Source organism: Strigops habroptila, chromosome 6 (assembly GCF_004027225.2).
Source record: "Strigops habroptila isolate Jane chromosome 6, bStrHab1.2.pri, whole genome shotgun sequence".
In the NCBI taxonomy this organism is placed as follows: domain Eukaryota; kingdom Metazoa; phylum Chordata; class Aves; order Psittaciformes; family Psittacidae; genus Strigops; species Strigops habroptila.
Window position 1 is genome coordinate 56,843,087 of NC_044282.2, and position 140,732 is coordinate 56,983,818.

Below are 140,732 nucleotides of genomic sequence, written 5' to 3' on the forward strand. Positions count from 1 at the left end.
AGACCATATAGCATTAGTAAAAATGAGCACTTTGTCCCTTTAAATACAAAAGCAACTAGGAGATCTATTTTCTTTTTTCCTTTTTCCTTCTTTTTTAATTCTTTAAGATAGCAATTAAAATAATGTTCTCACATAATCATGAGTGGCATTTTTGTGTCACCCCAAAGCAATATCAGACAAGATGCAATAGGTGGTAAAACGAACCAGTTTCCACAAAAAAAAAAATCTCATTCTTTGACTAGTCATCATGCTACCGGTGCATTTCTATTAGGAGTTACTCCACTTCTTGCTACGAGAAGCAGCCCCAAGAACTTTTAGTCTGAAAAAAAAAGCAGTCTAAGTGTTTTGAATAAACACAAAGTGGATATTGTGGATTTTTTTACCATAAACTTAATAGGAAATGAATATCCATCTGCTCTTATAGAAGATGGGTCCTAATAACAACAAAAAAACCCATTGCCTAATTCTTAAACCAGCCATTGTATTAATAATACCCTTTCTCCACAAAGGATTACTTTTTAATGACTAATTCTTACTAATACTCTGCACATATTGCAAAGATAGTGCTGTTATTGTCCTCAGACTGTGAGCTATCATTAAATCCAAAATGCTTTTATATAAATCAAACTATGGCTTGTGGTGGGGATTTAATTACTTCAACGTGCATAGAAGCAAAGAACCTCCTTCCCAATGTTATATCTAAGATATTGAGCATATGTTAAGTACAAGAATGTTCAATGTGCTTTTAAATAATTTTACTATAATACATACATTTTTAACAAGATGATTGAAGTTCTGACTCCAAAGTAGATTAATTGGGAGATGATAAAATGAACAGATTAAGAATTACATGGTAAATAAAATCAAAGGAGGCATTAGAAATATTTAAGATACTCAGATTATATTCACTAAGGGACATAGACCAAAGAAGAGACAGAGCACTGAGTGACCGCAGCATGGAAAGGTGAAGATGTAACCAGAACTCACAGCCATGGTATGCAGCTAAGCCTGGTTTAAGTCTTGTAAAAGTCAATGAGAACAGATCCTTAGTTTTTTTTCTAAACCCTTCTTTTGTGATGTTTTAACTGGAGTATAAACCATACTAATAAAGGGATGAAGAAAACTCCTGCATAAGTAGAAGAGCCCTCTTCACTCAGTGGATTATTTTTACAATCTTCACACTATGAGATCCTAATGTCCCACATAGCAACAGAGTAAAGTTCCAGTAAAAATGTGTAAACTGAAGTGTTATCCTCTAAAATATTTTCTTCCTAAAGGAATAAAAGATTGAAAAAACATGCAAACCCATAATGATGGGTAAGCCTTCATCTTAACCATTCCAAGGGTTCAGAAGAGTTCTATTTATTTATTTTAAATCCCTTGCTGTTCACAGTCTCTCTTTCTAAATGGTGGCACATGAATGTTACAATCTCTACTAGGATACTGGGAGCTTCCAGTTAGAGAGCTGGACCTTACAATACGAACTCGATCTTGAAAATCAAGTCTATCCAAAAATCAGAAAATGCTTTAACAAACAACAACTTTGTAATTGCAAACACATCATTTCAACATTCTGTTCTCTGGAAGACACAGAAGGAAAAAAAATAATTACTGGAATGCTAGCTGCAATTTTCACAACTTTGAGAGCAGTCTCTTGAGGAATTCCTATTGAAGCAAAGAGATTTTTAAAAAAGACTAAGGCATATGGTGACAGGGAATCATACACTAACCAGCCACTGCTGAACTTGCTTAGACTATTTCAAGAGCATCAGTATAAATTACATATACCCTGCACATCTGCATACAAATATGCTGGTAGGAGCTGCTGTGGTGCATATTTCCAAGGTCACAGAGCTCTTCTCTAAGAAAAAGTGTTTTGCCATTCATGTTTGGAGAGAAAGACACCATGAGTAAATTCCCTCATTGTTTCATAGTGGGATCCATTTCCCTTACATGTAAGACATCCAGCCGACGGTAGTCCCTAAGTTCCACAGATAGGGGTGATGCATGGATACCTCCAGGCTGCAATTCAATTCCAACTTGGCATGGAAGTACACAGAGATATCCCATGGAGAGGGCTTCTCCCAAGAATATTAAAGTTCATAAATAAGGTACTATTACAGAGGAGACCTTCAGGCAATCTTGCAAGGAATTCACCCATTCAAAATATAGGAATATGTTGCTTTTGTCACACAAATGCATTTCCTGCTTCACAAACTCATTATCTAGGAGGTAGGCACTCATACAACAATAAATATACATAGGTTCTTCACTAAAGTATTCTTCTTCATGCTTTGATGAGGTCCCTAGTCCTTCTATGCCATGAAAAGAAAATGGATTTACTTTTGCATTGCCACAAATGCAATTCAGCCATTAAACCATCCCTACCAGGGCAGTCTATTTAACTCACCACCTGGCACTTGCATATACCAACACTGAACGCTGTAGCCTCTAATGCATCACTGGAATAATATCCATCTGCCTTCACATGTGCAATGGAGAAGGCATTATAATTTTATTTCATCCATTATTGCATTATGGTCCTCTAAACTACCACTAAAATGAAGGTCTATTTAAGCTTGGATAAGTCTTCTGGCTAAAGTCTATAGCATGCCAACTACATGAGGTTGAGATGTGTAATATTATTTGTTTCTAAATCACTTATTATGACATTATGAGGCTTGTTTCTTGCTTCAGATTGTAAACCTAAAGAGACTCCTCCTAAACTCTTTGTAGCAGAAAGATGTAGGTACGTTTTTCTTTCTTGTTCTCACACAACCGTACTACTCAAAGGCTCCCAGACATTGCACAGAAATATTTTCTCCTTACACCCCAAAATAATTTAAAAATCATTTAAGTAATAATTTTCTATATCTATGATACCATCCATGTCATTAAAGGGTGCTTCCTTCCCATTCAATCTCCTTGAGATTTCCGGAGTCCTGAAATAGAGCTAAATTTCCAACATTACTGTTCCCAAGTCATCACAGAGAATACTAAAGACACACTTGTTTATATCATTGTGATTGACTTTTCAGTTTTGCTAAACATAATTAAGGTTTGTTTAATTAACAATTTGACAGCAATATTAGTGCATGCAAAATTCATGCTGAAATTCGAGACAATCAGTACATATGGATGATTTTTCTGTGAAAAGTTCACAGTCAGAAATTGCCTCAAGATTGTTAATTTAATCAAGTCACACTGACATTTTCCCCTAGAAAGAAACCAGATAATAATAGGAAAAGTCACATCACCTTGTCTTTCTAATGAAAACAAATAAACCATTTCTAATGTATCTTAGTACAAGTGACATGACAATACCAACAGCATAAAATATTTAGCTGATACAGCCACTTTGCATGTGCAAAAGTAAAACATGCATTAACTTGCTATGACAAAAAGATGTTTCCATTATTCTCCCTAAATAATTTCTTTAAACATTTTTCCCTAGTACATGATTACATCTTACACCACAAGAGACAGACCTGATATCAGAGGATTTCATAAAATACCAAATAATATAGAAAATCTAGGAAAATAATTTAGACAAGGTGGTGTCCTGAGAACATATTTAGTGCCAGAGGCGAATCTGCAAAGTCATATCTTGATACTAAGAAAAACAAGAAGAATGTGTGAAGCGTGGAGAGAAGGAAGGATGTAGATTAATTAGAAAGTGTGTGTTGGGCACTTTTTTAGATTAGAACATACTTTGACTAAATTTGAGTTAAACCTTCAGTCACACAGGTACCAAATTGGCATCAGTTATTCCATGTGAGAAGGGACTGGAACAAATACAGGTGTCAACAAAAAAATGGTGCAAGAGAGGAGTAGCCAGCCTTCTAAAACATCTGCCTATAACTGCCCATAATGCAGGAAGCAGAACTGGAGATGACATTTGTTATTTGTGTTACATCTGCAATCTGTGGTAAAACTGTGTTGCTAAATTCACCAAATTGTCTCTGGGCATTTATCAAGAGCAGCCCAGTTGACACCAGTGAGAAGCTCAGCAGAACATAGTTATGCAACTTGAGTTCTGGTAGCAAGTAAATCAGAAAATGAATGATTTCATAGGGAGACTGCAGACGTTCATAAAGTGTTCACAAATTGAAGAGATACCTGTTTTTCCACAGAAGATTGGTGAAATTCAGAATAAAGTTCCAGTTTCATTCAAACTCTTTGTTCTGCCATTTTTAAAATTTTCATCATCAGTGAGGATACAGAAAGAAGACTCATGGCTCATACTAGACAACATCCACATTAAAAATTAACACGTCTGTATGTACTGACCATATAACTTCTTGTGTAGATGATCCAGGACTTCCTCCTTCTCCCTGTCATCAGGCCCATACTGTGGTACCAGCAGATATGCACAGTGCACACAACTGCCCTTGGGAGTAAAATGCAGTTATGCCCTGGAGCATTACCAGACTCATCCTGCAGTAGGACAACATAGACACGTATTTTTTCCAGCGCAATTGCATTTTGCTCGTATAATCTGCACAGTCAGTCATATAGCTGAGGAAAGGTCAGAAGGACCCCTACCAAAAGCAGAGAACTCTGCTTTAAATGCCTCCATTTGCAAATTTCTCCATTGCCTCCAAATTTCCCTGTGGGAAAAGGCAATAATCTATATGTGAGAATCCCAGGGAGAGGATGGCAAGGTGAAGCCATCAGCCAAGGTACCCAGCCTTCAACCTGTTTTCCTGAGCTAGATGCGGCTTGGGCTCTTCGTCTCACCACCCTTGCTTTAAACAGGTCAATATTTACAGAAAATACAAAGCCAGTTGCAAATGTTGGAAGTTTCTGAAAGCTGAATCTACAACGTGTCTTGTACCAGCAGTATCATGCTATATATGAAATTAAAAATTATCATCTGTACTGATATTTATGTAAGGTTCATCAAGTCAAAATGTCAAGTCTGTAAACCCTGCAAACTCCCCAGCTCATCTGGGCTTTGGTGCCTTTTTGTACAGTGCAAGTTTTTTGAATAACGTTGCGAAATATATACACTGTTTAAGGTAAGTGGCTTAAAGTTATCAGGTTGCACCTTTTGGCTCACTAAGGGAAGTTTTTTCTGTCTGATGGTAAAGACAAGAAGAGCTGCTGTAGATGCCACTAAATCATCTCTTCAAATCCTGAGCAAGGAGATGGTACTTGTTAGTGCTATTCCTAGTATATTCAGATAGCGTAGGACATGGTTAGCAGTGAGCATGCATTGTTACCCTGCATTCAGACAGACAAGAAGATGACAATAAGCTATTGAAAATGGGCTATATTTAATAATCTCATACATGCTTTCCACTACACTATTCCTGTGAAGAGCTGGACTTGGTGAGATGGAGAATTGTCTTACTGGGGAGAATACACAGTCCCTATATTTTTCTTACATACTTCTGTGATTATATGGCTGATATGAATAACCTGGATAAGATCTAAGACTATGTTGATCTCTAATACTTCTCCAGAACTGTTAATATCTGGAGAGAAGATTTAAGGTTATACTATGATCCCAGGGATGAAAAACGTGTTATTTTGGTTTAGAATCTGGTCAATAAACAGAGCAAGTTTGGGTGTTTGTGTGTATTATAGCCCTTCAAATATGTATTTTTTTAATAAAAAAACCTACCTTTTGGACTTCCTTTGTGCAGATGACTCCAGTTGATAAATGAGGTGCTTCACAGGACGGAGAGCTCAGAGCTCACACTGCAAATTCCCCATGGGTCTGTGCTAACACTGATGAAAGAAGAGGAAAATCTATGACATTAAAATGGCAGATTCCATTATATTTGCACCTTCAGTGGCTGTCTGGTCAGGAAAAAGAAAGTGTGAATGTGCTGAGCAAGATGACTTTGACTTTTAAAATTGCTTTTATCAAGGTCATGCAAACAGCCTAAACTTTTAATTGCGTGCTGCTCCCTTACCACAGGGATGCTCATCCTGCCCTTGACTCATCTTGGGCTTTACACAAGAGTAAGGGCACAGCTTCAGCAAGGTGCTTTCAATGTGATGGAGAGTCAGATCGGTCATTTCCAAAGGTGTTCAGCTCACAACCCAGTAGGAAAATGTGTTTCAGAGATGGTTGTTAGTGCCATATTGAGGACACACATGTAAGTAAGCTGAGAACTGAAAAAAAACTATAAACACAAATCATCTGAAAGTGTATCAGAAAGTTCCTGCAGTGCCAAAAGCAGGAAGTAAAAAAGGGCAAGAAAAGCCATTATTGGGTTCACGCTTCAGACAGGAAATATTGAGTGAGGGTTCAGAGTCAGATTTTAATCTCAAATTCAACACTGTCAAAGGATACACAGGAATTTTTTTCATGTTTTCTCATAATGAAGTCCCTTTCAATTCTCTTGGTGGACCATTTCAAAGGGTGTAGAAGATCCTTCTGATCCCCCAGAAATATTGCATTTTTTTTGTTCTTAATAACAAACCTCAAACATCCGGTTTTTAACCAAAAGTTATGATTTCTTCGTAAGCAAAATCTTCTGGGTTTTATTTATTATTTTATTTTTTCCCCATGTTGTTTCCATATTTTAATTCTTCCACATGGTTTACATTTTTAAAATCCTTTAGTCAACTTTTAGGAAAAATTCTTCCTTTCCCCATAGCCTCTCTGAGAAATTACTGTCTGTATCTTTGATGATAAAAAATTAGAACAAGGAAATTAATTCATGTTTCCCCTCATTTTTGTGTTAGATGAGTGCAGGCAACAACCAACCTCATTATTCTGCAGCCCCAGCCATGCATGTTCTAAGAGATATCACACCTTCGCTTCTGGTCACAAATTGACAGAGATATTTCACTTCATTGGTTCAGTGGTTTAGTTTTAATAGCTGTACATATCCAAAGGCCTATAAATATGTTAACAAACAAAACAATTTATTACATGATATTCTCTACTGGTATTGCACAGGCAGCTTTATGTTTTCCTGGATGTAGAAAGGCTATGTGATGAGTTTTGATACATGCACATACATACACACACCTTTAAGTCTGGTGATAAAGCCAAAGAAATATCTTTCATCCACAAATAAATCTATCACTTCCTATCTTTACAGCTTCTTAGTAAAAAATTTGAAGTTGATAAACGGAGAAGCGTGTTGCTTGAGAAAGTAAAATGATAAACTTAATTCAAAAGATACTACAGAGATATGCAACCTGAGACATCATAGAGAGTTTAGTATTTAGGGTTACTCTTTGGGGGAAAAAAAACTTAAAGTAGCACTTGGTGAGTCTGTTGGTAGCAAAGTTGCTCATCAGTCTGCCCTAACTCATTGGCTCAGCGGTGAACATCCTGTGTGCAGACAGACTGACCCTGCCCAGGATAGTTCATGGGCAAAGGCTTCCTCAAAACTAGGAAAAGTTACCTTTCAACCGAGAAGCCATACACTCAGAGCAATACAAAATTATTATACTAATAATAACTGTGCAAGAAAGGCTTCAGGTTCACTGAACAGCCCAGGAAAAGACCAGAAGAAAGCTGAAGTTCAGATGGCATTTGCCTTGAACACTCTTTTCCAAATAGGTATTTTCTTGCACTGATGCTTTCTTCATTCCTACCTTGTACAGAATTAGGTTGAATGAATGCCACGATGATCACGATATAAAAGCAAGACAATTGAAGTTTCTGACTTCACCTCAAGGGCAAAGGAAATGTTCAACAAGTGCCACAGTTGCTCCTTCAAACTTTCAGCTTTTTTTTACTTATTAGGATGATTGCGCTGTTGTACACAAGAACTCGGCAAAGCCCGTTACATTTGTTTTCTATTGTTTGCATGGTTTCTCTTTACTGCACCAATAAAATAACTTTGGTCTGAAAACAGCAATAAAGTATTGTGGAAGTCATGGGTTTACCCTAAAGAAATAATCCAATAATTTGTTACATACTACTTGCTTTTATTTGCGTTGTCATAAGATCTGTCTTTGAGCCACATGGCTTGTTTATATTTCCTGGAAAAAATCAATGATTTAGTTATGTCAAATCATATCCATCTAACTAGAGTTCAAGCCCAGAGTTCACCAGTAGAATATAATATAATTTTTAACATAGTTTCTTTCTTGGGCACACAGGACTCCATATGTGATGCCTGGAGGATACTCTTTTCCCCTTGTATGAGCAAAATTAACAATTAAGAATTTGGGGAAGTGATTGTTAATCACCCGCTTTTTTTGCCTGCAGTGGAAGATTATCTTATGCTACTAAATCACAGCACTTCTACCTAGAACCGCACAGAGCAATGACTGTTGTTTAATCAGGGATATGTTAGCAAGTATTTCTCTTACCTGTCAGCAACATATTTCAGAGTGTATTTTCATAAACACAAATTATTCCTGTAGCAGGGCATTAGTACTTTCAAATGTGGTTCTACCTAAATGTTTTTTACATATGATTAAAAAAAAATACAGAGTTTAAAAATAGTCATATATATTTTCATATGGAATGATTAGATTATGTAAAGCATTAAGATTCTCTATGTGCTTAGTACAAGGATTGTCCCAGTCAATTACACTCAGCCTGATGTGACCAGCACACAGTCAGTAAAACATTTGCTTTCTTTCTGAACTGTATCCTGACCAAGGAATTATATAGCAGGACTGGACCTGCAAACCAGTATTGGACTTTCCTCATGGCAAATTTCTTTCCCCACCCCCCCCAAAGAGCCGACACAGTTTTCCACAGCTCTTCCTGTGACCATTTCTGCTTCAGGGCTGGTGCTCATATCCAGTCCATCCAGTGTTGGATTATGCATTCAGACTTCCCACACATCTCCTCTACAGAGGATGCTATTCTTGGGTACAATTATCTGTACCGATTTTAGAAAAGGAGTATTCAGGCTTATGTCCCACTCACTTCTTAAGGTTCCCCAAGAGAATTTACACACTGGGAGAAATTAGGACCAATTGACAACCGTTCAGCTAATCTCTGGAGAGAGATGACTATTCCGTCATCAGAACAATTATATTTTAGGCACATTTCAGCTGAAAGTCATGTTCATTTGACTTACACAGCTTTCCTTCACATTTTTTTTTCACCTCTCCATAAACTAGTATGCATCAAAAAACTGGCAGCAATGACAATGCTTCTCACTCAGCCCATCTCTTTACTCCCCTCTGGCCCTAAATTCTATTTTCCGTAAAGCATTTTAATTTTAAGAATCTTCTAGTAGCCCAAGTGATCAAGAGCACATGCCAGCTATTGCACAGTCCTATAATTCAAGTAATTTAGGATTGTGACCAGCAAAAATGGGTACCTTTCTTTAGAAAAAGAGAAGCATGTATTCATCAGGACCATCCCATTTTGCATGCTTATTCTTCATAAACCCTCTAAAGTGTCCTACATAAAGGCTGCCTTCTCTTGCTGCTAAACAACTGCAGAGCTCCAGATTACTTGGGAAAACCTCATCACCTTCTGCATCACCCACCCTTTGCTTTCAGTTTCAGGCATCTGGTGTCTCCCATCACCCCACACTGAACCCCTAGACATCCCAAATGCCTTAGGAGAAAGCTCCCCCACGCAAACGTCTCCATGGCAGTATCAGCTAATGGACTTCCCACCTCTGCCTCAGAGTGTGCTCCTGTTTCTTTGCATCATTGTGCCCTATGTAGGCCTCACCATGAAATGAATCTGGTTCAAGTTAGAGCTGACCAACCCAAGGGGAGCAGCACAACCCAACGGAGAGCTGCACAACAGAGCATGCTCTTGAAGCAGCCAGACGGACAAAACCTTACATCCAGCTACAGTCTGGTTATCACAGCAGGTCCCAGATGGGTTTTCAAGAGCTGATTGCTGAAGCATAAAGCCTCCCATGAGCTAGTCAAAAACCTAAAGATTTTTAACTTTTTTCTTTGACAACACTGCAATTAAGTTGTCTTACTGTTGTTGGTTTCAGATGTCAGCCACTAATTTTTGTGACTTTCATTCTTCTATTTGCAGCTAAGTCTCAGTAATCAAAAATTTGTCTCAACTTTCAATTTTTCTTGCAGGTTTTCGCACACATTCATTACAGGAAGAAGACCCAAATTCCTCTTAGTTTAACACAGCTTGTAACGTGAAGGATACATTTGTGTACCAAATTAATTCTTCTGTCTGCTAGCAGAAATGGAAATCAATACAAGTTCAACACTACAACTTGTCTTTTGAAAGGAAAAAAGACAGGTCAATCTATCTAGCTTGCCCAAAAGAAGACTGAATGTTGGTTTGATCACATCTGAGAGAAGGCAGCTTTGGTTAGTCTCAACAGTTTCTTCTGGCCTAAAAAATAAAAGCTTAAAAAAACGTATCAGTGAACCTTTTCTCAAAAGCAGACTTTCTCTAGACAATTTATGGCTTGGCAGTTCCTTTTAAAGTCAGTGGGAATTTTACCACTAATCAGCACACTTCAAAGTCAGCCTTCGAGTCTTGTCTTCACAGATCTTTTGGCAGGTCCTGACACGTTATACTCTAGTAGCTTTACAGCTTACTGACAGAAAGGTCAAAATCCTCTGTTCTACTGGCTTATTCTTGCTATGCCCAGCAGCTCCTACACTTGCAGGGGTAATGAGAAGATTTCTGCTGTACCTCTCCAGCTGGCTAGATGAATACCCTAGGCTCTCTTGCATCAAGCAAAGATTACGATAACATTTTGTAATAATGCAGAACTAAGCAAGAAAACCAGACTGTCTCCCAGAGCTCCCAAGCCAACCATCTCAGCAATGTGGGAGATTTTCAGCAGCATCATGACAGAAACAAAAATTGCATGAATAACTCTCATTGCCCAGAAAAAATAAATCCTTTACTGTGGAAATAGCAATCGCTCAGAGAGGCACACAGTAGCGTGATGGATCTGATGCAATTTAGACGTGTGAGAGTCCAGTTCTGCTCTCTTGTACCATGAGAAGTCAAGATTAACTACTGTTGTCAATGGAGCGTTTCTGGAGGAAAACTACTCTAAGAGCAAGGATAGGGACAAAGATATCACTCACAGATAGCAGGGATTATTAAAAAGGTTGGCACCAATGTAAGTATACTGATGCGATTTCTCCACCTTCCTTTACCTTACAATTGCCACAAAAGAGCCAGCCAAAGCAGAGAGCTCTGCCTGGGGATGGCCACCTATAATACTAGAAATTCACATTTGGCTACTAATCACAAAATGCTACAATAGAAAGAAAGGCCTGGGATAGTTATTGAATGTTAAGACTAAAAGGGACTCTTTCACAGGCTGGAGAACTGCTTTCATACCACTGTACAGATCATAATAATCAGTGTTTACCGAAAGCCTGGTTTAGCAACACCGGAGAAAGGAAAACTCATTGCTTCTCAGAACACTTGCCCTCCTACTAGCTTATCCTTCTTAAGGAAGGATATTCGAAGCCGGACAAATTCAAGCTAAATATAGTTCAATCTTCCAAAAGCCCAGTAATTGTAATAGTCTGCCTGTTCCCTAGCCAGAGATGCTGTGGCATGAAAAAGTAGTAAATTATAAAACTCAGCTTGCACTCCCCAAGGGTTGGAATGATCATTATAATCAATCTGTTGTTCAACACTTAATCTTCAAACAGCCCAAAGAGGTGATTTATTACTAGTCTCAATCTCAAACAAAAGCACCCAAGGGGTACAGGTACATCTTTCATGTGGACTGAAGAGCTATAATTAAACACTGATGCTTAAGCAAGCAGGAGAGCACTGCTGAGCAAATAGAAGAGCAATTCCATTTACTATTTGCAGTTAAATAAATAAATTTACCTAAGATGACTTTTCCCAGTTGTGAAAAAGAATGACTTTTTGACCTTCACACATGGCTACAGTAATTAGGAACAGATTAATTATGTTTATAAAATCAGGAGAGGCATGCCCCTTTTCCCAAAGCGTGAACAAGCCTCAAGGCATCACTAAATACAGTCTGGGTTTCAGATACAGTGGGAACCTGAAGGACCTGAAGGAACACAGTGTCCAACCAAATTTGACCTGAAATGTAGATTGTATGTAAACAAGTTTACAAAGTTAGAAAGATTTCTCTGTTACACCCAGACAGAAGCTGTTCAAGAAAACTACCTTCAACTACAGCGTTTAGAGCAAAACCATGGAAAGATTCGATTACATCAAAAGATAACAGAGAGGTTCAAATTATATCCAGATCAAACAGCGTTTGATATTGATTATGTCTCCCTTTTAGGAGAATTAAAGCAAACAAAAAATCTGGTTTATAGTGCCGAATATCTTAGAAATAATAAACTAAGTCATCAGCATTACCCTGCCTACAGGACACAAAGGGACATCTGGCCTGGACGTCAAGGAAGGGGAATACAGTTGGTTTTATAATTTTGACCTGATTACATTTACAGATGTGCTAAAAATATATTCACATGGTACTATTAGCCTAATCAAAAACATTGAATCTGGAGTCAGAGAAGGTGGCAGAGCTCCCAAGGCGCTCTCTCCTGGAAGCACATTCACCAGAGATATTAGGTGCATCTTCACTGTGGGGCCAGAGGTGAAAAAGTGCTGCATGACCAAAACTGCTTTCCCCTATACCTCAAAATGAGATTTAACTTCTGGAGCAACATTATCCTACAAACCCTGCTTGTCTAGCAATGTGTACTATTAACACCTAAAGCCAAACAGACTGACCTCAGGACATCAGACACTTCTCAGTGAGGCAAAGCAGCAGCCAGACCCAGAGCCGCTCAACACCTTTATGAAGGACCACAGGTCAAGCACCCATTTGCTCCTGGAGCCACGGGCAGCAGGTTAGAATCATGCCCAGAGCAGGCAGTGCTGACCCTTGTGGTGCAGGAGAGAATCTACCATAAGCACATCTTATGGAGCAGAGAAGAGGGGATAAACTGCCTGGCTCTGGAAAGGCAACATAAAACTTGCAGGATTTGAGGTAAATTAAAGTTCTACCCAATAACTTGTTTCAGTGTCAACCTTGACACAAAATATTCAGTTTTACCTGCCTGGCCAAGGAGCTCTGACATCTCTGTATGCTTGGCCACATAAGCAATGCTGTAAGCCTGAGGAAAAAACGTGGGTCATTCCATTAATTGTGACACCTTGTGAAGAGGAGCACTTGGGATTTTCAAGTCTGACCACTTTGGCAGGTAAGGTGGAACAGCTCCAGAGCAAGCTTCTGCGCATAAAGGGGTCTGGCACATTTGACACATTAAGCTGTTGCTACACTGATAATTTGGGAAACTGGGAGAATTCTAACTCTAGTGATTTTCTTCAGGGTTTTTTTGCTAGCTGCAATTAGAACTGGACCATCAGCCCACAGCATTTAAAGAAATACCAGTTTACAACAGCTTTCACCACTCAAAAACATTTATTCATTAAATGCTCTGGGTCAGTTTAATTTTGGGGTATTAAAAATAAAACTTCAGTGCTCATCCACATCCCATATCTTTAACTGGTTCTCTGTTAGCCCTCAGTTATTCTCAAATACCTAAATGATCATTAAACACAGGGTAAAACACTGTGCTGTGTGCCAGCTTCTGAAAATAAGCACTAGACTTCAAACACATTTTGATAAATGGCTTGGATACATTCTCAGCCATCAGGATGAAAGATTCCTCGGCAAGACTCCTGCTGAATTTCTAGGGATTTTGGAGAGGGTGTGTATAATATGGGAAGCCTCATCCGAGACTGTCTATAAATCCATGATAATGTACTGCAGTTCAGCATGCACGTGTGTGCACGCAAGAGAGAAGGGTAAGGTGTTAGGTTGAGGTAAGTTTTCTTAAATTTTCTGGTGCTATCAAAAAAATCCCAACATTTAATTAATAAAGTTTCACTGTTAACAGTAAAACTAATGAACAAAAATTATCAATTCAATTAAATGTGGTCCTGAAAGTGGTAGAAAATGGGGGTATTCTTAAATATATTGCTGCAAATTCAGGTGCAGATCAGTTGTTTTCTCCACACTGAAAACTACACAACATGGTCTGCTTGACACCTGCACAAGATACACGCTGAACACTGACCAACATCTTCACTTGACGCCACACATCCTGTGCTGGTCTTTGAACCATTCTTTAAAATGCAGTAGCCAATTCGTACATCAGGTGTACAATACTGCAGTGAAATAAACCCCCCAAGCACAAGAGGCACGTAGCCATGATACTACGTTGAAAAAGGTCATGCAGGGACTTGGAGAAGATGCTACCAATGCTGAAAAGGGTTTAACAGAGACAACTCCAAGATACATGTATCATATTAAAGAGAGGAGGAAAGAAAGGAAAGAAAAAAATGCTCTCAGCACTTCAAGAAAGAAGTTAAAGCACAGAAGGTACTGCTTGACACTAAGAAGCAGACTTTGAGGTAAAGGTCTTTTAAAATTTGTTACAGCAGCACATAAGCCTCATTTATCTCTATTTATTTGATCAAACCTCTCCAATGTACAAATGTGCTGTATGAAAGGAGTAGGGATAGTCTCTTGCAACAAGACTACAGTCTATGAGGAAAGTAGACAGGAGAGGAAGACATGAGGAAGCAAGACATTACTAAGGACAAGGACTGTCTCATGGCCCAGGGCAGAGCTCTGCCCTCCAGATCACCCCACCACAGCCCTAGCTTCTCCCCAAGATATCTAACTGTGGGTTTTTCCATAGTACATATCCACATGCCCCACATCTCTCAGTTCATTTGCCAAGGTATTTTTCTCCCTCTTCAGTGTGAGATTAAACAGTATTATTTTGACTAAATCTTCTATATTTCAAATGTATGTGAAGCCACAGAGGGGTGAGTGATTTCTGACTTGAGTAATACCAGCTAATATTAAAGGGCATTTACCTACTTTTTTTTGTTAGAGAAGGATAAGGACCACTTATTAGAAACAGTGACAAAATTTCAACTTTATTTCTATTTGAAAGCACTGAATTGTACTGACAAGAGGTAATAACATTTCTATCAAAGCTTTCATTAGAAAGGGTTTCTCAGACCATGGACTGATTTTCTAATGAAACCAGATACACTATCTCACATGGACCAACCATTTCCTTTGTTAGCACACTGCACAGGATAGGGGAGATCTTCAATCTGTTGATTCAACTCTGAAGCATACTCAGAGCTTGCTTTCCCACATCTAAAGAGGGAAACTAATTATTTGCAGAGTGTTCTTTCTTGTTTATCTCTGTCATTGTCTTGCAGGACTGGAAAGGGAATGAAAATTCTGTCCTAGCAAAAAGGGGCTTTTTACAGTTCCTCTGACAGACAAGTACTGAGATGGAGAGAACAAATATTCAAGTGGAGAGAACAGCTGTAATGCAGAAATAGAATTATGTTGTCCATCAGTCTGGGGGGACAAATGGAAGTTATGAATACAGTGCCACCTAATAGAATCACTTTTTGTCAAAGACAGCCGAAACCAGCTAGATAATGCTTAACATTGGTACATCACATTAAAAATTAAATCATTTTAGAACAGCTCCATATGTTGTACAGCTCCTTGCTGCACTGACATGGAAAAAAAAGAAATGAAGCACTGAAATTGCAAACGAGAACAAACTATCCTCACAGCAGTTTTCATGAAAGTAAGAAACATTCTTTACGTATCAGCATGTTTCCTCCAAGGGCTGCAGCAACACTGATGGTTTCCTGCTCCTGACAGCAGGGTCAGGGCCTTTTCTCTCCTTTTCTCTTCTGGTTTTCACAATGCTTCCCGTGGTCGCACTCCAAGACAGTGCTGTTCATGCTCCAAGCTGGTCAGCTACTTCGGCTCATCTCAGACCAGGATTTCTGTGTAAGAAGTGCTCCTTTTCCCCTCACTGGTCAAAGCCACCAAAGACAACTGTCCACTGCTAGGACTAGGGGAAAAGAAATCAGCAGGCCATATTAGAGATATCATCCGTGAAGATGTATCATCTATGAAGATGGCTCCATTTCAAACAGGAGGTGCCTCAGGGTCTTGCAAGAAATGCCACTAGACTGTAATGTTAAAATCTGACCCAGAAGAAAGGCTTTTATGTGTCTGGAGAAACTAGAAAACCTGAAGCAAGAGTCTGCATAACATTTTTAGATGTTTTACATAATCACCATCAAGCCTCAAGATACACAGTCCCATTCTGAATGTTTCTGAAACCAGACATTTTGATTTCATGTTTTTAATAATAATTTCAGGTGTGACAAACTTTGCCAGCTCTCATGAGTCAAATTCCTTATTAACACCCAAGTTCACAAAACTGAATGACTAACATTTTCCCCCTCTCTGTTATGCAATTGTAAACACCTACGTGTGGCCTTTTCCATCCGGGTGAGTGACAACATTGATTCAAGTTCTTAAGCACATGCAGCCATGGTTTCCACATCAAGTTTTGCCCAGTGAAATCAGTAAATATTCTAAGCAAATGTTGCTGAGTCATGGGATTAGTGAAATTTCCAACTGTGTTTTCCCTGAATATTAAATTGGTGGTGACTTGAGAGAATTTTAACTTTCAAATTGTCAATACTGACCTAAAGCCTCATAAGATGTGAAACATCTTCACTGTTATTTGGATCCTGGATCTGTGAAAACAGGAATTGTAATCTCAGTTTATTAAATTTGGAGCAGTTGCAAGCACTTCCTTTCTCTTTTTCCTTTGTTACGTAGAAAACAGTTATTTTAGCAGAAGTTTGGGGGTTGGACTTTTTGTTTGTTATTGGGTTTTGGGGTTTGTTTTTTTACTTGGGTTTTTTTGGTTGGCTGTTTTTTCTAAAGAGAGGACCTTCTGCACTGCATTTAAACTTAGCTTGCAACAGCAGTGCTGGATGAAAGTGAAAACTAAATTCAAGAGGAAGGATGCAGAGCAGCTTCTCTTGAGCCAGATGACCCAAAGCACACCAGGCCATGCTGACAGCAGAAGGGAGGTATAGTTTCTTTAGCCCTCGCTATTTTTACCCTTATAACCCACAAACAGTGGACACACTGTCACTGAAAAACACTCTGCAGCTTTCAGTACTAGAATCAGAACTGATAAATAGCCTGAAGAAAAGCAAGGAAATAACTTTTTCAAAGTCCAAACTGAACTGACAGTTTCTTTTGATGAGCAGCAGGAGCACTGCAGACGATTCTTCAGAGACAGCTAAAGGGGATTCCCTCGTATAAACATAGCATGAAACTGCTAAAGCTGGTACCAACTGATACCGAAAGAAGTCTAACATCAGTTCTGCCAATGTTTTCTTAGGAAGCTGCTGAAACACAGTTTATTTTCTTCAGTTTTAAACATTTACTTTCAATACATTGCACTGATATTTATAAAAACTTCAAGCTCTTATGAGCACACAACACTGATTAGCACTAAACACACCGGCTGGGCTCTGAGTGGTTTCCATCCCAAGCTGATGTACAGCTAGAAGCAGAACAATCCTCAACATCCTAAAGCAGCCCTGCTGTCACACAGATCCGTATTTTTGTGAAGGTGGCAAACAGGTCATTACATTGGGATTTTGGACTCCTAATTCAGTTCCTTACTTAGGCAATAACCTTAAAGTAGATCTTTTTTACAGACGGGGAAAAAAAGACATTTGTATTTGCTATCTAAAATGGTATTTTAATCTAATCTCTTCACATGTAAATATCAAAAGGCTTTGTAAAAGGGCTTTGAAATCTACAGATGAAGCGATTAAAATACCATTTTTAATTTTATCAAAACAGCAGGTTATGTAGCAGCCATAAAAATGTCTGGATTGCCACGTCTTGTCTTATATTTAGAAGCTTAATATCCTCAACATACTTTTCAGGTACCTCTATTTCTTTCATTAAGCACTTGCCTTAGAAAAATGTTAAGGTAAGTAAGATCTAGTGGCTGCTTCCTTTCTTTCTGTGTACAAATAAGAAGGTAAATTGGTAAATTAAGACATTAAAGGGAAAGAACAAAAAAAAAAAAACTTTACCTTCGTGAGACTACACTTCCGCTTTGATGAAAGGCAGTTCATCCTTAAGGCTTCTCTTGTTTGTAGATTTTAAAAAACATATTAAAGGCAACAGTTTCTCAGAGCTTAGAAAACGTTCATATAATCCAGAATAACTGCTGGAGTGACCCAAGTACCTTTCTGTCCAGAAGCGTCCCAAACAACAGGATGAAGAATCCCTAAAAAATTGCAAAACAGGTTAACAAAACCAGCATGACAACGTGATGTTCCTTAAATGCTTCTAGACATTATTTTATATTTTATATAGATACAGATCTCACCATTGACTTAGATAACAGTAATGCACAAAATGAGTTTATCCACCCAGGTCACATGAGCTCTCTGGGAATGTCAGGAACGGATACCTAGCGCATGCTAATTCTCGTTAGGAACTGGACTGATGGGTTACATACCAGGAATTTCTCAACCCACTCAGTAGCAGTATTGGCTAAGAAGAGTGAAGGCAGATGGGATATACAACAGTATATTAGGTAATATTGGATGTTTATACTGATGAGTTAACCAAAACCATCTTCAATGCCAGAGAGAACTTTCTGCATACTTGTTAATTGAGAAGGATGAGATACCTTTGCAGTTACTGGACATTAACTAGTTTATTTTATGTTTAACATGAATTCATAGTCTTAATTCTTCATCACACTTCGCACCAATTAGTTTGTTCAGTTATCCATCTGAATTTACTCTGTCAATGCAGGATGCCAAGTGCATGCACCATGTAAAATAGTTGAGTCAAAAGGAAAGCTTAGATCTCGTTTCACATGCACAATGCATGCTGCCAGCCCCATTTTGATCTGTTACCTTTTCTCAGGCTCAAAGTCTAGATGCACACTTGTCACGGTTTAAGCTCAGCTTCTATCTAAATCCCAACACTATTCCCAGTCTCAGAGAGTTTACCTGGAAGGCATTCAGTAACGCAAACGTAATATGGAATGCCAGAGAATGACTGTCGACAATCGTTGCTAATCCAAAACCCCAGGTGAGACCCAGAAGAGGTGTCAGAAGGGCAACGTTTTTGCTAATTCGGATCATGTTGCTCAAATCTTGTGACTTGCAGCTTTCTCCAACAGAGGATCGCCCAGTCTTCACCACAACCACTACCACCACCACCACATTCACAACAATGATGCCCAGAGCAGGTACAACAAAGGCCAAAAGGGCTTTTGTCTCATACCAATTGAGCCAGCAGGCTCCACTCCTTAAATATCCATTTTTTGGTTCGGTAATAGCAACAGTGAGGATAGATATGACCAAGGGACATCCATATCCAGTAAAGAATGCTGTAGCTATGAATACAGATCTTGTTATCTTAAAAAAAATGAATAATAATCCATAGAGAATCAAGACGCCCAGGGTAAACATCCAAAAAAACAAGGCAAGATAGAAAAAGTGAAGGAAAAAAGTGGCTGCTACACACAACTTGTAGTTTAGAACTGTATTGTGCACAATAGCTGCCAAGATGAACAAAACATCAGCAAGGAGAAGCGATGTAGCGATGTTGACCAAACAAAAATGGCGCATGTAGGTTATTTCAGTTTTTGTTACATGATGCCAGACAACGGCCTCAATGATAAGGCAGAGAACCAAGCTGAAAATGGAAAGGCATAACCCTACACGTGTAATGTAATCCAGCACTGCATTTCGCAGCATGGTGCGGGACATCAAAATGGAGAAGGATTTGAATGTCCGACGGTGATGCTTGCAGATGCAAACAACACTGCTGATGTTGTCAGACTTGATTTTGCATGCCCTGTTATCCCATCTCCTTTCAGTAGAGTGCCATCCAACACACTGAGCCTTGATGTTCTCCAGTTTATTCACCTTTTCAAAGGTGAGCAAAATGTGCCGGAGCTCTTCTGGCAGAGACACCGATAACACCATTCCATTCACAGAAACAGGGTCCAACCGGTTGGTTTCTATAATGGCTCCAAGCGTTGGAAATGCAATGCTGATGGCTTTGGAAGTCTTGGGTAACTTCAAAAGCTCTTCTTCTGGAATGACCACGTGCCCAGTGATATTGCCTGTGTTATTGAACTCCATAGAAAAATCAAAGCTCTTTCCTGAAGTATTTTTATGTACGCTGTAGCCTTTTGTAGAGATGAAGTGTTCCTGTATGCTCTCTGACCCATTCCTTAGAAGAAGTTTCCCAGCAAATAAATTCACTGAGTCCAGTAATATCGAACTGGCATTTCTGTCCTTTACAAAAGCCCAGTTGGAAATGACGGAGCTGTTCAGAATGTGGTTTGCTATCCTGCTGTAACTCTGAAACAAACAACAAAAAAGTTATTTTTTATGTTAAAAGAAACCAACTACTATTCCACTGGCAGAGTCTCCAAAAAGGCTCATTTAATTCAAAGTAATTCTTATAAAGGGAATAATTTGCTTTGACAATGATCTATCCTAGTAAAACCGAAACATCTCATTGGCTTAAACACCTGCAAAATTGTCCTATCCTGTTCATATCATAGCTCAAAAGGTGATTGGAGAAGCAAGTATAAAGCAGGTGATTTCTATGTGACTTGCAGCCACCACTTCATTGGATATTGACTGTAAGGACAAAACACTGCATGGATGCTCTGGCAAGCTCAGAAACACCTCTTGCAAGCCCACAAAAGCAAATACCTGCATTTTTCCTCTATCAACATTCTCTGATAAGAGCAGGGAAATCTTCTTTAGCAATTCCACTATATCAGCAATATTTCCTGGAATGGCTGGTGAAGACAGGATATCTGGGATGATGCATGAAAAATCAGCTTGGCAGTTACTATTCCCAAGGTCATCAGAACCAAAATATTTTCCTGCATCTCCAGGCTTCCCATGCACTGGCTTTCCTTTCCCTGCAAAAGGAAGGTGTCCTCCGGCAACACTAACATGTCCTCCAGAGCTTGGAAGGAGATCACGCACAGAAATCCTCTGGAGGGAAGAAAATAAATTTGAGGAAAATTAATGAACACAGTGAAAATGAAGCTACAGCAACAACTAGGCAAGAGGTACAGTGCTGGGTGGCCTGAAACCCACCCAGGGCCAAAGCTCACCCGAGAAGAATGTCTTACTTGTACAACACATATGAAGAAAAGTGCAAGAACTGCAGTGTCTCAGTCTTGAAGTGACTTGAATAAAGTTCTTTATTTTGTTGTTGAGGAGAATTTACCATGAATCATCTGATTATTACAGGTATTGGCGTTGCTCTTTTCTCAGGTTCATCCTAGTGTATCATTCTCTTGGTTTAGATCCCCATGAGGAACATTAGCCAAGTGGACAAGGCAACTTCAGTTCTGAATTATGTTTCCACACAAGAATTTCCCATATTTATTTCCTGTCCCTTGGTTTAAGATGAAGTCAAAGCTTCTTATCAAAGTAATCTGTGTTTTGGGATCCCATCTTCTTCCCTTTGCTCAGGGCTGACAGTGTACAGAGGGAGGGGCTATCTTTGCAAGAAATTATGAGCATACGCCAAAGTAGATGCATAACAGTTACCTAACCTGAAAAAGGGACTGAACATCCAGGCTTGCACAGGCATCTGTGAACATTTGCCACTTTCTGTCTTCACAGACAAAGCTTGTCTCCCCGTGGAAGGAGGGAGAACAAGGCTGAATACAAATAGCTCCATTATCTTTGCAGGGAATAAGGTTTATACAGCCTTCTGAAAAACAAATCAAGCAGATGTTGTTATAAGGTGTAAGACAGCATACCATGGTCTACGAGGTAGCAGGGGCATAAAGTATTCATAGCTGATAATATCTCACAAAGAATAAACAAAGACACATAGGTATTCACTGTACCTTGTTGATTATCAGTCTTTGATTCTTTACTGAGAAGCTGAAAAATAAGAAGTAGAAAGTAGATTGGATGTTAAAATAAATATGTAAAAGATGACTCCGTGGCACAAGCCAGAAAGGTGATTCCAAGGGCAAAATAGTCCTTTTGGGGTTCAGAAGTCTTTTCAAGGTCCAGAATGCAGAGCTTATGGCCCCTTGCTCATACAGACCAACTGACAACTCTCTACTAACAGTTTGTCTATATCAAGCTTTCAGTTGCACTCTTCTACTGTGCAGTGACATACTTGGCTAGTGGACAGGATCACACATGCCTCCAGCAGTTATTCCTCCAACAGAAAGCTTGTATTAGGCTTAAGCTTTCCAATTATTTCTCATGTTAATGAGAATGTGACTTGTTGATGAGAATATGAAATCTAGACAACTTTTGCTGTAACAAAGATACAGTTGTACAAATGCACATAACTACTTTGTTCCTCTCCTGATTGGGAAGTAATCCTGAGGTAGGCATACTAAGCTTCTTCAGGCAGGATCACTTACTGGGACTGTGTGTCGTACAGCCAGGTGCAATCCAGAACAGGTTCCATCACTGCTTGCTCAAATGGGCTATTGTCTACAACCAGCCAAACCTTGACAGTCTGGAAAAATTTTGGCTATGCAATGCCTTGGAAACCACACTGTTATTGCTGGGTAGAGCAGGCTGAATAGCAGATTTCTATCACTACAAGAGTTGTGCTGGAAGTTGCTTGGCATGTTGAACATATTGAATACCTCAAAGTATTTTCTCCTGTAGTGACAGGACAAGGGGAAATAGCTTTAAACTGAAAGAGGGTAGGTTTATATTAGATATAAGGAAGAAATTCATTACTGTGAGGGTGATGAGACACTATCACAGGTTGCGCAGGGAAGTCGTGGCTGCCCCATCCCTGACGGTGTTCGAGGCCAGGTCGGACAGGACTATGGCCAACCTGGTCTAATGAAGCTTACCCTGAGAGCAGTGCGTGGTGCAACTGGGAAGAATTGCACAGCCCAGAGGAGCAGGCAGTGGGTTACCCGCACATCCATCACCTCACATTTACTGCTTTGCTCCTGGAAGAAAGATATGTTAAAGAAGCTTAGACATCTCTGTTTTCACTTTTGAACACAGTCCGACTGCTGGTAAGAAAGCACCTAAACCCATCCCAAAGACTGCCCTTACGGGGCTTGCAAGGTGATTTTCAGATATTTATCATTTATTAACTTTTTTACTGAGAATAATTTGTGAAACTTTTATTGGAGGGGAAAAAAAAAACAAAAAATAAAATCTGTCCAACACTGGAAGTTACTGCATTAATAATTTACTGTAAACTGCAAGATGGGGAGCTTATTATAGCAGTTCAACCTGTGGTGCCATTTTGAAGTCATTTAAGACAGCCCCCCTCTACTGGGTTCAATGCCACTGCTCTCCTCAGGCAGTTCTTGATGAGACCAGCCATGTGATGTAGGAAGTTGGAGCCCTCAGGGCTCATATATCAAAATCTGAGAAACAAGGAGAGGCTGAAATAAAGTGTTATTTGCTCTGCAGAAGGATTCAGGCCTCCACTCCCACAATCAATTTTCCCATGGTCCTTGGTAAAAGCTTAATATCCTGGGGGGCAACTTGTTAGAGGCATATTTACTTCAGGAAGACAAGCCAGTAAAGGGAATGAAGGAAAAATAATGAATTACATCAAATCTGATTATTAGATTCTGTATGTGTCCAAGGTAAATGCAACAGCTGATGAGGATTCAGCAGTAGATTCAGCCATGTACTTAAAAATAAAAAGCAGTGAGCTAAAACACTAAAACAATGCGAAGTGGCAAAGCAGGGCAACAGATGGATTTCAGGAGATGTACACATGAAAAGGCTCATCAGATCACCATGACTTGATACGAGCCACTGAATTTTCCCTCTCAGTACATAATGATCAGCACAGACAATGCTGAAATACATGGAGCCCTGCACTGACAGAGCAGAGGTGTGTTTTCCTAACGAGGAAACTCCACGCTCTCACCATCTGACAGCATGAAAGGGCCATGCTCACAGCTGGCTGCCCTTCATCTGTGACATTTGTTCTCCTTACTGTATTTTTAGATCTGAAGGTTTATTACTTATGAAAAGATCATAAAGGGAAGAGCTAGATCAATGCACTGGATTTCTACACTAGCTCTAAAAGAGAACCTCCTGCCAGCCTCTTAAATTCAACTGGAATTAGTAAAAGCATTTTCTGAGTTTAAACTAGCAACCATTAGCTCTTCTAAGGAAATAAAGTGGATAAGGAGAATTGAACTGAAAGTCTCGGATCAATATTGCTAAAGAACAGGAGGTGGCTGGGAATCACCTACGGGTTTGAAGCAAAGGGTTGTATCGAATTATTTTCTAATTTCTGCAGCCATTAAATGTTTACTGTGTGCTCATGGCCCTAATTCCATTTCACAGCTGGGAATCCTTGACCTCATCATGTTTCATCATTAATACATATTCATTTTGTTTTTAATCACTGATGTAACTCCATCTAGGGCTGTTACCTTTAAGTGAGGTAGAAATCTGGGACAACTCAAGGTATCTAAGGCTCACCAAGGTACTGGCCCATGTTACCAGTAAAACACTGATCTCGCCCAGTTACGCTGCTCGACTCCTTGTGGAAACCACTTGGCCTCGTCACTCCAAGAACGTGCCAAGGTAACGACAGCACAGCAACAGAAACTTAGGGCAAAACAAGTATTACAGCAGCAAGTCACTGTTCCTTCAGGGGAAAAAACACGGATATACTGACATAAGGCCATATGAAAGCATATACAGCTATTTCTCTCTCTCCAAAACATCCAATTATAGTACTTTAGATATATATATCATCCTCCCTCGAATCATGAACTACTGCCATTGATGTCTCCCTTTTTAAAAAGCTGTAAACACATTACTCTCCTCTCCCAGAGATTTCTGTTCTATCAGGACGCAGGCACATAAGCAGCTGAGTTGTCAAAACCCTCTCACATGGAAGGGACTTTCTAGCAAGGGAACACTTCCATACCCTCAGACATCTCCCACTCAAGGAGAGTGTCACCAGTTGCTGATCCTCCTTCTCCAGCTCATTTCATTTGGTCACAGTACCCCAGAGGGCAAAGCCCTCAACGGGAGTGAAAGAGTGAGGAGTGAGCAGCTAGGCAGTGGTGAGGAGAGAGGAAAGAGCCTTATAAAACAGGAAAAAATAGTAAAATGATCATGTATTTAAAAAATAATCCTAATGTTGCTTAACATATCACAGCCTTAAATTTGGAGCCCTTTCTCCATGACTTATGTCGGTTTAAAACCAAAGTGTTTTGTAAAACACCACAAAACCATCCCTCCTTTTCCTCTACCCTAAGCACTTTCTTGTCTTTAATTCCCAGTTTAATTTACAGTTCTGAGAGGAGACTGATCTTTACAGTAACTTTAGGTATAAGAAAATTTCAGATTTTCTTTAAAGTGACAACACTGTGATTAGTGACCAATTACAAAATGACAAGCAAAAAGATCAGAGGATAATTAAGATAGCAAATTATTTCCACAGACATAAGAATATAGAACTGAAGAAATAAGTGTAAAGTAAATACAGCCTAAGTAATTAAGTGTATTTTAGATTATGAATAAATCAGTTTCACAGAGCACTGACAAATTTCAAGCGATTCTGGAAGTACTCACTGGTTTGAGAATAGTACTCACTGGTTTGAGAAGTCTGGGTTCTACTGTAGGCAAAATTAACACAGCCAGAGATCCTCAAGATATCCCCTACGAGCATCTAACCATTCATGCGCTGCCATCATGCTCCAGCCTCACTCTCACGGTCTTACCCAGCATTGCTTGGGTGCTCTGATTCATTTAATTTTCTCATGAAGAAATCACCTTGAGCATCAGCCTACTTCTTTTCTTGTCTGACTGGATTAACACTGAAGAACCTGCATATGACAATATAGGTATTGCACTGCAAAATGACAAAACAAGTTACAAACACACCCACAAAGCTGCCAAATCACTGCCTTTGCCAGGAGTCCATACAGATGAATCACACCTGCGTGGTTTGTACCCTTCCTCCTGGTGGAGGCAGCACCTTCTACTCTTCTGTATTTAACAGATCTTCGAATCATAGAATTGTGTAATGGTTTGGGTTGGAAGGGACCTTAAAGATCATCTAGTTCCAATCCCCCTGCCATGGGGGCAGGACATCTTCCATTAGACCAGGTTGGTTGAAGTCCCATCCAACCTGGCCTCAAACACTGCCAGGAATGGGGCAGCCACAGCTTCTCTGGGCAACCCATTCCAGTACCTCACCACCCTCACAGGAAAGAACTTACTAATGCCTAATCTAAATCTCTCCTTTTCCAGCTTAAAGCCATTCCCCCTTGTCCTGCTACTACTTGTTCTTATAAAAAGTCCCTCTCCTTCTAAAGACCAAAAAAAAAAAAAGTCATTATCAAAATCTGGTCAAGTTAACACATTACCCTTCATAAACCAAAGATGACACTACTGACAATATCTTGCACAGCTAAAAACCTCAATGAGCAAGTAATAATCTTTTGTTTAGGGGCTGCACCACTTATAAGGGGTGAGAGTTGTCTGCTGAACCTTGTGCTATGTTCACTGTCAGCTTGCTTAATACTGACTCACATCTAATAGGCACATTTCGAATTATCACAAATTTACAGCAAATGGTTTATCCTAACAGATGAGCAATTCTGAACATTCTTTCTACTCATAGGGCTGCTTTGGAAGAGCTTTGGTCACTAATCTTTCCACAGTCCTGCAATGTGTTTGTCATGAGCTTACAGGATTTCCTGAGACAACAACTTGCACCAGTCCTCAGCCACAAGGCAGGTCTCCACTTTCAGTCCAAAGGTAGATATTATTTACTGTTCCGCTTTGATACAGCCAGAAACGAGAACTTTTTCTGCATTGCACATTGGTATCAAGTAGGAATTAAGCCAAGCGCAATTAGGCACAGCCAACACAACCTGGAAAGGATGTATGACCTGCACTTGAACAATACTGGGTAGAGATGAATTATAAGGCGGCATCTTAGCAACTTTTTAAGTAAGAAGGGTGAAAGACCAGATCATGTCAAGGTTTGGACACCTTTTTTAAAAGGCTTCTTCCCCTAGACATATCGATCTGTGCTTCCACACACTCCCTGAACCTTTGCTATGATGGCAAGACTGAATACCCCTTGATTCTCAAACAACTTCTCAACTTAAGCAATAGTTCCCTGAAGGACATGAACACTGGCACGCTTCAACACTCAGACGCATCCCAAAAGGAAGAGGTGTGAATCTGTGCTCCCCAGGGTGCTTAGAAAGAGATTCAAACCATGACTTGTAACAAGCAAAGAGTGTACTCTAAACCCTGAACCCAGCAGCAGCAGTCTCATGCTTTACAAGCTGGTGGAGGCTGTTTGCAATGGTCAAGGTGGGAGGTATCTGCCTAGGCACCCAAAAGGAGTGGTATGTCTTCTCAGTTCTTGCAAAATCCAATTACCCAAGATATATGACCAGCTGCTTTGTCACTGCTCTGAGAAAGCACTCAGCAAGCAGGAACATCCCAAGATAACTTTAATAGTAGCCAAAAGTACGGCAGCTGTGAAAACCTGATTTTGCCATTTCCTTTGAAAGAGTTAACAGACTTCTGCTAATTTATGACTTTAATGAATACAAGGTATTTATTTACAAGTTCAACAGGTACTTTGCTACATAACCTAAAGTCAAACCTTACCATATATGCTACAAGTTTTAATCAGAAACTTCATTCCCCTGAAGCAACATTAATGAAAAATGTTATCTGCATGGTGACTGTTTAAATAGATTAGAAAAATAAAGTGAGTAGACCTGTAGGATGGGGATTTTTTTTTTTTTATTTCAAAAGCAAAAACAAAACAAAAAATATACTTTGTATGCAAACAAAAGCTTTTTAGGGAATGTTATAAAGATTGAATAAAAACCTTGCAGTTTAAAGATGCTCCATTGTTCTATTCTTCATCTGCCTTTTCATTCACCCACACACCTTTTAAACATGCCATACTCTCAGTCTTCAATTCTTCACCATATATTTAATAAGCAATTCAAACATGCATTTATCCATGTTAACAGCAGAAATAGGGATCTTAAAAACAGGCTCTGAAGATGCAGAGTAAGGGTAGTCCAGGATGACCAACAGCAGTAAAGAAGTAAAAAAGGAGTAAAGAGATAGTTAACTGAGTAGTTAAGATTCCCAGTCACACTTGCAAAGAAAACCAATAAGCCTTCCAGCTGTTTGGATCCTAAGCCATCCTGACAGTAAAGAACCAGAGCATTCCAGTGAATAAATTAAAATCTGAAAGCCTCAAAGGGGGACTATATAAATAATAATACACTTTGCTTCTACCCCCCAAACTGCTGCAAAGAATTTAATGGCATAAGAAAGACTCCTGAACAGAACTGAGCAGACATTTCAGCAGGTTTTTAAACTTCTTTTATTTGCTGAGTTTGGATAGCATGCATTATTTTACAGCACTGGTAAACAAGTCAGTGAAGCATACTGCTTTTAAGAACTTGTACTGTGGAATGTCTTCAAAACCATTACCCTTTCCCCCTCCTCTCTAGTACATAACACTAGCTGAAGACAAGACAGACATATATCAGAGCAACTTCCTTATGGCTAAAAATACTCATAGCAGCGACTTTTAAAGGAGGGTTTTATCAAATCAAGTCATTGCACTTGGGTCATTTATTGCTATAGCGACAAAGGCCATTAAATAACGAACATCTTTCATTTAGGGTTTTAACTGATTGTCTTGTTCCGTTTGTCTGCTAGAAGCTTACACACAGACACAATTTCTATAGAGCAATCCATTCCAAGATTTATTTCATGCTCTAATCACAGTGAAAAGCTTGTATAACAAAATTGGCTATTCCATTAGGCTCAATTCTTGCTTTTCATCACTTGACTTAGAAGTATGAATTCTAAGAGTTTAGTGTCTGACGAGAAGCATTACTACTGCACATTATTCCTCAATATAAAAGATCTGGCTCAAGGCTTCATTTATGATGCATCACTGCAATTAAAAGTTAAAAGCATTAATATTGAATCAGCTTATTAGCAAATATTACTTAATACTTGCATAGCATATGAATCAAATTTTATGAATAATTTAAATCAGTAACTGACAAACATCCTTTAATTGCCTTTTTGATGTTTGTATTTTAGGATGCATCAACTGTGGAAAAATATAGTCTCAAGTAGTAATACTTCCATGTCACTGCTCAAGTGACATGTTAAATAATTACTATATTTATGACTATTCCCATTAATAGAAACTTCATTACTTCTCTTACTGGTGAAGTTGCCAAATTATGTGGCATGGTTTTGTCCTTTAAATTCTAGTAGACCAAAAGGAGATAAGATGATTACTAGAAGCAATGCATTTGGCTGGCTTTCTAAAGCTGTATGGTTTTTAATTCTTTAATGAAATGAACGCAGCAATAAATATCATTGTCCTCCATCACCTTTTTCTTTTTTTCAAATTGTTCTGGTGCACTGTGTTAAACTCAGGGGTTAAAGATAATGGCAATCCACAAGATTTCAACCGTTTTCCATAAAATGTGAAAGACAGTCTTGGACACTAGCACAATGCTGTCAAAGCAATTGTTCCAGTCACTCATTAAAATACAAAGATGTTATTAAATTTAGAGGTACACAATATACTGAGAAAGTTTATGGCATAAATATATAAATATTGAGACATTTTGAGAGTATCAAAGTTCCAAAGGGATTTATTTGGAGACATATTATAAACAAAACCTGACTATTGTAAAAACAGATCATGATACATATTTAACCACCAGAAAGACTGATGACTGCAGTTTAGACATACAGAAGCACAGACATAACTTAAGGTTTACTTTTTCATGCTGTATGCTGCAATATTTTAGGCACAACAGGTTAAGACTGGATTCTAGCCTTTTTTCTGTATTTCTTGCATTTTTATGGTTTTAAAAGTTACTTTTGCCATAACTTCATGATTCAGTTCTAAATCCCTTTTTAATCCAATAGTGCAAGTGGCAAAACGTTCTACTAAACTACTCAGATTAGATCATTCATTCTTACTACAATGCATAGGAGTTTCACCTGCTTAATTGCACTAACAAATTCCTATTTCATTACTTAACATATAAACAGCATGTTATTAATATTCTCACTGCAGACAGGCACAACAGCATAACCCTGGGTAAGACTGCCAAAATACAAACATCATATATTCCCTTTTGCGTGTAGGGTAAGAGTAGTGACTACAATTACGGTACAGTTATTCCATCCCTTCCAATAGACTATTTTACAGATTAGTTGTAGAGATAGATCACCCTATTTATAGTATAGATCTCTTTAAAAATTAAGCTACAGGTATTTAATAAAAATCTATTAAGAATTCCCTCTCCTTTCTATACAGATTCAGTAGTATTTTCAAGCAAACCAAAAAATAAGGTCTGCAATTCCAGCACAGTAAGAAATAAGGCCTCTTTTATATTGGCAAAAAAATTACACCATTATTCTTCTTTGTTTTCTTAATCTCTCTGAATAAAAGACTATATTCCTTTTTTTACTACGTTTTTTCTTGAAGACTGTAAAACACCAGCATCCATTATTACGAAATAAGAGTCAGTTCTTGTGTTCTGCTTTGAATTCCTGGTGAGTTAAAAACATTGAGTCCATAGCTGTCTCATGTAGACATCATTGCTTTCTTCAATTTTTCTACTTCAAGCTGGAAAATGGACATTTTGAAAAGAGAGACACAGTATTAAAGTAGTAATAATCTAAAGTCTTCAGAGCTTTCAATAAAATTATAACCTTTATATTTCAAGGACACTTAAGCAAATAAAATTGTAACAGAGAAGCATTTAACATCTCAATATTTACAGCTGATTTAATACTACTATATTGCTAAATAAAGAATTTAAAATCATTAAAAGTTTGCCTATAATTCTGGTTCACTCTGATTATACCATTCAAAGCTGGGTTGTGGAATCATTTGACATATCCCCAACGTAATGCTGCATCATCACCTCAGACTAATTTCCTAAAGCAGCATTCACGCAAAATACTGTGCCATGATTAATTTCTATTTCTTCAAATGGATTTATAGGATACATGGAAGCTACCTCCTCTTCATCCTCAGTGCATATTTAAGGCAACTTCATCAATTGCTTTAGAGGTGCATTAAAAAGAGGACTCACCAGAAGTTCTTTGCAAGTTTAGAAAGTAACTCTGTAATCAACAGGAAGTACTATTTCACAAATAAAATGCCCTTTTCTATCAGACTGAACTAATTTTCTACAATGAGCTCATCCTAGTAACTACTTAATGGCATCATACTGCAATGCAGGTACCCGTCTTCATCAATAAATTGAGAGGAGTGATGTTCATTCACAAAGAAATTTTTCAGATGCATTCTGTTCTTTTGGCAAATTATCCACTTAATAGTTAAATAGTTCATAAAAAAAAAAAAAAAAAACCAGGAAAGTTTACTTTTGCCCTGTTTTTCTTTTGATTACATAAACTAAATTTGCCCTTCAATTCTACAAAAGCAAAGTATTGTATTAATCTTCTCTCTTGGAACACACCCAGTTGGACATATTTCTAGCAACGGGCAGAATCTAGCAACACTAAACTGAACTCACATCCCAACACCCATATATATTGTTAAAAATAATTTTCCAGCTAAAGAAAGCGGAACTAAAATGAACTGTGAATCTCCTGGATACATGCAACTGCCTCATGAGGCATTCATTCAACAACACTAACACAGCAATACAAACATATTCAGCAGGTTGGTTAAGACTGTCCTGTGAACCAAATTCCAGAACTCTGCCTACCTACTTCTAAATCTCTCTTCCCCCCCCATTCCCCAAATTGCTAACATTACCTCCAGAGTACTTCGCAACTGCTTCTCTTGTTCCAAATCCTTCTTTAGTTTTTCCAGTTCTCTCCTAACAGTAAAGGCATCAGAAATACAATTAGAGGGGGAAAAAAATTTCACGTTACTGAGAACAGGAAGCTCAAGCCTTGCATGAATTCCACTTTAAAAATCAAACAACTGTCTGATGCTACATCTTATAAATAAAACCTACATGCAAGTACATGCCCACTAATGAACTAGTTCTCAGACCTATTGGACCACAAGCTTCCACCAACTCTCAACACTTCCTACCTATCACTATGCACCTATCCTTAATTTATAATCACAATTAGGCTACTTAAAAATTTGTACTGTCATTTTACTTGGAGAGTTGAATTTAAGCTAAAATAACCTGACGACTTCTACATAATGAACAGAACTTCTTTAGAATAGAAAGTTCCTAAAATATGTTTTATTTTGTAACTATGTTCAGTCAAGAAAGCACTAAGAATTATCATCAAGTCACTGAAGAACTAGATCATTAACCTCCAGAACATATAATTTACTAGTTTGGTTTAGGGACCAATTGATTCTGATGTTTTATAACCTCTCAAGAGGTCACTCTAAAAGCCGGCTGGTTAGCAGTAGTTATCATTTAAATAATAAAATGAGTGTCTCTGCTGTACAACTAAAAACAGAAAAGGTAAAATTTCCCCCAGATTGGCCTTTGCTGTTTTCTCAAATACCAACTACATTTTCAGTCCACAAACATAACCCAGCACACACACAAAGATGAGGCCACCATGATCACCAGTTTGAAAAGCTCAGTATTATCCTTCCCTACTACCAGTCGTGTCAGTACTGCAACTACTTATGCACAGTGTTACACAAGGCCAGCACATGTACTTTTATTTTACACCACGAGAATTATCTCCTTTTCTTTACAGTGAAAGTACTACTGTTTAAGAAATATTTTCAAAAAGCTGTAATGAACACAGGAGCACAAAGTAGGAGGGCAAAAATGTGTACAAATTCCAAAAATACTCTGACATCAAATTTGTACTTATTTAGGACATCTAGTTGGATCAACTTCTAAAGAAAGAAGTTCTGAATTAACATTAATATAGAATAGCTTTTTATTTTTAAGAAGTTTGGCATTAAAGTCATTTAGATGTCTATATATCCCTTTGCAGATTAAGAAGAAAATATTTACCCATGTTCTTTCCTCAGTGCATCTACTAAACCCATCAACTCATTAATCTGAGTCCTGAGCTCTTCTGCAGAAATTTTTTCATCGTCTGTTTCTCCTTTAAGTTGTATGTCTCCAGGAAAAAAGTTGAGTATAGCAGAACTTGGTCTCTGAGAAGAAGATGGATTTGGTGGACTGAATGCAGATGGCTGAAAACATAAATCAGGAGAAAGCTAAAGAAATGGAACCTTTATGAACTGAACACTTACAGCATACAGATTGTATTGGTATGGGAGCTACATGTGCACAAATTTCCTTCATTTTCCACCCAAAAGGTAAAAAAGAATGTCCAGTTCAAATGGACTACTGTACGTTAGGAAAGTTATTTTATAGAGGTCTTTATTAAGCATTTCCTTAAGGTTCCTGTAGTCACACTGTTCTTTACACTTTCAAAAACCCTGTGATTTAATGGAGCCCATTGGTTCATTATGAACATTATTTTGCGCACCTTTCTGATATCCCCAGTTGTGTCTGTCAGGAGACTAAAGGCTGAGCAGACATAAAGCTCAGCTCATTTATTTGGGAAATAATACCTTAGTTTCGTGGTACCTTATATAATCGTTCTCATCAGAGCTGATGCACTTTATACTAAAGTATAGATGAACTTTATACTAAATGATATGGCTCACTTGTATTTAAAGACAATCATTTGTATTTAGATGATTGCATCAATCTAAACTGGAAATACAAGCAAAATGAACAGAACACTCGGTTGCCTGGTACTTCTCTAGCTCCTTGGTATCATACCTTTTTTGTTTCAACTGGCTTTGGTTTGGCACTTTCTTCTTCTTCTTTCTGCACCTTCAAATTTTTTTCTGGACTCACATTTTGACTTGCCTGGTAAACCATTCATAAAAAATAAAAAGGTTTTCAGAGTTTTAAAAAAAAAGAAAAAAAAAAAAAATAAAAACCCAAAAAAACAACTGTCACATGTTTCTAAAGATGTGATAGTTTAAAAAAAACCCCAAAATCCCACAAACAAATCAAAAACACCCCAGAACAACAACAAAAATACCAAACCAAACCAAAAACAAAACAGCAAAACAAAACCAACTTAAAGTGTTAGATTATCAGTCTTCTTTTCCTGAAAGATAGAAGTTTCCTTCCCTGCAATACTCATTCAGCTGAATTTAAATCTAACATCAGAATCCCGGGCAGGGTTTCAAGCATTTCTGCAGTACTTAACAAGTCCCTGGTGCTTTTGGGAATCTGTAGGTGCTTCCATAAAATATTAACAAGGATTAGCAGGCAGTAACTGTAGACTAAGTGGCATGAATGAACTATATAGCATCCCATGATATAATTGATTTCAAGGACTCTTCACCACTTGGTTCTCATGGTCTGACAATCTCACATCTTAGCACATGAGAACACAAGTCCCACATTACAGCAACCTTAAATCACAAATTTGGTGTGGCCAAAGACTATACATTGCTAGGCTTGTAAGGCACTGAAGACACTTTCAGAGCTGTGTGTACGCAAAACACCTGTTTCATCATTTGTGATGCTAAAAGAACTGAATACTTACTGCAGCAATACCCCACAGAACAGAAAAAAACTCCTTTGGCTGCAACACAGCCACATTATTTCTCTTTGGTACACCTCCCTCCTGGAAATGGATATATTCCTGTAGACAAAGTCTATAGGAACTGAACCTCTGTGGCATTTGGCATTTCTCACTCAGGCAAATGGTTCATAAGACTTTCCCAGTGCAATTCTGCTTCCTGGGAAGTTAGTTTTTAGTTCACTACTAGGAAAACCCACCCATTATACTCACAGGACTACTGCTATTGAACCGTGAAGGTAGCCTCCTACCAGGCATCTTGGGTCGGTTTGCAGTAGGGTGTGATAGATTATCTGAGGTAGCTATTACATCATCAAAGCTTAACAGATCTAGAAAAAGATGAAAACACAGACCACCATCAAGACCAGAAGATTTTGTGGAGTTCTTCCTTAACCTTTTTTTTCTTAATACAAAAAAAGAAAAAAAAAATAATCAGAATTCTAAGACAATCAATCAGAATTGTTTTAAATATTCTTACTGTTTCTAATTGTTTCAGCGTACTCAACATGAGTCATATGAAACAACTACATAACTTTGACATATCTGGGAAAACATATTTTCCCCCTTGAAAAAAATTACCTTGCAAAAATATTTAAATTTATGTTCTCACAGAAGAAGTGCTGTAGTAACATGGCAGCTTAAAACAAACCTAACAAATGTATGCAGAAAAATATGACTGTTTGAGAGATGCCGTATTCAACTATTTAAGAGAGCATATGTTCTTGTTGCTAAACTGGCATGAAAAGCATGAAAATCCAAGTTTTGACTAAGACAAAAATAAAAGCAATATGGTAAAGTACATGTCCACACGCTGGTGAAAGTAAGTTAACAAGACATGAACTGCAAATATTCCTGTGCAGGGTAGATTTTCCACATTCAGTACTTAGTCTAAAGAAAATATATGATTTCATAAAGTTTATAATAAGTATTTCCAAATGCCATTCTCATACTGTATTAAAACATACAGAGCTCTTTGCTCATTTGTGTCTCTATGCTCATAGCTTTATGTAAAATGTCTCTTACATCAGTAGAAGTTCTGTTGTATGGGAAGAGGCAACCCTAGGAAAAAAGCTATTAATAGGAATAATAGAAGACACCTAATCTAACAACAGAAGTACTTCACTTAGTTAACAACTGGACTTCTTAACTGTTTCTCCACAAAAATAATACTTACCTGCCAGCAGTTGTGTAATGAGATGGGGTTTTTTATTTAAGCATCAACATAAGATTATGGGTATTATATATATCATTCTACAACATAAATTCATTAAATTTATTCTACAGACCCTAAATGTTTAACTGCTGTGCCACACAGCATTTACTATGGGTATCAAAAATAACATTCAAGGGTTTGGGTTTTGTCTGGGGGTTGGGTTTTTTTGATAACCCTTTGTTTTTTAAGACGTTATGATTTATCAAATAGAAGCTATGACACTTCTTTCCCTATTTTCTCATTTATTTTGAGGTCAGGTAAGAAAAAAAAAAAAAAAAGCAGCCCTAAGAACACTGAGCCAGATCATTCTTAAAATCTTCTGATTAATCCAAGTTTTAATCATGCATTATCAAAGCTGTATTTATACCTATAGGAACTAAGTTTTCCACCAAGTGTTTCAACTGATTTTATGTCTTCTACTCTGCCATACTATCCTTGAAGTCCTTAAAATATTCACATCTTTCATACATCCCTGAACATACCTACTTTGTCATTGCCTTGTTAAACTGCAAGCATTTATAACACTATCTGTTAACGATCAGTTTTGCTGCTTTTTATTCTTATTACAGAGAATGTAAAGACAGTCTTTTGTAAACATGCAATCATATTTGTAATTAAAAAAAAGCAGGGAAGAAAAACAAAGAAGGAAGTAACAGAAGAGTGAACGAATGGCAAGCGGCTGACGGAAAAAGAGGATGAGGGAGAAATAACTATGAAGGTATTTCTGTTGTAGCATGTGCCAATAAGGTATTCAACTTATTAGAAGCCAAGCAACAGTGACCAAGGGGTATATTTTCATGTTCTTTACTCAATTGTCAGTAATCCCAGAGCACTAACCCATGCCAAAATATACATCAGGATTTATGTTAGTTAGTTACTATTGAAAGGTTAACAAGAAGGCAAGAAATATGCCTTTTCCCCCATCTCATTAATTCTGGCCTGTAAACAACCCTCCTTTTGTCATTCTGCAGAAATGGCAAATCATTTGGCATTACATTTAAGTAAGAATTGTAAATGTAGTTGCTATTATGATTGTAACGCCAGTCCTGCCTCCATGAACAAAGTAAACATCAAGCATGTTAAGAATATTAAGAACATATTAAGAATAACATATACCTCTGAAAAAAAACCCACAGAATTTTACAAGCTTTGAAGATGAAGACTGCTAGAGTCTCAAATTGTATACGATTTAAATATAGATGGTGGGATGACACTAAAGTCAGGGTTTGTATTTGTTACCTGTAAGAGTTTCTAAAGGAAATTGCTACTACACCTGAGACAATTGCTCAGCATTAAAATATTGCCACCCCGCTACAGTCAGAGGGAATTCTAACTGTACTTGCATTTTGCTTTTTACCTTTCCATTCTGTTGTTTTGGCATAAGGAAGAAATTAAAAACACAGGCCGGTGGGGATTAGGGCTTGTAGTTTTGGTGGTGGTGGTTTTGTTTGTGAGTTTAGGGGGGTTGTTTGTTTTTCTTTTTAAACAGCATTCTTTGCTATTTTGGGAGAAAGTTTGGTCCCACTGAAACCAACAGAGATACTGATAAAACCCACTGAAAGCTTACAATTTACACCCGTTTCAATCAGTAAAGTGATTTATCAATTCACTTTCTTACAGACAGCCTGTGAGTAATTGTCAAAGGAAATCCCACCATGGTGCCAAAAGAGCAATACCACACACCTGGGGATTAATTTTAGTCAAAAATATTTTGAGGCTGAGCAAAAGCACCCTTCTAGGAAAATGAGCTAAGCTTGAACAGTTACTTAGGACAGACTATTAGAAATGTCTCTTCTGCAAGCTTTACGCAGATCCGTAACAGAACTGTTAGGAGCTTTAACAGATACAATTAGGTGAGAGGTTTTGTTAAGATGCTTCACGTATATTCAAGCAGTTTGGCTTAAAAAACCTTCACAAAAAGAAGCAAAGCTGAAGGGCTGTCTAAAGAAATTGTGGTTCCAACACCTTATGTGGCTGGGGTTTTAAAACCAATGATAGAAATGAAACATATCCAATATTTTAGAAGACCTTCAATTGATCTGCAGAGTAAGAGAAGATGGAAGCTCTTTTTTTGCTATTACTCGTCTTGCTGAGATTGCACCCAAAAAAATTAGGGGACAGATATAAGCCTTAGAATATTTAAATTTGCAGTCAAGCAATAGTAAGGTATTTGCTACAATTAAGCACATTGCTAACAATGGAATTTTCAAGAACAGTGTTTTTCAAGACTCATAATACTAAATAGTCAATGTTGGCGGATTTGGTGCCCAAAGATTTCCTAAGAGCACAATTTGTGTGTACAGAAAGATAAAGCCATTCAACCTCCATACACCAGAAGTGCTATTGAACACATTTCCTTATAAACATTAGGTTTGGCTTATCAATAGTTGGACTGTAAAGCTTTTCTTATTTTTTCCCCACAAGTTCCCAATTGAAAAGCATACTTAAAGTAACTTCTTCTGTAACAGCTAAAGAAAACAGGCATTCAAACAAACAAACAAAAGAAAAAAAAAGCATTTTAAATTGAAACCCAAAAATTTTAGTATCAATCATCGCAACTGAAAACTATGCTTACGAAGTTAAGAAGAGGCTATGTGTATGGCATAAAGCATTTGGATTTCCTTATAGATTGTTATCTTACCAAAATGGAGAAGGGTAGGGTAATTTCCTGACACGTAAGAAGGGAAACATGGCAAACAGGATAGGAAACAAAATCTGGAAAGAAAAGTCAAGGAGAGGAATGTCTAGAAAAAGATTCTGAACAAAAAAATTACTTTACAAAGCAGGAAAAAGAAACATTTGTAGAAGAAACAGAATTGCTTTACATGTTCAGCATGCCACTATTACAGCTTTAGTCTTTTACATACTTTCATTCTAATTGAACAGAGAAACATTTACGCAACTTTTCAAATAAAGCTTCAAGAGGAGGTATTTCAACATGATCAATGTTTCTGAATCGTTTTGAGTATTTGTCCTTATCTGATGGCTGAGGGCCTAATTTTGGTGTGGGGTGGGTGTTTTACTTCCTGTAGATACAGAATAAGTACATCAACTGCTTAGGCTAAATTGAAAGTGGTTCAACCTACACCACACTTCATGGGCCAAATAAGCTGGGGGAGGGGAATAAAAATTACAAAAAAAAAAAAAAAAGAAAAAAATATTGAGATTTGTTATCCAAAAATTCATTCACTTCAGGATTTCAACCTAAAGGGGGAGGGGAGGGGTGTGTGTGGGGGAAACTGGTAATACAGTTGCTAATCCCAGCCATACATTTTCTGCCATGTTTTAATATCTATCCTAGTTCTTGTAAGATTAAGCAGTCTTGAACTTTATATAAGGACTCAATATCTTTGGAGCTTTATACAGCTGCTGCATGGAGTATTACGTCTTTAGCAGCAGAATGCATACAGAGACATAATCATTACGGTTTACTGGCAGGAGTTTGGGCTAGTCTCTTTTCAGAGGAGTAGTAAAGCTACAGGTGACTTGCACAGATCATTTTAAACAAGGGCAGTTTCATGTAACAGAGGATTTTTGAAGTTTTCTGTAGATAGCAGCTCCTTGACACTGTCAGTGCTGCATCCCCACATGGGCTGCCTGAGCCTCCTTTGCACCAAACAAGGACCCTTGAAGAGACCTCACCCACTTTCTTGTTATGCATCCATGTCCCGTGCCCCATCTAAGTATCAAAATATCGAATTTCTCCATAAGCCTGTAAAATCTTAGGTTAGCAAATCAGAATTCATAAATTTTTTTCTAAATCTGCATAAAATTAGAGGGGTTATATACACATGGATACCAAATATCACAGCTACTGTGTTGCCACTCTCGTTATTAAAGTTGCCAAGATAATTGCATCTAAATTTTCAATCTAAATTGCATCTAAAGGAGGAAAAAGTAGTTACATCTGTTTTCATGGGGAGTGTTTTCCTGTGGATAAATGATACTATGCTATACAGAAACACATCTAGCACAGTCTGAGAGAGAAACATCTGGGTAGCAGGACAAGGCTTACATTTTTAAGGCTAGGTTGTGCATTGCCCTTTAATCTCTCAGCTTACTTTGGCCTAAAAGTGTTTCTTCTTCACCCTCATTCAAACTCATCTTTAAATAGAGGCAATAGTTAACTTGCCAATTCAAAAACTTTTAAAAAAGGCATTTCAAGCACATCTGTAGATTTTACTGGTTAATAAAAAAAAACCCCAAACTTATAAACACTTCAGGAAAACACTGATAGTATTTGTAACATTTCCAGGATATTTTAATACCTGCTGAAGTCCAGCTTTTTGTGGTTCAGAAAAATAATTTCCATATTAAGACCATATATGAACTAACCCTTCCTTAAACAAAACATTTAAGCTTAGAAGCACATTTTAAAATGCTTGATGGAAAAATTAGGAGTATTCTATTAAAAAACTGCTTTGATTTTTTACATTAGTATGATTTTATTACACTTTAGGACCAACTATTCTACAACCTGAATATCATAATTGGCCTAAAAAAACCCCGATCAAGTTATACTATTTCAAAACATATTCTTACCAAGACCTTTTCTGAGATGAAAGGGTTGCATTTGAGGTATGCAAGCCAAGCACTGCACATGAAATTCACTAAAGCTTTTTCTACAGTGGTTAATCATACAATAAAAATAACTTTGAGTTTAATAAAAATATGCCCACAGCAGATAATTTCTGCGTAAGAGGCACACAGAGGACTAAACCCAGTTGTACTGTCAGTAGAGGACAAAAGATAACTATGTAATAGCTCAGAGAGCCTGACTGTCATAGCGAGTAGTTCAACCTGTATCAAGGATTTTACTGGACAAATTTAGATTCAAAACGGTGTTAGGTTTGGCTCAAGGTACATTAAGCAAAGCCATAAGAATGAAATTCCCATGTACAATGCTCCATGCTGGCTCTAACTTAAGGCGTGATAAAGTCACAAACTAGAATAGCTATGAACAGAACGCTGAAGGTAATGGCATTACTAAGAATAGGCAAGTTAGCTAGAAAAGCAAAAGTTATCTGAAATGCAAGAGCAGAACAAAACAGAACCAGTCAGTAAGGAAAACAATTTCATAAAAATGCAAGATAAAAGTGGCAGCAAAAAACATGCTTTCAAATTAGAAGAACAAACCATTATCTGCATTTCTCCCTTCCTCTCATCTATTACAACACAGAGCTCATTGACTACCTCCAAACAGCCTACTGACATTACTCATTGCTTGCTGACTCTTACCTTCAGCTACCTACAGAAGTTCTACTTTCCACTGAACAGGCATAATTGCACTCTATGGCATTTTAAGTAAATTACTTAAAAAGCTTATTCTAACCTTGTAAAACACTGCAATCCAAAACAGAAAGACCCAAAAAAGTGTTGGGTTTTGGATTTTTTTGTTTGTTTGTTTTTGTTTGTTTTTTTTTTCTTTTCTTACCTGATTCTTTAGAGCTCTTTGCCACAAGTGAATCTACCTCTACTGATTTTGGTCTAAGTGGTAATGGTTCAGAATCTAACTTTGGTTTTCCTACTGGCTCGATTTCAGATTTCGGTCGAAGACAAACAACTTCTCCATTAGATCTGTAATAAGAAAAAAAAACAACCAAAAACAAAAAAAACAACATGCATCTAGTCAATGAATTAAATAGTTACAACTGAAAGATACCAAGAATTAGAAGTAAACTAAAAACTTTCAGGATATCTTATAATTTTCTAAATCCTTGCTTAAAAATCAAGTCTTCTGGAGACCAACTCTAATTATTTAAAACCCAATTCTTCTGTTCCAGCTCTTCCAGAGTTGTCCAACATGTACAATCCCCTTGTAAAACCAGTCCAAAACTTTTACTACAGGGTACATTTTGGCACTTCGATCTAAAATATTACACTGCAATGTGACAGAAATATAATATCTTGTGAAATGTTCAGAAACATTACTCAGACTCCTTGACATGAAAATCTTCCTGTAAAGAAAAAGAAGCTGCCAAGTTATTTCTTCTTAAGCATAGAAGAAAGTACCTTGTACATTTGGCTTTTATTCTACCATGCATTCTTTGCATGTCTGGTCACATCATCCAGGGACAAATAAACCCACCAAAACATACATACAAAAAAGATTATATTTTCCTTTACAATTCTTGCCATAATTTATACTACAGCATTAAAACAAACAAACAAACAAATAAATAAATCTTTACTTGGGAAACTCTTCAAAATACCAAGTGATATAACACAATCACATACTGAAAACCTAAACAGAAGTAGTGTGGCCATGTTCTATTTCTTCACTCAGGCATCCAGTGTACCCAGGGCTGTGCAGAGTAGGATCAGAGGCAGCTGATCCTTGTTGGAGTCAACCATCCGAAGTGTGTGCCTTACCCACACTTCCTTTCCCTGCTGCCCTCCTCCTCACTCTTTTCTCACTTTAGATATTCTTCCTTACGGTTCAGCTATACAGGACCTGCTGTTAAAAAAAGATAAACCTTGACAAATGCTTGCTGCCGCCCCATATCTTGGTTGGTAGTTAAGGTGCAAGCTCTTTGATGTAGCAGCTGTCTGCTCCTTTATTTGTACAAGGCAAAGTGCAGCATGACCTTACTTTCTCATGGTTCTCTCAAGTTAACTAAGCATCCCAAAGGCACAGGTAACCATCAGAAGTTTATTTACAGTTTTGGGGTAAGGACCTAGCAATTACTTTGATGGAGACAGAAAGGAAAACTGTGTGGGAGATTGTACTGATGCAAAATTAGTCCTAGTGAAATACCGTAAATAAATTGCTTCAAACTCATAAGAAAAAAGATTAAAAGCGGATCTAAAAGAAATGGTGAACCATTACTTGCTATTACCCTCCCTGTTTGCCCAGTAACTCAATTGAGAATACTGAAGATAGAGTATAGAGACTGGATGTGGTTCTGTGTAAGTTCTTTTTTCCCCAGAAAAGCACACTGGGTGCCTCTAGCACAGGTACTAACTGTGCTCAACTCTTCCTTGCCATCTATCTTACTCTATTTGAATTGCTGAAACACTGAATACTGATGCAGCTCAAATCTTCATGTTTTCTTCCAACACAATAATAATTCTGAAGTGCCACGTCCACCGGTTCTGTCCGCCATCCTGCTGCCGCAGCTATAACTTCTTCATTATGGGGCAGGCTTAAAGCAAAGCTGCCTGCATATTTGTAACCTCATCTGTCCCACAGTTAGTTATACTGAAATATTCACTCTGAGATGGATTTAACGTCTCAAAGAATTAGAAAGTTATAAGTGCACATTTACAAAGACTTGGAGAACCAAGACACTGGTAGGCATAGGGCAAAACTTATCCTTGCATCCTTTTCACCGTTAAAACATAAGTTTCTTCCCACCTTGTCCACGATGAAAGACTGAACAAAACACCAAATAAAGTATACTCAGTATATACAATATAAATGATACTGACTTGGATACAGATGATGGCAAAAGAGGTTTATCTGGACGTTTTGGGTGCAGAAGCCCTCCTCTCAGTAATCTATTAGTCTTGCTTGGAGGAACAGGCTTCTTGGGTGGTACTTGAGGAGCCTGTGGCTTCAAAGGCTTCTGATCCAAAGATCCTTTTTCATCTGACAAAATAAGTCACCACAACATTTTAAAATCCCACGTTATCTAGAATTCTTACAATGCTAATCAATTATAAAGCAACTGCTGTCAGAAATACTTTCTTTGAAGATCAAAGTGAAAAATAGATTTGCAAGTTTCTTAAGCGATACCTTATCAAAACACACAAACTACTTACGTGAACTTAAAAAAAACACATGAAAGTAAGCAAAATGTCTTTCTACTGACATGAAATAGCAGTAAGAAATTATTGATCCACATTATTGCGCTGCAAATGACAGCGAAGAATAAAGAATCTGTCTATACTGCTACTGCTTTCTCTGAATTCTATGATTCTATGAATTCACCTCATCTCTTCTTAAAAAGATATGGTTTGGTTTTTTTTATTTTATTGTAACTAGAGTTCTTCCCTATACACAAGCAGCGTAATTTATCTATGCAAAAAGGAGGCAGAGAGGGGAAAATATTTATCTGAATAACTGAATTTCTTTTAGATAAAGTCTGGCTTCCTACAAATTCAGGATACAAATTAAGTATGGATAATCAAACAAACAAATAAAAAAGTTAAACTTGTTGTTTAATGACTGCATGACCTAATCAAATACTGTCCAGAGGAGGTGGAGCTATATAACATATGGGATATGGAAAAATTGAAGCTGCTTCACAAACGTTAGTTGAATAGTCTTCAACCTACATTTCCTAAAAACAGCCTGGAGCATATCCAGAGCATACCGTCTACTTTTCCATGTAAAACTATGCCCCCAATGGGGCATGCATAAAGCAGTGAGGGTTCAAAAGATTTTTGTTAGGTTACTGTAAGGAGTTAGTCCTTCACGATTACTACAGTAAATCAGTTAACTGGGATGGAGAGACCGATCTTCAGCTTTGATTCTCCACATGCTTCCCTCCTATGACTTTCATTTTAACCAAGTATAAGTCTAACGTAAAATATTTACATATGCTATGAATTTAAGGGTTGGGTTGGAAATTTGCTTCAGCTCCATCCCAGCTAAGTGCCTGAACTGCCAATTCTATGCCTGACTTCCTTTGGAAAACGCCTCCAGATGCTCAGTGTCAGCTCTCTAAAATGGGAAAACACTGATTTTCTTTCACAGGAATACTCAGAAGTAAACAGATTGTAGAGATACTTTTGCAAAAGAAAAGTATGGTCCGGGTCAGATCATCTTCCTGCTTTGGGACATCTGAACATTAGGAGGAATCATGAACAAAAAAAACCCCTAAGCTATTTGACATCCCCTTCTAGTCTCTTAGTATTGACATAAAAAAATAGAATACTGAAGTAGTGGAAGAATTTTGCCACATGGTGGTGCTGGCTCTCCAGTGTAGAACAGCCTGTTAACAGCGCTAGCCACTTCTGTGTACTGATCCTATACGCAAGACTTTAAATGCCCAATAGGAGTTAACATTAACTGAGGTTCAATTAGCTTTATTTTAGCTATGCTGAACACAAGCTGAGAATTATGCCTTTTGTTTTTAGGAATAAGTGAGTTCATTAACAAGACAGAAAAACTGCTGTCACCAAATCTTATTCCTGAATTGTTATCTGTCAGTTTTCCCTTCAACTACTCCCACTCAAAATCTGAATATAAAAACCCTCCACATCTAAGTAGAAAAAGTTAATACCAAAGTTCAAGATTCACCATGACCTCAGAAATTGGACAATTTTGCTGGACAAAATGGCATGTCCCTTTTTTGGCTTTTGCTCTGCAATGAGAGATGAGGGTTGGCTAAGAATAAGCAGTTTAGTAATGGAAATAAAAATACTAATCTGAAGACATTTACGCTGAACAAAAAATTCTACATTATACCACTAAGTGTCCTTCACTATACACAAACACTGGAGTACGGCTTGTAAGTTTTGATCACAATTCAAGGCAGATTTCTTAGTCTCCCAATAAGCACTAAAAAAATTACATTGTTTGATAGCTTGTGATTAGAGCTGCTCAGTTAATTTTCTTTCTGAAAACTAATTACAGTACAACGTCATAGTTAATAAATTTAATCACTAGTATCCACATAGTTATTTTTCCATAACTAAAACTGTACTGATAAATGGACATTTCTTCTAGTAAAACACTACTGCTACCTATATATGTAACTTTTACAACCTGATCTTCAACTGAATACACGACAAATTCTTCCACCACAATTTCCTGCACCACAGTAAAGGACAGTTCTCTACCTTAATTATCCAGAAGCTTTCACGTTCCTAAGCATTTTGGATGGTGTTCTCAGTAGGTCTTTTTTTTTTCCTGTATTCCTTCAAGAAGAGTTGAACTCAACTATGCAAAATTTAACACCATAGTACAAAGAGAACTAATCTAAAATTAAACTTACTTCAGGTTAAGTAAACTTAAACTTACAAAGAGCCAAGTGATCAAAATTTCTAGAACCATACAGCTGATCTCAATTCACACCTTAAGATACTGTTCCAACAGCTAAAAATAACTTGCTTAATCATATGCAGAGGAAAGATAGCTGATTTTAGCAAGTATTCTTCAAATGAAACACCAGAGAACATGTTTTGTTTAAACTGTGGTTTGTAAAATCTGCCCAAGGAAGCCAAGTAACCCACTGAGCAGGCTTACTTGTCAAAATGCTGTTCAGCCGTGGTCAGCCACAGGTCACTATTCAGAGAACAGAGTATGTTTTTGTAATATGGTTAAGCTGCAGTAATACCAGAATTTCTTCTGTAAGACCCAGTGAGCATGTTTGTTTAAGCTTTTGACTTTTAAACACAATCAAAACCAGTTTGACTTGACAAATGTTTCAAATATAAGAAGAAGCCATTTCAAAATGTATTTGGGTGACAACAGTAGGAATATAGCAAGAATTAACAGGAAAGAAATCTCAATTTCTGAGCATTGCCACTGTAACATCTGTCTAAGAAGTGTTGTAACTGTTCTGTCTATTTCTTTCAAAAATGTTTTCCATCAAGATTGACTTTGACCAAAACATTCAGACGCAGCAGTAAAATGCTTACATTTCTAGTAACTTACTATTGCTCTTCAGAACTGCAGCAGCTATCACAGAACTATCCTTAAATCAATTCAATAGTAACTATGTCATTATGCAGTGCAATATATATTTTTCAGAATGTAATGCTATTACAAGAAATGTAGTTCTTGTTCTAATCACTCTAAAGACATGTCCAGAATATCACAGGCACAACTTCAGTAGATGGTATCAAAATAATCCGTATGTCGTCTTCCAAACGGTGCCTATTGCACAGAGCAGCCAACCTAAAAACTGTAACGCATTTACAAGATCTTGATTTGAAATTCTCAATGAAGAAAACTGGTCTCACCTTTTTCTTCAGGCTTCAAAGAAGGTAATTTCTTCTCTCCAGTTGGCAATTCAGGCTTTGGAGCTGAACGTAAAAAGAAACCATAGACATTTCTCTAAAGCTTTAATTATCTTCGTCACTAACTAAAAATATGACATACACCAATTTGTGTTTATATTTTCCCCTTTGTGAGGAGTGTAACATCATTTATAAACACTCATTTGAGCCCAGAAAACAGTAGGCCTGTATTAAAGTGTTTCCAAAGTAGGCTTCATCATGATTTTGAAAAGTATATAGCAGCAGCATACTACATAGAGCATAAAAAGTAACCTCAAGCTGTGACTATAGGTGATTGGATTACTAGGAAATACAAAGTTACTTCTGAATTTTCTTCTGAAGTCATGCACTGCTTCCAATTTAATATTTCCTCAGACACGTACCACTATTCATACACTACATACCTGGATTTTTAACTGGAGGTGGAGGTTTCTTTGGTTTCTAAAAAAACAAAGAATACATAAAAATAGTACTCAAACAAACAGATATTCTCTATTGAAGACAAACCTAGTGTTTGTTTTGCATACTGTAATGTCTAGCTTGTTCACTAGCTGATTTCAAAGTATTTCACAAAGGAGGCAACCAATTCACAGACAGGAAACAGAGAACTGGAGTAATTCCTCTGATATCTCCCAGGCAGCCAGTTGCAAAAACAAAATGCAGGTTTCTTTAAATCAGATCAGTGCTTCAGCAACATGTATAAGCAGTAGGAGTACAATGAACTAAAAACAACGAATTACATCTTTCTTAGTCCAAAGAATTACATCTTTTTTAGTCCAAAGAATTGTTCTGATGGCACCCATTTTAATCTCGTTATGGAAACTTCAGTCTTAGTACAATACAAGTTTAAAAGAATAATCAGGTAAATTTTTGAACTAAAATTGGTCACTTTCACAGAAAAAAAAAAAGTTCTAAATCAAGTATCAGAAGAACTATTTCAATTAACTGACTCCTAAATTACAAGTGTAAGGAAACAAATAAAAATAGCAGCCTTTGCAATATAATCACTGCAGTTTTTCGTTGCAGTTTTCAAATACTATTTTGAGCTTCCTTATCACTGTATATTTAGGTGGGAAAGGTGGCCTTTAAACTAGCCTTTAAAACTGTACAAAGTATTACAGTGTCATAGCCTGTAAGTTGAAACTAATTTTATTTTAAAATGCAGTCACTCATCACTTTCCTTAAACTAGTAAAATTTAATTTCAATCTCTGCTGTTGAAGGAGTACTGGCACCTCTCAGGACAGGCATCTTAAGCCACCTCATCCTCAGAATGCGATTCATGAAAATGCTCTAGAAGAGCTATCTTCGTGGCTGTACTAAGGACAAGACGCACTGATAAAACGGTCACAAAAGCCTACAAAAACCCTCATTCTTTATACAAACACAGCTGAAACCATATAGGCTCAGTCTAATATAGCCCCTCCAAAAATGCCTTGTAGTAGGTATTTTTGAAAGAGTTGCTATGGGTGAATTCCACTTCTGTGCCCCTACCACTACTGAATAAGCTACTCTTAATGCAGAAAGATTTTATTCTGATAGGTGAAATGTAATTAAGCAAGCATGAAAACCCATATTAAATTTCTTTCTCTAATTTCAGAGAACACAAAAGCTAGTGAACTGAAGTAACAAGACCATATTCTTTTTTTTCCCTCCAAAAGTAAATACATTATCCCGCTGTGCAGCATTTCTGCCTATATCACAAACAATTACACTGAGAGCTCAGCATCACCCTGCCATTACATGATTCTGATCTGTGTTTTTATTAAGTCAATATCAAATAGCTGATTATAATAATCAGCCATCCAATGCTTTGAACTTCAAAGCTGCTTAATGCAAGGTGAATCCCCGTACTGAGACACACTATACAAAGCAGAATAAAGGATCAAAGCAAGGTTTGTCTACAGGAAACACTGTTTATGGTAAAAGAACAATTTCTTTTCCTTTTCTCAAAGAGCAACTCTGTATTGCAAAACAGTAATACTTCCCATCCATCCCTCAAATCATGTCAGCTGTATATTACAGCATTTATGCCATTCTTGCAAAGCTGAGAATCTATTTAAGAAGAAAATTCTGACTCGGAATAACTAGACTTTCTGTGTAGGTTAAGCAACTGAGGCTAAATGCTAAGTTTATCTATCAGGTTTACCTAGCAATTCTCTGTGAATGTCTCCAATTCCAGACCAAATGGCGCTAAGTTACTATGAAACTCAAACTGCTCTGCTGAGATACAGGCTTCAACATTTAGATTTTCTGGACCTGCATTCATCCCATCTGGGGATGATGTACATTTGTGAATTAATACAACCATCTTTGCTACACAAACTTGTCACAACCAAAACACAACACTAATCTCAACAAGAAAATTACAAAATATGAATCAAAATTACAAGAATGAGGATTACCACATGAAGCCATGTATTTCTACAACTTAGCACATAAGATGGTAGAAAAAAGATATTTCTAGATCCCATCCAAAGATTCATGCACTGCAGCCTACTAGCAAGTCTGAGCATGGAAAAATCCCAGTCGGTCTCACAGAGGCCATTCAGCATTTTGCAATTATAGTTACTTACAGGACTACAAATGGAGGAGACCAACTGCTTATATATCCTTCCAAACCAGTAAGGGTTTAATGCAATAAATACATTACAGCAGGTTATCAGAACTATGTCCTTTACTTTATGAGCTAATCATCCTCATTAATACAGTTAATATCAAAAAGCATGCCTCAGTTAACATTTAAGAAGTTTAAAGACAAGCACTTTTAAATCTTTCTTCTTTGATATAGCTAATTCAAGATAAAGTTAAAACTGCTACAATTGTAATAATATTTTAAGCAGCATAATATGCTATGAAACATTTTATTGTTTGCATTTCCACCAGTATTTTTTTGATACTAACTGATACACATAAGAACTTACAGGGAAGTCTTTATCAGACTCTTGTATTTGAACAGCAAAATTATCTGGGAAGACTCCTTCTTTACCATTGAGTTCTCCTTTCCACCAGCCTGGCTCTCCAGTGTCCTAAAATAAACAACAGTACATTTCAATCAGGACTTACTTCTTCCCCAGAAGATACAATTACAGGAACATTTTTGCTTTTATCTACAATATAACATAATTGTTTGTCTGAAATACCACATTTATAAGAGGACTACTTTGGCCACCTTCCCAAGGGGAAACACTACAGATCAGGTTTGGTCACTTTTTGTTTGTTTTCTAAAAAGCAGGAGATATACATTACATCATATATAAGAGATGGGTATAAGGATAAGATCTGCAAAGGGAAGGAAAGTACATAAACCCAGTTATGACCCAACACACAGCATTCAATATACTCAACTTCCTTATTGTTACCAACTGGCAACTTATTCAATAAATACTTCAAGTGGTGTAACACACAACTCTACTCAACAAAAGTGATTCTGATGTGATGGATCAGGTCCACTGGTCTAAAAAGGTGAAGAAGCAAGAGAATATACCCTACGGAGTGAAAAACTAGCCACATTAAGGTGTAAGTTTAAATTATAAAAAAAGGGGGTGGGGGTAGGGAGAATTAATCCAGTTGCACAAAAATCCATTACATGATCTTACTGGATCAAGGCCCCAGTTTATCCGTAACAGAAAGTATGACGTTATTTGAATATTTTAGCAGCATAAATAACAGCTTTCCTCTGTTCCCCACATCCAAAATACAGCAGATGTCACCCCTGCATACAACTCCAAGTGGATTACTGCTGATAAGTGCCACTGGTAGCAGCCCCAAGTAGTTCATTCCAAAGTTCAGTACACAGTAAGAACAATTCAGTACTTGGTTCAGCTGGGACACTGAACAGGTATTGGAGAGGGGGAAAAAGTTTTTTAAAAAAATCTCACCCCACATTAACCTAAAGAAGGAATCATCAGGAAAAATACCTGAATAGGTGATTAAGTGCTGAAAGTAAAAGTTTGCTAAAGTTTTCTTCCACTTCTCCCTCTGTCACCCTTTCAATTAAGTACTACAGAGTCCAACCTCCGAGCAGCGAGCAGTCATGAATGGGATGAGGCATCTATTGCTAAACTTCATTTAGCCATTGCTGAGGATATGCTAGGAAGTCAGAGACAACTCCATGGCAATGATTATATGCAGCACAACAGAAAATAAATGGCCAATAGGGACAGGCTTTACAAATATGTACGTGCTAAAAGAAAAATACTTTAACGTGTGCCAAGATCAAAACCCCAGACTGGGGCAGCCACCTCAAAGTTACATTAGTACACTTGGACTTCAGAAGATGGTTTTAGAGGGAGAGCTCTGCTCTGGATAACTCTGCGTTGCTCCCATTTGGACCAGCATATGTTTTGGATAAATTTGGGGGTAAATTTAAGAAGGACAGAGAGGTAAGAGTTTCAGTGAAGATGGAGCAAGGGCTGTCATGTTCAAAAAAGTGCTTTCCATAAATACTCTTTTCCACTGTAATTACAGTCAGTAATACTGATGATATCAACTTTCTTGTTAAGAAAAGTAGTCAGCTTTTCCATAAACTGAAAATCCTCCTAAAGAAAAAAAAGTATTGCTTTTCTTCTGCAACTGTGTGAAAGCTGAAAACAAAAAAAGGAACTTTCCACTTTTTTTTAGCCAAGTCATTATTCCTTCGTATAGCAGCGTATAAACTAACAAAAGACTGCAGAGTAATGGAGGGAAATTAAGTATGGATAGGTTCCTTTGCTGTTTAAAACCATCTCTGCAACAAGATGCCCTTTCAGAAAGGAGTTTTGAATATTCAGCACAAATAAGAACATTCAATTAAATAACCTGGACTCCATTCTCCTACTGAAAATACTTGCACAGATTTTTTCATAATACCTAGACCAAAATCTAAGTATAGATCTCAATTTCTCACCTTTTGATACATAATACTTTCCAACCACCACCTCTAGGTCAGCCTGATGTATCACCAGAGAAAAAGTACAAGTTCTGAAGGTAAAAGGGCTCTTTGCAAAGCTTTTCCAACTTCCCCCCTAAAAAGGCATTTGGTACTGGGTGTACACTGATCTGACTGGCCCTGGAGGAATCTAAGATAATTTCCCACTCCAAAATGATCTTTAAGGACATCTGTATCTCCACCAAGTACAGAAGCAAAGATTTGGCTCTCACATGAGACAAATCAGTCTACAGGAATATCTACTTCAACAGACCTTCCTGTTTTCCCATTTTACACATTACCTACCTGCGTGAAACCCACAAAAGCTAACATAAATGGTTAAAGCAGACTGAACATCTTACCTTACTGATTATTTGAATGATCTCGCCTTCTTTAAAGCTGAGTTCATCATTCGAGCCTTCATAGGAAAATATTGTCCTGCAATACTCCTTGGCTGAAACAAAGCAGCACAATTAACCACATTTGCTTACCATGGGTAGTAATATACATAATACTAGCTCACTTATGCTGTCCGAATGGAGAGCTCAGAAATTAACACTATAATCATACTTCCCTTCTACACCAGCCATCTGGGACTGCTTTACATGTTCACGATGTCATCCATATCACAAGAAAAATAAGATTACTATATTTACAGAGCTATGGAGATAAATCTTTGCCAAGTCAGGAGTTTAAGCTCTAAAAAATTTTTTTCTAGAACAGCAACTTAATTCAAATACTCTGGCTTCAGAGGGAGAAGAGCCTCCTCAGTTAAATTATAACAGCCTCTTTAACCCTCTCCATAAGCATTATATATTCAGGTTTGAGCTACTTTAGACAAAAATTGTTTTGAGCTTTTTATTGAGAGTTTATATGATATTTTTTCAAAATTGATCTAAATTTCAAATTTGCAATCCTGATTAAATACATTCAAACATTTCAAGGTGTCATCCTTTATTAACATGTATAATTACAGAAACTTCAAATACCCAGCAAATGTGCTGAAATTCTGCAGTAAGCCCAAGTAACTGAAGCAAAGGAATTCCTTGGCTAAGCACTGTCCTGGGTTCAGCTATAGCAGTCATTTTTCTCCTGCTTAGTAGCTGGTGCAGTGCTGTGTTTTTTAACTTTCAGCCTGGGAACAACGCTGATAACACCGATGTTTTTAGTTGTTGCTAAGTAATGTTTATTCCAACCAAGGACTTTCTCAGTCTCATGCTTTGCCAGGGAGGAGGGGAAGCCGGGAGGAAGCAGAGACAGGACACCTGACCCAAATTAGCCAAAGGGGTATTCCATACCACAGCACGTCATGCCCAGTATATAAACCGGGGGGAGTTACCCGGAAGGCCGAGATCACTGCTCGGGTCGGGCTGGGTATCGGTCGGCGGGTGGTGAGCAATTGTATCCTCTCCCCTTGTTATTTCACTAATCGTTATTATCATTGGTGGTAGCAGTAGTGGTTTTGTGTTATACCTTAGTTGCGGGACTGCTCTTATCTCAACCCGTGGGAGTTGCATTCTTCCCATTCTCCTCCCCATCCCTCCGGGAGCGGGGGGAGGAAGAAGGGGGTGGGGAGTGAGCGAGCGGCTGTGTGGTTCTGAGTTACCGGCTGGGCTCAAACCACGACAAGCACCTGAAACCAGAGCTCATCTGAGTGACCAATTCAGACAATCACATCCTCCTCTGCAAAAGTAGACAGAATAATTCCTTTCTTTCCATTTGATATAGTTCAATAACTAATCCATTTAAAATTGTGATTAGGTTTTCAGGTGAAAAAGCAGGAGGATTCATTTTCCTTTCCCATGTTAGAACAAAAACAATGTGAAAAAGGCCAAAATACATTCATATAGAAGGCTTGATTGCAAAGCATTTTTTGCACCTTTTTTAACCCTAGCACATTTAAAATAATTTAGCATATAAAAAGACTAGATTTCTGTATCTGACAGATTAAGGAAGAGGAAGCAAACAAAGGACTTTACTGTGCTGCCATAACCTAAACAAGTATTTGGCACTGACAACACACATAGGTGAGCAGCTGCATCAACCCCCAGTTAGAGAGCAGCACACCACCAAGTCATCATGAGGATCTTCTGCAAGTCTTAATGACTGCCTGTTGCTGGATGGTAAGAAAAGATATGAGTTGCAGCTGAACCTTTTTGTTGTTGTTGTATTTGTTTAATCAAGACACAAATTTTTAGTTAAAAAATGCACAAATTTTGTTGATTAAAAATCTACCTTGGTCAGCAACAACCGCTATGTTAAAATGTAAAAGTATGCTGAGATTAAGAAATAGATATAGCTATATAGATAGACATAGATATGCAACCACATGAGTAATCCCAAATACAAGAACTTGCATTATTTTACAGCCTTATCTAGTGATCAAAAATGCTCAATTGTAGATTGACTATATTGTGGTTTATGAAGAATTACAGAACCATGTCAGATGAATGTTTAAATCTAGGTCCAAAAATAAAACCACACTGACTAAAATAAGATTCAACAGATATGCTACAAATATCTATCAGATTTGGAGATTTTATTCATTAGTAATGAGTAAGTATAACACAAGTGTAACATTTCTATACCTCCTGATTTTATAAAGATACATGCATTTCCTTACTGTCTGGGGATTTGGCCAGTACAGAACTACACAATCCTCCTTTTCTTCTCTCTTCTTCCATGCACTTCTCCCCTCCTCACATACACCAAGCCCCACAACAGACAGAAACAGTGCCAGAAAGGGGACCTTTCGCTCTGCTCCAGCTGCCCAGAAGGCTGAGGACAGGGAGCCCTGCACCCTGCAGACCCCCAAGGTCCCCAGGCATGCCAGGCTGTGAGCTCCAGCAGTCAGTGCCAGCTGAGAAACCCAGCCACGTACATTAAGAGTATGTACAACTTGCTACTTCAGCACCTTAGTTTGCAAGTCTGATATTCTGCCAGTAGTTGAAGAAAATAGTCCAGTTTAGACTTTCCAGCATTTAAATCTAAGATGGTGTTTACAAAACAGTAAATCTGAACTTCAGTAAATATTTTTAATAAAAGGTAGTTTGAAATTGAATCTTTTCCAAGACTCAGTACTACCAATACAGCAGCAGGAATCGCAAATGTTATTTTCTAACATAATGAGGGGAAAGAGGGGTCAAATGGTGATTATTTTATTTTTTAAACAAAATATTTTCACATACTTGCTCCAGAGGCCAAAATAAGCTTTGCAGAAATAGCAAAGCCACACCACAAAATAAGCCACACTAGTCTAAACGCTTTGGAGATGTCTGTTTATTTGCTAATGTGCTGAACATAATAATTTATTTTAAACTCACTCTCTCAAAACTGAGGATTATATACATAAACTATAGTATAGTCTATATTGAAATAAAAACACTAAGGAAGAAATCCAAAGTTTCTTCAAAAGGTTGTAAGATGTTCTTAAATGGTGTATCTACTGATGTTCTCCTACAGCATCTATTGCTATCATATTTAAGTTCCTCTCTGATGTATTCTTTCTCTGGGGACCAGACACTCAGCATAGCTACTAGATTAGTCTAATTTCTGTGGTTTTAGCTAAATACTGAATGATCAGTACCAAACGTTCAGATTTGTTAGGGAGAGTTATGTGAATTTTTATGCAAAGTTTCAGACAAGTCAAATATCCCAGTGCTCAGGGCTGCACATTGTCTTGTTGGCACTTACAGCAATAGCACTGGAATGGTTTAAAAGCAAGATCTCAAGATTATCCCAAATTTGATGTTTAGAGAAGATTTCAAAGTTGCAAGTTAGCAGAAACTTCCATCAAATCATTTGTATCATACACAAACTTTTGATATATGCTTTGTAACGGCAAAACATAAATCACACTATAGCTATCCAATTCAGCAAAGCCAAAATATGACTAGAACAGCATAGATACCCTATACACTGCTAAAGCTACAGATAACCAGGGCTCTGATGAATGAACCTGCCTTTTCAAGCGCCCTTTTGCACTATATTACACAACTCCTGAACACAACTAATTATTTGTTGCAATTTTCTTATTTCTGCAAATTACGCGTTCCATCTAGACAACCCACTTACACCAAAATAAGGTATTTCCACATAAAACAAAAATATACTTGAAATTATAATACAGAAGTCAAAAAAAAAAAAAAAAAAAGAAAAGAGTCTGCTCTGGAACCAGGCAAATTGAGCTGTCTACATATCATATAATTGAAGTTAATTTTTTATATGGCTTTGGCACTCCCAAAAGGTGTTTTGGGGTGGCTTAAAAATATCCCTTTATTTAAAACTATGCAGTTTGGTAGTTAAATGAAGTCATAAATTCTTGGAGATAATAACAAAAATAAAAAAAGTTTTTATAAACAGAATCACAATGGAACTGGGTTATCTAAGGAACAGACTTCAACAAAACATCAACACCAGCTTTCTGATGCAAGCAACTTCACAGTTTGACAGTTATGAAAGCATACTTGCAACTCCACAGTAAATCCTAAGCCTAGAAAGTAACTTCTATAATTTAGTGACAGAAACTGAGTTAAGGGACTGCTCCATAGCAACAGATTTTCAGCATTCCATCTAAACACTAAAAGCTAGGCAGACAGTAAGTCTGAGCAGATCAAGATAGCAAATTAATGCAAAGGGACTGCTCTAATAAAACTTCATACCCCAGCTTGATTTTGTTCTGGGAGACAACCCTACAAATATTTTGATTCATTTTCCACAGAAATGCAAGTAAAAATTCCTTTAGACTCTTTTGCATTTGCAGAACTCCTGAAAGGTACAGAACATTATGTTTTTGAGTATACTAGATTTTCATGTAAGACTAACACAAAAAATTTGACAACCAAACATTTCTCTAGAGAAAACTACTAAGTAATAGATGTAAATTTCCAGCCTTACCAGGTTTACTTTCAGCTTCTGCTTTTGTTACTTCTGACGAGTTTTCAGTTTTTGTTGTACTGGGAAAATGAATTAGCTTTGTTCCAGGGGGATGGTTAGGTAATGGCTGTATAAATGAAAGAGAACTTTGTTAGCAAAAATTCTTTATGAGGGTTTGCTCTCCCCCCCCCTTTTTTTTCATTAGGCTACAAAACATACTCAGGTTTTCATTAGCTGGCATGATGCAGATGACCATCTGCAAGAGATTCAATGAGCTTTCCATTAAGTACTTCACTTTACTGTAGTTACTTCATTAGAGGTACAGCGATTAGAATTTTGTCTACTGATTAAAGATAAAGCACAGCTTTTAAACTGGAAGCCAATCTCAGGACATTGCCAAGTATACTTTTGCAACTGAATTTCAGCAGTTCCAAGTGTTACTCTTCCATTAGCTTGAAAATTGCCTCCTTCAGCACAGAATAGAAGCACTTATTTAACAGCTCTACTGAAAGTAACTCACTGACCACGCTTACTGTGGAATAAAGCAACAATATTCAGTAGCCATACACCAGCTCAGTTGAAAAGGCAAACAGTTTTTAACTATTCAGACAAAAGTAAAATCACATGAAAATCCATCCTAGCTTCCCTTCACTCTTAGCAATTCATACAGAACAGGTAAGTGTCACTAGAAATTACTCCTGAACCAAAGTAACAGAAAGGCATTGCAACCAGTAACAAGTTTCAGAGTTAACCTCTAACCAAAATAATTGTTCTAATGGGGATTTTTCCCCCACCCAGGAGACTTACTGAGCTGCCAGGAAGATTCAGACAGCTTCAGCTGCATCCACTTCTTCACAGCCTTGTGAGCTACAAACACGGAATATGATCTTATAGTCAGTACTTACCTGAGCAGCCCTAATGGCGTTACTGATGTGAAAATTCCCATTGCCTTTAGTTACTCTGTTCATTTTCATTTATGGTTAAACTTTGCAGACTTGCTACTCCAAAAGAAACTAGATTTACTCCTTAAAACCAGATAATGCCTGTGCACTGCTGTTTGGTACCTCTGACATACCACAAAGGAAGCCACAGTCACTCTGGATGTTCTTGGCGTACATACGCAATTTAACTTGCTCCAGAATGCTATATGAAGCAAGCACTAAAATAATCCACCTATGAGATTAAACAAGTCCAACATAGAAATAGTTCTCTGCATTTTCCTCTTCTAAAATGGGATGCAATTAGAAGTATGAGAGGAAGTTTAGGCAGGCAGGGTATAAATAGCCTGAGGCCAGGCAGGATGCTGGGACCAGCTGAAACTCCCTCTTGCAGGACCATGTGTACTCTTGAGCACTTCAGATACATCAGAGCTCAGCCTTACTGTGCTGAACAGTCTCTGAATTCCCCAGGTTAAAAAAAGCCCTCTCTATAGTTTCATGATGACAGCTTTTTTCCTTACTGGCTTAAAGACTGAGAATAGCCTTCCAGCATCCCTCTATCTAGCTCCAAAGTGAGTTGAGCACAAATCCAATGAAGTCATCCAAGACCTTCATGAAGTCATCCAAGACCAATTACCTCCCTAGGGCTCTCTATGCTGTTCTGTAAGTCTGTCCACCTTTGGGATGACCTTGGCAACAAGAGTAAGTCAAATATTAAGTGCTAAACTCAACTGGTTATTTCATTGTCTTTAAGTTATGCAAAACTGCTTTTGCACTTCATTTCCCTCTTGCTGAGAGATGGCCTATAACAACTTCCCAGGCATGCCAACCAACAACAGAGCAACAACATATTTCAGTGCTTATACACAGTCAAATAACACAATTCAAAATGTCTGAGCAGACTTCATATTAATTGAAAATACTTTAGTTAGGCTCTTTATAGTCCCAAGTTACAAAGTAGAAAGCAGGGAAACATGCTTTTGAATGACCAATCTCGTGACAAGAAAGCAAATTGAAACCTGGGTCCTGAAAGCCTAGTCTAAACATTCACGAGGAGATGTGGTGATCCCACAGAATCCTGCTGCAAGGTACAAAGCCTGGCGAGAACTGAAGAAAATCACTGTGCCTTCATAGAATCATAGAATGGTTTGGGTTGGACCTTAAAGATCATCCAGTTCCAACCCCCATGCCATGGGCAGGGACACCTTCCACTAGACCAGGTTGCTCCAAGCCCCATCCAACCTGGCCTTGAACACTGCCAGGGATGGGGCAGCCACAGCTTCTCTGGGCAACCTGTGCCAGTGTCTCATCATCCTTATAGTACAGAATTTCTTCCTTGTGTCCAACCTAAACCTACCCTCCTTCAATTTAAAACCATTGTCTCTTCTCCTGTCACTACAGACCTTGGTAAAAAGCCTCTCTCTGAAAGGACTCAAGAAGATCTCCCCAGAGCCTTCTCCTCTTGAAGCTGAACACCACCTTCCTTAGGAGATAACATTCCCTGAGCCTTAAATAGAAGGCAACACACTTGTAACTTTCATTTTCTAAATCATCTGATGTTTTGACAGGATAAGAAACAGAGGACACACACCATGTCTACAGGTGGATGAGCACTGCTCTTCATACTGCTACCAATGGAAAATACATTCAAGGAAGTCTCTACCCTCTTCCTAGGGACTCACGCCACCTTTTGCCCTACACCATTACAATTATTTCCATGGCAGCGGAGGAAAGCAAATCAGTCAGCAAACAGCATTAATGAGCATAACCCACAGACGCACACAAAAAAAAAAAAAAAAAAAAAAAAAAATTGTAAATTGTTCAAGGTTTTAAAAGCTTTCTTTCACTGACCACCTGAGTAAAAACTGAAACACTGGATTGTCTCCACTGCCTTTAATTTATTAAGAGCTAAAAACCCATATAGAAGCTTTTGGCATAAACAATGCATAAGTTCAAGATAAAGGACTGTGTATCGCTGTTGTGCTTCCAAGGGATAACAGTGATCTCAGATCCAGACCAAAATAAAACTCAAACTAAAGCAATTCCACTATTGTCACATTATCTCCTCTCTCCTAAGCTTTAAGTTAAATATAAAGAATAAAAGTGCCTTTTTTCCCCCCCCCACTCACAAAAAAGGAGGAAAAGAGTATGCAAAAATGACAGAACAGCGTTTTTCAGGCTTACACAATCACCAGTTCATGTAGCTCATTAACATAAGACACCACCAAAGCCAAAAGCTTGGCAGCATTTACTGAAGGACATTTACATTGGTAATTGATGGTTGACATCTAGAACACCAATCTCAATATCCACCAAAAATGGGTGGGCAGGCGGGATGGGACCAAAAAAACCAAAAAAACCCCAAGAAAAAATAAAAATTCCTTGTTTTAAAGGCCAAGATTAACTTGTATAGAAAGACTTAACAGTCTTGTCCTAGACCACATACAAAGTTTGTTACAAGAGACCTCCTATTGTAGATGCATTCGAGAAGTTATTGTGTCTTACATCATAAATCTTTGAAATGACAATTTTATATCAGCTTTGTTTTCCCCTTTCTGATATTTCAAATACTAGGATACTTGAACAGATATTTTGGAATCAATGTTAAATATAACTTACTATAAAATAAGTTTGAGGGGGTTTGTTTTGTTTTCTAGGCAAGAGCACCATGTGAATATGGTCTGGTTATGGAACAACATTGACAAAATTTAAAATGGTCAGTGTATTCAGCAGCTGTAAGATACTTCATCTTCAGATCCAAGTCTTCCAAGTTATTTTCATACGAACCCCCCCCAAAAAAAACCCAATATGAGTCACTACAAACCTTATCTTGCTTTTTATCTTCTGATTCATTACTGGATAATCTTGTCTTCAGTTTCACTGAGCCTTCTTTAAAGATATCTCCAAACCCAACACCTCGGACTTTCTTTGGTTGTGCTGGTCCAGATGCAGGTTCAGTCCCATTTCCTGGGGAGGCCACAGGTGAGGTAGGACCACTGAAAACAGACTCTGAAAGAAATAAAAAAAAAAAAAAAAAAAAAAAAAAAGTTGGTTTAAGATTGGAAATTATTTGCTATTCTTGGGAAAAAAAAAAAAGTGGGAATAATATAGCCGAGTGCACTGCTCTTGCTAAACATCTTCTTGAGGAGCATTATTGTAGCTGTAATACCTCACATTTGTTCCTGTTGTATATTTAACTTAAGAGCATTTGAAATGACACCAATATTGCACTAAACACTCTGGGCTACTAAGTCATTAGATTGCTCATATTGCTTGCTATTTCAATTATTACTCAGGCTCCACAGCCTGTTAACATCAATGTTTTCCATTAGTTTTATGAAACACTGCTTACGCATTCTCTAAAGACGAAGTTTTAGTCCAACATTTAAAAGCTTGTCATTTGCACAACTATAGCTGCTGAAAGTGATAATCGATAAAGGTCCATAATGAGTCCTACCATGTTTCAGCAGCCACAGGGGGAAAACCAGTGTGTTTCAGCAACAGAATGATGCCTTTTTGGGCATCAAAGTGAAATTTTCCTTTTGCTCAAAATGCAGTATCAAAATTACCTGAAAAGTTTCTTGCAAATTTAAATAGCTTTTTAACCTGGTAACACCTAAAACTTATTTTAAAGGAGTTCAGCATTCATATTAGATACAGTTGGCTGAGATAAATACTTGTGTTATCTACCAGTGATAAAGGATTCTTTAAATCTTTCAGTCGTAAGGGACAACGTTTGTCCACCCTTGAAAAATGTAGTTAAAGAAATGTTAATTTAGGTGTTAGGAGCTTTTAAGACCTCCTCCCACCACCACCACTCACCTTTTTTTCCCTTTTTTTTTTTTTTTTTTTTTTGGTTGGTTGGTTTTTATTATTTTTTCCTTTTCTTTTAACTTTTAAGTTGCAATCAAATCTGTTCAAACCTACAGTATTCTGGTACAGCTAGTATTTCCACATGCAGAATGCCAAGAAATGGTAATGTAAAAATAGAGAGCTTTTAGAAACCAAATTCAAAATAGCCTCCACATCTTTTAGCTTTTCAGTTAAGGTCTTTTCAGTGTCTGCGTGTCTGGAAGTTGCAACAAAGATTAAAGCCTCTTCCCCCCACCATAAACTTGTGGGGTTTTCATACTACTGTGAAGTTACATGGCTCTTGACTTCAGTATCTCACTTTTTGTCTATTGAGTTACTACTCACTTAGTTATATCCTTCTTAGATATCTAAAAGGATAGCTAGATATTTCACTGATGCGAAAAGGTTGCACTTTTGGAAGACCATAGCTCAGTGAATGGGACATTTACTATTTCCTAGGGGTAAGGAGAGAACTAGCAGATACTTGAGATCCTGATTGTGAACATACTGAACATTAAATATAACCTCTGGGGGTGTGAGGGGCTGAAAATCATAACTTGTTAGTTAGTGGCAGAAAATACAATTACTTCAAATTACTGTTCTGTCCCACTGATCTCAGTATTCAGGAATTAAGACCAACACATGCCCATTTGTAAATTCATCTCTCCAGACCCCACTAAATTCAGGGAACTTGACCTCCAAGGAGGCAGCCGCTGAGCTATTTGGGACTGCTCAAGTCAAACAGCTCTTGTTTTATGCTTCTGCAATTATTTCCACAATTTTGGGGAAAAAAAAAAAAAAAAAAAAAAATTCCAAGCCAGACTTTTCTTCTCTATCTCTGAGCAAACCCTTGTTAGAAACAATCAATACTGAACATCTTGTAAATGAGAGTGTGCATTACTAAAAGAAAAAAAAAAAAAAAAATCACTTTTCTCCTTGAACATACACAGCTGTCTTCAAGCATCGATTAACTTGCATTAAGATGTTGTCCCCAAAAAACACTTCCATTCTAGCAGTATCATATCACAAGTCCCCAGCCTTCAAACAGGTCTTCATAGACAATGCCTCTAAGGTGCAGTTTCAAGGGAACAAGTAACTGCCTGTAAAGCATGCACCTGCCTGGCACCATTCAGCACTCACAGACTGTCTGCTTCTGCCCAAGCTGTACAGCCATAGCCACAAATGAATGACTGAATGTAAACACAACCTTAAAAACATTTTATTGTTAGATTAAAACAGTGAAAAACCAGGGCCCCCTTCTCAGGATTCTTTTTAAGTTGAATCGGAACAGTACAGAGCGCCTCCATTCAAGTTTTAATTCTCAACTGACACAGTTAAACACTTAAGTTCTGTGTTAGAGTACTCATGTCTGTGAGAATAAGACTGAGAAAAGCTATTAAATGGAAAAATAATTTTATACCCAATACTAAAAAAAGCTCAACTCTGAATATGATTGAATTTTGAGTAGTGATAAAATGCAGAATACACATTTGCAAGATCAAGACCTTAACTGCAATTTTATTAAAAGCACATTGGGAGCAGGACACGTATCTTCACAGCTAGCATTGATATTTTCTAGAATTACATTAAATACTTCCCATTCTTAGGAAGCTTGAATTCTTTACAACTTTTGTTGTAATATAACCATAACACTCCAAATTATACCTGAGATCTAAAATGACTTTGCTAAGGGTTTACAAGAGAATACCACCTGTGTCATCCAGAGAGTCCTGTGTTTCTCCATCATCCGCCACTTCCAATTCTTTCACAAAGTTTGAAGGAAACAACCCTGTCCTGCCATTTAGTGTTCCACTCCACCAGCCTTCTTCTACCTGTGTAGAAATATTTTGTACATTACTAATAAAGCAAAAGGCAATTCTTATCAATTCCACCTATGCTTCATTTATAAAACTCTACAAACAACTTTGGGGAAGTTCAAATGACCATGATTTCTCTTTAAAGAAGCCTCCCAAAGATGTAGAAAAAATAGGCAAGAAGAAGAGCAAGAAAACAGTTTACTGTCACTTCAGCAATGATCCTGAAACATGAGACTAGCCACTGCCAGTTAATCCAGAACAGCAGCAAGATGTCCATCAACTTTCTCAAAGTAAGACAATAACAGGCATTACACATTTAAGAAGAAAATATTGAACTGTTTAAGAAATAAAAGATGCAACTTTTAACCTGGCTTTCTGAGGAAATTTTTATGGATTCTTGTTGTCCATCTGTCTTTTCCTCTGCATGCTCTAGTTTCTACCCAGTGCTACTCCCATTGGCCTCATACCCATTAAACAGCTTCAAACAATTTTGATCAAAAGACACAAGTTTCAAAGATAAAATTCACACAGATAATGTTGGATAGAACAGAGAAAAGTCCTTCAAGACATCACAGAGTAATGGAAAACTAAGCTGTCCATTGCTTCTAACAAGAGGCAACTGGCTGAATAGCACATGCCTGACTCTAGTTGAGTCAGAAGGCACAGACACTTTCCCATCAGAGCTGGCCAGCTGCGGATGGTAGCTGAGGTGCACCAGGACGGAGGTCTGCTGAATGCCCAATTTTGTTGGCTTTCCTATTCACAAAACCACTCATTTTTGCACTGGAAAGAAACCTGTTCAGGAATTAGGGAACATAATGACTCCAGTGCTCAGTTATGTGCTTGGATTCCTGGTGTGTCATTTACACTGCAATGCCTAAATTTAATGGAACATTTATGAGGAATACCCCACGGTTCAAAGCAGAACACACAACATCTGGGCATACATAGGTGACAGTGTAAAACAGGGCCAGAAAACTGAGTAAGAATTGTGCTTTTCAAATTTATGAAAAATTTTCAAGGTGTCTTAAATAAATCAAACGTATTTGCCCAATGAGCACTATTTAAAAACTATAATTAACATACATTTTCAAAATATTTCATTTGATTGCTATTTCAGGGCTGGAAAGCTGTTTTTAGACAAGAAAGGAAAGCAACAGGAGGAAAAACAAACAAGGCAAACAGCAGTTGTTTACATTATCTTTTTTTAGCCTTGTTTAGTAGGTCACTAGGTCTGACACACAGGCACAGTTTTTAAACGTCAGCCTACCTCCAGGCGAGCAGAATGCATGCAAAACCTGGCAGCTACAGAGACAAGACACACAGGTAATGAAAAGACCACTGTTACTTTTAAAGACTTTCTGATGCTCAGATATTGCTTAGCTGTGGATGGTTCAAATTCAAAGTCTGGTCCTCTGAAACAAATTTTAAGCATAGATTACTTACAAGTGCTGACCTGGCTCCAGCACCTCGTGTTTCACATAACATATTACAGAAAACTAAAATTCAAATGTCTTGACTCACCCATACTACACCTGAGAGCCATGAGAAAGGGACTTTTAATGCTTACAATACAGAAAGCGACTGGAGCATCCATTTATTCTTCTGCCAAGAAATAAGTTCAGCAAAGCACTTTACAGACTAGCAAGGCAAAGCGATGCCAATTCAGAGAGCGTCAGTAATAAAACAACAATTTCTTGAGAGTACTTGCTTTAGCCTCCTCACCACTTTTAAAAAAACCTGACTATATACAAACTGTGTTACCAGAAAAGCTATCGTCATTAAAATATAGGTTTAAAAAGTTCTACATGCTTTGCTGGAGAACATCTCTGCATCTGTCATCTGTGTTGTTAGGGCCCAATTTCACAACTTGTATCTTCCATTTCAAAATCTTACCACATTATACAATTTCCACAAGAGGGAGTTACAGCTTTGGTACACACATCAGTACGTTTTCTGAATGTGAATTCTACCAACTTATTTCTGTAAGATAATGAAAACTCAGACTTCTAAACAAAAGTGGAATAAAAAAAAAAAGCTGAAACAAGAAGTTCTGTAGAACTCCACTAATGGAGTCATGTGAATTTCGATTATGCTTGATAACACAGCATGCAAATACTACAAAAATAAAACTGCTATTTAGTGCCGCATCTGACACAAGTGGGGGGAAAATATGAAGGAGAAACAAAGATGTTACAGCAATGATACATTTATCACATGTACTTTGTGCATGTAATTTGCACTTAAAACCCACGTTCTGTAAACAAAACCCCTTGTGGATTCAGCCAGCACAGAGCACAAGAGCCTTCTTCCCTAACAGCTACTTCTAATCCTTGCAGCCTGCTCTCTTCAATATTAGCCGTTTATTCTGAATCCATCTCTCTCCACTTTTGATTTCACAATCAGTAGTGTCAGGTGTAACTACTCAATTTATGAAAACAATTTCAAGGGCTAAATACTCAATCATTCTCAGGTATGCCCCATCCCTGGCAGCGTTCAAGGCCAGGTTGGATGGGGCTTTGACCAACCTGGTCTCATGGAAGGTGTCCCTGACTGTGGCAGGGGGATTGGCACTAGATGGTCTTTAACCAACGCAAACCATTCTGTGATTCTGTAACTGGTAGAGCAGCTACCCTTGCAGAGCTGATTTTACCTTATTTTGCCTGTTTAAAAAAATGACCAAATGATCTTTGCCTGATGTAACACTTACGAGTTACCTACATATATATAAATTGCATCTTTTACATATAAATGGAAGTGAATCATCTCACAGTAGTGAAGACAAGATACCCAAGACAAGGCGTCCAAGCATACTGCGCAACCAATAGAATGTATCTTCTACCATTTTTTCCATGTCTGGTCGATCAGTATACAGTTTTATGAAGCAGACCTAAGCTACACCTGTCAGGTCTATTCTACATCATCATAAAAACAGCATGCAAACAGCATAAAAACTACAAGTTAGCTACAATATTTTTTTCTACCTGGTAGCATTTGGGAAAAAAAATACAAGAATAAAATAAACCCCATGTTTCCTTAAGAAACCAGATGAGGAAATGCTTTGATCTTTTTATTCTGTTTGGCTACTTGGTCATCTCTATTGCACCACACTGAACACCCCTCCCAAAATAATTCCAGATGTTGACACGTGTGACCTGAAACAGCAGGTTCCACAACAGCTTACTGCACATGCTGCCTCTCATAAACGCTTCCGTTGGACCATCTGAAGTCATGACTGCTGTGTACAGGCACTATTCACAAATTAAACTGGTGAGGTTATCCAGGAGCACTCCGTTACAAAACATCCACTCACAAAGGTCCTTATGAAACTGTGATTTTAGTGAGCGGGTTTTACAAGTCACTTACTCTGTTTATTCAATTCTGTAAACCATTAGTGCAAATGCATCTAAAGGCATAACTTCTTCCTTGTTAGGAGAATGGAAAAGTCCTTCCTGGCAACTGTCAGGATCTTAAAGAATTAGTACTCTCTTTAAAAGAGGTCATGCATGTGAAAAACAGAGTCTCATAAAGCTACTTACACAGCACCCCCAGACACATGGCCAGAAAGAAATCTCTTTCCTCAGACTCACAGGAAGGTAGTAAGAAGAGATGGCACAGTGAAAATCAGAGCATGCCATGCAGAAGTTTTCCACCTAGTTCTGAAAAGGTTCCTTCCACAATCACTCTGGTCTCTTCCACAGGCTCCCTGACAGATTTCGCTCTTGTGAGAGGCATTCTTCCCACATATTCAAAGCTTCCCACAATACAAGTTGCTATTAAATGGAACAGATGCCGAGAAAGAACGTAGGTTGGAAAAGAAACCCACACACTAAACCCCTACTCAAATGCAGAGGGCCATTGCCATTATAGTCTGAACATCAAGACATATCTTTAATTGTATTTCTTACCCAGTGAAAAAGGAAGGCAATAGAAATAATAACATGTTGTTGAGTGCATTTGTATGCTCTATATTTTTGTGCAAGTGGCTGATGTATATTGTATTACAGATATAGACTTCTGTGCTGAATACTGTTACTATATTAGTTCAAAGCTTCAGTGAGTTTGCAAGAAAGCATGTGACTGGAAAAATCAGGTCAAATAACATTTTTCACCTAAACTGAGTTAGAGTATGTCAACTTAAAGGCCACTGGTCAAACAGTTTTAGCATAAGCATCCTAAAAAACAGGATCACAGACAGGGCCAAAGAACCGTAAAAGTCTTCCGAAAAAGGAATCTGTGTAACAGATCATAATTTATTGCTGTGATGATCAAATGTTTCTCCTAACATCTAGCATTCATTGATTTAGGATTAGAACCTGAAAGAACTCCTGAACTCAGCTTCAAAAACACTACTTCCCATGTTATTCTTCTAACATCCTTGTAATTCATTTAATCAGACAAAGAAACAATTTGAGTTTTGGCCATATAAAGAGACTATCAGCTCTGTAAAACAGCTTACCTCTTCAATGATGTCAATCACATCCCCGAGCTTGAGTTCCAGCTCATCCTCATTCTGTGGGACATATTCGAAGAGCACTTTACACTGCCGCTTCTTGGACCCTGAGCCAAAGGAAATGGCAAAAGTAAGAACTCTTGCAAGGGAAAACTAGTTTTCTTCAGCTCCTGAGGATGACATCTGACCAGAAGACTCACAAACCAACCTGCAAAGCTATGCAGATTTTGCTGTTGGTTTTCCAGTTTGCCTGTGTCACTTTAGGCTAGCAAGCTGTATCTTAGAACTTGGAAATCACGGCGCTTCACAGACTGCCAATTACAAACTAACGCTGCACTGCCAATTACAAACATGCTATAGAAAACATGTTGACACAAGCAAGTCAGATAAACCCCCACTACAATGATTTTTCAAGCTGTTTCCTGAGCATAATCTGCAGGAATGACAACCACTGCCAGTTGCAGTGTTAGCACCTGCTTGGAAGAAATGTGCAACTTCGAGTCTCCAGTCTTAAGTAATCCTGAAAGAAGTAACACATTTTGTTCTGCACAACAGAGAAATGCCAACAGCCTTTCTGTCCTCTAACAAAGACTTTGCTAACTACAGCTCTGAGGTAATGCTAACATTTGCTTGGCTCATATTTCAAAATCCAAACTCATTTTTATCTGCCAATGCAAAACCTCTCCCTTTTCTCAGTACCAGTATGGAGTTGAGAAATTCAACCTAAGCTTCAACTAGCAGTGTCTGACAAAGGCAAAATTAAAATATAGTGCAGTCTTTAGATGTTTACCACGTAACATTAAAGCTTTGCAGGCAGTAAAAAGACACAGTGACATTCCAAGAGGGGAGAGCATTGAAGTGGCTTCCAACAGTCCTTCCAGCCAGAGTGGTGTGAACCTACAATTGCCCAATTACTCTGCACATATCCTGGAGCAATGCTACTGCTGGACTCAGAGAGTTCTCCTTCAAACAAGCAGCCATGCCTTCAGACCTTTTCCACAACAGAGCAGCCAGCACACTTTTGAAGGCAATTGTCATCCTGAGCTATGACCCACACAGGATCCCTAAACTCCTTACAAATAAATCTGAAACAGTTTAAGCAAATATATGAAACAAATGCTTGAAGTGGTAAAGCTTCAGCTTGTAGAAGCTCTACAGTTTCCATACTCTTTTATACTTTGCAATCCTTCCACACTCAAGCTTCAGCAATTAAGATTAGCTGGGTAAAAACATTTCAGAACACAGATACTGCCTCCAAGATTGTTCCTTGTCTTATAGCAGCGTTCAAAGTCCAAAGTCATTTAGAAGACCACCTTACCCAGCATCCTCAGTACAAAATACACCAGGCATCTGAATAATATTCAGCATCTAAAATTTCTGAGAGAGGGCTCACCAAATCAAGAATTTTCTACATGCTGGTATATGGTCTGTGCTCTAAAGAGCATAAAAGGCGCAGGAAGCAAATAAACCAGAAGAATGAAGCTCTATGGGTTATTTCTAATAACACGTAATTGCCCACCTAATATACCCTTCTTTTAACTCCACTGAAACTCATACATCAGCCCAGAAGGATTGTTAGGTTAACAGTAATTGCAATAAACGGTTCACTGGCCTTTACTACCTCCTACAGCGCTTTCAGAGCTCCTTCTTTGTATGAGATTAACTGATACCAGAGAAAAAGGCAAATTAAAAAGTCATGGCCATTTGGTATAAATTTGATCTCAGCATTCCTTTTCATATTGTAATTCTATCTACATGGGGAAGAGGGGGAGGAAAAAAAAACCCCATATACTCATTTCACGTGCAGAGCTCACTCTCACCCGAGGCCTGATTTCAGTGATATGTAATTCAGAAAGTACCGCCTTCCAGTTTTGAAAATTCCTAGACTAACCTAGAAAGCTAGGAAATCTGCAATCTGCTTGGAAAAAAACACTCCAGCTTCACATGGTGCTGCACGACTACTGGGCTGCAAGCCCTCAGGCAATTGTTTCCAAAACAACTTGCCTGGCTTCAGGTTTTATTTGTTTTGTATGGAGTAAACCAAATTCAACCTTTTCTTGATGTAATTTAACACACCTTCTGTATTTTCCTTTCCATGAATAAAGGCAGCCATCTAACTGATAGGAACAGAGCCTGCAGCTTACTACCCACCTGGTATAAAATACCCGAGAGAGCTGCATATGAGAAAAAACACAAGGGATGCCCCAGGCAGAGACAACCTACCTCACTGCACACTGGAAACTTGCTATCGAAGAAGCTTAACTTAGTTGTTAACATTGTAAACCTCATTTCACCAGGTTAGGAACCAGAAACAGGAAGACAACAAAGCACTGGGAACCTTTTCAAGGGAGCAAATGACTGCCCAGGCACAGAGCAAACAGGATCTGCAGGAGCTGTTTGAACAGTCTTCCAGGAAAGAGGGAACAGCAAGTAAAATGGAAATGCAGAGACTGTCATCGTGCCAAGTAAACAGTTGTGTGCTTAAAGGAAGGTACTTGAACACTGTTTTCTTCTGGGAGAATGAGACTAGCCAGAGAACTGCAGAGTTTGAGACCCAAGTTGTACCTACTACCCTGGCCACAGCCACCAGCACAAGACATGCTATATATGACATCATTCTAGGGTTTCAGAGACAAGCAGAATGAGTAGGCAACCTCGGAACTAGTATCAGATCATCTTCCTAGAATCACAGAATCCTAGTTGTAAGGACCTATAAGGATCATGTTGATTCCCTTTCAGAGCCTGGAGGCATTAATCTGGGAACAGCATTAATCTTTCAGGACAGATTTTTAAAAGCCTGCTGATGCAAACATCTAACAGGCACTTATGTGCTATTGCAAATATGCATATAGAGGTCAGAGTCACTAAAAGTGATTTTTAAGGTAATATCCTTAGTTGTCTAGAAGATGGTTTCAACAGATTTGTAAATCTCATGGTCCCATTTCAGGGCTTTAAATGACAACTAGTGGTTCTTCTCCTTTTATGGGCAAAACTTCAAAGCATAAACATACCAGAAACAGTAAGTTCTGAATTCTTTCTTTTAAAAAAAGAAAGTTTAAATCATAAACGCCTGCAATCCCTTGTAAGAGAGAGGAAGCCAGAGTAATTTAAAGCAGTGTCTCTTATAAGAGTGCCCAAATACAAATCACAGGTCAATTTTCTGGATGCAGGGAACACTAAGAGGAACCTGAACTGCAGAATGTTTCCTTGTCACAAAGCCCTGAATTCCCAGCAGAACTTTTATGTTTAAAAGAAATGTCCACAGGAAGATTTTTGATTATCATGAAGAGGCCTGCAGTTCTCATTCAGGTACCTGACACAATACAAGCAGGGCTCACATGAAGTTACAGCTCAAGTCTCTGGAATGTAGAAAGGACTAAATCCTGTTCCCAGAAAAATTCATCCTTATTGCTGCTGTTGAGAAGTACATGTAAGTTCCTCCTATGTCTCTAGTTTTCCATATAACCTTAAAACTAAGTCAGTCATTAAAAAATTCATGTTTATTTAAAAAAAAAAAAAAAATGCACATCAGCAGCTTACACAATTGAAGGAATTGGAAAGACTACATACTCTTCTTGAAGCTTTTCGATGGGGGATGAGGCTGAAATCCTCCTGCAGGAAGCCCATAGGTGCTCATACGCTGCACAAGACTGGCTACGTTGCCAGATTTCTCCCTTCTGACTGGTACGGCATCATCCTTGGGTTCTACATCCTTCTTAACTTCCTGAAACAAGAGATTTAAAAGACTGAGAGGCCATTGAAATTACCTAAAGGGTCAGTGTTTTTAGACAGGCACTGCATAGGCTAACAGATTTCAGGTACTTACCATCCTGTGTGTACTGATGTATTATACTCAAAAATCATGGCATCCTGCAACTAAACATACTAAAGGCCTTAATAAACTTAACTGTTCCATACAATCGTATTAGTAAACAAGTAAGCTAATGTGCTGAGAAAACTGAGAAACAGACAGTATTTTAGCCATCCACTCCAACCCTTGGTAGCTTTGAGCCCAGAAGTCTCTTATTCCAACTCTTCAGTCACAGCTCATATCTGAAAACATTTTTAAAAATATAAATATTACTTCAATGACTTACTAAATAAAATATTTTATTATATAAAACTGTATTAGTTGATCAGCTCCACTTCAGAAAGCTCAAAGGTTTTTGTTACAGAAAAGATGCAATCATACTGCTGAAAGACATGAGTGGAAAAAAGTGAGATACAAGCAGCAGAGTGGGAGGAACTGAGGGGAAAGGTGTAGGAGGAAAGTAACAGACACCATTTTTCTCATAATTGTCTCCCACCTTCCTATCTTTCTAAATTAAGGTGTTAGGATTGGAAGTGAATGTGCTAATCAAGACTAAGAAGCCTAAAAACAAGAAAGCACCAGTTCTTGACAGAAAAGGCACTGTACAAAGCACTTACTCTGCTGCATCAGCTCGTTAAATGAGATTCCACCAGAGAACTGATACTCTGAAAGAAGGAAGTCATCACTTTGCACAAGAAGAAACCCATTAAGTCAGATCAATGGCCCATCTAGAGCGTAACAGCTCCCAGCAGCTGCAATCCCAAACACTCTTTAGAGAGCTAGCCTGCAGCTCAAACCCTCCCACATTCCCAGAGCACCCATAAGGGTTTCATTAAGGAGATACATCCTCTCCTTTCTCCCTTTCAGGTCTGCAGATGAAGCTGCCTAATCCCTTTTTGCACCCACGGTCCAGTGTGCCTCCGCAGCTTCCTTGGGGACAGACACCAGATATTCACTCTCTGCTACTCAAAGAAGCTCCTCTCTCTTATCTGCGTTAAGCTGCCACTTTACTAGTCCCAGTGCATGCTCCCCATCACTGCATTTAGTTTATCACTACCTTCATGGCTGTGTAAACCTTGATCATATCCCCCCTTGGCTCCACCCTCTCACCTGAAGAGTCCCAGCCTTGTGCGGACTCTGAAAACTCAAGTGTGTTACATCCACTGAATCTCATGCTCCTGTGTGCTTAGCAAGACCCTCAAAGCCTATCGGTTTTTCCACTGCAGCATTACAATGTCTTGAGGAAAGCACACACTCATAAGTACTTTGCAGCTTTTTGTGATCCACTTCAGAACAATTCCTGCATCCACCATCAGTAGCCACTGGTTAACAACTCCACTGGTTACTGCAGCTGTAGCTGCAATAAAATATTTAATAATATTTGAAAACAATATTGGCAATGCATATATATGCTTACTAATGTTGTGTGAACATGAGCTTTAAAACAATAAAACCCATGCATTGATGAAATGCCAAAAACATGAGAAAGATTCACCAGAACCTATGTGGTGCTCTCTGGAACATTAACTTATGAGTAACCTGAGTTTTAATGTTCCAGAGAGTACCACATAGGTCCTGGTGTTTTTCAGCTGTCCAGCTGAAAAGCTCAGAGGTCTAGAAGTCTACTGATACTTTCAAACCTACTGCAAACCTCAAGTCAAACAGTCCAAAGCACCTTCCTATTTCCCAAAAGAACAGAGCAAGTAGAACAAGTAAGACTACAGGCAGAACAATCTTTCCTCCCACTCACCTACATTACACAAAGAGGCTTTTCAGGAAACAGGCGAGTAGTTCCTGCTGTTACTCTCCTTCATCTGCAGGACTTCTGCTTGGGAGATCTTAGCTCTGCTGAGATCCCATCCTCCAAGTCAAACCCCACCACCCCCAAACACCAGAAAAGCACAGCATCCTGTCTACCTTCCATTTGAGTAGACATTTTACATTTCAAAGACTTGGTCATTCTCAGTCTTACTGTTGTTTATTGTCCAGTTATTTGCAAGTCTGATAAACCATAAGGAATTACATCTGGCTGCAGCTGAAAAGTTTTCCACCTCCAAAACACCTTTCTAGTTGCCTTACTCAAGAGCACTCTGCTCAACTGAAAAACACATTGGTGCTTGAAAACTTGCCTAGAGTGGTTCTGTCCCTGAATTTTCTAAATTATAATCTTTTGCCATGCAAGTTATACAGCCTCCAAAAGCTTCCAGCTGCTCCAGGAACTAGCGCCTTCCCTAGTTAACAAGTTCCTTAGTCGTGACACTTGATGAGGAGTCAACTTCAGGCTCCTTCCCCAGGTCTGCACTTCACACAAGACTTCAGAAGCAGCTGCTTCAACAACTTTGTGAAAAGCAGAGAGACACAAAAAGGAAATGGGGATGACATACACAGGCAGTCTGCTGAAAAATATCACCTCCCTCTTTTCTTTATTTATTAGAAGAATAAAAAAAATCAAAGCAAAACCACACCTCACACACCACTTCCAGGTGCTAGAACAAGCTGTAAGGTAAACATCACCTTCACCAATAATTTGAAGTAAACAGGCAATACACTTTTAAGTTCAGAGATAATATCAAAGGCAGCAAAGTAATTGACAGGTTACAAACAACAGGGAATGATTTGAGACAAAAGCAAAGACCACTACAAAAGACTGAAGACCAAAAACGGACAGAGAAATGCTTGAGCAAGCATCTTCTTTGCCAGGCTTAAGTCAGTAATCCAAGTAGTGATGGGTAGGAAACTCTCAGAAGCCTAACACAAGACTAGCAATAACAAATTTGAATAGAAAGTATAGATTAAAAAGTAAGATCTAAAATAATTCTGTGAGTAACCTTGCAGTCAGATTTAAAGGCTGAAGATTTACTGATGAAGAATTTCATCAGTAGAAGACAGAATGATCAGACACAGAGAGACTGGTAGCACCAGACTTTATGAAAGTTGAACACTTACATATGCAGTTAAGAGAAACCGTCCTAATCTGAGGCATACAAAAGGAAAGAGGATGCAAGGAAAAGATCAAGGTGACTACAGGAGCAAAGTACAAATCAATCAGATTTACAATGAACAGACCTGGGCAATGGACTGATACCAGCCGTACTTGAATCAGAGGCAACAGTGACATTTTGCTTCCTCTATCAGAAAGCACTCTGACTGTAGCATCACATGAAGGTGCTTTGCAACAAGCGGAGGAAAAACAGCCACACAGGAATCTGCTGCTGCAGCAGCTAGTGACAAATCTAGTTTTGACAAAGAACTATAGAAGAAGGGGTTAGGAAGCAGTGCATGGAAAAGCCAGCAACTGCATTTTCTGTATTAGCCTACTACTCTTTAGAACACCCTTGTAAAGCAAGCACTACTTCCCCCGCTTCTTGTTCAAGAGGAGCTACAGCATTAACTATCCCTCCTCAGGGCATTAAGAACCACATTATAGTCAAACCAAGTTAAAGCAAATTCAGGAATCCCTGATCTCCACACCTGCATGTGGTCCACTATACCACAAACTGTATTCCACATCAGTCCTCAAACAATAAGAAACTGCTCTAAGTTACATTTTCAAAAGCATGTCAGGATCCTCTGACATACATACCCATCACCACTGCCAGCAGCTTCCCCCTGAGCATCATTGTTATGACTCTCCAAGCTTTTGGACACTTCAATATTTTACAAAAGATGTAACTTTTAAACAAGACACCAGTTTGGATCTCTGAAAACTGCCACTAATTGATGCAAATATTAATAAATGCCCCATTAATTATAGAATCACAGAATGGTTTGAGTTGGAAGGGACCTTAAAGATCATCTAGTTCCAACCCCCTGCCATCGGCAGGGACACCTTCCACTCGACCAGGTTGCTCCAAGCCCCTTCCAACCTGACCAACCTGTGCCAGTGTCTCACCAATCCCACAGGGAAGAATTTTTTCCTAATATCTAATCTAAATCTAGCACTTTCAGATTAAAACCATTCCCCCTGTAATAAGAGTCTACAATTAACACCAAATGTTAATAAGAGATTGCAATTCTTACATCTCTGTCCAAACAGCTGGCTTGATTTTCAGTGGTTGGCAAATGACACTGTCCACAGGTCTCATCTCCCAGGTACCACTATAACCAACCTGAACATTCCCAAGGCTCCTATTGATTGGCTTCACAAGTAAGGCATTTTTCTTTCTTTGTTTTTGTTAAGTTTTAAGTCAGTCTCATATATCTAAACTATCACAAAGAGTCTGTGCTGTGACAATACCAACTAAAAACCTCCAGGACACTTCAGCTTGTTCTGAAATGAGGCCACAACCAGCTGCCAGCAAGGAAAGCCAAAATGAAAATCTGACATTAACTGCAGCTGGAAATTTTAATATTTTTATGACGCGAGTCCACTGCAGTTCTTGTCAGTGTTTCCATTAGCAACACAGATTTTATGCATTTATGGCTTGGCAGTAGAAGGTCACTACAGACTGTCTCTTAGCATAAGACACAATCAACTGGGAAGTAACCACCCACTCTTTCTGTTGCAAACTACAGCACTAGCCATAAAGGTTTGAAGTTTTCATAATCTCCACTAGACACATTTCACAACACTTTTGCCGAAATCATTACAGGCTGATATACGAAAATGTGTACAAAAAACCATTGTGGTGATCCTATAGGCATTAAAATTGTTTTAATTGCGCCTGTCACAGTTTAACAATTTCTCAGGGAAATGTATATATTTACGTAGAAAATCTCAAAATCATTGAGATACAGAATTATTCTTCCTTATATGCACACAAAAATTAACATCTACAGCCTCATGGTGCCTTTTAAAATCAACAATTAAGCAGGCGTTCCTGATCTACTTTAAGCTAGCAAGCAAGCAGCCTTTACACCATCAGCTGCTTGCCCACACAACACTCCAGCAGGGATGGCAGGATTCTCCCCACCTCCCTCGCCAGAAGTGAAGATCCCTAAAATCAGCAAGGCAGTGGAGAGAGTGAAAGCAGGTCAGATCACCTGAAAGGACACAAGGAAGAAATGGTGGTAAATACGAAGTCTATTCCTGAATTACAAGGCAGAGCAAAGTTCATTATCCGGCAAGCCTAAATCCTTAGGCTAGATTCCTCAAGCATAAATATTAAGACCTTAGTTGGCATCTCCTCCTATATTGTACCAAGAATAATAATCTTTAGACTTTTTACATTAACTCCACAGTAAATTACGAAACATCAGCTTGTAGAAAAGCAACATGCATTTCTGTTACTGAGTATACTTTAAAGCAAGATCAAGCAGCAGAAAATGCTCTCAATCTCTAAAAGATGTCGAGATGAAGAATACACCGAGGTAAATGTCTGAGCCCCCAAGTATGATCATCTCATCTATTTTCTTCCCCATCAGAACAGCAATAAAGAACCTATGGACTGCCAAATTAAGTTTATGATTCATTTTTCACTGGAAATAAGGCAATCAGAATTGAACTTGTCACTATTTTAGGGGAGAGGAAGGAATTGGAAGCTTATGATAGATCTACAGGCAATAGTTTTGTTTATACAAATGTATCTCTTCCCCTCACTGCCTGCAAAACTAAAAAGCCTGTCACTGAAAAGTAGCACGTGTGTGTGACTATATAAATGCATACAGAAATCTGTACAGCTGCATACAGATGAGAGTCAGCCATAATCTGTTCAAGTGCAGTGAAACACCGTGGTTCCTGGAAGATGAAAATCTTCATGTACCCAATTATTTAAGCACCAGTTACCTCTCACATTTACAGTCTCAGTTATGGCAAGAGATAGGAAGGCAAATGGCAGCTTTAACAGCTCCAGTTTCTTAAATCTAAGATATCCCACGTCTTTCATTTCACCAGTGTCTCCTTCTTGAATAGAAAACGTTTTCTCATCCTCAATGCAGGCACCCACAGAAGCTAAATATTTAATAAAGGCAATGAAAGAAATATTAATAATTTGCAGCTATTCCTTTCTGCCCCATTCCTTTGCCAAACTTGCACGGAACTAAAGGGACAGATCAAGACAATTTATGAACCAAAATAGCTGTGAAGTTCCTGAGCTTTTTCCCTGGAGCATTCAGGAGGTCACAGCAGGTTCCACCTCTCAACAGGAAAGCTCAGCTGAGAGAGGTCACAAGATGACTGATTCCCCAGAGATTTAAACATTATTCTTGAAAATAGAAACAAATCACTTTAAAGATGAAAGTAGTTGCCATCTGAAGAACAGTAACTTGTCTTGGTTTGGAAGACAAATTATCTCCTGGGCAGATTAACATGTGTCAGGGATTGATTTTTTTGGCCTAATTTATGGCCAAAGTAGGGACTCTTTGACAGTAGATCACTGGGTTTATTTTTAAGCGCTGACCCATGCTCAGGCTGAACCAACAGCAAAGCAGCATCATGCCTCATTTTTGCCTCTTCCAAAACTGAAATTGCTTCATATTCTGACTTTTGTATGCTTCAGTCAAAGGCATTTCAGTTTAAGACTAAGGTTACGAAAAAAGCTTCCAGCTAACATCAATCCCCAGCAGTTTTCACAGCAGCTACAGACACATACTGCTATGGGAGCAATTTTGCTGTAGTTCCTCCATACAGCACACCATTCACTCAAAGGCCATTATCAGGTGAGCACGGCTTTGGGAATTCCCCTAAATGCTTCTTATAAGAGTTTAACACAGAGCTATACATTTGTATCTAAAGTTTTTGCATGCTTCAAACATAAGAGTACACAAAGCAAGGATGCAAATTTCTCATAGATAAACTTCGCTGCCATCAAGCAATGCCAGAAGACATCTGTAGACTCTCTGCACAGCACAATTTCATAAATGGTTGGACAAATATTCTCAGAAAGTTGAATTATTAGTATTTGTGCCTGCTGTGGATTCAAATCACAATTTCTAACTTTTTCCCCCCAAGAATAATATAACTAGCTGCAGAAGAACTGACTAAAGCTAGGCTCACACTTCTCAACTTTGCAGACAGAACCCCAGCACTTCCTTCTGTTAAATCACACCCACATCACGTCATTGGTTTCTTGTTAAACAAATTCACCATAAGTTTAACAAGTTACCAATATTTTTACATATATTATGATCTATGCTAAATATAGAATCATTTAGGTTGGAGAAGACCTTTGAGATCATTGAGTCCAACCATAAACCTGACACTGCAAAGTCCACCAAAAGAAGTGATGTGGTGACCAATCATACTGCCTCCGTGCTAGGAACAAAAGCATCATCAGTCAGGCAAGGTATCACTTCTTTCTCACAATGCATAAATACATGGAATAAGTAGAAGCTGTGGGAAGCATTAAAAAAAAAAAAAATTAGTCACTTCAGACTTACAGACTAAACCTTGAGCCATAGAATAAATGTATTACTTGAAGGTGAAGAACAGGCAAACAACTGGACTTTCCTAAATAAGGAGCACAGGGGGAATGTAGAAGCAGGCTTGGAATTTCAGATCTTGATATAAGTTATATATATATGTGTGTGTTTATATATTATACATGTATATATTTTATTTTACATATACGAAAACAAAAATGATTATTTTTTATTGTGGAGAAATGGATACCTGTAAAGCTTGTGCCAAATAACAGTCAAAGATTCTGATCTGGGGTCTGTTAACATTGGCAAAATACAAGAGACCTAGAAATGTGTAGTGGTTTAGCATCCTAAGCAGCTTTTGCCAATGTTGAAAAGACTCTTTCCATCTGCTTTTAACAAGGACCAAAGCCCAGATGCAGAAAAGCACAGTAGTCAGATCACCAGGCCTACCAACAGTGGAGCAAAGCATCCTAAATTAACAGGAGTAACTAAAGGAAGGACAGAGGTTTACATCAGTGTTTCCCAACCATTTAATTAAGAAAAAAGTCTTAAAATACTTCTAAAAATAATACCTAAGTATTTGATGGTGCTGCCACATTCACAGCCAGATAAAAACCATTTTAAAATGTTAATTGCATTTCTTTTCTGTTCTAATTGCTTATACCTATGAAAATTTAATTAGATTTCTTGTAATTGTTTTATAGACTAGCAGTTAATGTCCTGCCAACCACCAGCCACAAAAATAGTGCTTTAGATCAATGAAACCAAGAATCTCACGTGGCAGAGGGCAAGACATAGATCCAGCTTCCCCAGCATGTTGTTTCATCAAGCTTCCCCCATAAGGAAAGGCAGGAAGACACATTTCTTCTTCTCCCAGTTAAGTGTCTCTATTGCTGGTCCAGAGAAATGTGTCATCCATTAACCACTACAGATCCACTTTAATGTTTAATTCAGAACATCCCTTGCTCCTTCTCACCATCATCCTGGCTTCCTGCAGGATGCTGTACTCAGCTTTCTTCTTCCCTGCATCCCTTTTCCAGGATATCCATCTCTTTCTATTCCCTGTAAAACCTCCAGCACTTTGCTTGTGGCCACCTCTTCACAAAGCTTAAAGAAAGTTATAACATTTCCACATCTATGTCCTACTACAACCCTTGCCCAAAATACAAAATCAAATGCTTAAAGAGATTTGCTGAATAAGGGCTAAAAATATAAATCTCAACATCTCAGTGGAGATTAAAAGAGTTTAAAAGTTTAAGTTTTATCAAAGATTCACACATTAACTAACATTTTAAACTGAAAACGCATCTTGCTTTCTGCTCCTGTTTTGTAAGCAGATAGGTGACAGGGATGTCTGCCCATCATCGTCAGTTTCTAACAGTCTGAAAGCTCATCACACCAAATACAAACAAACTCACACACATTCACCAGAATAATATTTTTTGGAAGTGAAAAGTATCCAAAAGGTTTGTTAAGCCTTGAAAACATTTACCACATCTCATAACATGCGATAGAGCCCAGGAAAACATACATTCAAAAATAAATTTAATACTGAAAACACTACAGTAGAGGGGAGCTAACTTTCCCCTCTAAAACAATGACCCATCCAAACAAGAAGAAAACAGAATTCCCAAGCGGTGCAAATGTCCTGGGATTACAGGCCAGATGAGCTAGCCTCACACAATAAGTTTCAAGAAGAAGCAAGTAGATTACTTCATTCAGCCTCATAAAAAAGGCAAAAGAACAGATTTAACATTAACTGTGCTGGGTGTACAGACGTTGATTTATTAGACTTATGTCTAAGTACTAAAAATACAGCACTGGAATGCATGCCCAGAGCCTCCAGGATGTAACAAACATTTCATCTTACAGTACGTGGATAACTGAACTTTTCGGTATTATTCCTGAATGATCTGCTAATTCCAGAATACACATTTATTGCTGTATCTTAGACTTCCATATACAGTGAAGGTCCAAACTTAAAAGTAAGTTTTCTGCACATGTCCAGTCAATTTTCACTGATCAAGACACTGGCAGTGCTTCGCGGAGTTTACTCAATGATGGTTGCAAACGCCATCTGATGGAACACACCCTGTTTGCAAGCTTCCAGCCAGGGAATGTTTACCTTTCTCCTGTGCTCAGAGAGGAAGCTACAAAACTACATGCAAATCAAATGTAAAAATTAAATAAGGACAGGCAAAAGAGCAGATGTTTCATGTGGTTAAACGAATAACTACTTGTACATACCTGTTGCTTCTTCCGGACTAGCTTGTGCAACAAACCCTGACACCCAAACTGAGCAGCACTATGAGTATCCAGGAGTGTGCAGGTACAACAGAGTAACATCCCAAGCCAATACACCATTTAGAAAAGCAAAAGGCACATGTACAATCAAGGAACTTGAATAAGTCAAATCAGAGAGAGTTATTAGCGTATTAAGTAGGATTCACATTAGTCATTAACTACATTTTATCCTCCATCCTTCAGAACACTACTCCCAAGTTCCCTTCCACACCAGTACTGCCACTGAGGCTAAATGAAGGAGCTATTTCCATTTCTCACATGCTCTTGGAAGCACAGTATTTCTATACTCCCTATTTCCAAACATATTTTAAAATACTAAATATTAAAAGCACCACCAGTGTTTTCTTCATTCTGCGTGCACATTGAACCACCGAAAACTTCACAGTACTACAGTTTTTCACTCTTACAGTGAAACAACAGTTTTCAAATGCAAACTGAAACATTCTTGACAGGAGACATTTTAAAACATGCTCATGTAGAACAAGGCAAGGGCCACATCTTCTGCACTGAAATAGTTAAGGCAAAAATCTGTGATGTTTCAGATCTAATACTCCATCAAGATAAATAACTCACATAACCACAAAACTTTCTCATGCCATATCTTTCTAAGCGCTATACCTACACTGCTTTGGAATATGAAATAATTCACACATCCCAAACCAGCACTGATAAGGCAATAAAATCCCAGTGCTCTATCATCCCGTCACACAGATGACACAAAAAGTCAACTTGGCACACAGGTGTCCACAAGCAGTATCAGTAATACGGCTGTACAGAGCAAAGTCTCAGATCATCTGCAACTCAAACCAACCTCAAGACTTTGTTTTTCCTATCTTCATCCCAGATACAGTCAGTTTATGGAGAGAACTCATAGGGTCAGGGCGCAACTGACCCCAGCAGTCAACCCAGCAATTCGATTGAAAAGTCACAGGAAAAAGAATAACCCATGATGAGCCATGAATCCCAGTAAAAACTCTAATATATGATTTTATGCATACATATATCAGTGCCTTGAGTATACCCAACAACAGTTTCAGCTAGATTTTTGGGGTTTTTTTAGTATTAATTTTAGACACAATGGCTGCCCCCGTCACACGGAAGGCTCACCCAAGCCATTTATCCTGACATTCCGGTTGGAAAAAAGCTGTTTCCTTGTTTATTCAGGACAAAATAGCTGGCTAGCAGAGATCTGTCTCTTGTCCCACAAGCACAGGAATCATTATCACCATTCTTGCAAATCCCAGGCATGTACTGATGGATGGGATTAGCGGAAGCAGTTTAGGCAAACCTGCACAGCACCCCCCGATAACACACTCTGCAGTGGTACTATTTTCTCCAAAAGCCAGAAGGAACAATGACTTGCACCGTCCTATCAGCAACAGGTCTCGAAGCACCACCCTGAATGCTCAGCTTCATTCCTTGCCAGGAAACAGAGCCACCTTACACCCATCATTTCTCTCATATACTCAGCACTGAAACCAAAATTGCTTAATATGGCTTTCAATCTTGCATGTTATCTTTGTTTCTGAAAAACAAGAACTGCCAGCTTCGAAGCAAGTGTCGCCTTCTTACCAGCAGGGCTGCCTACCTCTCCCTGGGAAGCCAACGACATCTCTGAGCTCCTCAATCTCACCTCCCTATGCAAGCCACTGTGATTAAACTTTCCTCAGAACAACAATAAAGCAAAGGAAAAAGCTGTATAAACTATCGTGTGACTGACAGTAATTGATAAATTAATGCATATCTAATTTTCTCCAAGCATTACCTGGATGCAAAGAATTCAGACAGAACACTTAGCAGAGGAACAAACCCAGAAGTCCTGGACACAGATATGTGTTTTATTCCATGCTATAAAGACATCTAAATTACTTCAAACTAGATGTGCATGGCTTATCCTATATACATTGTTTAAAAGCTTAGGCACAATTCCCTGCCACAGTAACACTAAAAACGACCCAGAAGAGAGGAGAGTGACACTGTCCCACCCATGATCCCTTCCAACTCCATGATTCCTGTTTAAAGTTCTGGGCGAGGTCAATTTTCTATTTTTGAAAAGGAACTACAGAAGACGCTACGCTTGAAGGAGTTCTCAGCCAAAACTACTCTCTCCAGTTCACAGCATGCACAGTGCTTAACAGCATCCCACCAGCAAGGAAAGAGGCAGCAAAGACACAGCCTTAAGAAGGTAGGTCAGAGTACTAATACCTAACCCTGGTGTAAGGAGGCTTTTAAGGGAAGGAAAAGGAGATTGGGTTTTGGTTTGTTCACACAAACACAGAGACCAGGAAGTTAAGCAAGAAAGTCACTGTTTTTAAAATCACTGTTTTTAAAAGAAATTCTTCATGCAAGAACCACGGCGGTCTGCATTTCCTAAGGGTCTCTATACACTACAGAAGGGTAGATGAGCTAAACCAAACCCAAGTAATTTTACTGCACAACCAAGTCTAAGGCCAAAAATTCACACAATGTATTAAAATCTAAAACTTATACTACAGTCACAACTTTCAAATTTGCTTTGCTGTTCACGTTCATTATCCTGCAACGCAAAGTCTGCTTACAATATTTGCCATTAAGAACGTATGGAGAAATAAAGCAAGCTTACCACTTCCAAGGACATATTTGCTCGAACACACCCAGTGTTGCAGGGTTTTTTTATTTAGGGGGAGGAAGAAAAATGTCACAGCGAGCAAAGTTCACGTGTTAACCTGAGGAGGACCCAGGCTCAGCACTGAGCTGAGCGGGAGCAGCTGCACACACCTGCACAGGCAAAAAGTTTTCTCTGAACCAGCTCTCAGGCAGACGGGTTCTTGGCTGAGCCAGCAGCTGAAGCGATGCATATCCCAAACATGCTTGTTGAAGTGCCCAGTTTGCTCACCAGAATGCCCCCGAAGCCTACCAGCAAACTTTTCTACCTTAACTGATGACAGCTACTAATTAATCTACCCGCTGCTCCTCCCTTGTTCAAGTTACTGCCTTGAGCTTATGATATCACTTGTTTTACTACCGCAAAAAGCTGTATTACTCACAGTCTAGCTAGTTAAAAAACCAATACAGCAATGAACAAAATTAAACAAGGAACTTCAGTGATAACGTTCTCAGCCATGTATGGACAAACTTCAAAAATGAGCAGACGGATGAACACCAAATCATCACTTCCAGCTTATCAACACAATAGTTGGCTGGAGAGTGAATAGAGCTACTCAAAATAAACACATAAACAAACAAGAAAATAGAAACAAACAAACAACCCAACCCAAAACCAAAAAGCCTCCCACATCCCACACACCTTCACATCTCCAAAAAGCTCACATACTCAATCTAATAGCATTACTGCACTGCTCTAGCCTATAATGGAGATGAACGTGTGCACATTCCATGCTGTGATGAATTTTAGGAAGGAAAAGCCACTCTCAAAGAAAACAATACAACTCTGCTAGGTTTCCACTGTTAATTCTTTTCAGGAATTTATTAAGTTGTTGATTTTACTTGCCCATAGAGGAAGAGGGAAAAAAATGGTGATAATAATGTCAGGAACAAGAACTCTAGGTCAAATATTTCAACCCCGCTAAAAGCATATATGCACATAGTTCAAACAGGAAATTTCAAATCAGGTTTGGTTAATAAAATTGGGTATTTATGAAACCCAAATTCAGCACTGCATTACAGGCAGAAAATCTTTAAAAGCCCTAGTGCTGAAAAGTGAATTCAAGGAAATCGGCTTCCCAAGTAGGCAGTGTAATTGCTTGTACTTCCTTTTTTTTTTTTCTTACCTACTTGTTTTCAACTATAGAGTCACCACAAGCTTTTCCACCACCACTGACCTCTAGTTTCAGGGCTGCTTTAGACATCCCACCTCAACTTCTCTCGCAACCTTTACAGTACTCCATGCTCTTCATCCAAGGCATTGTCACACTAGCATCTGAGGATGTTTTAGGGGCTTTATGGGGTTCCCCTGAATTGACTCCACCTGTTCTCTTTCTTCTAATGCAAAACAGTGGAAGTCAGCAAGTGGAAGTCAGCACCAACAACTGCACCTTGTGGGACAGACAATCTCAGGCTGCTGGTTAACCTAAACTAATGCAGGAATATCTTAGGTCCCAGTTGGCACTAGGAACTGAGCACCACCAAGCTCTGATCCTTCTTCAGGATCTCAGAGTCAATGGGCAAAAAGTTTTGGTAGAAGCCAAAAACCAAACCCAACCAAAAAACTTACCAGCAGATGTTATAAGGTACCAAGCATCACAGCAGCATCCACAGGAAGCTTCCACACATTCCCTTCTGCATTCGAGTTATTTCAAAGTCATAGAGTGCTTAGCTCACCTACTTGCCTGTGCAACAAATTAACTCATTTGAAAAGTGTCAACTTCCTTTGCTGCGCTTCTGACAGCGAAGACCCAATCGCTACTACTACACGAAACGTAAACCTCCTACCACTACATGCAACTATTTTGCAATATTTGGAAGACTTGAGAAAAAGAGATAGACATAATCAAAAGGTATTTCCTGCATGACTAACGATTCCAAATGAAGCTGATAGCACTTGTTCGAACAGAAAAGACACATTTGTCAAAGCATGCAGAAGTCAAAGTATGAAAAGTAGTGTAAAATGGCAGTAAATCCTACGTATTAGCAGAGCCCAGAAAGAGGAAACAGAAGGGGTGATGACAGAGTCTGAATCTGTGGCACCCAACACACCCAGGCAGCATGAAGCGATAATCCTCCTGTTGACATTTTGGTTGTCCTTCAAACAGGCAAGAAACAGCTGCATGCTGCCTGGCAGCCAAGGACAGTCTGCATCTTGCCACAAAGGCAACAAGCTCTTTTCCTGCCCTCAGACAGGATGAAGAAGAAAGACTAACAAAATGAGTGAAAACCAAACTAGCTGGAATTAGCACCTCCCCTCCCCCTCCTCCCCCCCCCAATTCTCCTGCAGTTGTCTGATGAAAATCAAAGGCTTCTTTTAAAGAACTCATTTATCTTCTCTAAAAACATCTACCATTTGAAAAAGAAAACATGTCCATCTTCACCCTGTTTAATCTGTCATGTATTTGCCATGCTTTTAAATATTTTGTGCATGCAGAAGCCAGGCAGATCTAGTGGATAACACATGTGCTTTCAGTTTCGAATGCTAACCTCTTTCAAACCAGCACAGATTATAATTTACCATCCAAATTCTGCAAGGACAGATTATACTTTGGCCACAGTTCAATTCTTAACAAAACAGCATATATATCACAAAAAAACCCAAATTTATCCATATAATGAATTCAGGCCAGATCCCCATCTAATGCATGAAATTACACTCACAACAAGAGAATAAGAAAATCCTTTCAGTAAGGAATAAATATTCAAGTACATTCCCAGAGATTTGCATTCAAATATGCACACGTTGGTGCAACTTTTGGTTCTGTCCACAGCAATTTGCTCTCTCCAGTCACATTTTTACTGACCTGACCTGAGACATCTACCCCATCCACCCAAGTTTCTCCCAGTCCTCCCAGCCTAGTGTCGTTCCAGATCTTTCCACCTCACTGCATCTTTCAGACCCTTAGTCTCCTTTCCCTGTCCTGTGCGTCATGAGAAATTAGCAATATTTGTCCTTCTTCCACATCCTTCTTGTCATTACCCCTCCCAATGAACTTGCTACACTTCTCTACTCTTAACCCTACAAGCCCTTGCAGGAGCTGTTCCTACTTTGACTGGTAAGGCACCCCTTCTCACAGAAAGCTCAGAAGCACATAGAGGCCACCACCACCTGGCGATACTGAGCTACTGGGTGAGGCAGCAAATGAGTAAATCTAGTTCTAAAGGGACTTGCCTTGCTCACAAGGCCAAAGTACAACCTTGCTTCAGGAAGGAATATTTCCGCATTCTTCCTGAAGTTCACCCACAACCTGCAGGTGTTAACACTGCACCTGGCCAAGCTGAAGCATTTGCGTTCAGTTTTTGAGGCTTGGTATTAGCACCGGTCTGGTCATAGTAGTTTTTCACAGATCCTGACCATTCAACAACCTACAGCACCACCAAGTGAGATCAGTTGAGGGGGAGGGGAGGCAGAAAAACCTCACTTCCCCAGAAATGGTCTCTCAAACCATCACTACCTGTAAATTAACTTTTAAGAAGAAACTATAATCAAATTGGCCATGAAGAAAACCACAACTTCAAATTTCCCTAACAATTCATTCATTGCATGACGTCTTCCACAGCTTATGCACACCATCTTAAAAGTTCTCAAAATCAGCCTCATGGCTGCACTCAACTCCACACCAAGAAGGCAAGTTATCCCCTGCCGTCATGAAACCAGAGACAATTTTATTCTACACAATTTCCTTTCCACTTCTCCAAATCCCTATGTCACCTGGAAAACTGACTTCCCCCTGTAATTCAGGATACCTGACCATGCCATGCACACACTGAACAGCTGTATAGATAAAAATACCTGGAGCTGAGGTGCATGAAGACTTTTCAGAATGGAAGTAATTTAAAATGAAGTTTATAAAAGCCACAGCTGCAGGAGGGCAAGAAAACACCCAACAAGTTCAGTATTCAACATGGAAACAAGCCACAACTGACCCCTCTTTGTTGTTCAGTACCAAGCAGACAGTCTTGATGACACAAGAACTAAGGAAGAGCCATGTTTGATGCTTTCTTCCCACATGGCACTTGAGTGCTAATTAAATACATCATCAACACAGTAATCATTGAAACACCATTTAAGGTAAAATTACTATTTATACAGGACTCAAACCCCAAGTGGATTTTGACCTAAACTACAAAAAACATAAAAAAAAATAAATTAGACAAGTGAAAGGCATTCACACAAACTTGGTAAGAGACCCTGAGAACAACTGGATTATTCCCATCAGTTGTAAAAGGTAGATACTAAAACCCTCTGCAGTAAATAAGAAATGACTAATTTTGCTTTTTCAGTCAGATGAACAGAAAAAATGTCAAATTTAATGTATACAGTGTAAAGAAGTGTTTATAGCACTGGACAAATTTTCCCTTAAGTTTAGCAATATGAAAAGATCACAGCAATATCCATCAGATAATTCTATTTTGCAAAGAATTTGTTTCACTTTAAAAGAGACAGGAATATCTAAATTCTCTTTGGTTTTATGGAAGCTGCACTACGGAATCCTTGGAAGTTTCTAAAAAGGTTAGAAAGCATAAAGAAGCAAAACATAACATCTCTGTAACAGTTGCATAGTTTAGATGAGAAAATACCTGCAGCTCAGCAAACTCTGAGTTTCAAAGTAGAATAGCACACCTAGGTGCTTTGCAGGCTTCTTCATTGCAAGTAACTAATAAATAGATGCATACTCAATATTACTTTAGGAAAATCTGCAGAGAAAACAGGAAAAAACTTGGAAGATACAAACAAGAATTTGAATTAAAATTAGGACACAAACACAGAATAAATATAAAAGGTTAAATAAAAGGTTTGTTTGAGAAGCAGTACGTCACAGCAGAAAACTACTGTAAGTTTGTCACACAGCACCGGGCAAGACAGAGCTTCCAGAGAAGAGGCTCATCTTCAGTAAGATGATGACTAACCCAAAGACACAACAGTGCTGCAGCCCAGCAGAGCACTTACCTCACAACCTTCCTGTGTCAGATATTTGCTGCTGACAAATGGGGAGCCCAGCCAGGAAACCAAACAAGCTGAAAGCCAACCTGATTCCACAGTTACCTTTCAGCTGGGCACATTCCCTGCCCTGTCACTTCACATGGTCACCAACTGGCAGTGCCAGCAATGGTGAGTCCAGCGTAAGGAAGAATTGCTCCTTCAAACAAAGCATCTTAATCCCGGCTGAAATACCCACACAACCATAGCCCGAGGATGTAGTTTTTCATTATAGCTGAGCTGACTGAGCTGTGACCGCACTTTCCCAACTCTCTCATGACTTCCTGCCTTCTGTAAGGGTAGGCTTGGAGGGTTTTTGTGGTTTTGGTTTCTTAATCAGTTCATCTCACTAAAGCAGGTAACTATGGCTACAGAGAACTGTTAGTGCACTGCAGCAGTAGGAGGCAGACAGAACATACAGCACAAGGGTACAGACCAAAAGAAATGCTAAAGTGAATGAGAACAGCAGAACTTAAACAAAAACAGCCTGAAAAAGCATACTAAAAAAGATCATAATATAAAAGGTCATCCAGTTAAAAAAATCTTATTAGAAATACAAATGATGTGTGTACTAACCATTTCAATAGTAGCTAGCCTGCTGTACAATCACAGTGAAATCAAGTCAATGCAGAAAACTCACCTTCACAAAATTGTCAGGGAACATGCCCCTTTTGCCATTTAGCTCCCCTTCTAACCATCCTTCTTCTTCCAGTTTTTTCACATTCCTGATGATTTCCCCGACTCGGATCGTTAACTCATCATCATGCACTGCATCATAGTCATATTCCACAATATAGTCCACTAAAAAGAAAAAAAAACCCACAGTGAATGCAACTCAGACATGGAAATGCAACTTGAAAGCCATGCATGTACAGAAAGGCAGACCTAGCAACAAATGCTAAGAACAAGTGTTTCCATTACAGCAGTACTCATTTGGGAATTGTAGTGTTCCCAACCATTTTGGAGGGGGGAAGAAAACTGGACAGTCACCTATTCAAACAAAGTAAATTTAGGAATATGACAGCAGGTCATATGTTGATAGCAGTGGGTAGGATTTTGGACATGTGTGGCGGAAGGGATTGCTGGCAGTGGTTTTTTACCCCTGCCCCCTAAGTCCCAGCCTAAGATTTACCAGTTATGAATCACTGCCTACAGGGCAATCATTTGTTACTTAATGCATATCTGGGGCCAAGGAAGGAGAAAGGTTCAAACTGTGCATGTAAGGTACATACATGCAATGCTTTGTTAATTCTCATACTTGCAGCTGCTATTATATCTGCAAAAAACCGATTGCTGCACACAGAATAGCTTTGCAGGTTTGATCCATGAAATGTAATGTAGCCCGAAGGTGTCCGATTAACAGTATCATACAACTTAAATTGCACAGACATGTAAAAGGCACCCTCCTTCAGATTTATCTGGTTTTGAATGAAAAAAGAATAAACAAGCAAGCTTGAGTTTTTATATAATAAAGTTTACTCAGAGGAACATAGCAATATATTTACATACTTGTCCATCTGTTGCACAAGATCCATGAGAGTTGCTTACTGACAGCTTAAGGTTTGTTTGGCAATAAAGGCTCATTTGTTCATCAAGAAATTATGTTTATGCCAGAAATTTCCACAGCTCTGCAGCAATCAAATAATCTTCCCTCACTAAAATCCAGTTAGGACAGCCAGGCACTACTAAACATAATACTATTTTCACTGAAACCTCCCTGTGCTCTACATATCACAACAAGCATGCAAAGATGAGAGCACAACAGGGTTAAAAGTCAGAAATCCTGAATGGCTGCAAAAACTTTTTCCCAGGTTACTCTTTATTCTATCAGTGCATAATAATATCCAACAATTAATTCACAAATTAAGCAATTAAGTGGGGGAAAGTATTATTTCCTGATACTGAACTTACAGCTCCATTAAATCAATGTATAATTCTGACCTGTGAACAGTTTTGATCAAAAGCGTTGCTGCACGCATGTTGTGATATATCCTTTATCTCGCTGTTGCCTACAGATGAAGTCAGAAAACCCTCAGTAATAAGAACCAGAACTACATCATGGTGCCATGAATACAAGAGAAGCCAGAACGATTTGTCTGGCAAACTATTTTCTGAATACACCCATTGACAAAGGAACCAGTTGAATATAAACGTGAAGACTTAGTTTCACTTTTTTCCTTTAAGATATAAAATTTTTTGAACAGAAATCATCACCAGATATCTGCTCATGATATGCTCTCTGGAACTCTTAACACACACTTTTTGTACTGTATGCATTTGCTTTTTGTGGTGCATACATTTATTCTTGCCAAATGTATTCTCTAAGCTTACTTCAAAGCTTCATATTTCCCCATTACTGCCTGCAGCAAGCATAGTAGTTTTGTCTTGCTTCTGCACTGAATTGTCTTTGGAGTTGCTGACATGAAATATCGCCTAGATAGAAAATTCTGGCACACACATCATAAAGACAACAGCCATTCATCACCTACAGTCTGAAATAAAAATGTCATCTTCTAACCAACTCAACCCAAGCATTTTGGAAACCTATAAATGCATAAAAATGTAAGAAATCACCGTGTTACATATTTCTCTCATGATAAACTCTGGTTTTAAGCATATTTCAGTATCACACTATAGGACAGTTTTACAAAGTTGAACATGGAAAATGGCTCAGAACAGTCAGTCATGGTAAATGCTTACAGCATTGAAGACTATGACTGGAACTGCCAAACACCTGGTCCTTTTTCCACAGAAGTAGTAGGTAACCATACCCACACTATGTCAACATGAACTAATTATTTTGAAAGCTCCTTTATTTCCTTGGGGCAACATTTCTACATTTGTGCTTGAAATGCACAACACATTCATTTTGGTCACATCACCCTTCCTGACCGTAAAACATTCACTTGGTCATGCCAACAACCAAAGCAGGATCTCAAGAACCTCCCAGTCACCATCTATGTGTCTCCACATTCTAAAGACAAATAGCAGTAAATTAATATCAGCTTTTTGTGTTTGAAATTTAGGTGCTGGATTTCCTCTTATCAGTGATACTCAATACCACCCTCACTCTCATGGACACGTATACAAAACAGATCTAAACTTTGTTGTCTTACCTGTAAATTGGAGGGTTCATGGGGAATGTAAAGAGAGTTTCAGACCATACTTTTTTTACATGTGACAACAGAAACAGCAAGAAACTACACATCTCACTACTATGGAGTCCTCAAGAGGAACATTTACAAGTTATGCTTTTCAGTATTACTAAGTAGCACTGAATGAACTGTCCAGGTAATTTGGACTGCAGTGTGATGAGCAAGAAACCATTCTAGCACCAAAACAGTCCAAACCAGTCCAGATTAAATAAGCCTCTGAAAGGTCAAGTATAATATTTACCCAAGTAAAAACAGTGCCCAGTGGTGACCAAAAGTGGTTTTAAGGAATCACAACTCCTTATAATAGCAATAATTGGGAATCATGGCAGTCCACAGATTATACTTCTGAATGCCTGAAGCAGTTCTGAATGCTTCTGAATTATAACTCTGAATGCTTCAAGTTCTTGCTTGAAAGTTTTACTCAAGAGCAGATGTGACACTAAAATCAGTCAGCAATAAGTTGGACTGCAGTAGTATAAGCTGGGCAAAACTTTCAAAATTCAGAAAGTCTCAACTGGTAGAAGGTGCAGCAGAAAACCTCAGCAATACAAACTACCAAACACACCTATCTTACCTTCCCTCTGCTTTTTACACAGCTTTCTGGACATGGTCCTGAGCAACCTGCTGCAGATGCCTGCTCCTAGAGGAGAGTTGGACTAGACCATCTCAAAGGTGCCTTCCAGCCTTAGCGATTGTGCAACAGATTTGAGCCGCAGATATACCATAGGCGGCAGCTTTCTGCCATCCAGCCATGACAGCTTTCCAACATAACTAAAGAACTTCCCAGACAGTGATTTTTGAAGGGTTTGACCCATTTTCAGGGGCAGGGGATTGATATTAAATCAACGGTGCTAAGTAAAAAAATACTGATGGGACGTCTTGAGGGAAATGTGGTTATAGGAGGCTTTATGGGAGCGTCTGTTCAGCTCAAGGTTTTGACTAAGATGATAACTTGACTAATGAAACAATAAAGCAGAACAAACACATCAAAGACAGTCATCCCTGTCAACAACTACAGACTACGTTGTTCCCCATGGCAAAGACAAAAAGTGTCCTATCTAACAGCACTGCCTCTTTGACAGAATAGCTCCCGCTGTTAGCCAACACAGCAACATTGCCTGCACAAGGCATTCAGTCACTGCTGGCACAGGTGGACTCTGCTTCTCCAAAACTGACATAACCGGCTTTTCTGCCAACCACATACCCATGCCAAAGCAGAGGGCAAGCCTCCTGATAAGCATGGCTGCATAACACCCACCTTCACTGATTTTAAACAAAGGAAGCCTTCAGCTACTCAGACTCTTTCTGAAGGTGGCTGTTATAGGTAACTAAGGCTCTCTGGAGCCTTCCAGAAAGAAATCTATAAATAAATGAAGAAAAAGTGGAAACATACCAAAATTCTAGCACGCTTGCGTCTTTAATAAAAATAAGCAAGTGTCAGAGACTCATCCAGCAAAGAGCATAATTTCACATTTTTGGTACTTTGTTTAGGATATTACAATACTATCAGAATCCAGTGACCTTTCTGTAGTAGCCAGAAAAAGATACAAACCAGATATAAAATAAATCCCATGAAAAACCACATTTAATAGCTTATAAAATGAAAACAATAAAAATCATTTCTGGTATAACTGAAATCCTTGCATTCAGCTTTCAAGCTATTCAAGAAGCCTTGCTGAAACTTGCTGCAGACTTGGAAGGACAGAGTCCAACATAAAGCAGCAAGAGCAGCTTGAGGTGCATGCCATGCTCCAGGTCATTTCAGGCAGGTTTTAGGTCAGTTCAGATTCAAAGTCATTTATTGGAACATGAACTCCGGAAAGTTGTGTGGCTTCCAGAAGCATCTTACCAGCAGAACTGCAGTCACACTAGAAACCGAGATTTTGCTTTTCCAATTTATCATAACAGACAGTTGCTAGCTGCCCAAATTTTAGTAGAACTGTTATTTCCACTTATCTATCACAAAAAAACCCCAACAGTTTAGACTCCCATAAATCCAATCTAACATTTTTGTTATTATGTATGAATACATATAGTTACTAAGGTCTTTAATTTTTGCTAAGGTATTTAGTGTTATAGCAGAGAGCAAGCTTACAGTGGGCACAAAAGACAAGAGAAGATACAATCTTGTCCTTGTAACTATCATACTTTTCTTCACAACTATCTCAAAATCAGGTTTTAGTCTGAAGGAGAAAGCTCCTTCTAATTATTTACCCCCAGAAACATTCCTACAATTTGTGAGATAAGATTCCAGATGTTTTCATAGAAATACTCTAATATATATTTGATCACTGAAGACAGATCTTAACACTGAAAAGGTAGTTCAAGTGTTTGAACATTGAACAATGGAAACACCTCTGTAAGTGTTAAACACAAGTAGTGGTTATAAGAATGTTTTTTTCCACTTCAACACCACATAATTAATGCCCTGTGACCCTGACCTGAGTCACTGATGACAACCCACATGCTCAAATAAAGAAACGTGGTGGACTTCCATTGCCCTTAAAATTCTAGACCCTGCTTCCAAAACTGCCTGAGTTTTGCCCTTGCAAAGCTCTCCTCTCATGTAAGGCACATGTGCAAGGTAAGCACCAGGGCTTGACAACCAAAGGCAAATCCCTCCTAGTCAAGAGCCTCCTCTGCTCCGAAGCCAGGCTCTTTGCCCTGCATCTGCTGCTGTGATTCACCCTCATGTTTACACAACGACCCACAATGACCATAATAATCAGTTCTCCAAAGATCAAAGTATTCTTTTGGGGTTTGATCTTCCTCACACTGAGTAGGGAAGCACCTCACATTTGCCACTACTGGGGAAACCACAGTGACCACTAATCTTGCTCAAAAAGGTTCTTTCCTTTCTTTCATGACCCAACAGCCATCAGCATGAGAAGCAGCCTAGGGACTGAACCCTCAACAGGTGGAAACATACAGTATCTCCTACTTTCCCCTCTCATGGTGCACAATACAGCTATATCACCAACTCAAAGTGGGAGACCTGCAAAGTTGTACTTCCAAACAAAGTTGTACTTAACCCAAGAATGCTGTGATCCCACCCTCTCTTCTGTGTGCATTCCCATGGTCCCTTCCCCCTGTTCTGCACTTTAATTACTACTTATTTATACTCCTGCTGAATCAGTATAAGAAAACCATTTAATGCCAACTTTCCACAAGTTTATCTCCCTAGAATGGCTCACTGCGGGGTCAGAGATGCAGGACTGCATTAAACCCGACTTTGATCAACATCTGCATCGTTGTTACAGTCCAGACCAGGAGCACGCTGATTAGTGACGCTCCAAACCATTCTCACCTATTGTGCTTCAGTTCACAGTGTGGAGCAGTCTCACAGCAAGAAATCTGGATTTATTTTCACTGAAACTAAATCAAAGATATGCAGCCTAGAAACACTTAAAGCATGCTGATCTTTAATAGGAGTTATGTCCATGGGTTAAGACTAGAATTACAACAATTTAAAAATGTCCAAAATAGGCACTATGAGTGTCAGATCCCTAACATCAGCAGTTTCTTCCTATGGATCCACTCATCTCACCCCTCAGCACTTGATGCTTTGCACATAGCCAGAATCTACCATGAAACCACATGCTAACATAATGCATAAACAAGATGAGGTCACTGGATTCCTGTCAACTCTGACAGTAGGGATGCAGTTCCAAGCTATTAAGAAATTAAACAAGGAAAGAGTATACTTAACCATCAGAGACCATACAGTCTGCAGATATTTTACAGTACAGCTCACCACAGCCTTCAGTAAGTCAATAGTTTTAAGCCACACTATACAGAACAGCAGACACTTAACCAAGCTGAACCATGTGGAATCATCACATTCATGTTCCACGTGGAGGAACTGCAAAACAGTTGCATCACAAGGACTATTGAAAGCGTTAAGCATCACAAGTAAGATGTTCCACCCTCACAGTAGCTCAGAAGGAGGTCAGGTGCCTCCTGCTTGGCATCAGAAATAGCAGTGACACATAGCAGAGCCATTTCTACCTGTGCCTACTCCCACATGAGCCATACCAGTTGTGCCAGCTCCAGCCCTGATAAACAGCTCTGTACCAAAGCAGGCACATTGCTTCCTGCTCCTAAAGCTTTGACCCCTATACGTCAGCCAAACAAACTTCTGCTGCCACAAGGAAGGGATGTGGCAGAGGAGGGACTCTGCAGTTTAAGATAATATCAACTTCATATATCAAATATTGACTCAAGGTCTTGTTTTAAGCAAAGTGCCCTGAGCCATCAGGGTTCTTGCATTAGTTTATAATATAACAACACACTGCCAGTGGAATTGAGAGATTTTCATCCTGTTCCATGTACATTTTCTTGTAAGCATATACAATTAGCTCCCAGTCTGCTGTAAATTGATTATTCCTGTAGTGTATTATTTAATCTAGTAGTGGATTATTTCAGAGTCAGAGAATCTGAATCTGTGGAATTTATTAGCTCAGGTGCTGGTCAAACAAACCTTGCTTTCAAGCACTAAAGACACCTTCAAAATGAACAAACACACACTGTTGGACCCAAGCTGATTCTACAAAAAACCAGCTCAGCTGTGTCCTCCCAAACTCGGAACACCCTGCTGTCACCCAGCAGGGACTTGGTTTAGATCCCAACAGGATTTACTCCATTTGAAGTGACAGCCTTTACACACTTAACAAGGCATCCCACATCTCAGAAGGTTCTTTAGGTTCAATGCAGCATTAGATAAGCAATGTCGATCCATCTCTATGCTACAAAGTCAGGCCAGCAAGCTCCCTTTCCACTTGCCCAGCATAAGAGCTGATCAGACAGAGACCCGTCCCTGCCTGAGCTCACAGTGATGCAGTGCTGTGCTGGGGCAGCTCAGCCTTCCAGCCCCTGCCCCACTTCCTCTATCAGAATAAAACAACCCAATCTTTTTAGAAGGGAGTTTAAAAAACAAGTCTTCCCAATCAAAGACCATAGCACTGATTATCAAAAAAATATAATATTCTTATGGAATATAGTATATCTTTTCTATCACGGTTCAGCAATATGAAGGTGCTGGATATATGTGATGATTTACAACATTAGTTAGAAACTTAATGAGTATTCTTCAGTGCTTACAGTAAACATATTTTAAACTGTTATAAAGACAGATTTCAGGGAAAAAAAAAAAAAAGTCAGAATAAACACATATGGGTGGAACTCCCCCAGAAAAAACCCACAAAACCAGCAACAAGAATACTTTTGAACATAGTTTAAGATTCACAACATTCAATATCTCATTTGGGCTTTGCCTAAACTTCAGCATCAGCAGACCAGCTACCATCAGCTTCCCATTTTGATTAAATACTATGAGCTTAAAGGGAAAAGAAAAAATTACCATTGCAAGAAGGGAAGAAATAAGCTGGAATAAAAGGTAGTTCTATTATTTTCCTTGAAGTATGGGGTCCCACCATATTTTATACTTTCTAATGATAATGGAGACCTTATTGCATCCTTTCAGTATATGAAGGGGGCTTATAAGAGAGATGGAAAGAGATTTTTTACAAGGGTATGTATGTAACAGGACAAGGGGGAATGGCTTTAAACTGACAGAGGGAAGATTTAGATGAGACATTAGAAACAAGTTCTCTACTGTGAGGGTGGTGAGACACTGGCACAAGTTATCCAGAGAAGCTGTGGCTGCCCCACCCCCGGCAGTGTTCAAGGCCAGGTTGGACGGGGCTTGGAGCAACCTGCTCTAGTGGAAGGTGTCCCTGACCATATTCTCTTTCAAGATGTTTCACAAGAGACATCCTGTGACTTTCACAGATTTCTTGTGATCCACAAGGTCTGCCAGATCCCTCATTAAAGTTTCTCCCATTCACGGTTTTACACCTGCAGCTGACAGGCAACTCTGCAGAATTTAACCAAACTAAAATTAATTTCAGCCACTGAATACTCCTCCCCAAAAAATACCTTTTTGCTGCTATGCCACTGACATCCCAATTGCAAATTCTCAGCCAGCTCCAGCCACTGCCAAAGTCAGTGGTAAGGCAATTTGAGTAAATTTTGCCTTTTTCTTCTTTATTTTCCTTTCCACCCTGCAGTGTCTGCTATTTTTCCTTACTCTTTTTGTAACTTGCTCTATGCTGCATCACCCCACACTAGCAGAAACATTCTCTGCTTAGAATAACAATCCCTGTACATCAACAGCTTGCCTTAAAAAAAGGAAAATAAAACTAAAAATGGCGATCTACCCATGGGACTGTCTAAAGGCAGGAGCCTTGCTGCTGTCAGCACAGAACTGGTCCATCTGAAAGCTGCCTTGGATTCACCTGGCATTTTTAGATTGAGCAAGTCAATGGTGCAGTCTCCAAGAAATTACTCAACACATTCTTCATAAAATATTATGTCTAATTTTACAGCCCAGTAAGAATGGCTGAAATAATTAGGAAAATGAACAATTGAAAACTGTGAAGAATGTAGACTTTTTCCTCCCAAACTGTTTAAAGTATTGAGAAACTACTGCATTCTAACAGTAACCATCTCAAACACCATCTTCTAGAGCTGGCTCCAGCACAATTAGCAAGATACTTTGTGAAGGAAATTAAACAGTGTAGCAGAAATCCTGCCCAGCAGTCTGCCCTGGAGCATTAGAGACGTCAGCCAAGCATGCCTCATTTTCCTGCTCTAGGCTCCCGTGATTGTTTAGAGTGCATTTGAGTGGTTACCAAATTGACAAATTAAACATTTGTCAATTTTCACTTCCCTAAAGCAAATCACCTCCACACATACCCTCGTAATTTTACAACTGTATCCTGTAGATAAGTCAGCATTACTAGCCAGCTGGGAAACAAAACATTTAGTGATATGTTCCCCACTGCAGGTATATTAAACCAACTCTAGAAGCAGCATCTGATCAAGCTTTCACCAACATTATCAGAAATACTTGTCTCAAACTTAGTTGCAAACTTATCAAATGTTAGAATTGTGGATTTGATTTACCCCCTTGCTTTTAAGGAGCAGGAATTGCCAGACTCCTCCCTTCATAGCAAAAGGCGATATGGAATAGGAAGAATTAGAGTAACATCTCTACCACCTACATGTATTTAGTACTACCTTGTAAGGACAGAAGAGGACAAAATGCTTTTTACCTGGGAAGTTATGTTAAGAAGTACCACAAAGCATCACTTTCTGATTATCTTCTTCAGTCTGACTAGACCTCACTGCAAGAAACCAGCTTGGAAATGAGAGGTGACACCTGCAGGAAAGGTAGCAGATGTCTTCACAAGCAAAGGTGAAACACTGCTATCAATTTAATATGCAGAGAAAACCAGGAATCTTAGAGGGCATAGGAGAACGTACTTTAAAAAAAGCATGCCACATTTTCTTCAGTTATGACTCAGACACAGCTCCATATATAGATTTACACCTCTTCCTTCCTTTAAGTCAATTTTATAACATCTATTCGGCAAAACATTCAAGGTGAGCCACAAAATACCAAATTACAAAAGCTGCTAAACCAAAGCCATGCCAAAAAACTCTGAAGAACAAAAAGATCATACCTCATTCAGATTCACTTCAAATCCAAGGCACCAAATAAGCAATAAAAGTGCCAAAAGGTCGACACCTACTCAAAGGTTTTTCCCTTAAAATCTCTTACAGACAATTAGCTCGAAGATGTTTGAAGCTGAAGACTCTATGGCTTATCTTAGTTAAAATTCTTTTTACAAAGTCACAACCCAAAAAACCTCAACCAACCAACCAAACAACCGTGTTTGAATCATATAAACGTTTCCCTCCTTGGATATCAGGACCTCACGATACTACAAAAGCTTCAACTCCTCCTGCAGATTTTTTTTCAGGACTCTTCTAGCCAAAAATGACAGCATAATCATAGCTCCAGGTTACGAATTCACAAGCAACAAAAACAAGAAAGTCTCTGAAAGCTTTAGGTTTAAACCAAAAGAAAACTCCTTTCACTCTCATTAAAAAAAAGAGGGGGGTGGGGGTGGCAAAGCTGGTTTGATAGATGGCCTACAATTTGGCACATATCTAATTCGGAATGACAATTAGTATTTCTGCAAACATGGCAAGAATCTGGCTTTGAAATACATTTATGGAAACTTAAAAGCATCACTGGGAGCATGCACAAAGTGTTCCCTTCATCTTTAAAACAGACATGATGCAATAGTCTGAATGGTCCCAGATTGGGATCTTGCAAAAACCACAAAATATGCTTAGCATTAAAAAAGGGACAAGTGTTCCTATCCGACTTCATGCTGTCAGCATAGTCCATACAAATTATGGCATTAATAAATTTAATTTACTTTTTAGTATGGACATTTTAGTTAATACAAAAAAAAAAAAAAAGATGAACTGATGATTGAAGAGCACAGAGAGAAATCCTTATGCAGTGGATTTTTATAAAAGCCATTGTAAAGGCAAATGTTCAAGGGCACCCTACGATCTCATTCAGATAATTTTAAGGGAGATAAAATTGCTACATTAGCTCAATTATGTTCTAAAAGTTTAGAGTTCAAGTCGTTTAAATATCCATTTGTAGCTTGAATTTAGAAGGATTTAAGCATATCTTGAGATGCTGATTTAAACCAACGTGGCTCGCAATACTTCAAATCACAGAAAAACAAGGCCTGAAAGTGGAGACACTTTCTTGAGGTTACTTACTCCAAACTGGTCAGAGCAAGGTTAACCTCAGAGTCAAATCAGCTAACTCAAATCAGCACTGCCTACCTAAGTTTTGAAAGTCTTCAAAGGATGGAGACAAACCAGCCACCCTGGGCACCTTTTCTGCTACTCAACTCTCATAATAATCTTTCCCCATTATATCCAATAGGAATTACACTATTGTCCTAATTTGCAGCCACTGATTTATATTTTTTCACTGTGCCTCCAAGGAGAGTATGTCTTTCTCTTCTCCAAGCTAAACCAACTTCTTACCCACTATGTCCAGCAGCCTCCTAATCACACTCTACTTTCTACTTTGTTGGCATCCCCTTTGCATTTGATGGGAGGGAGAAGCAAAACTGGACACTGTATTTTAGAGACAGTCTTGTGAGTGTCAGGTAGTGGTAAATACTCACTTCCCATGACCTGCTAGCTACTATCCTGCTTGTGCCGTCTAGTAGACAGCGAGGTTGTTCTTTCCTAGATGCTGGATTATGCGTTTGTCTTTTTGGAATAGCAGGAGGTTTCCTGTTGGCCCATTCCCCCAGTACTACTGCAGCACATCAACCATTCCCTCCTCATTCGCTGTGAGGGTTTTTTAGGCACTTGAACATAATGTTGAGCACTTGAAGAAACCAGGCTCACATGAGTGTCCGTATCAGCCTATCCTCCTGCTTTGCTCCCAATAATTCTTCCTCTGTACTCCCATTTGGTTGAAACATGCCAGAAGAGTAGCATCTCCAAAATAAAAGCTGTACTACTTTTTTTGCAGTCAGCGCCGAAACATCCAAATCGCAGTGCTCCCTGAGCAAAAGATGTCAGGACTGCCCCGACACTCTCACTCTTTTAACCTGATGGTTGGCTAATCACCAAATATGCAACTTGGAAACAGCTATCGTATGTGCTGTGTCTTGCAGAGCTAATTGATAGTAACACAGAACAATTGGTATTTGAAGAATTCAAGAAGGGAGCAGAGGCCTTATGGAAGGTTATGAAAAGCTGTCTGGAGCAAGGGATACCAGTGGCTGCAGTCAGAAGACAAAGCACCTGAACCTAAGTTCATAGAAAGCTAACCATCACCTCCAGTGTTCTCAACACGTTCACTTGAAGTAGCAGTTTGGATTTCAGAAACATGAAGGAAATCCTTTTGACTGTCCCCACATATTTCACAACTACCAGCCATAACACTGGAGACCCAACTACACACATAAAAAGTAAGATCAAGAGGAGAGGAAAATCAGCAATATAACCTCAGCTTTTTAAAAAATGCAGGTCAGGATTTACCACTTCAATCGCTGCTCAGAACTGCAGAAGCATGATATAGCAGTGCACAGCCAGACAGAGCAGCTCTGTCTTGATAGGAAATCAGCACAGTCGTCTTGCTGCATGGAGATGGCAGGCTGCGTCTTACTCTACTGACACTAGATCTCATATTTCATAAAGAGCTTTATTTCATCTGCTCTGCATCAAGCCTGTTACTAGTTATCTACCAGGGCAGGTTTTCTTCTACTACCCTTAAATTAGAAGCCATTTACATTACAATCCATATATATATTTTATGATTCTCAGTAAGGGTGCAGCATTAAGACTGAAAGTGCAAACCCTTTTCCCACAAAATGAGCACCTAGTAAGATGATGAATACATCAAAATTAAAGGAAGCTATTTTATGCACTCTCAATTGTCCTTTTACTTGCAAAGAACCATACTGTTAATTCACATACAGCCCTACAGCTCATGCAGCTACAAGAAATGCCTTCGAGCTCTCTTCAAGTTGCAAAGGGTTTCATCTGAGACTGTTTCCAATTTCCCCAGTTCCAGGCACCACATCCTCATGTCTACAGAAGACTTTCTCCCCTCAGCACTTCCACTGCCCCCATTTCAGAATAGCATCTCATTTTTCCAGGCTTCAGAACAGCACCAGCTCTGATAAACACAAAAAGAAGTGTTGTTTGGGACACTGAGGTTTTAAACAAACAGCCCATGGCCTGCTCTTCAAATAGTCATCTGAAACTCTGCCAGCGCTCCCAGGCAGCTTGCAAATCTAGCTAAATTTGTGTGAAGTCTTGTATTAGAAAATCTGAATCAAAGAATATTCTTCACTTAACCACTTCAGAAACCAAACAGATGGGCTCTGCTTTTCAGGAATGGTTGCTTTAGTCATTTACAGAGAATAGAGTTTCTTTAGCAATTCCAACAGTCTGCGGATGAAGGAGTGACCCTGAATGCTCTCTCCCTACTCATTCCCATGCTGCTGCCTTTTCTCTTGTGCTCACAGCTATGCTGCTCCAGGGTGTGCCGGTTTAGTTTGCTGCCAAATCAGCCAGCTGGTTCTCTTCCAGTTGGATTCAACTCTGGCCAGTGTCTTGAACTAGTTCATCCCATGGACACATACTCACTAAATCTGCCGAAAGGGAAGATTAAAGAATGCAATGAAATGGGCATCATCCAGGAGATTGACCATGTCAAGAGATGATGGATCTAGCACTTCCCCTGGCAGTTTGTTTTAGTAGTTAATAACTTCCCCAACAGAAACATTTAGATATTAAGACGAGTGCAAACAGCAATATAATTTACCTTCTGTTTTAGGCAGGATTCTTCTAGTTAATCTTGCATTTATTGATTTATGAGAGTATTAAGTAACACAAACTTCATAAAAGCCTTCAAGTGATGGGAACATTAAAGTCCAGCCCAACTGCAGTGAATCAGGAAGGACAGAGGCATATTTTTACATACTGTGTTCAATGGTCTTCTCAAAGCATACACATTATTGAGGATAGCCAAAACCCACAGAAATACAAAAAGCACCTCAATAACAAGTTCTAGCTGTTTCAAGACTATTTTCTCTTTAAAGGTACCATTAAACCAATTAAAAAAAAAAAAAAAAAAAAAAAGAGGCCCAATTTAAAAAGGACACTTGGCTGGCTTAAAATGGATGGGGGAGGATGACAATGAGGTTTAAAAAAGCATTTTAAAGATCAGGAACAAGAAAGCTGTGAAATAATCAGTTTGCTGGACCCTAAACACTTCGGGAGAGCAGTTAACAGACACTCAGAAGAAACTTATGGAATCTCAGCCTGGATCTAGTGCAAGGCAACTGCAGCCTACAATGGAAAAGGAGAAGCCCTCCCTGTTCCCTGGCTCATGAAATAAAGTCCCATCCACTCTCTTGCACAGGAGCTAATGGCTGTACATATTAGGGCCATTCAGATTAATGACATACTGGCAAACCTGGCACAAGGGTTTCTTCCACACCAACCAGCTTGTCAGCTCTTATCATGGACTTACAACCCCTAGAGCCATGACAAACCAGGAAAAGGCATCACAAAGCTCTGGCCCTTTTTGGCAGCAGCCAAAAGTTATCTCTGCACAGTGTGAAACTGCACCACAGGATGATTTCAGGAGAAGAGAGATTACATGCAAAGCAGCCTCAAAACAAATCCTTTCATAACTAAAGATAGAAGTTCAGAGTTAAGTGATGTGATTCTACTCTACTAGAGAGTGAGAACTTCATGAAACCAGAGGTTTCATTTCTTCAAGCAGCAAAGATGGAGACTTTTCTCCCTTTAGTCCCAAAGATTCATTAAATGGAAATTACTTGAACCATTCTGAGAAGTTTGCTTATTGTTCTGCTTTTGTACTTTCCTGAAATGAAGAAACAATGCAGCTTGGGGGGAGTAGCGGGGGACGATAAGTAGAATTAAGCTAAACCGGTTTGTTTCCTATAAATCCACAATTGAACTAAAGAGAGAAAATTGGAAGACAATAATTTCTATCAGGCAGGACTTTGGTGACTGTTTCTAATGTGCTGTGGCTGACACCACAATAAGTAGCATCCTTATCCTCTTCCTGCTTCCATTCACTCTTTTTGCAACCATAAGCTTAGCCTCAGTTTCTGGAGAGCCAGCCTGGCTAAAAACTAACCCAGGAAGATGAGGAAGTTTTGAAAGATTCAGTTTGTACAAGCAAGGGAAGAGGACAATACTCACTAGCCAGAGGTAAGTGAAGGGTGAGACTTTATTTTGGCACCAGCTTAAATAGATCAAGCTACATATAGAGTCACAAACATTTGACTAAGACTGACCACTCAGTAATTTTACCCAAGAGGTAAAAACTGATGACTAAGAGTCTTCTTTAAATGGTAAGTCAGGCAAGTTTCCAAGAACTTAGGCAAAACTGCCTTTCTTCAAACTAAAATAAAAATCATTAATATGTCTAGTCCACAAAAATCTATTCACAGCAGCCGAGACTCAGCTGCCAAAGAAGTAAAAATAAAAACAAAACCCAAATTAGATTACCTAGTACTGCTTAACTCAAAACCATTCACATATTCATCCACTGTCAAAAAGTATCATGTTCATGGACTTTTAGGTACTGTTAAGAGCTTAAGTCATTTAAATAATTTAAAATAATACTTTATCTGGTTGAAGAAAAAGAGATGATAAAATTAATTTTGAGTTTCTTTCACAATAATGTCAAATTTAAAATCAAAGTTTATAATCGCAAAGCTCTTCAACACTAAGGCACACAAACAGACAAAGCTCCACTTCCTTCTCCAGAGATCAATGGAGAGCTCCAGCTGCAACCCATCACAAGTCAGCACTGTTCACATTGCTGAAATGGTTCATTTTTAATAATTCAAAATATTAGATTCTAATTTTTTCCACTTACAGAAATCCTGCCTAATACCTTGAGCATGCTATGGGCAATATATATTCCTTTAAGAAAAGTTAACTTAATATGCTAAATGACCACATATTATATTCTCTCCAGTATACATCACCCCAAAAGGGGAAAGATTTAACTCATCTGGCAGATAGACACATACTGTGATTTCTCCTGCAGCCTGATTTAGGACTCTTGCAGTGGCAGGTCTTAAATTTTTCAGGAAATGCAGATACACTGTTCAAAACTATCTGCAGCACTTTGTTTTCTTCAATCAAGATTTCTGAAAAAGCAACATTTCATATTGATTTTATATAAACAAAGGCAATTCTGCACACACCTAAAGCAATAAAACATAAACCCACCTAAAAATACTTGTTGCTGTTAGTCAAAGAAAGTAAACAGCTGTGCTGGCGTCACAGCATTATTCAAATGAATTGAAGTTTATGCTAAGAAACACAGAATAATTTAGGTAGAGAGGAACATACAGAGGCCATCTAGGTGAACATCCTGCTCAAAGCAAAACTAGCATCAAAATTAAATCTTTGGTATGCTTTTATTTAACATAGCAAGGAAACACTCTAGAAAAGAGGTAACTGAACAGGTAGTTTTAGGACTTTAGTCCTGCTAACAACCAGTGCAACAGGACAGCCAAGGGTGATGCACAAGCAGGGTTACTCTCACACCATCACAGCAACAAAGTTATGTAAAATTATTTCTCATTACTGCACATCCAAGACAATAAGCGACAGCAAAGGCACAGGTGTCCCCTTCACAGGGAGCAGGGCACATTTTAGATATTTAGTAAATTCACAATTCAGAGTAGAATCTAAGAACTGAAGTCACTTTCAAGTACCTTCATTGCTGCTCTTTCCTAACAAATAATTGTTCGGAAACTGGGCTAGGGAAATACCAGACAAGCAGTCATATGTGACAGCATCTCCAAGGAAGCAACATGGATGGGAAGAATAGAGCAACGACAACCAGACCAGGAAGCCGCCTCACTTAACTCCAGATAGTTCAGCGCTCTGGATCACACATTTCCTGTGTTTATGCAACAAAAACCCACTAAGGGACAAAAAAAAAACAAAAAAAAAACCAACCCAAACCTAACACAGGCAGACAGAGTGCAGAATGCCAGTGAAGATGAAAAAACTTCAAAGGGAAGATCCTACCTAGCTGAAACAGAAACTGTAAGAACTGTTAGGACAACAAAAGAATTCAAGACAGCCCTGCATAGCATTGAGTCTTGAATAACACACAGAGTTCTGAACAACTCTCCACAAGAGGAAAGTGCTAACAAAATTAAAATAACCATCCAGTAAAAGTGACCAGCACCCAAAATGGCTGGCACAGGAGGAACGTATATGTAGACAGACTTTCAGTTTGAAGCCACCAATCATCCACCATTTCTCAAATAAGCAAAGGAGTCAGGCAGAACAAACAGCAGCTTTTGGGGAAAAAGCTCACACTGAAAAGATGTATTTCCCACACACTCCCCATTCATGCTAACCAGAGACTCTCACTACCACAGGTAGTTGTGGAGGGCGAGAGCCACATTTCTCTTTGTCCCCCTTTGTACAACTCCCTAATGGTCCATACCCATCCACAAACAGGTCCAGGGAAGCTATAAACACCTTTGAGCAAGTCCATAACTCATTAATTGCCAGACCATGTTTTTTAATTTTATACATGTATATTACAAGAACTTTCCATGGTGGACCTGCTTCCATATTGTTTTCCTCCCTACCTGCCCCACAGACAGGACTCTCAGCCCAGCAGCTCTTACGTTCTTGGAAAAACGAAAAAGACCAGAGCTGAGCTGACAGAATCGCTAGCACCTTTTCATGGGATTTCTCCTCTACCTTGACCCAAACCCAGCATCCATCAACTCCTCCCAGTTATTGTAATTTGGTTTCCCAGCAGCTTGGATGCTTCTCTTCCAGAGGTCAACTTTCCATCATCTCTTCCCTTAGAGTTTTGTCTAGAATTTAAAAAAAATGATAAGAAAGCACTTTGCTCAACATTGCTAGTACAAGAAGAGTTGGTATGTCAACATCAGGCTCATCAAGTACCCTAGTGCAGAAGGGTTGCAGTAACTTCTTCTGCTGATAAGTAATTATATTCTTTGGTAATTTACTGTGAATACAGATCAATATACATCACATCTTACCTATTTCTTGGTAAAAATAGTAGTGGAAGGACCTGCATCTATCCTATCCCATTTGTTTGGGAATGTTTGGAGTGGATTAGTTGGTTTGGGGCATTGTGGGTTTGTTTTAGTTTTGTTTGTGTGTTGGTTTTTTTGGTTTTTTGGTTTTGTTTATTTTTAAATCAGCAAACAAACCTCAAAGTAACATTTTAACTGGTTCTTGTAACACTACTAGTGGAAACTGAAACAATGCGTCACTATGTCTGTAATAACATGTTAAAAGTATTCAGTCTGCTTCTGAAAACGTAGATTTTTTTTCTGTTGTCAACATGAAGGTGAACGAAAAAGCTTCACACAAGCTTAACATTCAATGAACTTACTAAGTAGTTTCTATAGACCTAACATATTTACATATATTTACACTTATTCTGTTAGCAATGAAGATGTACGCATGGCTTCTTAAAAGTATTCCAAAGTTATAACATTTTCTAAAGATAAAATGCAGCAAATTCAAATGTACTAACTCATGGGAACCACAAATCTAAGCTTGCACAAATTTTTGAAATTAAAAAAGAAAAGAAAAAAAAAAAGGTGGGGGCAGGAAATGCATATAACTAAGAAGATACTGACAGAAGTCTGGTAGATTCCAGCGTACTAATGTGGAAATTCATCAACTGTTGCTGGAATATTTCATTCTTAGTTGTGAATCCATAAAAAAAATTAGTTGAACACTGCAAATTTAGCTCAACCTTCCTGTTAACATGCAAGTTGTTTAGTCAAACCATTTCTCAAGTATAATTAGGAAAATTATCCGCTATTGAGCCATAAAAGTAAACCAAACAGACACTACAATGCACCAATACAGGGAACTCTACCTCTTCTAATTGGATATTAACCCCCAAGACAGCAAAAAGATATTTCAGTCAAATAGTTTCTCCAGAACAACAGTTTTTTTCTTCAATTAATCCGTTTTTCAATAGGATTATAATTTTTCAATGTAGAGCCATTTATTGAATCCACATGATTAATCTAGTGCAGAATGCAAGAATTAAAACGACTGAGCTTAAGCATGTAACTAGGCATTACTAGCACCTTTATACTGTCTAGTGTTTGTTACCTCTGATATCCTCATCATCATCCTTTAAGTACCTGAATGATAAGTGCTCTTGCAACATTAATTTCCATTTACTACAAGAACATAAAAGAACCCACTCCGAAGCATTTTGTACTTGTGTCCTTCTCCTTTTGGTTCCTCTGGAGTCATATTGCTCTGTTCTTACTTCTCTGTAAATCTCAGAAACACTTGAGTTTGTCAAATACCTTGACAGACCCCCCGAGCCACCTCTTGCATGTAGAATCTATTCCACAAGCTGACGTAAAAGACAAACAATCTCTTATCAAGAGCTGGCTCTACCACGATGTCAGTAATAAAATAATCGAATGACTTCTCCAGGTAAATGTGAGGCCATCACTAAATGTAGTGAGTGCAGTGCAAGCTAAACTTTGCTCTGTTTCTGCTTTTTATTTTCAGAGATGTTTTACCGTACATTCCTCCCCACTTTCAGTCACAAGAGGGTAAGGCTTAAAGATCTGGATAAAGGATGACACCTTCATAGAAAAATCTATTTAAAAGGCTCTGGGATCATTCTGCAATCACTTATAGAGGTTTGCCAGCACTCTGGCAGAAGCAGTTCTGTAAATGCACATGCACACAAATTGTTATGGTATTAACCACCCATGCAATAACAATAGTTGACACAGAGTACATCCACCCACTTAATTCACTTGCCTCTGGAGCAATATTAACATGCTCACTACTGTGATCAGAAGAGAAAGAGAAAGAAGCCATTCTTAAGAATAGGAAAGGTAAGGAAAAAAAAAATACATAAAACGATGTAATATAGCAATCATTAGTCATAAACAGGACTTGGTCCTTTATTAACAGTCTTATACAGTATTCCTACCTGTATACTAATAATTCTAATAACCCAGACATACCATTTGTAAATCCTCAGGCGTTTCACATTTCAGCACTACACAGTCCAAAATGTTTAATTAGCATATTAAACCTTTACACTTTAGGAACTACCATCACAGGGCACCACAGTGACCTCACAAATAAGAGAATGCAGCCCCCCGAGAAAGAAACTGCAATTCTTACCTATTCTGAACAATCACAAGAAGCATCAAAAAGTGAGGTGCTTAGTTTGGTTTGTATCAGAACCTAAAACACCGATTTTGCTTTATATTTTCAGACTTCATTTTAACTGTGCTTTGACCATGTAAGACAACTTTCAGTGAGATTAAGACACGTATTTCTAATCAGGAAGAGTGCTTATCACTTCACTTAAGTGATAGCTTGATCTGCACACCACGTATTTTTTCCCTTCCTGCACAAGGGGGAAGAAGCAAAGCTATCCGAAACCCAGGTATCTTTCCACTTAAAAAGCTTAAATCGCACCCAAACGTGGCACGCTTGCACACAGCAGCGTCAGCACACACACACCCCAGCACAGCACACGAAAGCCACGGCCACACACTCTTGCACACACCCCTCCAGAAGTACAGGACAGTAGAGCAAAGGATGCAATACGAGTGGAGATAGAGGCAAACAAAACGGTCAGTGGACCTCCACAGTGGGGGAACTCTGCGTAAGCAAAGAGTGGTGTTTGAGTCACTGTTTCATACTTCCCTATGCAGACTCTCTTACATTAAAAATCAGACCCAGCACAACTGATTGTTTCAAGTGTAAACCCGAACTGGCACATTAGCGTAGAATCACAGAACGGTTTGAGTTGGAAGGGACCTTAAAGCTCATTTAGTTTCAACCCCTCTGCACGGGCAGGGACACCTTTCACTAGACCAGGTTGCTCCAAGCCCTGTCTACAGGAATACTTTGAGTCGCTGTATGCTCGCTTTTAAGCCAACAGCTTGGTGGAGAAACGCATGAAGATGCAGCTCAAACTGAAGCTGGGTAATAAAAAAGGTAAAAAGGCTGAATTTAATCAGAAAAACTTTTACTCCTCCTCAAGCCACTCCAATCAAGCTCTCTCCAACCAGCACGGCATCAGTGCTCGCTACACGGCTGGAAACCACGTTCTCCCCACCGAAAACTACATAATCCCGGCGCTGCACCCCGCCGCCTCCCGTCCCAGGCCCCTGCCGCAGCCCCGGGGACAGGCTGAGCGGGAGGCAGCGGCTCCGGCCTCTCCCAGCCCCGCCGCCGCTCCTCGTCCCGCCGAGGAGGCGGCGTTCACCCAGGCACCTGCGGGCACCTGCCGCCGCCGCTTCTCCAGCCCCGCCACCGGCCGCCGCCTCCTGCCCCGGCACCGGGTACCAGCCACGCTCCTGCCCCGAGGGCTGCCCGAAGCGGCGCTCCCCGGCACCGCAGGTCCGCGCCCTCCCCTCAGACAAAGGGCGGCAGAGGTGGCCCCGGGAGAGCGGGAGGCGGGAGCCAGTCTCACCACCGCGGCAGCCCTTCCCCGCCGCGCTCACCCATGCTGCGCCCGCCCGGGCTCGGCGGAGCGGCCCCGGGTCCCGCCGACGCGCTCAAGCCGGGCACGGCAGCTCCATCTGTGCCGCCAACAGACGCGAAGGGGGCCGCTCCGAGCCGCCGGCGGCCCGGGGCAGAGGCTGCCGCAGAGCCGTCAGTCGCTCCCCGCCGCCACCGCGCCTCGCCTCAGGCGAGCTCCGGCACCGGCAGCCCCGCCCGCCGAGGGGGTCGCCAAATCCCGCGAGAGCCGAGTGCCACCGCCCCCACGCCGTACCGCCGTTGCCAGGCGGGATGACGTCACCAGCCGCTCACCGCCCCGCCGCTCCGTGGCGGAGTTCGGTGCCCGCTGAGCGCCTGATCGAGCTCTCCCGAGGAGACCCCCCCCGGCGCAGAGCGGACATCCCCTGCCCTCACGGCGTGCTCGCAGTTCCCCCGCGGGAAGGAGCTGCCTCACGGCCCCTCGCCACAGCCCCGGCCTGGCGGCCTCCCCGGCAGCCTCCCGGCTCTAGCCCGTACACGAAAACACTCGCCTGGGGTCGTCCCTCTGGGGCAGTGAAGACTTGAGGATGGGGCCGGCTCTGGCGGCAGGAGCAGGCCGTGCTTCCTGGCTCCGGGAAGGTGGCAGGGTGCTGGAGGGAGGCCCGGGGAGGGAAGCGGGAGCATCCCCTTGGCCGTCGAGGCCACTAACCTCATGTGGGCTTTTGCGTTGCTCTTGGAGAGTTTGTAGGACAGAAGTATTTGGTTGCTTGCTTGCTTGTTTTTACTTAAGAGGAAAGCGTTCAAAGCTATATCAGGCTGCCACTGGTTTCGATTTTGTGGGAAACAGGAACGAGGGGAAACGACTACTTAGAACTAAACTGATTTAAAGAAAAAACAGTGACCCCGAGGCCAAAAGGACAAGTAAACATGGTCTGGGTTTGATGAAAATCAGGGAGTGTAACGCAGCAGGGCTCTCTGAAATGAAAATATTCTGCCTTCCCTACTGCAGGCATCCTTTTATGAGTGGTTCAAAATGAGCCATTGCAGCCAGGCTCAGGACGAAAGTAGCCTAAAAAGAATGTCAAGTATTTCCAGGAGTCAGCTTTTAGTTAGCATCTTTCTCATGGCATATAAACAGAAAATGAGTCAGATAATGAGTACTGAAGTCAAAATGTGAAGTCTGAGGGAGTAAACAAGCATATAACGTGTTGTGTATTTTATAGTATGATATTTTATCTCCTTCACTGTACTTTGAGGCAGACTCTGCTTCCAATTCTTCATACAGCAGAACTGTACAAGTGTCAGTCAGAATTTCCTTGGAGCAGGTATACTGTTTAACACTGATAAATGGCCCCGTGATACTGCCCTTAAAAGAATAATCTATTTTTAATAAAAATACAACCTCCCTGCACCCCCAGATTTACAATAGTTAATAGCAAGGGGAGATTTGGGACAGAAAGGAAACATCCTTAGAGTCTGAAGTAACTCCCAACAAAAGAACAACTTCCATGAGGATGAATTATCCTCATCTGTCTTCCCTATATTTTTTTCCACTTCCTCTGAAGAGCTACATGCTAAAAAAAGAATAAAGGATGAGATGAATTATAATTTTGATCTGATGTAGCAAATTATACACTTTTAAACCTTGCCACAAGGCTGAATATGCATGAAAGAGAGGTGAGAAAATATTCACAGTGTACACCTTTACAGAGGGTTGAAGGAGCTTCATGTAGCCTTCTTTCAGGAAGCTGGTCTGGACTAGGGCAAAAGCTCATTTCAGAGCACCTTAGTTAACTTTAAAAAATGTTTAGTTGAGCATCATTTCTACCTTTGGATGAGCCCCGATGCTGACATAAAGCTGCCTCTGCCCTTTTCTTCAGTCTAGAACATGCTGGAGAGCAGAGCACTGTTTCTCGGTTCCTGTGCTGAGGACTGGCAAGACACTGGCATTCTGAAATTTCTTTTTTATTTTTACATGTCTTGCTGACTGTGGCCAGGGCTGACTCAAATCTTCTTAGCAGTCTGAGTACAAAAACTGAATTGTATTCAGAGCCCATCTGCTGTGGTCATAGTGCACCAGCGTCTAAGCCAGTCCTGTGCTTTAGCCTCCATCTCCGTTTCAGTACCAACAAGGCAGAAATGGGATGGTTCCTGAGGGAGCCCAAAAGTGCTTTTCTCTGTGGATGACTGGCTGCAATGCTGCTGAATCCATTTTCTGCAGCCCTGTACTATTTTCTGGTTTGCCCATGGCTAAAGCTGGTTCTTCTTTGGGGCTTTGGTCCATGAGTTATGTGGCGCTGAATGGCTGTGTCTGCCTCATGCTTCGCTGAGTTTGACAAGACTTTGCTGCAGGGAGTTTTGCAAAAATGCAAGAGTATGTGTATCTTTGTGTATCTCAGAGCAGCACAGGGACCTGTATTTAGCATTCTTATACTAGTTGGCCATTACTATACATATAAAGAAGATACATCTGGGCTAGGCTATTAAATATTAACCATTATGGCTGAACCGTTTAGCCATGGGACTCCTTTGTGTCTTTTCCTTATGCTCTATGTCTGATGTCATGTGCTAAATGCTTATTTACCAGTCATTACCTTCTGAATCACCTACAATGAGCTCCTTCCTCGCTTTCCACTTTAGTAAAAGCTGAAAACATTTATTTAGCCATATTTTAGCCATTGGATGTTATGCAATGATTGGGATTTATGTGGTCCTTTGAAAACATAATCTATCTGTTATACTGATAGGGATACAGGGAACACCAGATCTTGCTTTTTATTCAGTCATATCTTTCAGTTTAAGCAGAGTGTACAGCATCGATATTCTGACTCTCTAGAATTATAAGGAAGAAGTCCTTTACTGTGAGGGTGCTGAGGCGCTGGCGCAGGCTGCCCAGAGAAGCTGTGGCTCCCCCATCCCTTGCAGTGTTCAAGGCCAAGTTGGACGGGGCTTGGAGCAACCTGGGCTAGTGGAAGGTGTCCCTGCCCGTGGCAGGGGGTTAGAACTAGATGAGCTTTAAGGTCTCTTCCAACCCAAACCATTCTGTGATTCTGTAGTTTTATAAAAGCGCATATTTGTTTCAAGGTATCTTCAAAGCCAATGAGGTTCCCCAGAATAACTGATTATTTTCTCCTGTGGTGGAATTTGTTGAACAAAACTTTTGAAAATGAAAGATTAGCATTTTAAATGCTTTGTGATTGAACTTAATGGAATATCTGAATTTCCTGATTGCTTTTGAGAGAAGAAGACTTGTGACATTCACAGATCGAGAAAATATTCACTGTTAATGTCAGTAGCTGCTATCATTTTATTTTCCAAGAGAGATCATTGTAGGGAGCCTGGTATGTAGGTTTATAACATACAATAAGAATGATACAGTTTGTCGCTTCTGGAGGTGCTTTTTATTTTTTCAAACACACACACAAAAAAAAAAAAAGGAATAATGATGAACTCTTTTCCTAGTAGTGCTGCAGTGAGCATTTCACTTGAACTTTTTTGCCACTGTGGTAGTCTTAAAATTACTATGTTACTTCCAAATAAAGAAACCTAAACCCGGAACTTTCAAAACTTCTCCCTAGAGCACAAATAATAAAGGAACTGACTCTTTTTTTTTTTTTTTTTTTACCAAGTTATGGTTTCATGCACATTTGAGTGGCACACGTAGTGCAATAGTTGTACATTCCCCTTTAGCCAAATAGTTTGCTCCCAAACACGCCAGATGAGTCAACTTTTCATGCTTTTAATACTCTATTGCATTTTTCACAACAACTTCTTGCACAATAATACCTGTAAAAATTGACTGGAAACATACAGCCTCCAGCACTAAGGAGTTAAACAGTCTTGGCTGTAAAATTTCACCTTTTGTTTTCAGTAGCACTTCCTACTAGGTAACATCATAACATTGCAAAAAAAGAAAAGACAAGTTTGCGTTTCGGAAGTTAAAATATTATTTAGATGAGAAAACTCCCTCTGCTGGTTTGAGGAAGCAGCAGATATATTTCCTTTTAAAAGAAACACAAACTGTGGGGAAATATTCATTTAGCACACACAGTGTTTTTCCCTTCACTTGCGTACTTGGTGGAGAGTGAATCTGCTTATTCCACAGAATGAGGTAGAGAGAAAATATAGAAAGAGCAGTTGTTTTGTAAGTAAAAACTGTATCAAAATGTAGATTTTCAAGGAGGGGGCAAGTTGAGCTTGCACACTAACATTTAATCCTATTATTTCTTTTAACTATTTGGGAGGGGGGAGGTTGCATTATTTTAGGAAGCAAAACCAACTTTGTCTTTCTTCCTGCCCCCCTACAGACACTACATTGTGCAGCACCTTAACAGCTATGCAGGGCCAGAACCTTCGCAACTACAGCACAGCTCCCTCCATCCAGGTCAAGAGCAGCAATCGTAGTCTTTCTTGCAGCTTATTGCTAGAGGAGGATGAGATACTGTGTCACTACAGACAGCTGGTGATACTTGGGGTGCCACTTATCAGGCTATCGAAGGGATCATGCACTAGTGCCCTATTTCTCAAACTGGGGAGTGTGGGTCAGTGATGATTTGTGAGAATTTAGGAGCTAGTCTGCAAAATAATTGAAAGTGGCTTTGTAAACTAACTACACTTGCATTCTCACCAATCAAGAAAGCAAGCAGCCGAAATGAGGGAAATAATGTGGGCACTGGAAGTTTATCCTAATTTCATTTGCCTTTACCTGGAAATTGTTGTGGCAACACCACAAAAATGGTTTGTTGTTTATTGGTTAAGTTCTTGGTTGAAAAGATTGAGGAACGTGAGCTAGTGGAAACAAATTCCTCTGTCCTTTGTTTCAAGTTTAACCACTCTCAATCTCTTTTCTCCATTAGTATCAATGTCTAGTCAATCTCATTCTCTTCTCATAATCAATTCTAGCCTTGACTAGCAAGTACTGTTTTTTCCCTTGCCTTATTCCTTTGCCTAATGCCAAAATCTCTTATGCCTTTTTGCTGGGCTGAGCACAATATAGGGAGGCAGGACACATTTCAGTTCTGTGTCCCCATTTTATTGTGTAAAACCATGTCCTTCAAATGGGACCCAATGGTGATTAAAACATTATTGTAGATGACAGCTTGTCTAGTACTAAATACTTTTAAAGTCCTGATTGAAGTATTAAAAATGTCACTTCTGTTGCACAGGGATGAAATAAAGTATTTGTAACTGTTGAATCTCAAAATAAAAGAATTGGGGAAGAGGGAGAGGTGTCTGAAATTAAGGCTAAGTATAGGCAACAATTAATAATGCTTCTGCCATGAGGCCGTTATAACTGTAGCCTGAAAGCGTAGTTACCTACCCTGATGGCAGCTATTATGTTTTTTCTTTGACATCTCTTCTGAGGATTCAATTTGTTTATACTGGGCTATTACAACTAATTAATTCAAAGCTGCAAACAGCAGGGAGTTTGTGGAGAAGCTCCGTCCACATCGTGCTGATAAAAACCATGTCGTCAGTAACGGTATAACCATCTGTGTAACCATATGTGTAGTTTCAAAGATACTCTGTTTGATTTAAACACAGGGGAGTTTTCATCTCCACAGTTTGGCTGTAGTACATCACACTACTTAAGAAGAAGCAGAAGAAAAAGCAAACTGTGTTTTTCACTAACATAATTATTTTTTTTCTGTCATAAGCAATCACCTTCCTGCTTCCCTTTTAGGTACATTTGGTATTTTGCATTTGTATGAAGTCCCTTTGGCAGCCACTGTTTGGGATTTCCTTATATTAACATCTAGCACAAAGAAATCTCATCTTCAGGGTCCAATGGGCTAATGGTTTCCTTCGGCATCTGAATAAATCAACAGCTGTGGCCTTCAGCCATTTTGTCTTACCAAAATAAGAGTAACGGAAAAACGGGTTGTTCTTGTAACAGTTCTCACACATGCTCTGGGAGGTGGATAAGAAGCCTTTTCTTTGCACAGATGACTTCACACAAAATGTACAGTATTAGCAATGTAATTTTTCCCTCACTCCATCAGTAACATCAATGTAGTCAAAAATGTAACCATCTAAAGATACAAATTTTGCTGAAAAGATAGTAACTTTTATTAAAGCATTCGATACATCATCATGAATACTTGTATCACTGTAAATGCACGTGCATTATATATTAGGGTGCATTTCTGTGCCACAGGTAAGCCCATGGTGTTGACTGAAAGTGCTCTTATATTCAATGGCAGTCACCAATACCTGTACAGCCCCTTTGTGCTGTAAGTGCGTGTGGTGCCAAAAGCAGCTGAGTCACTGCCACGGCAGTTGGGAAGTGTCACGCTTTGACACTGAACTTCTGTTTCTGGCTTTCGCTAGTTTTAGTGCTCATCTGATGGTTTTGCTCAGTCAGTTCACCTGCCAGATCCAGCAGGAAACTTTTGAAGCAGGGAATTGTCAAGTCTTCAGAGCAGCTTGGACTTGCAATTAAACTCCGTTCAACTGTAATTTTAAGAATTTCAAATAAAAGCAGTCTAGCACCAGAAAGACTTCCCAGGTGCAGAAACTATGCACATGTTACTTACACTCAGGGAGCAAATTTGTTTATGATTGCCCTGGGTTTTGGTGGTTTGTTTTTCGTTTGGGTTTTTTTTTTTTTGGTGGTTTTGCTGTTTGTTTTTTGTTTTGTTTTTGTGGGTTGTTTTTTTTTGTTGTTGTTGTTGTTGTTGGTTTTGGTTTTTTGGGGTTTTTTTGGGTGTTTTTTTTTTTTGTTTTTTTCTTTTTGTGGGTTTATTGTGGTGTTGGGTTTGGTTTTTTTAATGAAAGTACAGCAAAGTCACACCCTGCAAGCCCCAGGACATGAAGACACAATATTCTCTGCAGTGACCTACGACAGGGAACTCTCTGAGTCTTTTGGAGAAAGGGATGTGGAGTTACCTGTATGTTTACATTTTCCTCTATTGATTTTTCTAAGCTGACATGCAGTGAGTAGTGCATTTTCATCAATATCACAACCTTAGAGAGGTCAAGACAAAGGAGTGCAAACATACTTGTCTAATGCTTCATGCTTTAAGCTTAGCACAATGCCTCTTGTCTCTTCATTCCCAAACAATGTGAGATTGTCATTAATTTTCTTGAAACTGGCAGCCTTTTTGTGAGAGCTGCTCAGCAGCTTTTGATTTTATAAATAGCAGTCCCAAGGGGCAGTCTGTACATCTGTGGAATCGGCAGAGTTGACCAAATACCCACTGTTTAGAAAATTCTATAATGAAATATTACTTCTCCTGACAATTACACACCCTACCCTTCAGTTATACTAACCGAACAATAGGATGTGTTGCCATTATCTGCAGATATTCCTGTAAGGTATATAACTATTCCCAGCAAGCTACTAAACTTTACAAAAAAGCTGGTTTCCTGCATTTTCAGTTCTAAAAGTAAAGTATCAAGTAAATTACAACTGACAAAACCATTAGGCATTACTGCAGAGAAAATATTGCCCAGATCAAGAAAGGACACATATTTCTCCCTCCCCACCCGCAGACAAACCAAACTCTGTTAATTCTGGTTGTTAAAAAAGTCAGAATTTTGATTAGATCTAAAAAATATGAAATATTTTCAGTTAGAAGTGTTAGCTCTCGTCTTAGTAAGGTACTCGTGACTGTGAAGAAGGGCCCCTTGGCAGAGCTTTGAGGTTTTCACTGATTATTTTTTTGTTGTTGTCATACAGAGTAAGAACTTAGATATTTATCTACATTCCTGCAGGCTTGTATATCCTCTCCCTCGGGGCATTGATGCCTGCTGCCAACAATGCACATGAGGTTTTCTAGACAGACAGCAAACCCAGCCTAACAGACTGAGCACTTCAGAAGCACCTGATAGCTTTATGTTTTCCCTCCTAAGAAGTTAAAGTATTGAGGATTATTCATTTTACCAGAACATATTCCCACAAAAACTGCGGAAGATGAGTTTTCTGTTTCACTCACAGGCTATAAGTGGAAATTTTGACTCTATTTCCACTTTTTACAGTTACCATTACAGTTACCATTTTACAGTTACCAGTTAACATTTCAACCACAAGGACAAAAAGCAGCTTTTATTCTACTTGTGGAGAAAATGAAGTTACAGAGACAAACAGAAGGTTGGATTTATGTCTTGACAAGTACAATGTTTTTCAGTTCCCATTTTAGTTGGTACAGTGAGCTGAGATTATTTCTACTTTTCCTTATTAAGGTGAAAAGAATTGTAGGCTTTTTGTGTGCGGTCAGAGGAAAGCACCACAAACAAATTCATTACCCAGAATAGTTTGTTGCATAGTTTGGACTTGCATTTGCCCACTTGAAAGTGCACAGGGGGATGTGTGACAGAAAAGGGAAGTGTGCTCCAACAATGGTATCTGTGTTGCCAAACAGATATCACCAAACACACTCACAAACCTGAGTGTTTTTCTGAGGAAGCAACATTTAGCTAACTAATCAGCTGCTTTGTGAGTTGATTAACCATAGACACGAGCATGGATAATTCATACTTTTCCTACCAAAAGTAGGCACCCTCCCCAAAACACCCACTCAGAGAACAGTGCAGACACGATGTTTTCTATTCTTTTTCACTTCTCCATCTGTGTTATTTCTAGCCCAGCCTACTTGAAATGTCAGTATCCCTTCTTGAATCTAATTAATCCTTATGACTTGGCTCTTCACATCAAATTCTTTCCTTTTTAGAAATTCCAGTTTATAATTGTTCCAGAGTTCCTGCTGTACTCAGGAACTCCCAATCTCTCTTCATGACCTTTTGTCACAAACAAGAGCAAAACCAATAGTTTTGTTTAGAGACATCAATCTGCTAAAAGACCATATTTTTTTTCCGAGTGAGCACTTGAAAAACAGGATCAGTCTGATATAAGAACAGATGGTAACATCGGATTGGTCAGAGGCAATTTCCCATCTCAGCCGTTTTCTACACCAATTTATCACAGATCTCTCATGGGAAATCAGAATTCCAAAGCTTATTCTTGTTCCAATTTGAAATTACAGTAATTCTTGCAATGAATGTTCCAGAAAACACTTGCTTCTGGGGGGAAAAAAAAAAAAAAAGTGTTTTAAACATCCTGTGTTTTTCTTTCAGTGTTTATATTTGTCTCATGACATGTTGGTAATGACCAGATTCAGTGAGTTTAGTTCTTTTAAACAGTTCTCTGACACCCCAGGTGACTGATCCATTTTCTTCTCAGTGCATGAAAAATCCAAGTGCCAAAGCTTCAGCGTTTTTCGTTCTTGCTGATTAGCTCTACTCCTGTGTTGTACTGGAACATTTTGTTAGTCTAGAGCTAGTGGCCAAAAGGGACACAGGAATACCTGTGCATGAAATCCACCCTTGTGATAATATTGAGAAAAGTGCTAATGTAATTTTAGAAAAGTGCAGCATGATATACCTCATGTACCCAGACATTTCAGCCACTGACTGGAATATTCATTTGAATTTTAAGATAAACAGTGAAGCTCATTTCACCCAATTTTAGCTGCATGCTTTGGCTACTATGCTGATGCAGATTCGTTTGATAATCTGTGGAAAGGAAGAAGCAGGCACTGATAGGAAACAGTTCATCAGATCCTAAAAGAAGTGCCTAAGATATGAGTGATAAAAACCCTGGAGATGTGACAGCATCTTTCTGGTGGCTGTAGAGGGAAACCACGCAACTAGCACAGACTTTGGTGACTAAAGTGATGAATGGATTAGATGGATACATATTCCTCTTGCAGCATCTCTGTATTTTGTTTTCCCTTTACATTCTACTAGTAAGATGTTTTCCTTGCAAACAAAATTAACATTGCATTTTGGACAATCTAGAATTAGATTTAGTTTGTGTTTCTGGAGTTTGCTTCATATACCCAAATAAGTGAGACAAGACTTAGACACAGTTGCTGAAAGAGAAAGTCTAAAAGTGAAAAATAATAAAATACTGGTATAATCCAACTATGCTCTTACTATTTTTGAACCTCTTGGGGTGAAAGATAATTTTCAAATTTTCAAATTGGTCCTGCATTTAAGCCAATGGTGAGAAGTTAACTTGTTCAAAAGGACAGGTGTTGAAGAGAAAAATCAGAGTATACTCACTAACATCATGCAGCCATAAAAATGATTAATATAGTTCTTCATCTTATCAGGAGAGGTGTTTCCTTTATATAAGGAAATGCTGATGCCATCATTTAACTAGTAAGACCTACTCTTGAAAAATGAATGCAAAGCCATTCAAGAAAATTAAGTTCAGCTTGGAATAGGTACAGAAAAGGTCCATTTGAACCATATTGGAGTGTGGGCAGTCTAAAAGAGGTTGTTTAGTCTCACAAAACAAAGACTGAGAAGGGAGGTATTTTCTCTCTGTAAATACATCCGTGGGCAGATCTGAGGGAGAGGAAATGACTACAGCTTACAAGCAGCACTGCTCAGAATCGGTGGATGCAATATGGTGGTAGTTGTGCTTAGACTGGAATTTAGAAAGGAAGTATTACTGCAGAGCACAGCCATGATATTCTGAAACAACATTCACACAGGAGTTTGGAAAGAAGTTACATTAACAGTTCCCAGGATTAACCTTGCTCATTTTATGTAATGGATTATTATTATGTGATTTGCTTTAGTAGCAGGAAAAAGGACTTTATCACATTATTTCCTAAGGTCATGTGTATAGAAGCATAGAATCATAGAATAGTAAGGGTTGGAAAGGAACTTAAGAGCATCTAGTTCCAACCCCCCTGCCATGGGCAGGGACACCTCGCACTAAACCATGTCGCCCAAGGCTCTGTCCAACCTGGCTTTGAACACTGCCAGGGATGGAGCATCCACAACCTCCCTGGGCAACCCATTCCAGTGCTTCACCACCCTCACTGTAAAGAACTTCTTCCTTATATCTAATCTAAACTTCCCCTGTTTAAGTTTGAAGCCATTACCCCTTGTCCTACCACTACAGTCCCTAAGGAAGAGTCCCTCCCCAGCATCCTTATAGGCCCCCTTCAGATACTGGAAGGTTGCTATGAGGTCTCCACGCAGCCTTCTCTTCTCCAGGCTGAACAGCCCCAACTCTCTCAGCCTGTCTTCATACGGGAGGTGCTCCAGCCCTCTTACCATCCTCGTGGCCCTCCTCTGGACTCGCTCCAACAGCTCCATGTCCTTTTTATGTTGAGGACACCAGAACTGTACGCAGTACTCCAAGTGAGGTCTCACGAAAGCAACACATATATATAATATATCTTTGTGTGTATGCATACATGTGCTGTATGTATATATATATATCATAGAATCATAGAGTGGTTTGGGTTGGAAGGAACCTTAAAGCTCATCTAGTTCCAACCCTCCTGTCATGGGCAGGGTCACTTTCCACTGGACCAGGTTACTCAAAGCCCTGCCCAACCTGGCCTTGAACACTGCCAGGGATGGGGCAGCCACAGCTTCTTCTGGCAACCTGTGTCAGCACCTCACCACCCTCAACAGGGAAGAACTTCTTCTTGATATCTCATCTAAATCTACCCTCTTTCAGCTTGAAGACATTCCCCCTTGTCCTGTCACTATATTCCTTTGTTAAAAGTCCCTCTTTAGCACCGGAAGGCTGCTATAAAGTCTCCTCAGAGCCTTGTCTTCTCCAGGCTGAAAACCCCCAACTCTCTCAGCCTACATATTTATTTTTCAAAAATTCTGTACAAGAGAGTCAAGTTCCTACTATTCCATGAGAAGCAAAGGGCAAAGGCACCTATATACATTTATAGGCTGGTACAGTGCTTTGTACGGCATGGACTTCACTATTACCATTTTGCTTTTGACATCAAAATATTCAGGAGTAACTGCAAAATAGCACACAGGTGCCAGAGCAGTCTTAGCATCACCAAGTCTGAGTATTGGTGATAGCAGTCAATATAAAGATCACAATGAGCTAGGTAGCTCTGCTTTCTCCAGTGGTCCCATTTGCACTCTGTGTCTAAATTTTTCAGGATGGACAGTCTTCTGACTATCAGAAGGGCATCCCTAAAGGGGCAGGCAGAGGTGCAGACTTGCAGTAATGAGGAGTCAATTACCTCTCCTTCCCTGAAAAAAAAAAAAAAAGACGACGACTGAAATAAAGAACTGAAATCTTTTATCACCTTTGGCTGTGCTCCCATACATGAACTAGGTGAGTTACCACTCCAGCCCAGAAGTGCTTGAACAGTTCTATCTGACAGCTGCTGATTAACCTGCATGGTCTAGCAGGAAAGTGATAGGTGCCATACAGAAGCCAGACACTTGAACTGTCACCACTTGTGCAAGCTGCTGGCCTGGAGTATCTGTTTCTATGGGGCTGCCAATCCAGCATCTGTCACAAGCATCTAGTTCAGTGAGCAAACAAAGGGAAGCCCCAGTGACACATCTTCCAGCTGCAATCCCAAAGAAGTGTCATAGGAGGGCAATAGAATGCCTCTTCTGCAATGAATGAGTGAGTATTATTACAAGGCACATAAAGTATGCACAGGGTTGAATTTCACCTCTTCCAAAGACAGCAGACACCAAATGTGTCTAACTGGAGGAAGCTCTGCAGTTTTGCTCTTGAAAGTCCTTGAAGAAAGCTGCGGTAGTATGTCATGGCTGCATTGTGATAACAGCATTGCAATGACAAACTTCCATTAGAAATTATAATGCATGTGATGAATGAGTAATCTCATTCTTCTGTGCTCCCATCCTGCATTTGCAGAGAGGGAGATAGAAAAAAACAAGAGCCATGACATAATCTTTACATGGTAACTTCTTGCCTTAGAACAGAAGATACTTTTTCTTTCCATTTACTTATTTTTGTAAGTACAACAGCACTGCCCCATGCAGTTCTCCATCTCCTATTCCTCTACTTTCTCTCATTTCATGTGTATTTGTTGGTTGTTTTTTTAACAGAGCTTATTCTCCCTTGATCTGCACCACTTCTTCTCCTCCTCCTCACCTCCACGCACGCTATTTATTCTTGTTTAAACTGTGTATTGATTTTATTTAATTCTGCAAAGCCATTTGCAAAAGAGATGATGTTTAATCCACAAGTTTGTTCTGTATATCTTGCCTGTTTGTAGAGGATGCTGATGATCTTCTTCGTAATAGTCTTTAAGCTGAGGTTTATAACTAGATGATCTTTAAGGTCCCTTCCAAACTATTCTATGATTCTATGGTACTTGTTTTTGGAGCACTAGCTATATACCTGTTGCCTTAAAAATCCGCTCAAGTAATTTCCTTAAAGCAGTTATAACAGTCACAAATATATTTTAGTTGCCTCTGGTTTTGCCTGCCTAACTTGTTATTTTATAAATCACCTGGGTTTCATTTAGTAACTTCCATAGCCGATTTAAGATAGTCCAGACATCGGAGCCCAGTCTGATCAAAGCAGCAGAAGGGCAGTACCAGAGCAGAAAAGTAGAAAGTCCATGGCCTGGGAAGGCAAAGTCGCACCAGGCACAGACGTAAACCTGAGAGAAGATGAAAAGACAGGAGCCTGAGGTCAGAGGGAGGAGAAGGCTGATAAGGAGTTGTAGCCGATACAGCACGCACAGGCCAGGCAAACAAATGCCTTTTCCAGGAAATGAGCACAAGTGTTCAAGAGGAAACTTACCTCATACATAGTCTTTGTATCAGATAGATCTGACCTAAGCCTCTGAGCTATAAGCTTAATGGTTGAGTTCTAAGGGAGAAGGGGAACCCCATCCAGAAAGCATTAAGAGGATGGCATCTTGGAAGGAGGGAGCAAACAGCTGAAATCTGGCAGCAGGGAAGGAACCTAGGGAATGATTAACAGTCATGTTTGAGGCAAGCATCTGAAAGATACTGGATTTTCATTTTTCATATATGGAACATTTCTGTTAAAAAAACCCCACAAACCCAAAACAAAAAAAATCCCGGGCCTGTGAAAGCAGAGAAATTACACAGTTACTATAACATAAAAAAACCCTGAGCAAATCACCCAAGCCAGAACAAGCCTGAAGTGACTGATCTGTCTGACCTCTCACATAGCTTGTAGCTTTAGTCCATGAAAGTACATATTAAAACCAGTGAAAGAAGGAACCATAGTTAAGAGGATCCTTTGGGAAAATTGGGTCTTGTGGAGGAAATCACTGAAGAAGAGGAATAATGGTCAAAAGGGGACAGCTTGCTAGAGAAGCCAGAAGAGAGAAACAGCTCAAGATGGTTCAAAGATAGTTCAGACTTGAGGCACCAGCTTTTTTATCCTGGGAGGATAGACAGGGCTCACAGGCTGCCAGTGGGATGTTAGTCCTGGAGACACAAACTAGCCTGCAGTCTGCTTGCCATGAAATTATAGAGGAAGACTTCAAATTGATTTACTTTGTTTATTGTTTGACATTGTGGAAGGTGCACCCTTCCACATGTCATTACATGCTATAGTGTTTATATTTTCTTCATCTTTAATAAGCTACTATCATTTTAAACACTGACTCATTATTGTGATGGGAGAGGAAATTTTCCCAGGTGTCTGGGCTGGGGCTTAAACCAATCTTCACAACAGACCTTCAGAGATCATCAAAGCCAACCCTTATGGCTGCCAACCAGGATCTTCCAGAGGTATTGCAGCAAAGCTCCCAGTACTTTAGTGATTGATTTGGCTGTTGGCAAAAGGCTGCAGCTGTGCTAAGTGCTGTGAGAACAACACCTGTCCAAGTTTTTGAGTCCAAGTTTTGGGAAATGACCTGGGGCCACAGTTCTGCCCAGGATCAAAAATGTTCCAAGGAGTACAAGGGAACAGTGCTAATTCAGCCCAAGTAGAGAACCGAAAGGACTTAATGAAACAAGAGGGATCCAGCCACAAGCAGATTTTAGAAAAGCAAAGTTTAGCCCAGTAGGATCTGGAGGCTGTAGGCTTCTCCTTCAACATGTAGACCAACAGCCTCAGAGTGTAGTTCTTGCAAAGTCTAGTAACATTATTTCCCTATGACGGTGTATCATTTTTCTGACAAAGCTTCTTTTGTGTCCCTGTGTTTTTTTCTGCCACAGATATTTATAGAAACTGTAGTCACAAAGCTGCCAAAAGCACTTCCTGTAAATTACATAAAGCATCTGTCTCCCTTCCAGTATCACGAGGACCTACTCACAAACTTCCCATTACTTTTGAAACCTTTATTTTACAAGATAGAAGAGCTCTGACTGTTACCATATGCTATACATGTGCTCAAAGAAAACACTGCTGATAGGAGAGGACTGAGGCAGACAGTAACAGGCAGAGAGTAACTGGAATAGTGGCAGCGGTTCATGTTGTTACAGGTGTTTTTGTTGGTGGGTTTTTTCAGATCTATAAAATGTTTTCTTGAGCAGATTTTTCCTGTGAAGATGCTTAATCAGATTCACCAGCATGCCCTGCGTTGTGCTGCTGATGTGTCCCAGGGCAGAAGTGCCTGTGACTGTAACCTCTCTTTAGTATCTATCAAAATGGCATACGCTCCCTCCTCACCCAGTATCTTCACAGTAAAGTAGATGTGCATTTTTCCTGGTTAGATACGAGCTATGTTCACCTTTATGGGTGAGAAGACTCTGGTGTATTCTCAGCAATATGAGATAGTTTAAAATACCCAACATTCTGAAATAAAGCTAATTTGCCTGGGTTAATTTTATATCCAAGTGAGCATAAAATGATTGATTATAGTGTTCAAGAGGAAAACATGAGATTAAAGAATTGATCTAATCTGCACTGTAGTTAGTAAGAAAACATCCACTTATTTTAGTGGGAATGAGTTTGGGCCTAAATGTGCACGTTTCTTGGAGTTCAAAGGAAAATGAGATCCAAGCAAAAGGTATGAAAAATGTGGAGAGCATGTTACATAGTAAACAATCCCATGAGCTCACGCTGTGTCCTTTCTTTGCCTGCCTTTGATGCTGGAGCTCCCATTTTATTCGTACAGACTTGATACTGCTGCCTTTGAATTTAGTGGAAAAATCTCATACTGACTTTGTGCAAAAACTGGCTTTATATACTCACATGGCTTTTAGAAGGAACGAAGCAGTTTTGTATTTTTATTGTGTGATAGGATCCTAAGCTCACCCAGTGGAGGAAGGAAACAACTAGGACTGTATTACTTGCACCAGCTTTCAGCTCCAGGCAGGCCCAGGGACTGCAGATGACCTGCACCCCCATTTTCCATTTGCTGTTCTTTTTCCTCTCTTCACTAAAATGCCAAAGCAGGCAAGAGCAATGGTGCAAAAAGGGATTAGTGGGGGTCCAAACAGGGGAAGGAGTAAAGGAAAGATGGAAGGAGAGGGCTGTACTGGATGGGTATAGAAATATAGGATCATAGATTAATGGTTTGGGTTGAAAGGAACCTTAAAAATCACCTAGTTCCTGCCACGGGCAGAGACACCTTCCACTAGACTAGGTTGCTCAAAGCCCTGTCCAGCCTGGCCTTGAACAGGTTGGGCCATCCACAGCTTCTCTGAGCACCCTGTGCCAGGGCCTCACCACCCTCACAGTGAAGAACTTCTTTCTAATATCTGAACTAAATCTCCTCTCTGTCGGTTTAAAGCCATTTACCCCTTCTACTGTCACTACAGACCTTTGTAAAAAGCCCCTCCCCAGATTTCTTGTCTGCCCCTTTATTCAGTGGAAGTTGCTCTAAGATCTCCCTGGAACCTTCTCTTCTCCAGACTGAACAAGCCCAGCTCTCTCAGCCTGTCTCCATAGCAGAGGTGCTCCAGCCCTCTGAGCATCTTCATGGCCTCGTCTGCCTTGCTCCAACTGCTCCATGTCCCTCTTACGTTGGAGGCCCCAGACTGGATGCAGTACTGCAGCTGGGGTCTCATGAGAGCAGAGTAGAGGGGCAGGATCACCTCTCTCGACCTGCTGGTCACACTTCTTGTGATGCAGCCCAGCATGCAATTGGCTTCTGGGCTGCAAATGCACATTGCTGGGTTATGTTGAGTTTCTACTCAACCAACACACTCAAGGCTCTGCTGCTCTCAATCCAGTCTCTGCCCAGCTTATATTTGTGCTTGTGACCCAGGCTCCTGCCAACAGCCACCTGTAATGGTAGCCTCCACCAAATGAGCAAATGTTATAAGAGCCTGGGGCAACGATTAACAAAGGATAAAATCCTGCTGAGGCCACACACAAAAGCAGACTAAGTGAGATTGGCCCTAGTCATTACAGTTCATTTTTGTTTAAGATTTACAGTGCTATAGCAACGATTAGAAAGTGCCAGTGGAGGCTGTAATGTCCCAGCCCTGGCGCTGGCTGCTGCCATCGTTGTCCCACAGGAGATGGAAAGGTCCTGGCTGTGGAGTGAGCAGGAGGCTGCAAGCTCCAGGGAATGGAGACCGACAGTGGAGGGCACTCAGTGGGAGGGGAGCAGAGGGGCTGTGAGCATTACGCAGCTCATTATGGCTTTGGAATTTCCTGCAAAAATCACACTCTTCTAATTTAATTTGGAATTGAGGTGATTTCCCAACATGATGTTTTGCTCTTAAAACCTCTCCCTTGGCTACCGTTGTGTTAATTTATTAACAAATTAGGGTGTTTTCTGTAGCAGATGAAGCAACTTGCATTCACAACTGCAAAACACTGGTTTAAAAATAGTAGCAAGTAATTTAATAGCTCAAATACAGGGTGTCTACTTGGAGAATAAACATGTCTCCAATGTTAGCTCAGCTCTTCAAACAAACTAACAATTGCTTCCAGAGATAAAATATTTGCAAGCTATTACTACAGCGCTTTTTTACTAAAGGGAAGGAAACACAGTTGTCTCTTTGGAGCTGGCAAATGGCAACAGAGAAAGTTGTGCTCCATAATTAGGCTTCAAGACCTGTCGGGTACCTGTACCTCTGGCAGCTCAACATTAAAACCATATAGGTGGAGCATTCATCTATGCTGCTGTTTCCCAAGCCACCCTAAAGGGCTTGTGCATTTGTTAATTAATTTCTGAGAAACACCATGTTTCTGCCTCTGAAAGCAAATAGCCCAGGGAGATTTAAAATGTCTTGAACAGAGAACACAAGCCTGCAAGTGATTTAATGGTCTGAATATTGCATATTCTTCAAAAGCAGTGGAAGAGGAGGGAAATGGAAGCATCAGTAGAGCTGTTTCTTCATGCCAGGGCAAGTTGGTTTGGAGACTGTCTGAAGATAATAGAGAGAGCACATTGCTTTCTAGAGATTTCTTGAGGGTTATGCAGTACAACATATCACTGGCTCTTGTTTACAGAAACATCCCTCATACACAGCAGCATTTCCGATCATGGTTTTAGTTCAGCTTCTCCCATTCTCGACATAATTTGGAAAAATTTTGTGCTAAAAATAACCTGGCAGGAAAAAAATAACTGAAACAAAGAGCTCAAGTCATAAATCTGCATTGTTTCCCTCTCAAGAGATAATAATACTGTGATATGGCAATAGGCCACAGCAGTAAATTGCCCCATATCTACACTGCACACCTGTTGCATCAGAACGGCACATTTCTGTTCATAGTGGCACAATCTAAAATTAACCTGCCCTAGCAAGGTCAGTTAAAATTATGATGGTTAAAAAATGGAGACCCTCACTAGCATTGAGGAGGACACCTGAAGTACACAGCCTGCTTCTGAGCTTTTAGCAGCTTCAGTGGGAACCTGGTACGTGTAAATCCCAGGATTGCTCACATGTTTTACAGTAAACACTTGTCTGGATTAAACCTCTCTGGACCTAATTTTTGGCCAAGGGGCTACTTAGTATTTAGAAATTAGGCAACTCTTGGCAGGGCGGATTCTCTACAGCCATGACACATACACTAGTGTTGTGTTCCCCCATATACAGCCAAAGGCAATGCCTGCCTTTTGTGAGAACCTTGCTGCTCAGATCTCTTGCCCAGGAGGAAGACTTCATATTTTAGTTGCAGGTTTTTCCTGAACTGCTTTGAACTCCCACCTTACTGTACTCTAATTAACTAGATAATCTCAGCAGAGATTCCTCCTCCACTCCTCCTGAGGTAAGTCCCTTATGGGCCCATAAACACACACTGCATGCAACCAAAACACTTCTTGTGACTGGAGGGGTGTGTGTCTTTATTTGGGGCTGGGGAGCCCTAGGGAACTGCCCACTGGCTTCTTACATGAATCTATAAAGCCACCATTTGGTAAAGAACACAGACCTTCAGGCAGCTCTTACTGTCGTTGTGAGCATCCTGCTTGTGGTTACCACCCCAACATTTACATGTAAACCTCAAGCAGAGAATTTGGGCATTGTGAATTCTGCTCCTGAAGCATGAGTTGCTACCACCTGCCTTTGCAGATCTGTCTTAGGAACATTCCACAGATGGTAGAGTGCTCGTAGTATGGTTATCCTGGTTCTGTACCTCTCTTTATTATTCAGGAGGAGCCTCTGTACATAGGAAGGAAGTTTTAAAATGATTGTCTGCGAGGATTTCCAACAATCAGAACTCATGATCTGTGGGGATTATTCGTAGTTTATTGTGAACTGTGTCTCATTTGTCCTCCTGAAGAGGAAGCTCAATGACTCACTGTTTGAGGTATAACATAATGATTTTTGCGAGATCAACTTCCAACAAAGGAGAGCATTTAGTGTAAACAAATCAGTTAGTGTAGAGCAGGTCTTTGACTAGTTTTCAGTGAGACAGAGGGCAGAATTTAATATGCTAAACACAAGCTGGAATGGTTCAGTCACTTCATTCTGCAGTAATTCAGAAATTACTGTAAGTGTAATTTCTGTAATTTAAGCTGATTATTTTATGTCCCTTTGCAATATACAGAAAAAACCAGTTATTTTCCTCTTTTCAGAAGTGTTTTTGCATATATAAAGGCTGTTACAAACATCACCATCCGTCCTCTTTTCTAGAATTGTCTAGAAGTTTCTAGATATGGAGTCATTGTCTGCACCTTTTCTGAAGTGTTTTTCCCAAACCAAGCACACTTATTCCATCTGCAGCCTTAGCAATGCTATGTAGACTGGAAAGATTATTTCAACATTTTACATGCCATAAAGTGGTTAAACAAATCAGTTCTTTACAAGTCTGCCTTGTCTGTTATTAATTAGATGTTTCCTGCATTTTACAAACACTGTTTTGAGATATTCTCATAAATGCAGTCAGACTGATTAGTGACAGTTCCTGTGTACCTCTCTTCCTTCTTTTTAACCATACTCACCATGCTTGCTCTTCTGCAGTGCCTTGGAACCTCATCTGTCCTCACCACCTTCTCAAAGATGATCACTAACATCTCATCCTGCTTACACCAGCTACTTCAGCATTTTAAATAAACTTCCTTTCTCTTAAGCGATTACTGAAGGAAAAAAGGCATTAAACCTAACAACCATTATTATTTCTCCCTTCCCATCACATGTCTCTTTTGTATTTCTTAACTTTGGATAATGTTCTCATGTTATTCCTCATTCAATTTCCTTGCTGTATCTTATTCTGATTTTCATTTTTCCCCCCTATGATTATACTGGTCATAGAAATTCAGCCAGTATCTACATTACGTCAAAATCCATTTGATACAGGACTTAAGTGCAGTAGCTTAGCTTTTGTCTGTTAGGTAATAGTAAGCAAATATCATTTAAGAAAAATACCACAGCATTTTTACAATGGTATGACTTCTATATTCAAGGGGACAACTAGTCCTGTTCCCCTTGAGCTCCTAATGAAACTCCTCCTTACACCCAGGAAGGTGAAGGTGTTATCCTGAGCCTCAGTAAAATTATGTGAGCATTTCTCTCTCGCATAGTGAAATCACCAACTATTTTCAATATGTGTGCAAAGTCAGCTAAGTGCAGTAAAAGAAGAGGGAATACTGCATCTACTGTGATGTAACAGCAACTTAGTTGTTGAAAGAAAATAAAAGACTCAAGGTTAATCACCAATGGTGAAAGTAGTACTTTGCCCAAAGATTATTAATAAACATGCAAAAGAGAAACATTTTGACCATTTAAAGTATAGTTTTAGTCTTTTTGAATACCTGAAACTTAATAGGGTGGTTAAAGAGCTGCTCTGGCTAAGGCTGGATAAACCCAAACCCAAGTATTTTCTGAATGTTTGCCTGTTTCCCACACTAACCAGGAAACAGTATTTTGACAGTTCTGAATTCTGAAGTTTTTCTTAATATTGTTTTTCTCTGGGTTTGGTTTTGTTGGTTTTTTTTGGTTGGTTTTGGCTTTAGGTTTTTTGGTTTTTTTTTTCATTTTTGATGTTTAAAATATTTTTGTTTAAGCAGAATTGAGAGGTCTGACAGTATTTTTCTAACATTTCTCTAATCATTATTCACAACGCAAAGTGAGCCTGCTCTAACATATTTTACTAGTGAGCAAAAACATGAAAAGCCCAGATGCCTGGCCGCCTATGTGAGCTGAGGGCAAAGTTTGAGCCACCTGGTATTTACTCACAACCAACTTTCATACTGTACACTTTCCATCTTTAAAATCCCCTTCAATCATTAACTGATCTCTCACAGTTCAGCAATGCAGGTAGATTTATTTCTTCCTGTCTTGCAGACAAAGCGATACAGTGAGTTGAAAAGCCGCAGAGGGAGCCGCCGTCACTGCCCCCATTCAGAACATGATTTAATTAATCTTTACATGACGGTAAAAATGGCTGCGTCTTCCCTTTCACTCAGTGTGTCATCCACCTCGCTCACATTTTCTCATCTATATTACACACCTTTCTCCCCCTGCTTTTTACAAAAGAAATTCTGTTTCTTTTTTTCCATCTGCTTGGTCTCTTCTTTCCCCATGAAAGCTCTGGCCCGGGGGAAAGGATCCTGTGTCTTGCTTTTGGATAATGTCTTCATTTCTTGGCAGACAGTCAGGTAAAAAGCAAAGCAGAGAGCTTTGGCACAAACCAGAGGCCGAGTGTTTGGTTGTTTGGGAAATTTTTTTATTGTTTCTAGGGGATTTTTTTTCCCCATCTCATCTTGGGAATGTTTCACTTAAGCTGCCCTTTAGTCCAGGGAGAAAATAAGAACCCATTATATTAAAGGCTGAAGTTTGATGTTACAGCTATTCACAGGAAAGTGGGACTTTCCTTTTATTGTTCACAACAAACATTTTCCTTTATGAGAAGCATAATAGAAAGGCAGGTCTGAAGTTAGGGAAAAAGATGTTTTGCTCAACTTTAATCAGATATGGATTGCTTGTGAAGTTTTAAGAGAAGCATATTGTTTGAGCTAATGAACACCGCCTGATACTTCCTTTTCTTCTTGGATGCACCATTACATAATAAATATGAGAAAAGATAAAGTGTCACTATTCTAATGTTTCACAAAAAAAAAAAAAAAAATCCTGTTAAAAGATAACTAGTGGTAAGCTGCTGGGTCCCTGCACATGGTCTGACTGCTCTGAGTGAGCTGGTCTGTTCCTGAGTCTGTAGCCCCTCTGCGCGGGCTGAGCCAAGAAAAATTATTCCTCCTCTCTGGTTGCAGGATTCACTGCCAGCCAGCAAACATTTCCCACCTGGCCTGAAACATCTTAAAGGTGTCCATGCTAACTCTCTAACTGCCAGATTTTCATCATTTGCTAGAAATAAATCCCTGTGCTTTTTGGAATTAAACATGACCTGGAACATTCCAATTTTAACACTTTCCAAGCCTTAAGTGCTATTAATCACAGACAAAGCTTCCCTCATGAGTCCCCACCCACTGCCACCATGCAGCCCATCCTTGAATTCACCACAGAGAAGAACAGCTGTTTTCTCATCCTGACATAATTAGCTTTGGCTGACACTGAGAATCTTCTGAGATGGAGAAATTATGAAGAAGGAGCAGGAAAATCTTGGGCTCCCCATGCCCCTACTCTGTTCTCTGGCTCCTTCTCCATCCATGCTGTGGGGCAGCTAATGAGAGTAGCTGAGCTTTATTTTCTACCTACAGCTACTTACTGTGGATCAGCATCACAAAGCCAATGTCTCCAGTCAGATGTAGTCCAGTCTTTGAGTAAAGTGATGGGATGCTCACCCATGTGGCTTTTTCTGTACCATGGCTAGCTGATGGCATTAGCGGTTGTATCTGTATGGGAAAAGGACTGTTCAGTCATGCTAGAATTATTCTTACATGTACAGGTACTTAAGCACACACACACTACAGATGTCATATGGAACTGTTCCTCCTTTCTGGTAGAATCCATATGCCTGCACAATGCTCATACAGGGTGTGCAACAGTTGGAGTTTACAGGATTGTTGAGCTTCAGCTGACAAATGCTGAGTCCCTTGGCAACGGCTCTAATCTAAATAGTCTTTAGATGCCTAACTAACTCGGTGATCGTCAATCACGATCTCTGTAAAATAGGTATTTTCTAAGTTATACAAAGTAGGTGTGTTCTCTTTTTGTGCACTCTCCATATCTGTATAATATGTCCATGAAGCACAGGGCACAGTCTTTTCAGCAAATCTTGGGGTTTGCCTTCATGCAAACTTACTCTGAAACAATTACATCAGTGTTCTTACAAGTTCCTTATTACTTCAGGGAAAGTCCATGAATGAGCATGCTTCTTTCAGAGTACACGGAATTGTCAGCCATCAAAAGAAATAGCCTGTATGGCCAGCTTGCTAGAGGGGAAAAATAAAGCTGATCTAATTTAGGCAGATTCAGAAAGGTAAAGTCTGGAGGCGTGAAGTGCTAAAGCCTACTACATTCCTGGAAAACCTCTATTGGAGCAAAGTTCATGGGGAATTATACGACTAATGAATGATGTGCTGAAGAGGGCAGAACTAAAAAGATGAATTGACTCTGTGTTTCCATCAGGAAAAAAAAAATAGTCGGTGTTCAGATTAAACCATGAATCTGAACACCGACTAAACCATAAACCATAAACCAAAATAGATTTGAACTATGCTCACTGCAGCCCCCTGTGTTTCAGCAGATGTTGGCAGGTTGAATTCTGATTCATTTCAGCAGCACTGTTGAAATAATGAGTTTATTGCATAAATGCAAAAAGGCAGAAAATAATTTCACAAAAATAAATTGTATCAAACCTTGGCCTTGTTTTTCCTCACCAAATGCCAAAGTGAAATTTCAGAAGACTCATTTTTCAATTGAAATTTCATGGCTTGTTCACCAGCCATATATTGGACATTTCTGTCATAAGGGATAAAACACTAGGAAAATTCTTGGTTTAGGGATTAGATGATATAAAAAAAAGCATCTGTTATTCATACAATCTACATATGCCAGTGGTGCAGAAGGATTTAGGCTGTGCTGACAGCTGATGGTAATGTTTGCATCATATATGTTTTTAGTGTAAATGTTTGCATGTACGAATGCACTCACAGAAATTCAATTTTATAAGATCATGTGATTTTAAAATCTTCTTTCTAATATATATATTATATTCTGCTATAATTCAGTCAAGTAAAACTGGAAGAAAGTGACTCTCAAAAGAACATGAAAAACGGGTTTTAATTTTTATGATCAAAATGATTTTCCTATTCAGAATGGTTTAATAAACTCATACCACAGATTAAATTGCTTGAAGAACATTACTTGTGAAATGAAACCTTTTTAACTATCATATAATTAATGCTGACATGCACAACCCTTAATTAACCACAAGGTTTTTACAGAACCTGGTATTTTCAGTGGGAAATTTCTAGCAGGTCTATTAAAATTTCTCTAATATACAAAGGACCACATTTGAAGGAAATGTGTGAATAATTTGCAGCATGAAAATCCAGCATGGCTCGCTCTCTAGAGAGATATGTTTCTCTCTGTGCATTCTTTCTTTTGTGTAAATATTGGGGAAACTCTCCAAGCAAAACTGGATGCACAGTTAGCCTTATGCCAGAATTTCTTTCCATGTGATCACAACCCCTTTTACAAAGACACTTGGACATTTTTGCACATCCATCAGACCAAGCAGGAGGGTTGGTCCACAAAGCCCAGTCTCGTCATTGTCCAAGGTGCTGTAACATTAATCCAAAAAACACATCCCAAACCAGTCAAACTTAAGATCTCACAAGGAGTCCCCTGGGGAAGGAAGCATTTGGCAAAAAATCCCCCATATTTTTCCTTGGTTTCTTGGTCATGGCATTCATTCATAAAGGATTTTAGATGGAGAATCTGCCTGGAATAAGATCTTTGAAAAATCAAAAAAGTTGTATTTATTACACTGAGGTTCATCCTAGCTCTTGAGTGTGAAGGAAAGGGAGTCACAAGAAGCATTCACCTTTTCATATTCCCCACAGGCCTGCCAATATGATAAACCAAGCAGGAGAGCATCCCCACAGTTGATTTCCCATTGAGCTCTGCACACTGCCTGTCCCACAGCCTCTATCCAAGCACATGAAACCAAATGCCAAGCTCTTTGATTGGATCAACATTGTTACCTACCCACATTCTGTCTGGGCAAGATATCCCCAGAGATAAGGAGGATCTTCTCTAGCTGCTACCTAACCCCATAGTGCTTTTGCTGAAGCATGGCAAAAGGCACCACGTACATCCCTCGGCCCCTGGTTTAACAGCTGGACTTGATGATCTCAAATATCTTTTCCAAACAATTCAGTGATTATATACTTACAATATACTTGTGTGTGGCACTGCACGTTATCACCCCCTCCGTGCTTCAAGGCTGGAATGGAAAATCTGATGCATCCCACCATGCAGAACTGTCAAGTTCTGCACAGCTCTCTGTAGATTATAACCAGCTGATTTGTGTGGGGTAGTGGGTTGGGGCCAAAAGGAATCTGATATTGCTGATGGTTGTTTTGAAGTGCTGAATGAAGTTCACCAGGAAAACTGAGGGCTTGCTGTCCAAGTAGATCTAAAATGAAAGCTGAATGGGGCTGGCTGCGAACAAATATGTAGGAGAGTGCTTGAAAAGATGTCCTGTGCTTCCCACACTGACTAACGCTTCTTGTAAGCTTGGTGTTCTCCATTGCATTCTGGCAGCGAGACAAAGAAGAGGCAGGAGGCTCAAGCTGATTGACAGCAAATATCACTGAAGCCTGTGGTGACCCAGTTTGCAACGCTCTTTGCTTTTCTGTGAATGCAGGAAGGTCTCCACAGTGATGAAGGGAAGCTGGTGGTCCTACCAAGTGTTTGTCATCTCCTGCCCCTGGCATGCATAGCTTCTGTGGCAATGGGGCCAAGAGAAAATTGAAAACAAGTCTGTATTCACAGTTCAGACCAAGCTGATGCAGAGCAGGTTAAGATTGGCCCAGCTCAGACTGATGCACAGGCTTCTCAGGAAAGGGGTTGCGCCACCATCGCTGGAGGTATTTAAAAGACATGTAGGTGTGGCACACGGTTTAGTGGTGGGCTTGGCAGTGCTAACAGTTGAAGTCAATAATCTTAAAGGTCTTTTCCAACCTAAATAATTCTTTGATTCTGTGATCTGCTGACTTGCTACAGTATTTTTCTGATAATAGTTCTTAACCACCTCCACCTTCTCCTTTGCCATACAGGCCCTTCCAGAAGGGGATTATGGGCTGTTCTCATCCTTCAGCAAAGGAGAGTACTTTCTCACCTGCAGCTTCGTGTTCCTTTGGGTGTCTCCCACCGGCAGCACACTGAGAACAGCACTGTCACAGTGCACCTGTTCTTAAATGGTACATGACTCTGACTTGTCTTCAATGTAACACCAAGACAAGAAAACCTTAGAGGGAATGTGGTGCAAAAGAGATGTGTCACAAGCCACAGTCAGGCAGGTAAGGCACTCAAGTGACAGTTGCCTTAGCCAAGATGCTGCAGAGATACGTTTCAGCCCAGGCTTGATAAGGGACCATAAACCCACAAACTAAACCCAAACAAATAAAAAGTTATAAGTAAGTAAACATTACACATTAGTCTTGAAATGCAAAGTAAGCACACATAATGAGGTGCATTTCAATATGACAGGCAGAGTTAAGGCTCTTTTTTGGAGTATGTAGCATGCCACATTTCGCATGTGGTTGGGTTTTTTTAGAGAGAGTTTATGTTTATTGTCTATGTACTATATAGCACCTGGCCGTTCATATCAGGGATCTCATGTTTGCACTGGACAAATACAGAACTGAAATATTTTATTTGTGTTTTACATACAGCCCTGACCATGGAATTGTGGATATGTCAGTCTCAGGGTCAGATGTCTGCTCTGTGCTGTGGGGACAGCTTTTGTGTCGGGAGCGTCATGATCGCATTTCACCTTTTCTGCATATTCTAATGAGCAAACAACGCTCTTCCCCCTCGCACCGCTCTGGGCAAAACATTCTTGTGTTGAGTTGGGTGCAGGAGCCAGGCTACACCGGCCGTACCGCACACGGGGTGTTCTTCAAGTAACCCCTCAATCGCATGGACTAAGCTGGAAAAAACCTACACAGGGGGAAACAATTCCTTGTCCTGCATCGTTTTGTCAGTAGGTGGCTCTGCAAGCCTTGGAGTTGCGTTGTGGAGATGAGGGGGAGCCTGGCTGTGTGCTCTTCTGCAGTTCCTGCTTTCTGCCTGCGGAAACTTGAGGTGCCTCAAAACCTGCAAACCACCACGGGTTTTGTCTAACCCTTGTTCTTTCCGACATCTTTCCCACCCTGACCTTGTTCTTTTCTGACAGACGTCCATCCGCCCCACCCTGTTCTCTCTGGAGGTCCAGCCCATGACAAGCACACAGTCATTCAATCACACCCCATCGCACCTGCACTATGATGTCTTTAGCTGAATGCCGATGTCACTAGCTGGGTGAGCATATCAGTGTGACAGCTCCTGCAGCTGCAGTGGGCCTGTGCAGGCAGCACTGCAGCACTGTTCTCCTTCCTGCAGCATTGAGACACTTCACATACCTTTACTATGCTGCATCATGTCTCTGCCAACACTGGAGGTAGAATCATAGAATCATGCAATGGTTTGGGTTGGAAAGGACCTTAAGACCATCTAGTTCCACACGCCTTTAATGGGTATGGATGCCTCATGCTAGATCAGGTTGTCCAAAGCCCTGTCCAACCTGGCCTTGAATGCTGCCAGGGATGGAGCATTTACAGCTTCTTTGGGCAACGTGTTCCAGCGCCTCACCACCCTCACAGGGAAGAACTTCTTCCTTATATCTAACCTGAACTTCCCCTGTTTAAACCCATTCCCCCTTGTCCTATCACTACAGTCCCTAATGAACAGTCCCTCTCAGCATCCTTGTAGGCCCCCTTCAGATACTGGAAGGCTGCTATGAGGTCTCCACGCAGCTTCTCTTCTCCAGGCTGAAAAGCCCCAACTCTCTCAGCCTGTCTTCATACGGGAGGTGCTCCAGCCCCCTTATTATCCCCATGGCCCTCCTCTGGACCTGCTCCAATGAAGATACATCTCTTAGCTGTGGTGCACTGTCTGCACGGAATAGGTTACATCAGCAGCTGCCATCTAACATACTGCAGAAGATACAACTCGTAGCAGTATTTTGTCACATTTTTCCATGCCTGATGCTGGAAGCCCCCAGAGGCCCAATCTGCTTGACATTTTTTCCTACCTGGCAACTCAATTTTACTGGCCGTGCACAGTCAAGAGTTGCATTTTATAGATAATACATTTAGGCTGGGGATGCAAGCCAATTTAAAGAGCACTTATGCAAATCTGAACAGCACAGGCTTAGAACAGTCATGAAAAAGGTGCATCCTTTCCAGCTAGAGCCCTTTGCAGCAGATTGCTATGGAGATATCAGGAAGATTTGTCATGGGTGGCAAAAGCCTGGGGAGTTTTTCATGTAAACAGATCATTACCTACACAGTAACATCCAGGATGGGCAAAAGGGGTTACAGCTTTACCTGATACCTAAAAAGATGGGCTTGTTCTCTAAAATTATAATCATAGAACCATTAAGATTGGAAAAGACCTATAAGGTCATCAAGTCCAACTGTTAACCCAGCTCTGTCAGGTCCACCACCAAACCATGTCCCCAAGTGCCACAGCTATACATCTTTTAAATACCTCCAGGGATGGTGACTCCACCATTTCCCTGGGCAGCCTGTTCCAAAGCTTGACAATGCTTTCAGTGAAGACATTTTTCATAATATCCAATCTAAACCTCCCCTGGTGCAACTTGAGGGCATCTCATCCTACCACTTGCTACTTGGGAGAAGAAACTGTCACCCACCTCGCTACAACCTCCTTTCAGGAGCAGCAATGCTGGGTTTTGGCTGCCTTGTCAAATTCCAGGCAAATCAAGGCAAGAGCATGCTCATTTGGCCAGTCAGTGATTTCCTGGCTGAAAGCCATTCCTCCAGAGAAACTGGCAGAGCCCGCCCAGCACACAGAATAAACTGCACTGCCTATTCCCACCTGTCCAATGCAGCCCAGCATTCAGCAGGGTCAGCTTCCCCTGGGGATGTCTCATAGGCATTGCGTAGCACAATATGGAAGGGAAATGTAAAAAGCTTCAGTTCACATGCATTGAAAAAAATGGCTGCATCCATCTACAGAGTCCTATCCCTGCTTTCAACTCAGTCCCATGCCCGCACTCAGCTACAGCTCCCCAAAAGGATCTGACCATATGGAACGTCTGTCCACACTGTCACTGGGCCAGGCTGCAGTACAGGCTTCCTAGTGCAAACACACCTTCACGGACCACTTTGGTGGAAATGCTGTGAACTAGAGCAAAAAAGGCACCAGGTGCCTTCCCTTCTGTCCCACGTGCTCTGCTCTTTCAGGAGGCATGGTCACAGTGGGGTGTCACAAGAGCGGTGCCAGGCATCACAGCTGGATATGGCAGAGCTTGTGTGTTGCAAGAGCCCAGATTGCAGGATATGTCCCTGGAGGCCTGACCCCTAACTGCAGTCGTCACTTGGGCAAGCCGCCTACGTCAGCAATAACCAGGGGACTTCAGTGGCTGCTCAGGTTTCTAGCTTTTACCAAGCAATTTGCAAAAGGCCCCAGCATCCTCTCTGGAGCAGCCCCATAGCTCTGAAAGGGCCACCCAAGCCACGTGCAGCCTGCTGCTGCAGGGGCTGCTCAGGGTTGTCAGCACCCTGCAGTCCTCAACCTTTCCATTCCTCACTACTTCATCTCTGAGCACAGAGTAGGAGACACCCTTGCACCATTCAGTCAGGCTGTGTAGGAGGAATAAGGCAGGGCTCAGCAATCCTGTAACTCCAACCAGGACAGCACTGCAGAGCACTAGGGCAGTGCTTTAGTGGATAGCAGCCTTAGGAAAAAACAGTTACTCCCTCCCTGTCCATGTCCTCCGCTGCCTTTTCACATGTCCTCAGGTCACTCCTTTTCTCTGGTCCCTGTCTCCTTCCCACTGAGCTGAGCTGCAAACCACTGGTTTGCCTTTGCAGGCTCCAGACTGACACCATGGACAAAACCTGCACTGGGGCCCTTC

At 39.6% G+C, this 140,732-nt stretch overlaps 2 protein-coding genes across 3 annotated transcripts; both read right to left on the reverse strand.

Annotated features, from left to right (window-relative positions):
- Nucleotides 1–14,962: 14,962 nt before the first annotated feature.
- LOC115610109 (adhesion G protein-coupled receptor F4-like) lies at nt 14,963–22,731 on the reverse strand. Its single transcript, XM_030491174.1, has 8 exons — nt 22,654–22,731; nt 21,673–21,709; nt 21,373–21,533; nt 20,513–20,803; nt 18,788–20,152; nt 18,012–18,051; nt 17,850–17,916; nt 14,963–15,068 (listed from the first exon to the last, which is right to left on the reverse strand). Exons 1-8 carry the CDS (start codon nt 22,729–22,731, stop codon nt 14,963–14,965), a joined length of 2,145 nt encoding a protein of 714 aa, XP_030347034.1.
- A 5,413-nt stretch (nt 22,732–28,144) lies between these two features.
- On the reverse strand, nt 28,145–110,802 carry CD2AP (CD2 associated protein). Of its 2 annotated transcripts, XM_030490066.1 has the most exons (18): nt 110,560–110,802; nt 89,086–89,246; nt 70,972–71,125; nt 67,408–67,508; nt 62,843–62,963; nt 60,104–60,288; nt 56,363–56,468; nt 51,829–51,920; nt 49,482–49,586; nt 46,964–47,000; nt 46,524–46,586; nt 43,041–43,200; nt 41,044–41,186; nt 34,610–34,725; nt 33,580–33,669; nt 32,797–32,981; nt 31,611–31,674; nt 28,145–30,449 (listed from the first exon to the last, which is right to left on the reverse strand). In XM_030490066.1, exons 1-18 carry the CDS (start codon nt 110,561–110,563, stop codon nt 30,408–30,410), a joined length of 1,929 nt encoding a protein of 642 aa, XP_030345926.1. In that variant the 5' UTR covers nt 110,564–110,802; the 3' UTR covers nt 28,145–30,407. The 2 variants fall into 2 exon arrangements, with proteins under 2 accessions (XP_030345926.1, XP_030345927.1); XM_030490067.1 differs by lacking the exons at nt 28,145–30,449; nt 31,611–31,674; nt 32,797–32,981; nt 33,580–33,669; nt 34,610–34,725 and adding exons at nt 34,963–35,455; nt 38,251–38,324.
- Nucleotides 110,803–140,732: the final 29,930 nt, after the last annotated feature.

Coding starts and splice junctions, on each gene's coding strand:
- LOC115610109 (XM_030491174.1), bottom strand. CDS start 22,731: ATGGATGTGCGGGTAACCCACTGCCTGCTCCTCTGGGCTGTGCAATTC. Junction 18,052..18,787: donor CGTTACTGAATGCCTTCCAG/GTAAACTCTCTG, acceptor GCAATTTTTTAG/GGATTCTTCATCCTGTTGTT. Junction 17,917..18,011: donor TGGGACGCTTCTGGACAGAA/AGGTACTTGGGT, acceptor TTTAAAATCTAC/AAACAAGAGAAGCCTTAAGG.
- CD2AP (XM_030490066.1), bottom strand. Junction 46,587..46,963: donor ACCTCCAGTTAAAAATCCAG/GTATGTAGTGTA, acceptor TTTTACGTTCAG/CTCCAAAGCCTGAATTGCCA. Junction 30,450..31,610: donor AGTTGCGAAGTACTCTGGAG/GTAATGTTAGCA, acceptor TCCATTTTCCAG/CTTGAAGTAGAAAAATTGAA.